Source organism: Curcuma longa, unplaced genomic scaffold (assembly GCF_044706935.1).
Source record: "Curcuma longa cultivar G26 ecotype Majalengka, Jawa Barat unplaced genomic scaffold, ITB_CL_G26_1.1 utg3290_np1212_1714210_RagTag, whole genome shotgun sequence".
Taxonomy (NCBI): domain Eukaryota; kingdom Viridiplantae; phylum Streptophyta; class Magnoliopsida; order Zingiberales; family Zingiberaceae; genus Curcuma; species Curcuma longa.
The window spans coordinates 221,916-343,811 of record NW_027435602.1 but is presented as its reverse complement, the minus strand read 5'-3'; the positions used below and the strand labels follow the sequence as shown (position 1 = coordinate 343,811).

Here is a 121,896-nt window from a genome sequence, read left to right as displayed (position 1 = left end):
AAGACAAAATGAAAATCAGAAAGAAATTAAGGTAGCTATTCAAACACAGCCTTTGAAAGAAAGAAAATGTTGTCGTTTTGTGAAAGGTAGCAGGTGTAAGATTACGTGAATGATTGGTCCGAGATTGTCTCGTCTCAATCTAGACTTCCAAATGTTAATAGGCAGGAAGACGTCACATCAGCTGTTATCTTCTTCCTCCCTGCTGAATTGAATGACAGTCGAGTAAGACACCGATCCCTTCACATTCTTCTTCTTTTTCTTCTATCTCATGTCTATATGAATTAAATTTGACAGACAAGTTTGCTCAGCTCAACACATATCCCAGAGGGAGAGAAGCTAGCTAGCGAGCATGAAGGTGGACAACATTGGCAGCCATGGAACTAGTACTATTCGTAAGGTGGAGAGGAAGACAGTGGAGAAAAACAGGAGAACGCATATGAAGAAGTTGTGCTTCAAGCTTTCCTCCATCATCCCTAAAGAACACAGAAGCATTCACAAGGTCATAATCTACATCTACTCGCATTCATTTATTATCTCCTTCCTTAATTTGTTTCAAAAGCTTAATTCCATAGAGCTAGCTAGTATACAATTAATTAATTAATTTAGCTTCCTGCAATTATATATATGTATCTTCTAGGATGTTTTGACGCAGCAAGACAACTTGGAAGATGCAACATCTTATATCAAAATCCTTCGAGAAAGGATTGAAATTTTGAAGCAAAGAAGGCTGCTGCAGGTGAGTAAAACGAGGAGCACGGACGTGGCCATCGGCTTTGGGCTGCCAATTGTCGAAGTAAGATGCAACGATGTGAACTTGGAGGTGCTGATAGTGATAAGCTCTAGCGGCGGCGTGAGCAAAAGGTTTTTGTTCCACGAGGTGATCAGTGTTCTTGAGGAAGAAGGAGCTAAAGTTGTGAATGCTAACTTCTCGGTTGTGGGGGACAAGATCTTCCATATAATCCATTCACAGGTCAGTTTTGGTACAATATCATTAATTAGTCACCAGTCTCGTAGTCTCTTAACTTGCAGCAACAGATGCATCGATCCTAATTGGCTGCAAGTCTTGTTGTCTGCAGGCCGTCAGCTCCAGAATTGGGTTGGATGCTTCAAGGGTCACTCAGAGATTGAAGGAGTTGGTTAATTAGCTAGCTATTACGAGTTTACGCACGTATATATATATTATTCTGTCAAAATATTACAACTCCCTGCAGCGAATTGTATCGATGTAGTTAGTTATTTTAATTAGCCGATCGATCGTCGATCGATCTCTACTTCTTCATTCCGAGGCGCGGCGAAGCAGTTCGGGACGACTTTTCTTGGATTCATCGTCAGGAAGAGTTGGGTGGGACATTTAAGGAAGCAACTTGCGGGCTTCTGATTAAGACAATTCGTGTTTGTTAGCTAAAAAACCCCATATGGAATCTACGGTGCGTCAATCCTTTTCTTTCTTTCTTTCTTTCTTTAGCATTGCTTATATTATGTACCTGATCACTTTATATGAATATACTTATTATATATATAAACGAGTTTGATATGCTGCGCAACAAACTCGTGCGCGATTTGTGTGCGACTCCTAGACCCATCGTCGCTGTCGCTGCCCTTTGCGCCGTCCGACCACCGCTGACCGCTGCCTTGGCCGCGATCGATGCGCCACTCGTCGGTGCTTTGGCCGACATCGGATTTCGACTACTATCCGGCCAGAATTCGGCCCGATCGCCGTCGACAATGGTCGTACCATTTCTGGCCAAATCGCGGTCGGATTCCGATGTTGCCACTACCAACTGTTTTCGATCGAATTCCGTCGGATTCTGACCACTATCCGATCAGAATCCGACGTCGGACAGAGCACCGACGAGCGGCGCGTCGATCTCGCCCAAGGCGACGCGTCAATTGCGCTCGAGGCGGCGACCGACGGTGGCTAGACGGCGCGACGGCAACGGCGGTGGATTGCGAGTGTCATGCACGGATCACGGATTCCTCATCGCGTACATTTTTGTATATATAAATTATTCTTTTGTTATCAAATTTATTATTAAAATAATACACACACATATATCATGGTTTTGAAGATAAATTAACAAAAAAAAATTCTAAAAATGAAAAGGAAAACATGCAAATACAATTTAATTAATTAAAATATAGTTAAATTGTATTTTAAAAATACATAAAATATTAAATATTTACAATATTATTACTTTATAAATAAATAAATAAATAATTAAATTCGATTCGTAATTGTGCTAGTCTGATTCTGTACTGAAAGCACGGTCCAATTCAGACCTGATCAGATTCACGGGTCATTCGATCTGAACTGCTGCTAGGTGCGCAGAGCCATAACGGAGGCTAACATGAGCCTGTGACGACGCTGCTTAAGCTGGACCGTCTCATAAAGCAGCTGCCCTATCCATTTTACACATTTACCCCTGCCTGCGGCCTACCGTCCGCCGTGGGCCCCCCGTCGTTTTCCCCTTAAACCCCTTCCACATCTCCAATTAACCATCTCCTCCCACTCTCCGCTTCCTCTCCTTTTTCCTTCTTTTCGACAGTTCGATCTCCCACGAATGGAAACCCTATCTGCCGACGATCCGATCGCCGGAGAGTCTCCACCTATACCACCAGCGCAACTCCCAGACTCTTCCCGACCAACTCGGTCTCAATCGGATCCGCCACCCTCCGATTGTAGGACATCTCTCGAGGGGGATGGACATGGCGACTCCTCCGAGGTACTATATCCAACCCTTACCCCGGTAGACACCCCCGGATCCGAACCTAAACCCGAGGCGGATGTACATTCCGTCGACCAAGTTGCGGTACTAGGGTTTGCTGCAGCCGGATCGCCGGGTGCTTCCCCTTTCTCCATCGGCGATTTCGTGTGGGTGAAGACCAGGAGTCATCCCTGGTGGCCGGCGCTGGTTTTCGATCCCTCTGATGCTCCTGAAGTCGCCACGAAATCTCACAGGAGTGGTGATTCGGCCATCCTCGTCTTCTTCTTTGGTAGCGACACCTTTTCCTGGTGCGAACCGGCTCACCTTAAGCCATTTTCTCATGATTTCCATCGCATGCTTAAGCAGAGCAAGTCTGGTAGCTTCGTAGGATCTGTCGTGGTTGCCTTGGATGAGATTGGGCGGCGCCTTCAGTCAGAGCTGACTTGCCTTTGTATTCCGCAGGAGAACGTAGCCAAGTATGCTGCAAGTCCACTCACGGGACTTCCTGTTACAAATCTCCACCCGTCGGAGTTCCTTGAGCATCTTTGTAGGGTGGCTTGTGATGTTTCCGCGGCTGATGTGCTCCAAGTTCTAGCTCTTAAGAGTTGGGTGATTGCTTTTGGAAAGGGGTGGAGTGATTGTTCGCCTGGGTACCATCATCGTCGCACAACAATGGAGTTGGTGGACAAGATCGACCTTGACGTGCCACCTGGGGACTTGGGTGATGGAAATGGAGATGGAGATGATGAGTGTTGGATCACTGGAACTGGTATTCAAAAAAGTACTAAGAAATCTGAGGAAAATTCACATAAGAGCCAGAAGAGAAGGAGCATAGCAGCGCTTATGGCTGGAATGGATTTGGATACTGTTGAAGTTAGTGATGATGATGAGATTAAGGTAAAGAAGAAGGCGAAGAAACTAAAGTACCCAATGAAGCTTGAGAATGATAAAATTGATGTTGATGAGTGTTGTGTTGAAGCCAATGAAGAAACCTCTGACACCAAAGAAGAAACCTTCTCAAACAGACGGGAGAGAAAAAAGAGCAAGTATCTTTCACCTCCTTACACTTGTTTGGCTTCACACACCAAGTCTTTGGACTCACCAGCTGCTGAGGTGAAACCACAAAGGAAGGCTGTTGATACCTCCACCACTAGACACTCTGCAACCTTGTCGTTTTGTCACTATGGGCAGGAAGAGGATACTGGTAAGCCTGATCTCAATATGGAGGACATATTAATTAAAGACATATTCTCAGAGTTCCTCTCTACGGTTACCAATCCACTACATTTTAAGAAGAAACCATCAGCTGAGAAGATGATCAAAAGCTTCTTCATGAAATACAGAAGTTTGATGTACTCTAGTGGATCTGGCTTCCTAAATTACCAGAAGCATCAGGGTGAATCCTGTGATGATGACATTGGATCTCCCAAACAGGCCATTGTCAATGATTGCTCTGCAGTTGGAAAACTTGCAGGGAAACAGAAGAAGGGGAAGGATGCCGCTAAATTAGAGATAGAAACAGGTTCTAGTCCAAAACAGGTGACTTTCAGTGACAACTCTGAAGCCCAAAAGTCCAAAGGGAAACAAAAAAAGAGAAAGGATAAGCCTATGTCAGTGGCAGAAACAGGTTCAAGTGCAAAACATGAAACTATCAATGATATCTCTGAAGCCCAAAAGTCCACTGGTAAACAGAAAAAGAGAAAGGATGCTGTCAATTCGGAGATAGAACTAGATTCTCGTTCAAAACAGGCCACTGCCAATGATAGCACTGAAGCCCAAAATTCTACAGGGGAAAAGAAAGAGAGAAAAGAGGCACAGACTGGTTTAAGTTCAAATGAGGTAACCTTCAATGATAGCTCTGAAGTGCTGAAATCTGTGGTTAAATTGAAAAAGAGAAAGAATGCTAGTCCAGAGGCGGGGATAGGTTTTAGCTCTGAATCAATAAGTCATTCTGAACATGGCAAAGCCGGGCTGAATAAAAGGATGAACATGGATGAAACTAACATTGTAGTGCCTGCCAATGTGGATACTCAAGTTATAAATGCTATAGAAGATGTGCATGAAAGCATTAATAGCAAAGATGGAGCTACTGGAGAGAGTGTGGTTCTGTTCCCTAATAATGTTGATTCTTTGCAACCTACTGATGGTAGAAAAAGGATTAACAAAGGCAAGACGGTGCACAAAGGAAAAAAAACTGAAGAGTCTGCCCTTAATGTTTCAGAGGGTTGTCAAGAAGGCAAATCTGGTAGGAAGAAGAAGAAGAGCAAACTTGCCAACCCTGTATCTGTAGTTAATTGGAGTAATGACATCGCCCACAGCTTGGAGACAAACAAAGATGTGCAGCAGAGGAAGGATGGCGAATATTCTTGCAGTTACCCTGGAGCTCTTCTCTTAACTTTTTCCCCAGGAGTTTCTATGCCCTCCCAAAATGAACTTATTTCCACATTCTGCAAGTATGGTGTTGTAATAGAATCAGAAACAGAGTTACTGAAAGAAACTAACGGTGCTCGAATTGTGTTTGCCAAAAGCACTGATGCAGAGAAAGCCTTCAGTAGCTCAGACAAGAATGGTGTCTTTGCACCTCCTTATACTAGTTATCGTCTTCATTATCTTCCTCCAATTGTATGTTCTCATCCGATCCCTCCACCTCCAAATGCATGTTCTCCTCATCCGATCCCGCCACTTCCTTACATAAGAGATAGTCTAGAAAGGATGATATCTACACTGATTTGTTCATCAGAGAAGGAAGCTGGGCCATCAGATATGATGAAGCCTGATGCAAGGGAAAATCTTGTAGGGGACATGGAGGGTCTCCTGAAGAAAGTTAAAACCTTGATAAATGGGGCTGCTTCTGGTACCTAACTCAACAAGTTTCTCTAACCTGTTTTAGCTTTAGCATCAGTAATTAATCGATGTTGTGTTTATCACCACCTGCTTTATTTTGGCTGTTGAAAGTTGACTTATCAAGTGTAAGTGGTGGATCTGTTGTATCACCTGCTTTGTTAGATTACTGAATGTAAGACTTATGATGTTATCATGGTCCTTTTGTAGGCTGTTAAACATTTACATGACAACTTTGTTCCAGCTTAGTCTAGATTGTGCACGACCCAATCCTTTTACTCAGTCAGCTGGAAACTGGACATGCGGGCACTTACGTTAAGCTCTCCACATGTGGTTGTTTGACATTTTTGGTATTACAATCTTGGTTGGATACCAATAGATGTTAGATTCTGATGGCAGTCAACAGATGCTTGATTCTGCTTCTTTTGTAAAAGAAGTTAAGATGGTGATACAAAGGTTAAGTTTTTCCCCCTCCTTTTTCATGTTAGTGAAGTAACTTGAGAGATCATATTAATCAATTTCAAGATTATTGTGGAAGCCTATTGGACGTTGATAAACTAGTAGATGTGATACTTAGATTAAATGAGTATATGCATTTTGTTTAGAGAAATAATACACTACATGAAAACACAACATGATACACTATTCTGCATGGATGTGGGATCCACTGCATAGACATGTGATCCATGTCTATAGTGTGTTATGTTGTATTTTCATGTTGTGTTTTCATATAGTGTATCATTGCTCTTTTGTTTACTTGGTTATTCTGTTATATTCACTATATGCTAGTTCGTTAAGTGGGCAACGGAACAAATAGTTTTTTTCTTTTGCATAAAGGTGGAATCCGCTTAGCACCTTAGTCAGTCTCACATGGTTGGTCCAGAACAAATAGTCAATATTAAGGAAATGGGTCATCTAATAAGGGTGATCATCTTAACTCCATACAGTTTGACAATGTTACATTAAACGACTCGAGGCCTTTCTTTTCCTGGCCCGGATTAGTCTTTTGACAGTTTCTCCTCTTTGTTAAACTTTCTCATCTCCATGCAATCAAGGATTTTTCCTGGTTAAACTGCATTCTAAATATGAAAATTACCTCAGGTTGGTGAGATAAATGCTCGTGTTACTCGGGCAGGCGTCTCAATTTATTGCTTCTTTTAGATTGACGGCTGATTCATTTCATCTTTGCCTTTCCGCATTTGTCATTAAATGATTTTAGAAATGAATCCATCTGCCTTTCCGCAGTTGTCAAGTTAGAGTTGCCTTCTCCATTACCTTTAAAGCTCCCCCTTCACTTGAGCCTTCAACTTTCTTCCACTCCTTTGAATTCTTCTCCTTTACCGCCTTCTTCTTTGAGCATTTGGTGTGCTAATGACCTCTCTCCTTGCTTGTGAAGCAAACACCTGGATTAGCAGAATAATTCAATTCATCAAGTTTATCTACCTTCTTTAATTCTTTCTTGATGAGTGGATATTTGTTCTTGTAGTCCCCCTTTGATTGCACCCAAAGCACACAATGTGCTCGTTCTTGATCTAGTTTAAAGTACTTGAAGACTGAGCTTCCAAAACTTCTTCAAATGTCTTGGAGTACTCATCTTCATTTCTTGAAGAGTGAAATGACTTTCCACTTGATCCATTCAATGAAGAAGTTCTAGTGTCCTTATTGACTTCCTTGATGCTTGGACTTTGAAATTCTACCTCCTCTTCATCTTGTGTAGATTTAGGACTTTGAAATTCTATCTCTTTTTCACCTTGTGGAGATTTAGATTTTTCTTCAGTTCCCTATGCTTTCTCTTCACTTGACTCATGGACTTGAGCTTCTTATTCTCGGACTCCTTTCTCTTTCTTGGGATCCTAGTGAAGAAGTTTAAGTGTGTAGGTGTAAGAAATTTAACAAGTACATGAGATAAGTCCAAATGAATTAGGAGGATCGATGAGGAGATGTCTAACTAGATTAGATGGACCACGTATTTGGCAAAATATTAACTTCAAATGGATTAAATGGATGTTTATCAAAGATAAAAGGTCTTGGTAAGTTGAAGATGATGAAATATCAAGTAAATGTAAGAAATCTTAGAGATGACCTTTTGGCAAAGAAGGCTATAAGGAAATGTCTCTTGATTTGGGACAAGGACAATCTTTTACAACCTAAGTGATTGATTTAAACCAAGAAATCAATAGGTGTTTCAAAATCACAGGCACAACAGGTAGTTGATTGATGTCAACTGAACAATAATAAATTACTTTACAACATTTAACTTTTGAATCATAATCTTGGTAGAATAACAATAAATTAGTTCCTCATTACTATTGAATTTCAAAATATAAATTTTTATTTAAGGAAATCATAAGACTAAGTTAATCACAGAGGGAGCTTGTTCATTACCTATTGAGCTCTGATTAGTCAAAGTTGGCCGACTAGATGGTTTAGTGGTCGACCAAAAGACAATCAACGACCAATGAATGGATAAAAGTTACTTGGAGTTAGTCGACAACATGAACAATAATGGTCAACTCGAAATAAGCTCAGTCAACAGCTGAAGTGGCCATGGGAAACAATCTTACACATAGTTATACATACAATAAGTTCCTCATTTTTTTAGTTTTTTATAAAGAAAATTACAAACTAGTTATTTTTTCCACTCATGAAATTACAATTCTCCATCTTACTCATACAATATTGTTAAAAAAAAAATTCAAAATTTGTACAATTGAGTTGGTTCCCCTTTAATACTAATTATCTACCCATAGACGCCCTTTATTTTTATTATCGCTAAAAGATACTCTCAATTTGAAAAATATCAAAATAATGCCCTATCTTATTTTATCTTAAAAATACCTTTATTAATAAGTTTAGCTAAATTTTTTATAATGTAAAATAAAATTGCTCTTATTTCATCAAAATTATTATACATGAAATATTATTATTCAAAATATTTTTTCAACTTGATTAAAATTACTCTAATTTAATAAAAATCATTTCAATTTGATTTTGACCAAACTTATTTACTATAAGTAATTTTGGTCAAATTGCTCTATATTATAGTTATAGTTGTTTGGATTAAAACTACTATATGTTATAACAATTTTAAATAAAGTTAGTGTAACAATATTATTATCAGTATTAAAATAAAAATATTTTTAAGATAAAAATAAAATAAGGTGTTGTATTGATAATTTTTTCAAATTGAGGGTGTAGTTTTGATGATGAGAAGGATAAGAGGGGCCTTTTGAATTATTATTTTTTAAAAAGGAAAAACTCCGAGCCAGAATTGGGTCCCTCGACTACTTGGACGGCCAGGATTAGTCTAGCTTCTGGTTCCCTGTCACATACGGATCCATCCGTTTCGCCGTTGCTCGATCAAATTCGGGCTTTGTAAAGCAAACTCATGGACGCGTCACGCCGACGACCTGAAACGGCTGCGCCGCCTCTTCTCTGGCTCTCGTGCCGCGCCCTTCCTCCGAAGCGAAGCTCAACGATCTACTCTGATCTGCCGTCCTCCCACTCCCAATGAGAAAGTTCCCACCCTTCCTCGTCTTCTCCATCGTTCTCTGCTTTCAGTAAGCCTACTCAAACTTGAACTACCGTAAACGTCGAGAAACAAATCGAGCGTGACAAGGTCAATTGTAAAAGTCCATTTCCATTATGATCTTTATTGCTGCATTGGATGAACTTAAAATAATTTCTGATGTGTTGAATTTCTGATTTCATAAAGATTTCATTTTTTTTTATCTTGCTCTACATAGAATAAGCAGTTTATTAGTACGAGGGAGTTACTAGGAGTACTCTTTCTGGTCTGGTTCATTGCGAGTATTGGTGGTGATGGAGCTACTTGTAGTACTCTTAAGGATGCTATACGAAGGGATCTCCTATATCATTGCGCCAATTATCTAAGTGTTATATAGTGCTGGTTGGGCTAGCTATCCTATAAATAGTAGATCTACATCAAAATATTATATCTTTTCATCTAATGTTGGCGGACATAGTTTTCATTTTTCATCTTTGTTGAAAACAGTCCGGAGCCCATTCAACTCCAAGCTGACTTGCTAGTTGATATTTGAAAGGAAACTTCATTTTAACATAATCACTCCCATACAGTTGGGCATAGAAGACAGGTGGTGACTCCTCTATACTGAGTCATGGAGCACCCTGCACATTCCTAGTGTCCTGTTCGACACTGAGGTACAAGTTGTGACTCTAAACAAACAATCTGGATGCCCATACTTGGCTATCAGTCTTAGAGGTAGGGATTGAGGATTTGATAACCAACTAGTTCTAATGGTTACTTTCTAACATAGAAAGGGATATATGTTTGGATGTTTGTCATTGTTTTAGGTTTTAAGCTTATTTATGCAGGGAGCTCTTCCATCAATATTACTCTTATTTACCTAGTTGTGGATTTTTTGTTTGTTTGGGATTTTGATGCCCCTTCTACTTCATTGTATTGTTACATCTAAAATCTTCCATTCTTTTTGCAAAATAAGAAAGAAGGTAAAACAAATATTAGTAATTAAAGTATTAGACTGTTGTTTATGTAATTATTACTATTATTTGCTTTACCTTCTTTCTTATAGTTCTTTTTTTTTCCTTGTTAACAGAGGTCATTGTTTTTCAATTCTGATGAGATATTGTGTCAAGAACTATTGTAGTATTTCTTAATCTAATTGATCTTTGTGTATAACTATCTTTTATTATATAGCTTGTTGGTGTCTGTATCAATATGCAACTTGCATTTTTTGAGTAATTTTAGGTCCTCCAGCTTCATGGCTTTAAAAAGGGAGAGAACTTTGGCGATGATAAAACCAGATGGAATTGACGGGAACTTCACAGACAGGATCAAACAGGTAATTTTGGAAAATGGATTCATCATTGTCCAAGAGTTGATGGTCCAACTTGTTGTGGAAAATGCAACAACTTTCTACTCCGAACATTCAGCAAAGAGCTTCTTTCCAAATCTTGTCGAGTATATGACAAGGTATTTAATTGTAAAGAATTTGAGCCACTGTATGTTGCCTATAGGAATTGAAACTTTTTCTCCTCTTTTTGTTCCACGATTCTTAATTGTTTTCATTGAATAAACTATTTATTCCGAAAGGAACATAATGCTGCATTTTTCGTTTCTTATTTTAAGTTGTTAAGCATGCATTTCAAACATAAAAGCTTCTACCTGAGAGATTGATGGATGCAGTTTGGAACATTCTCAGTTCTGAAAGCACTTTAAGTCCTGAGCTTTAACCACTTAGAATTGCTTTAACCACTTATTACACTGACCATTTCTGCAAAAATGGAGTTTGAGTCATGTTCCTTTGTTGATGATTTGAAATGCAATTTCTGTTCTAATTTCTCATCTTTCCCTCTACTATTTTAGTTTGTCACTTCTTATCTTCCAATCTTTGTGAATTGTTGTTTTTATTCAGTTTCTTAGTAGGTTTTGTTAGTTCACTTAAGCCACATACATATTTAATTCCCAGGCATCGGTTTTTCCTATTTATGATTAAATTTTTCTTTCCTAGTTGCATCTATTTCCTCCCATATTAAATTAATTATTGATTGGGATATATAGTAACCAACACAGTGCCTTCTGTAAGTCGAAGTACTGCCTCTAGTTCTTGCTTATACATGAGTAGATCCTTCTGATTACTTTATATAAATAATTTACTATCACTGACTTGTCCTTATTGTGCTCATGTGCTGTTTCTCATGGCTTCAAATTTCCTTTTAATTTTTTTCAGCCAGGGTCGTTTGATTCTCTAAAGATGTTTGAACACTAGCAATCCAGTTTTCCATCTGTGCTTGAACCTAAATATATTATGGTTATCATTTTGCCAATATTTCACTGCATAATTTGATATTAATCTTTAGTGGTCCGGTGCTTGCTATGGTAATTGAGAAGACTAATGGTATCTCAGAATGGCGTGCTCTGATTGGTCCAACAGATGCAGGCAAAGCTAGAGTTACCCACCCCCACAGGTAGATTATTCTTAAAACTAAACTTCAGCTTCAAAAGCAAATGATCATGTCAACTTATAATGATAGGTATTTATTGTGAACTAGATTAGCTTTTTGGATATTTGATGAGCTGTGAGCAAATGAAAAGTTACCCCAACTTCCTATCATCATCTTCTCTTTACCCCAACTTCCTATCATCATCTTCTCTCTTGATCACCTACTAGTAATCCCCTATTACCCGATTCTTTAATTTATCTGCCGGAAGAATGGCTGAGAAAAGTATTGTTCTCCACTTCCTATTGCCTTGTTATTAATCACTTCCATGCACTTTTTGTTGGGTGATAGATTTATTAGGTTTTTATTTAGTACATGGTAGGATAGATTAGTTAGTTTTAACAAAACGTAATGTATTTGTTAAAAGTCACAAAATATGTGATGAATTAGTTATTTTTAAAAGTATAGGATAAATTTGTTAAAAGTGACATATCTAAACATTAACCCTATAAAAATATAATAAATTTATCACAGATTCTGTTAAGAATCCATACAGTCATGAAATGTCAACATGCTAATCATCTTTTTATCTACATCATTTGCCATGTCAAATTCTAATTAGCTAGTATTCTTAAATAAAATTTGTTATGTTTTTAAATAGTATTTGATAGATTCATTATTTTTTAAAGTAAATGTGAATTTGTTAGAAGTTGTACAGTATTTATCCAATTTGATTTACTATCTAATCGGACAATAGTTACAATTCTATTATGGGTTACAAACTAAAAATAATTCCTAACTTATGAAATATAATGGAAATTCATATCCAATATTATAGTTAAGTTTCAGAGGATTGTTGTCTTACTTCAGTTCAATTTTCAGCATTAGGGCCATGTGCGGATCAAGTACTCAGAGAAATTGTGTTCATGGTTCAGATTCGTCTTTAGCTGCTGCAAGAGAAATTTTATTTTTCTTCGGAGATATCTCAGCTGGTTTGTTCTTCTTAATACTGGCTAATTGTGCATATGTTTCATTTTCCTTACAGAAATGTATTGATTCTCCATCTTTTTTTTTTAAAAAAAAATCCCACATACTAATTGGTACCTTCAATTCGGATTCACTGACATTCTTAAATAATGATATTCATAATGATATTCTGAATTCTCTTCTGGATGCAGGTGCTGTTGCTGTTGAGCATGATGAACTTTGATATTTTTTTCCCCCCAAGAACAAATTGCTTAACCTATTGAAGGCTGTTAGAGTGGCAAGCCAACAAGTGAAGTGGATGATAATAGATTATTCAGAGTTATTTTGTTCAGAAAGGAAAGAAGGGAAAAAGACATTTTATTGTTGTTGTTATTATTATTACTTTGTTTTCATTTACTAGACTCATAACTCAGATTGTAGCAGTTCCTACAATCCAGGAAATCTGTGATAATATTTCCAGGGATTTCTCTAATATAATTGAAAATACACTGGATGTTTTCTTTGATTTCTGATTGGGGTTGGATAATTAGTCTGGAGGATTGAGTAGCATTTCAAAAGGAAAGAGTTTCAGCGTAGGTTGCCGAGGCGGATATGAATTGAATTAAGTTGTGGATAGAGTCGCCCAAAGTCATCAATGCCAGGTAGGTTATTGATAACATTGTTGCAAATTACCACTCGTCAAAAGTTACATCTCTCAAAATTTAGGATTTAATATTAATATTGTCACATCTACAAAATCACTATAACTGCATAGAAAATTATTACTGTTATAACTATGTAACAATTATGAGTTTTATAACTGTTACAATACAAAATATATTAAATTTTAAAATTTGAAAGATTATAATTTTTAACTCGAATTGAATTGCAAAATATCATAATATATTAATTATATGACATGATTCGTATTAAAACGTCGGTTAAAGTCTTTTTAACTGTGTTTTGTCCAATTCTTTTTCATGCAGTTTCATGATGTGTAACAATATAATTATTATAATTGTATATTAGTTATGACTTGGTAACTACTATGTGTGCCAATTAACCGTTATGATTTCATAGTTATTATAATTGTATATCAGTTAAGACTGTATGCGTCCAATTAATAGATGAATAATATTAGAAGATAATTATGGACTTCTTTTTAATAAAATATTAATATAAAATGCATGATTGATTCGATAAAAGAAATAAATTTTTGACTTTTGTCCTTAATTGCCTCTGGGTTGCATAGTTGCATTCGACTCGTGAATCCAGATGATGACAAAATTTATACGCCCATGCAGCAACCGCTCCATGCTTTATTGTCTGCTGCATGGATTCTGTCTGCTAAAGCAACCAAAACGTGCTGCATGTTTTAATCCCTTCATTTCAAAAAAATTCCACGTGATTCTCGACTCCCTCTCCGATCTCTCCACTGTGCTCTGCTTCTCCTCTTCGTCAGCCACAGGGTTGTCATTAATCAGCCTTGAACCCTGCTACTGCTGATGGAGTCTGGAACCGAAATGATCGAGTCACGCATTAGCGGAGAGATGGTGGATCAGAGGACGACGGTGAGTAACAAGGGACAGAAGTCCAAATTCTCTAAGACATGCAGCTTGTTGAGCCAGTACATGAAGGAGATGGGCAGCCTCCGCGGTCTCGCCCTTCACATGGCTCCATTATTAGGTCAGATTTCTTCTTCTTCTTCTTCTTCGTCAGATTTATGACTCGAACAACGCAGATTAGTTATTAAGCATGTTGCATTTTTAGATAAATCTTTGGCACCCACAACGACCATGAACCTGCTTCCTGGAGTCGTCGGTGCGTCTCGAGAAGACCAAACTGAGAACCATCAAAAAAGAGAGCCCCCGAAATCGACGGATCTCTTTCGCCATAACTACGGTTTTGATTCAGAAATCAAGTGAGATTTGTGCCTCGAGCATTTCATATATATGATGGCCGTTGAAAAAGGTTAAGGTGATCCAATTAAGTTTATTTTACTGTTATAGGCTGATGCTGAAGGGGCAGCTGACCATCTTCTATGGTGGCAAAGTACTGGTTTTTGACGATTACCCACAAGACAAAGCCAAGAACTTGATGCATATGGCAAGCAAAGAGAGTAATATTGCAGCTCAACACTTTTGTTTCTCCGCTGCTGATTGTCATCCCAAGCTCGACTCAACTTCTCTACCGGTTTCCTCCCCTGCTCCGGTGGCGGCGACGCCCCAAGTTAGCCTGTCAAAGGCCATTGAATCGGGTAATTATTCAAGCTTGGAATCATTCAGATATTGGTTCATCATTCATGAATCAGCAAATCTGAAGGTTTTGAAATTAAAATGAAGAATACCCAATGATATATAAATTTTTTGATCATGGGTTGCAGACATGCCCATAGCCAGAAGTAACTCCCTGCATAGATTCTTAGAGAAGAGGAAGTACAGGTGTGTATGCTGTTTGCTGACAAACCTCGTGCATGCTTAGTCTTTGCTCATCATAAATCCGTTTTTTCTCCCTCTTGCAGGATCTGCACTAAGGCACCCTATCAAGTCCGTGGATCTCCTGCACCAGCCATTGAGGCTGAGCCTGAATCCAGCGAATCCAGGCTCAACCTTGGCACACAGGATGAAGCCACCTCAGCGTCAATAGCAGGCATTAATTAGGATGAGCTTATATACAGTAATGCTAAGTTCGGAAACATGCATGCTTTATTTCTCTGTGTTTATTGGTCTTGTATTCTACCTATTACACTTTGATTAGTTAAAGCTAGCTGTTATTAATAATGGCTCCTACGGCCAGAGTACTGCACCCTTCTTGTTATTCGTCTGTGGAGTGGAGTCTATTCTCAGCCCACATTGCATCTTTCTACAGGCAAATATATAGGAGGTGTTTGGTTTTAAGTTGTATTTTTTCAACGGAAAGTTGGGGTTGAAAATATGTAAATGTACAGTTGGAGTTGAGAAAATGTAAATGTAAATGAAGTGTTTGGTGAATATGAGGTTGAGTTGTATTTTAAATGTCCATTTACTTATTTATCTTTACTAAGAAAATTAAGAAATCCTTATATATTTTTCACAATGGTAGATATGTAATTTGAACTTTCAAGTTGTATTTTTCACAAGGACCTCCCTAGGTCCTTTTTGCCAACCTCCAATTTCCAATTACCACAACCTCATATGTACATTCACCATCTAAACCCAAACATCTATCATCTGTCAATTGCACAAATTTTGAGAACTCAACGGAACATTTACATCTAGGAAATCTTAAATCAAACACCCCCATAGTCTCACTGTATTTTCCAGGGAGTTTCATTCAGTTGCAGCCTCTTAGGACATGCATGGAAGATGTGGATGAGAGAGGCTACTATTGTTTCTCTTGATATATGTAACCTATATTTTTGTAAGAACTTCTTGACGGAATGTTCTTAATTATTTCTCATTGACGTGATAATGGGATTATATATCAAGGTTGATTCAACTTGTAGATAATACATTTATTTTCTTCAAGAAGATATGAACGTGATTAGCCTTTTTTCTTTTAATGGGGGACAGAAACAATATATTGCCCATGAACAAGTTAATATACTTAATACAACATGAATAATAGTGTGTCTGTCTAATTCAAATAGAAAATTTAAAAAAAAATGTTTGGCAAGGTACTTAATCGATCCACTCATCCATCGAGACCTACAGCTACTCGATTCTTTTCTTGCATTTGGCTCTATGTGAAATTACTTTTTTAACAAAGCATAGAGAAGCTCAAATGCAAAGGAATTTATAGAATGATTGCGTTTGCAGCAAAACCTAGTTGATGAGACAACGTACAAATAATATTCTACTTCAGTGTAAAGACAAGCTCTTCAGGTGGTTACCTAACTTGCAAGATACTCTTCATAGATCATGTTTTCCACAAGGGGTTTTAATAAAATCATATGCTTGCTCTGTTAAATCCTATGTTCCTCATCAAACTGATCATGCAATTTAAGCATCATGTGATCCATCTAAACATTAATTTAACTGAAAGCGGAGTTTCAATTTAAGCGATCGATATGAGGTCTCTGTCGATCGGTTAACACCAATTTGATGTAAGTGAGTTGATGAGGTATAAATCTATGCTATAGCTTTGGCAAAGCTTAGCTGAGTGACTAATCCACATAGTGCAGTCAACAATCCACACATATTCTACTTTCTCCAAATCTTCATTGTATTCTTAGTCACTTATAGAAGAATAGGAGAGAAGAATATGACTGTCTTCGTCCTAACTCCTATAGAAGATCAAGCTCTGTTGCTTCTTGACTTCTTCCCGTTTCAGGTTGCTCTTGCAACATTAAGGGATGATGACAAATCTCGATTAATATCAGGATTACAACTTTCGCATTTCTTTCATCTGTTTTTTTTGCAAATTGATATATATCAATAACAAGATCCTGTGATTACAATTGTTGCCTATCCAATACAATGACTACACCCTTTGCATATACAATAACAAAAAACTGATGATCATCAATGCTAAGATCATCACTGTAATATACAAGAGAACCATATAAGCTTGGAATTTCACCCCATAAACTAAGCTTTTACTTCAGTACCTCTGCTGTTGAATGATGGGAAAGAAATTAAAGAACCTGGCACAGCAAAGAAAAAACAAGATTAATATACAATCAAATCAGGTTTCCAAAGTCAACAAACTAAGCTGCAAAGAGTGATCATACTTGAAGGTGATTTTTTGCGAAAGCATAATATAATTAACTTCCAAAGCTCCAACAAGGGGATGGGATTTAAAGACCATATGATCCAGTTCGATGGAAGAATCAATATATAGCTTTGGAATTGCGTATATAGTCATGTTATCTTATATTCTATCTATCCCTGAATTGCACTTGTTTTAATAGTGTCAAGTATTTTGTTTGCCATTTGGTCTCTAAATTCAGCGATAGCGATTCCATGAAGAAAAAAAATGAAAGTATCAGGAGCAAAAGGAATACCTTGTTCAGGGAAGATCCTGTCGTCGTGCAACGCAACATTATAACAGGGCGCGTAGAGCTTCCTCGATTTTGTCAGCTCACCTAATGATTGTTTTCCCTTGTCAGAAACATTTTCTGCATCATCACCGCCTTCGGACGATATTGAAGTAGATAACGAATCAGTCATTCTCTTATCAGTGGTTTTGTTTTTGCTGCCAAATTTTAACAATTTCTTGAACATATTTGCAACATCCTTCATTGGTCGATCAGAATCTGTAGCAAAGTTGGGTTTTTCAACACTTCCCCATTTCTTCCTTACTCGAGCAGCATCAGCTTCCCGCATTAGGTGAAGGTGGTAGGCATTGCTGGTAGATGGATTGCCTCTTGGTGATGCTGCTGAGGCGTCCATATCGGATGCTTCATGCGCATTAGTTTTTGATATTTCTGCGGCGTTGGAAGTAAAACCAGATGACACGCCACGTTCATCTACAGATTTAACATCACCAATCTCTGCTGATCCTTGGCCAGATGGTTTTTCTTCTATATGTTTGTCTCGTGGTCGTGGTCTTTCAATTTCTACATCAGTGCTTTGAGCCATCTCAAAAGAACCATGTTGCTCATTCTCCAACTCTTCTCCCTCCTCTCTTTTCTTCCAGTTCTCTGAAGCTTTGGAAGCTCTCAATTTGACAATAGAAGCGCCAACACCAGGACCTATGCCATTGCCTCGCCTGAGGAATGGTTTGGGCTCACTCCTAGCTTGCATCGTTTTGGAGACATTGCTCGTGCATTGGTCCTCTTGAAAGCTTGAAATTGGAAGGCTGCGACTGTCAGAATTTACTGGTGCTAGTTCTTTCACCTCGAAGAAACTCACTGAGCTGCTGTTTCTCATGTGACGAAACCTCGACTGCTTTTGATCCTTTAAAGCATCCATACCTGCAGCGCTGCTCTTGCTTCGATCAAATGCCCTAGAGTCTAATTGAGAGGTCACTTTTCTAACTGTTTCCAGAGGCTTCATGTTTTCCTTCCTCAAGTAAGATGATTCAACAGACCTTTGCATCGAAGAATGCTCAGAATTGTTCTTTTGTTTTGCAAGTCTAGAGCTAGTTTTGGAATGTTGAAAAGGATGCGTTGTTGAGGAATGCAGACTCTTGCTAGAGTTGATAGACAGTCCTTTCCTTGAGCCATAGCTTTTAGAAGAATCATCTACAGGAAGGGAAACCTCCTCAAAATTCTGAGCGTGACGAAGAAAATTGTCCACAGGATGCTGAAATATTCAAACCAATGTGAGCGTGGAGTTCAATTGAATTTGAGACAGATAAAGATGTAACAAAATGATTTTAAAGAGTTCAGGCTTGTGCAATTTCATAATTTCCTACAAATTTAACTCGTATGACAGATTACAACACAATCAGATATAAAATCGAAGTCTTGTGATGTCGTAAAATGCAAGTACCTTTTCTCTCAATTCTAATCCAGAACCAATACTAAAAGACCTCTGCTTCCTCGGGCAGCGAGGACCAGTAGGAGCTGAATTGCTCCTATCAGCAAGATATCCAAACTGAATCTTCATCTCTGCCTTAGTATCCTCCAGCATATCCTCCATCGCCTCCATCGCGTCTTTCTTCCGATCCCATTCAGTTGATTCCCACTGTTGCATCAGCTTCTCATCCCGCATCTGCTCGTATCTCTCATAAAGCCATCCTCTTGGGCACTCCGAAAGACTCTGCTTCATGTTGTGCTGCAGATTATGCACCATATCGAGAAGCAAATCGCCGTCGTATTCCACCAAACCTTCGGCGGAAGACCGAACTAGCATTTCGTCGGCCACCTCGACCGCATGGTCCGGTCGCGCTTCCGCGACTAGGTTTTTCTTCCAATACTGTAACTTTCTAGCGGCGAGCAGCCTCTCGAGCTCGCGGGCCTCGGTCGGCAGCTCATGCATGGAATCCTGGTCGATCCTGGAAACCCGCGTAGGCCCGGAGCGCGAGGAGGGGAATTGGATCATGGAGGAGGTACGGCGATGCGACTTCATGGTTCCGCCGATGTCCATCTGGGTGTAAGATTACTATGCCGCGGCGGCTGAGCGGAAGGAGCATATAAGAGATGGACGGCGTGAGGAGGACGCAGGTGTTCGGTGGCGGAATGGGATGGGATCCGACATTGATTTGGTCTTTTCCACATTGGCGCCGCCGTGTCGACCCGGTAAGCCCGAAATAGTACACTGGTATTTTATTTCATGGGGACGACATTTTTATGTTTTAACAAAATAGTCCAAGAGAATTTTCCAAAATAAAAATTTAAAAAAAACAGGGATGATATAGAAAATGTTCATTAGTCAAAATTTCCATTAAATTCAAAAATAAATAAGATGAGTAGAATTTGAAATTTAATAAGGTTGATTGTTTCATAGATAGATTTTTAAGTATATAAAGATATATAACGAATAAGAGAAAAAAAATCATCTATCTTTGAAATTAATCAAAAGAAATCTAAAATCTAGACTATAAAAAAAATAAAAAATGATATATGAAAACACAATATAAAAATACAATAGAACACACTACACTGTATGGATATGAGATTCACTGTATCGATGTGGGATCCAAATCTATAATGTATCATGTTGTATTTTTTTATTGTATTTTCATGTAATATATCGTTGCTAAAAAAAATTAACACAAATGGGAGGCTAATGGAGCTTAAAAATTGTAGCGAAACTGCCTATCCAAGTCAACTGTGGAACACAGTAGTTTTAACACTGGAATAAATTGAAACGTCAATTTGATTGTATCAGTGGAAAAAGTCAACTTTTAAACAAATTTCATAAAAAATTAATAGTGCACTAAAGTTAGAAGCATCCGTTCAACCGGTGATCGTATTAAAGAATTATTGATCTGAGCAACAAATAAAACACGCCTCGGTTGACCAAGTCCGTTCGTCTTTTCTAAAAAAAAAACAATCATTTTCACTCGTGACGATCGTGATGATTTTAGTTTGACCAATTAAAAGTCAAAAGCCAATATGTAGGAATATGGCCTTTTAAGCATGTGGTCAAAGTCAATATCCAGAAAAAAATTTAAAAAAGAAAGAAAGAAAGAATCCATACTTTGTCTAATTGTTGCTTGAAGCCTTGAATTATATAACGAACTATTTCTTCTAAACAAATTTCTCCATGATCCTAATTTTAAGTTGCGAAAATTTTAATCAATTCTATCCTGTCGGTAAATCTATTTTTTAAAAAAGTTATGAGGTAGTTAATATTTGAAAAGCATCCCTACATTGAATTAGTTGAGGATGTTTTACAAATAAGCTTTGTATGTGTGCCTAAAAAAATGATAAATTTCAGTTAATCTCATTGACTATCTCTAAGGGTGATCGATCCGGTCCTACGGAAGTTTTCCATCGGTCATCATGGTAAATCAGGAAGTGTATGCAGCCCAGACGTCCAACATCCTTTGATTACGCTCCCTATTTGGAAGAAAATTTCTGTAAATACGCCATAGTTAAAGATCAAATCGTAGGTACTTGGGTGACAACTTAGATGTCTTACCGTAGCACTATTGCCTCGGGGACGATGATGTGTGCCTAAGTGAATACACAAGGTAGTTACATAGACATGTTCAATAATTTGATTGTTATTGAATTCATAATAATAAGTTCTTGAGACATAATTGAGTTGATTATAATTAAGTAAATTTATAAAAAAAAAATAAGGATTTGAATTTCGATACAACTGAAGAATATCTTCTTCCACAAGGATAGATTTCACTTTTTTTTTTTAGGAGAATTCACAATAATAAGGTGTTGAGTTTTACTCTTATTTCTTTGTCATACGCTTGGAAGGCCGACCGCTGATGCTCCGCCGCGGCATCAACTTCAAGTCATGTTCGCGCTCTCGATTATAAGCACCCACCTTCGCTGTATACTCGTCGGAATCCCTCTCCTTCCCGCCTTCCAGCCTCAAGAGACGGCGCCCAAGTTGCACATCCCATGTCAACTCTCCGGCCGTCTGCTCGCCGACTCGCTCTTCTCGTGCAGACTGCGCCTTCACCTCTTCGCCAATTTCACCCTCATCTCGTCGAAGCCTTCTCAGACTCCAATGTTTTTCTCTCAACCATCTTCGTCCACGCGCGCCTTCTCAAAACATCGCTTCTTGGCGTCGTACAGGCCAATCATCTAATTGGCCTCTATGCTAACTTCGGTCAGCTAATCGACGCCCATCGACTATTCGACGAATTGCTCGATCGAAACATCGTTTCCTTCAACATGCTCATGGCAGGTTACTTGCACGCTGGATTCCCTGAGCAAGCCCTCTCAGTGTTCAAAAGGATGGTCTTCACCGAGGTGCATCTCCATCCGAATCAGTACATCTTCGCGACGGTCCTTGCTTCTTGTGCTAACATCTCAGCCCTCGACGAGGGTCGGCAATGCCATTCCTACGTCTTGAGAACTGGGTTGACTTCATACTCCTATGTCCGTAATTCACTTCTTCACATGTATGCCAAATGTTCAGACATGCAAGGTGCACTCGGTGTCTTCGAGAGTAGGTCAGATTTCGACATTTTCTCTTTCAATTCTATGATCAATGGGTTCTTGACTAATGGGCAGCTAAGTGGAGCGAAAGATATATTGAGTCTAATGGTGGAGGAGGTTGGCCAGTGGGATCATGTCTCCTATGTCGCTGGTCTTGGCCTTTGTGCTGATTCAGTGTACTTGAACTTGGGGGAGCAGTTTCATGGTCAAGTTTTGAGAAGAGGAATGGACTACAGTGACTTCATTTGCAGTGCGATTGTAGACATGTATGGAAAATGCAAGTCTGTACAGAGTGCTCTGCTTGCTTTCCGTGTGCTGCCAAGCAAGAATGTTGTTTCATGGACAGCGGTAATGTCTGCGTGCATGCAAAATGGTTGCTTCGAAGAAGCCCTCAAGTTATTCATTCATATGATAACTGATGGTGTTCAACCTAATGAGTTGACATATGCTGTTGCGCTGAATTCTTGCGCAGGCTTGTCAGCTTTGAGAAGTGGTGATGCACTAAATGGCCATGTTGAGAAAACAGGATACAAGGCTTATGTGAGTGTTGGCAATGCATTAGTTAACATGTACTCTAAGAGTGGTAGCATTGATGATGCAATCAGAACATTCACATACATGCATCACCGAGATATCATTTCTTGGAATTCAATCATAAACTCTTACTCCCATTTTGGGTATGCTAAGGAAGCGTTGGAAACTTTTCATAATATGCTAGAGATGCCAACTCATGTGACTTTTGTTGGGGTGCTTTCAGCATGTGCACATTTGGGATTAGTAGATCAAGGATTCTATTACCTGAAACTAATGAGGGATTTGGGCATAGTGCCAGAGAAAGAGCATTATACATGCATGGTTGGTCTCCTGTGTCGAGCTGGGCAGTTAGAAGAGGCTGACAGATTCATGAGAAACACAATCACAGAGTGGGACATTGTGGCATGGAGAACTCTTCTCAGTGCTTGTCAGGTAGCCGGGAATCAGAGTCTTGGTTATAAAATTGCTGAGTGGATTCTCCAAAGGGATCCTGGTGATGTAGGGACATACATTTTGCTGTCCAACATGTACTCAAAAGCAAGAAGGTGGGATGGTGTTGCAAAGATCCGTAAGCTTATGAGAAAAAGAAACATCAAGAAAGAACCAGGGATCAGCTGGATACAGGTAGGAAATGAGACCCATGTATTTGTTTCAAAAGATACGAACCACCCGGCAATGAAGCAGATTACTAAGAAAGTAGTCGAACTTATGTCAGAAATAAAGCTGATTGGATATGTTCCAAACATTATCAGTGTACTTCACGATGTCGAGGATGAACAGAAAGAAGAGTATCTTAGGTATCATAGTGAGAAGCTAGCTATTTCCTTTGGACTACTTCACATGCCGGTTGGGGCAACAATCTATGTGATGAAGAACCTTAGGATGTGTGATGATTGTCATTTAGCAGTGAAACTTATTTCCAAGGTGACAAATAGAAGACTAGTTGTTAGAGATGCGAACCGATTCCATTGTTTTGAAAGAGGGTCATGCTCCTGCGATGACTACTGGTAATTGATACAATCGATTTGCTAGATAGAACTATTCTCTTCTAAAATTATTTTCACATATTTATGGATAGGCTTGGTTTTCAGTAGAATTGTTCATGTGATATTATGTCTATAAAAGAAAATGTCTAGCTAGCATCTATATCATATGTATTTGATGCATGTACACGTTGAGTTTGTGAATTTTCTATTTTAGTAATACAGTTAGAATATTCCATTCCCCGGACTCCGCATGACGGGCGCTTCGTGTACCGGGCTGCCCTTTAGTTAGAATATTTCATTCAATATATTTGAATCCAACATGGTGTCAAAGCCAAATGAATTGCCCCACCGCCTGACTTCGCCTTACCCACTTTCATAGAACAGATCGAGCTTAGCCTTAGAGTTAGGGCCGGATTCATGACATTGAATTGCAAACTTTCAACTTAAGACCAATCTTTAAGTTGTTAATGTTGGTAGATAATTGAACCTGTGTTTTAATCATGATTCAAATTAAGAATATCTTATGTACATAAAAATAAGAAATTTATGTTGACTCCACGTAATTGATACGATCGACTCTAATAATTTATGAAAAGATAAATCGAAAAACTGTATATAAGCCAACATCATCATACATAAAAAAAAATGATAAATCCCAATCAGTCTCATAATCCCTGTGGTCGGCCCGGTCCCAATTTCCCACCGACCACCAGGATAAATAGGTAAGCACATACGGCGGCCAATCCAGATGTCCAGCATCCTTTGATTGCGATTTGGAGGAAAAGTCTTAAATACGCCGTAGAGATAAGGCAAGATAACCCGGATGTCCTACCGTTGCACCATTGCCCCGGGGACAAATGATAATCTCAGTCAGTCTCATGGACTCAATCTCTGGGGGTGGCCGGTCCATTACATTGCCCCGGGGACAATTTATAAATCTCAAAGTCTCATGGACTCAATCGAAAAATTATATAGTATTGTAGTGCCTGCATCAAATCTACATTGTTTTTCAAAACATCAATTTGTATAAAAATTTACATTAACCTCCCATTCTTCCTGAGTTTCGGATATCAAACTAAAGTAGCAATGAGCTTAAAAGCTTTATTTATGCCTCCGTGGGCATAACCCTCGAGTGGCAAAGTTATTTCATTCATTAAAAGCTTTATTTATTTTTCATATTTTGAGAAGCACTTTTAGAAAATCCTTTTATTTTGAAAAAATCAAACAAACAATGATTGTAAAAATATTTGATAATACATTGACTATTAAACCCTATTACGAAAGTGTTTCTTCAAAAACAAAACAATCCTGCAACAATTAGACAAGCAATTGCTGAAGTTAGAGAAGCATTCATCCTCAAGATGAAAATGCTGGGCTTAATCAGGTAAAATGATAGAGTTTACAGAACCCCACGAGGAAGACAAGGATGCATCATCTTCGCAAGGCAAAACGCCTGCAACATATTTATACAAAAGTTGTGCATCATTTCTTTTTCTGCGTGATACGAAAATGCAAAATTTCTGCTTGCCATTACTGAGAGCTCGACTACCACACCTTTACCTGATGCAACAGTTTCTTCCAGGTCACTCGAATCCAACCACTACCGGAGTTTGGTTAGCCTAGAACAGGACTGCCTAGAAGAAGAGTGCTTCAAGGGCAACACCTTTGGCTTCTCAAATGCAGGATGTTCTAGTATCTCTTTTGCTGATGGCCGTTTCAAAGGATCAGGATCCATCATAGCCTGCACAAATTCAGGGAACGCCATCAGTTGATGGCACATCACTATAAACAACAATTTCTTTTGTTAGGAATGAGTCCTGTGCTCCAGAGTAAATGAGTCAATAAATAATTTTTACTTTAGCACACACTATATTGTGGGGCTCAGTAGAAGCTGGCAGACTTTCTTAATGGGATATTTCCACTTGGAAGTAAAATTTATGGTGTATAAGCAAAAAGTAATTTAAACAAATCTAGTTAATACATGATGAGTTAAAAAATTAAACAAAAATCTAGTTAACAAATGATCAGAAGACAGACTAATATTGCTAATATCATTGAAGAAGTTTTCATTCACTTAGCAAATCATTAGCCACAAAGCAAACTTAAATTGCCAATAATTTAAAAAAAATGTATGGTTGTATGAAGGGTGAAGGCATAATCAAGTGACCCTATTAGAAAACTGAAGCATTGAAAAGACCAAGAAGACAGATTCATCTTTCACAATGACATTAACATAAACACTGAAAAGATAATCTCCTGAAAAGTTTATGATAATCTATCCTGAGCTACAAGCTTTACTCGTTAATTTATCATCTGCAGGAAAAGTTTGAAAGGTTGATTCAAAATGAGAATTCAACTTGTTCATATAGAACCTTGGTTAAGTACCTTAAGCACTGTTTGAAACTGAATGGTGTATCCTGGAAGCAAAGGGATTTTGCCCTCTCTAAGGTTGGAGAACTGGGGACCAGAGTCAGGCAAAGGGGAACCCTTCACAAGTTCATAGACAGATGCTCCCAAGGAGAAGATATCCACCTTATCAAGATGCTCATACTTGTCATTTAACATCTCTGGAGGCATGTAACGTGAATCACCTTCTTCAACAAGCAGACTCTTGTCTATGAGTGTTGCACAACCAAAATCACCAAGTTTATAAATGCCCTCTTTAAAATAAATATTCTCGGGTTTGACATCCAGGTGGGCTATTCCTTTTTCATGCATAAAGTGCAGTGCCTTAGCCATCTGTAAAATTAGGAAAACAATTATTGAGTTAGAGTAGTGAATAACTTTATTCACCACAAGGTCTGCGTGCTGACTGGAGTTGAACCTAATAGAATCTTTCATGCACTTAAGGCCTAATGTCATATGTCCATTAGGATAAACCGCTAAAACTCTCTAAAGAACAGATCTTATTTACATGTTTTAAGTTATCCCTCATTGTATGTTGTAGGGCCATACATGAACTATACACACGTAAACCCATGTTTTCTTAAACCATCATAAACCAAGGAACCCCAATCTTGTAATTGTTTCATTTAAAACAAAAGGTGACAGATAAACATTTCAACATAAACTTGTGTACAGGTTCAAGAAACATTTGTATCATATTTTATCACAATAGTTAAGATTGATGATATTTTGGTAGCAATGCAACAAATTTCAAAACTTTTAGCCACACTTGGTCTTGCAACTTCTATTATCAGTTATCACTATCAAGATTAACAGCCAATAAGAAGGGTAGCACTTCTTAGTTCATTCCCATCACTGACATGAATATATTAACAACCTGATCAACTGCTTGTACAGTCAAAAAGTTCCCAATTAAATTAGTTTTGCTTCTACTATGACACCTCAGTCGCTGCTTTCAGTAAATATCTTAATTACATTAAAGAGATTTCTGTCATTATAACATTACTTTAGTTGATTCAAAATGCATGACATGTTATCCGTCATTCTTCACATTAGATTCTAGTATGCACAAAGAGCTTACTCTCAAATAAGACAATCAATTATGTGCTGCAAAAGCAATTTGCCAACTAGTATGGAGTAATAGTCATTACAAGATTTAAAGGACCTGATATATTATTTTGAAGGCTTCTTCACTCTTGATACTCTGACCTTGATTTATGGAAAGACTTCGATCACAGAGTTCCATCTGAATATACAGTCGTTCATTTTCAAACCAAGAAGTGTAATATCCAACTACATTCTCATGTGATCCTAAAATTTAAAAACAGTATATAGTCAACAGTGGGATCAAGAAAAAAAAAAACTGGCTTCTTAGAAATGAGTATACCTAAGGCCGCAAGAGCTTGAACTTCCATCAAAGCACATCTCCTGAACATTATAGTTTAAAAATGCAAATTTAGACAATCTTTTCTGCAAGCAAATAACAAAAACTTAAAGCAAACCTTTCCATGTCATGATGCAATTGCCTGATGCTTTGCTTCACCGCATACAAGCAACCATCTATTCTTTTGAGAACCTTGAACACATGGCTAAAGTTCCCACAACCAATTTGCTGGAGAATAATGTAACACATGTTTAATATAATTTGCAAGCAATAAAGTCTAGGAAGTATTATGAAAAAGAATTAAGAAATCCACCATTATAATGGGGTTGATATGTTTTCATTTCATACCTCAATTTCATGAAAATCAGTGTGATATCGTGAAAGGCCATCTCCACCAATTAAGGAGACTACACAAAATAGCATAGTGAAATTCAAGAAAACAACCTTAACAATTAGCAACAGAATATACATATGCATTGTGCATTCATGACCATATGGAAAATTACAAGCATGTGCCACATGGAATCAAAAAGAAATATATTGCGTAACAGCCTTTGATAAATACTTTATATAAAATACTCAATCATTTATTTTACCAATTAAATCAAAATCCTGTTGATGAGTATCTAAAATACTTATCATTAATGTGTCATGATATGACTAACTTGGGCCGATGAATTATGCTTGCATTTAATGTATATACTAAATAGTATTGAATATAAATCAAACATATAGAAGCAGGATAGTATTGAATATAAGTCAAATATATAGAAGCAGGATAGTATTGGATATAAGTCAAATATATAGAAGCAGGATAGTATTGGATACAAGTCAAACATATAGAAGCAGGTTAATTGCATCTTCTATTTTCATGTCAGAGATAACAGGCCCAATGATATAATGATTTTAGATGCCAACTATAGAAATTATAGATCAATGAAACTCACAACATAGAACAAACATTCTGTTCTTGTGAAAATGAAAATTACAGACATAACTAATAAAAGAAACACCTAGGGATATTGAAATTCAAAACCAGAAACCAAGAGAAGGCGAACCTGTGGATTTAAATCTTCTGTCACCAAAAATATCTAGAACCTTTGATGATGTTTCCTTCATATATGGATTCCTGATGCAGGGTGGTGGTGTGACTCTACTCCGCAAAGCAATTGCTGACTGAGAAACATAACTTCTCTTCTTCTGTTGTCCAGTTTGAACTGATTTGTTATTCATATTTATATCAGAATCACAGTAATTTAACTGAATCTCCACAGTTTGATGGCTTGGAACATTGACATAGAGGGGTTTCTTAGGAGAGAATTCTGAAAGAAGGAACACAAAATTATTACATAGCTCTATATAGGCATATATTTGTAGATGGGACTTCATTTGACTTATCATAGTGCTTTCAACTACTATGAGTCACTGAAATACGTTTAAAAATTTGTTTGAAAGAAGTAAGGACTACTGCTTGGATGACAATTTATCTTGATACCTCGAATGTTTCTTAAGGAAATGTCTCCTGCTGTGAATTTTTACAAACAGTGTTACACTACAAGCTTTTAGCTGATTTCTTAGAATAAAGGAATTGAGATGTTTGTTTTATTATCATTGTGCAGTATGTATATACATAAATCATAGACTAAGTCTAGGGTTAGAGATTAACCCTATTTATTTAGAATTTAATTTACACTAATAAATAAATAATGGAAAATATCAATATAAGATATTTCCTAATACCCCCCCTCATGTTGAAGAGTGAATGCCATGAAGTCCCAACTTGTTCCACAGATTCACAAACTGATCCTTTCCTAAGTCTTTGGAAATACATCAACTAGCTATGAGTGTGAAGGTACAAAAAAAAGTTCAATCATGAAAGATAAGATTCACCGCAGTGTGTAAAGCTGCCTGATTGTCACAAAACAATGGCATAGGAGTTGTTTAAGGCATCTTTAAGTCATCTAGTATAATGCAATCAAGTTAGCTCCAAACGTTTGTTAGTCATGGCTCAATATTCAGGCTCAGCTGATGATTTAGAGGCACTAGCTTGCTTCTTGGATTTCCATGATATGAGAGAATCTCTAAAGAAAATGTAACATACCATAACTGATCTTCTTGTGGCATGACAACCTCCCCAATTTGAATCACAAAATGCTTTCAAAGTCAAATTATTATAAAAAAATAATAATAATCACTGACCAGGGGCACCTTTGATATATTTAAGAATTCAAATAGTAGCATCTCATTGAGATACTCTCTAGGCTCTTGCATGAATGGACTCAATGTGCAAATTGAGTAGACTATGCCTGGTCTGGTCAGTATCAAATAAATCAATCTACCAACTAGTCTTCTGTACTTTGTTGGATCATTTAGCAATGCTCCATCAAAGGAAATGAGTTTCAAATTTTGCTCTATTGGAAAATTATCGAGACAAGCACCTAGGAGCCTTGAATCTTGCAGAATGTCCAATGCATATTTTCTTTGTGATATAAAATACTTTTCTTGGAGCAAGAGAATTCAATACCCAAAATGTGCTTCAAGTTTCCAAGAAATCCTTTGAGACGTTTCATTTCATTTGAATCATTTCCTATGAGGAGTATGTCATCAACATATTGAGAATTGTTGTAAAAAAAAGTACCTTGAGTCTTGGTGAAAAGTGAATAATTAGTCTTTGATTGTTGATAACCGGCCTTTAGAATAGTATTTAAAAATGTAGAAAACTAATTTCTTAATACTTGTTTAAGTCTATAAAGAGACTTGTTGAGTCGACATTCTATATTCTCCCCCAGTCGACGAAGACCGGGTGGAGGTTCCATATAGACAACTTCATGTAAATCTCCATGGAGGAAGGCATTTTAAACATCCAATTGGTGGATGCACCAATTGCAAGAAACAGCAACAATAAGAAGACATCGAAGTGTTGTAAGCTTGGCTATTGGTGAAAATGTTTATTGATAATCAACACCTTCAACTTGATTGTATCACTTAGCAACAAGATGAGCCTTAAAGCGCTCAATGGTGCCACCAAACTTATATTTGATTTTGTAAACCCATTTGCAACTGATCAATTTATGGTTGATGGGTAGAGGGACGAAGTTCCATTGAGTTGTAATGCTTCCTTATTCTGTATTCATAGCTAATGTGGATCAAGGACAGCCTAAGTGTATGTTTTGGGTTCGGTGTGATTTGTGATAGCAACTAGAAAAGCAAAATGGGAAGATGAAAAATGTGAAAAGGAAAGAAAGTTGGAGAGTGGATCTCGAGTGTTTGTTATAGAACTTGGTGTCAAGGTAGATTGATTAGCTTGAGATGATATTAGGAAGTCTTTATGCCACACTAGAGGTTGTTTAAGTCGTGTTGATTATCTTGGAGGTGGAATGACAATAGTGGTTAGTTCAAAAGAAGTGTTTGAAAGTTGTGGTGTAGTTTTGGCTTCTAGTATGGACATGGAAGGATGCATAGTGTTAGAAGGAACACCAAGTGTGGTTTGCATATATGTGGAAGAGATGGCTTCATGTGTATTAGTTGTTTTTGTTTGCTCCAGTTGGTGAGAATGAGTGATAGAAGGAAATGATGACATGACAAGTCATGTTTTTGTGGTCTTAAAAAGAAAATTGGGCACTATAAAATTAGAATTTATGGGGTTAAGGTGAATGAAAAAGGGAAGATAGTTTCATGGAACTTCACATCAGAAGTAACAAAAAAATTCTCAATTTTCATATCAAATAGCTTGTTCCTTTTTGTCCAGTCAGATATCCAGCAAAGGTATAATGTTTGGCATGTTATTCAATTTTATAAATTGGGTATACAACGGTTGCATAGCATAGACAACCAAAACCCTTCAAATGATCAAGTGAGGGTGGACAGTTGCATAGAATTTCAAAAAGTGCTTTATTAGAGAGCAATGAGTATAGTAACCGATTAATGAGATAAACTGTAGTTAAAACACACTTACCCCAAAATGCAAAGGTAATGAGATTAAAAAAGCAATGTTCGTGCTACAATTAGAATGTGACAATGCTTCCTTTTAACAATTCCATTTTTTTGTGAAGTGTAAGCATAAGTGTGTTGGTATTAAATGCCATGAAATTTTTTTTAATAATCTCATAGATAGGAATTCAAGACCATTGTCTACTCTAATTGCTTTGACATGTGCAGGAATTGAGTATGGACAAAACCAATGAAAGATTTTAAAATATTTTGGGTTTTAGACTTGTGTTGCATAAGGTATATCCATGTGCATCTTGCAAAATAATCTACAATGGTAAGAATTGTTCCCTTGAGTGTGTGGGTACTTTATGAGGACCCAGATAGCACAATGCAATAAATTGAACAGAGCATGAGTTGATATGGAGCTTTATGAAAATGGAAGCCTTGTTTGTTTTGCCATGGGACAAATAGTACAATTATTATCATAAGAATTTGAAGATAACAATGAAGAAGCTAATTTAAGATGAAATGGTGATGGATGTCCAAGACACATATGCCACAAATTGGAATGATATGAAGCTTGATAACAGGTTGGTGTTCTTTGCAACGGAGGCATATAATAGAGACCATCTTGTTGTTTACCCAAGCCAATTATCTTTCGTGTAGCCAAGTCTCATATGATACAAAAAGTGAGGGGAAAATGACACAACACTTTAGGGTAGTGGTAATTTTGCTCCCAGAAATCAGATTTAAGTGAAAATTAGGAACATACAGAATATCATCTAAAATAATATCAGAATTGAAAGGTATAGTGCTAGTTGAAGTGATTGAAGCTATAGGTCCAGTTGGTAAATTAATAATAGGTAAATTAATAAAGGTGATATGATCGGTGACTCCACTATCCAAAATTCAAAGCTTAGTGAATACAAAATTAATCAAAGCATCGGGAAAAGGAGATAGACATGTCACACTTGCATAAGTATTTTTATTACCAGCATTGATAAAGCACGAGGAAGTTGTTGAAGTTGCTCTGTGGAAAATCATTGGAAGACATTTACCAGATCTGAAATTTAGCTTGTTTTGCTATTGTCCTGTGGATGAAGTCGATGTGTAGATTGAGGGAAATCTACTACATTATTTGTAATCTGTTGAAATTCATGTTGTTGTTGTTGTGATGTTCTTGTTGGTTGCCGAGTTGATCTGAATGATGGATGAAATATAGATTGGATGAATCCACGATTGAAGTGACATTGTTGGTGTTTTACTGATTGAGTAAATAAATGTTTGCTCGCAATGATGGTAAGCAAGGGTCGAAGAGGAGGTTAGGTTTGAAGCGACGGCTATGGTTTGGAAAGACGATTAGAGTAGGCATTGATACCATGATAAAAATAATAGACGAATAAGCAATAAAGGAATTGAGATGTCTATTTTATTATCATTGTGCAGTATATATATACATAAATCATAGGCTAAGTCTAGGGTTAGAGGCTAGTCCTCTTTATTTAAAATTTAATTTACACTAATAAATAAATAATGGAAAAGGTCATATTTCCTAATATTTTTCTGCTTACTTTACAAAAATCAAAGTAACAGATTTTCCTCCTCCACAGTTAAAAGAAGGCTAAAAATTTGTTGGATGTGAAATTTATTTTATAACTTAAATTCTTTATAGGGCCCATCGTATTTAGGGGTCACAATAGTTGTAACATACAAAATATAGAACGGCAATAGAGAAAAAATCTTTGGATCACTGACAATCAAATCTATGGTCAATGAAAAAGGTTAAAGAGTGCCAGAAAAAAGCTTGATTAGCAACGCAAATAAGAGTAAACTTGCACGAGCTATATCATAGGCTGCTTTTGCTCGATCAGATAACGAACTAATAATTTACTGGAAAAAAGAGAAATTGCACAAAAAGAAAACCTTAAAACTACCAAGCATACCACTTTTACAAGAAAATTCAAAAAAAGAATACCACTTTTATGACGTTTGTTCCTGCTATTCGTTGTCTTTTCCGGCGATTTTGGGCAAGGAATGTTCTCCTGCGTGGAACCCAACTTTAAAAACGAATACGCGAAGGTTAATAATCACCAAAATCCAAAATAAGAAGAAATAGGCCTCCAGTTCACCTTATCGAACTGAAACCAGTTGTCAATCTGTTGGGCATCCGGTGTGATGTAATCTGGAGTACTAAAAAACGAACAAAATACATGTACACTCAACGAAGAACAAGAATCGTCAATTAATCTGAAACAGGAAATTTCGATCGCTTACCAGAAGAAGTCTTGGCTGAGAATGCGATCCCTGTCCTCGCCTTCCTCCTCCACGTCAGCGACAGGGACGTCCTCAACACACTCGCCCTCCAAAATCTTCTCGAAGCGGGGAGGCGAGTCGGCAGAGGAGGAGAATCCTGGGAAGGGGCACAAGTTGACGTGCCCTAGCTGGAAGCTGAGACCACCGTCTGGAGAACTGCCTTCCATATCTCGTGCCTCCGCCTGCCGCCTACCGCCCGACCCTTCTCGACCTAACTCCCGACCTTGGGGTTCTCGATCTCGCCGCACTTCCCACTTCCCCACTTTTAGTCCGCCGACTCCGCCAAAATAAAAAAAGAAAACAAAGAGTTTAAATTTATAAATAGTAAACAACATAGATGAATGGTTTGGCGGGAGAATGCAATACGATCTTTTCTTACCAAACAAGCAGCCCCACTTTTTTACCCTTCTTTTCATCGACTCTGATTCTGCGTAAATGTGAATTAGGAAATACCTGGACACTTACACTTTTATTGAACAGAAACACACAACAGGTATCTACACTCCAGTTCTATGGTATCGATTTCATAATTATATATAAAGAAGTAAATCGATAAGTTATAATTAATTATTACAAAAAAAAATCAATTTTATTAAGATTCAATTATTATACATTACAATAAATCTATCTTTTAATAATCAATTCAATTATACTTCAAAAATTGAATCGGAACACACAAGTTCTATGAGTCAGGAACATGATCACTTGCCCCCGGGACATAGCTGAGTTGGTTACGACGCAGTAGAGTTGCAGAAGAATACAAGGATTTAAATCCTGACGAAGCCAAGCAATACCCTCCTGTATCGTGATCAACTGCAGTTTCCTGATTTATCTCCTCACAAATGGTCGTGGAGCCGATCGTATGAAGCCGTTAAGGCGACGGATTCCACCTTTTTACATAAAAGAAAAGGAACATGATCACTTATTTGAATTTTGATGAAATCCAATTAATATTCTCTTGCATTGTGATTAATTGTAGTTCATCCTTCCTTAGTGATTTTTTTTATTTTTGAATTCATCCTCAGTAAACTGAGTATAAGGGATTACTATCAAAGGCATTTAATGAACATATTAAAGAATGGATATTATAAAAAATTATTAATAATTTCATAATTAAGATTCACACTCTTATCAAATTAAAATTCATGAATATTTAGTTCATTTATATTCTTAAAAACTAGGAAAGCGATATCTTTGAGGAAGGGTGGATATTATTTAACCTATAAATATAACTCTATCTACTATACCTTAATAAGGTTAATAAAATACAATTAGTGAAATGAAAATAAACATAACTAAGAATACAAACATTAACATGGTTGGTTATAAGGCTCCAAATTCTTATTCCTACTCCATACCTATAAACTATCACTCTCAACAACTCATTAGTTTTCTTCTTGAGTTCCTTTTTTAGCGGTGAAGAAATCCCTTACACAAATCATTTGACAATATTAAGAACAAAGTAAAACTTTAAGTTAAGCCTATAAATACAATAAAATAAAACTCAAAAGATTAAAAAATAAGTAAAAGTTTCCACCATTACAAGCTCTCAAAACTTTATATAGCCTTTAAATAGGGTTCATGGTTGGATGATTATTATCAATTATCAAGCATAATAATTTGACATTTATCTCAGCAATAATATTTAAAAAAATAAATATTTGTTAATTTATCTTAGCTCTGTTATATATGGATTACGTTTTTTTTATTAAAATGAGTTTAATGTTAAATTAGGTAAGAGTTTTGAATATATTATATTATACTTTTCTTTTAATTGTTTTATTAAATATATTAAATCATTTTTACAAATCATATTTAAGCACTCAATTATTTATTATTTATTTTTACTTTTAAAAGTCGTTACAGGTATGTTGGGAATGAAAGACTTTAGTGGTGGGACATTAAATGAAATAGGACTTTAATGGGATAATAATAAACTAAAAGTAAGTATATACAGTGGCATTTAAAGAAAATGTTAATAAACTGAAAAAAAAAAATTGAGATCGGATCGGGTCTGTTTTGTTGATCGGATTCCAGTCCAAGACCCTGTCCCAAGGCCAGCACTGACTCCTTTGTCAAGACCGAGAGGGGAGGGTAGAGAAAAGAGGCGAGCGCCGAGGGGAGGACAGCCATGTCGAAGCGCCCGGCGGCGCCTGAGATTTACCGTCCCGAATCCGGCAAGAGGCACGGAGGAGTCGAAGCTCATCATCGCAGATCGCCGCCACGGCCTTCCTTCCCTTCCTACCTCGACGCTGGCCCCGATTTGAACCCTAAGACTCGTTTTCTCTGCGAGATGCTCGCCTCCTCCAACCCTTCCTCCGTCGATCGCGCCCTCGACGACGCTGGCGTCCGCGTCTCCTCGCAGGACGTGGAGGCCGTTCTCAAGCTCTCTTACTCCCAGCCGGGTGCCGCCGTCGCCTTCTTCCGCTGGGCGGGATCCCGCTACCTCAGCGACCAACACTCACCCTACGCGTGGAACCTTGTGGTCGACCTCCTCGGCAAGAATCTCCTCTTCGACGCCATGTGGAGCGCTGTCCGCTCTATGCAATCCGAGGGCCTTCTCTCACTTGCCACATTCGCCTCCATTTTCTCTTCCTTCTGCGCTGCTGGACGTCCCGATGACGCCCTCTCCGCGTTCGATACCATGCGCCTCTACGGCGTGCCCAGGGACACCGCCGCCCTCAACTCTCTCCTCTCTGCCGTCTGCCACGGTGGCCGCGTCGCCACAGCCCGTCTCTTCTTCGACCGTGCTCGCAAGTCCGTGACCCCTGACGTCGACTCTTTTGCAATCCTCCTTGAGGGCTGTGAAGCTGACGTTGATCACCGTTCTGCTCGCGAGGTGTTCGACGATATGATTACAACCGTCGGTTGGGATCCAGCCAACGTCCAGGCCTATGACTCCTTTCTCACTATCCTCGTGCGGTCTGGCTCTCATAATCTTCATGAATCCATCACGTTTTTAGAGAAGATGAAGCAAAAGAGGTGTTTTCCAGGGATGAAGTTTTTTCGCAATGCCATCAAAGTGCTCATTGAGAAAAATTATGCTCGTGAAGCATTAAATATCTGGGAGGCGCTCATAGGACGGAATGAATGTTATCCTGATATCTCCATGTATAACTCAATGATCTCACTGCTATGTTCCAACAATCAGACTGATGTGGCACTCAGGTTCTTTGACGACATGACAAATTATGGCGCATTCCCGGACTCACATACTTATAATGTCTTGCTTCAGTACTTAATCAAGGAAAAGAAGCTAAACGAGGTTGCTACTATATTCACTGAGATGGTTAAGAATGAATGTTATCCAACAGAAGGTAATTGTGTTTCTTTGATGAATGTTGGCCTCGGAAATTTATCATATTACGATATGGCCTTGAAGGTCTGGAAGATTATGGCTGAGAATGGCTTACCTTCATTGGAGGAGTCTGGAAATATGTTAGTCTTAAAATTGCGGGACGCGGACATGCTTCCTGAAGCCTGTAAATATGCTGAGGATATGATTGATAGAGGTATTAAGTTGAACTCGTCGACTCTGTCCAAGCTGAGGCAGAGTTTAGTGAAAATTGGTAAGGGAAATATCCATGATTCTCTCCTTAAGAAATGGAAATCTCATAGTCAGTGTGCTTTGTACTCTTAGTTACTCAGAATGCATTCTCAAGTTATTTGAGCCTCTCAGATCTTGTTTTCTAATTAACTCGATAGTGATACTTTATTTTTTATTTTGCATCTTTCAACAATATGTTTCTCAATTTTCTCCTGATTGATTAATTCAGTATTTTTCCTTGATTGTTAACTATTAAGGATTCCAATTGTTTGCTAATTTACAATCCTTCAGCATGGTCCCTATTTCAGGGATGTAATCATGGAAATTATAAAATCTAAGGATTACTCGAGCAATATTTGTTTTGCTCAGAATAAAAACCGTTGTATGGCACAAGATTAAAGCCAATGCAATCAGATATATGAATCTCACTTTAACATTAGTGATTTTCTCACAAGGTTCATTATGATTTGTTTCGTTTGCATTTAGATACTGCATATTTCCAGGAGATGAAATGATTGAATACCAACATATCAGTTAAAACTTGATCAGTCCTGGTGGAGTGGAATTGTATGCTGATCACAAAATGAACCATTAGGTTCCTTCTATAAATCAATGATGCTTTCTGCTATCTGGTGATACTGGATACTTCACTTATATTGCTATGTTAAACTGGTTGCAAATGATATCATCTTTACTCTGGTTAGCAGGAAACTGGTCGTCCTTGCAAAATGAGAAGATTCTTTATCCAGTTATTTTTTGCCTGAATATATTGTTGCATGACTAACTACATAAATGTGATACTGTACTGTCTGTTTGAATTGCTTCTAAATTTCATAAGATGGCTGGTTGCAAATGCTCTCTCTTTTCATTTCTGAAACTTTTTTTTTTCTAACTATAATTTGAAGCAGTAATCCAGGACAACCGTTGTAGTATTGTGTGCATCTTCTTGAGGATAAATGTAAGGGCAACTCCATTCTTCATATAAGATCTACACGTTACCCGTATGCAGAAATTTTACATGTGTTTTTTTTTCTTTGACCATCTCACATCGAGTATTGATCCCATTATATAGTTAGAATCGGCTACATGAATTAAACTTCTGTATTGAGCTCGTTATTTTGTTAGTCATAATTTGATGCCCTATTTTGAGTCAATTAGAAACGTTGGATGAAAATGATTCGTAGTTGGTTTACACAGTTGATGTTATATTCAATTTTTTTAGTTGGTGTTAGATATCCAGTTTATGTTGATTAATTCTGGAGTGATCGGTTTGGTTCTACGGAAGTTCCATCCGTCATCAAGGTAAATCAGGAAGCAATCTTCCATCGAGGAAAATGCATCCGTTGATGTACCGAAATTGAGACTTTGATCTTTAGATGCCGGCTCATCAGTTCAGTATTTTTAAGACAATCTTCCATTGAGAGAAATGCAGCCATCAGTGTATCCAAATTGAGACTCGATAGAAATTGAGTAGAGCTTTTGCCGCTGCACCGGAGCATGTTATATTCATTTTGATCTATAACATAACATGTTTGATCGACATGTTATTAGATTTTACTGCTCAAAAAAGGTCCAGAGATCTTCACTTGCGATAGCAGTGTTGGGTCTATGTGGAAGATTGATTATGCCAACGCCAGGAGCAGCAGCAGCACAAAGCAAGCAACATGAAAAATATATTACCGGTGCTTATATGAAGCTATTCTATATTAAAATTGTATAGCAGTTTAATCTTAGGATGTCTTTTTAATATTGTTTAATATAAAATATCTTTTTATAATAATAAAGATAATGGATGTCTTTTTAAATTTTTACCACGAGTGTTGATTCTCAAGGATTTCATTATTTTGTTTGGTTGAAGATCAAGCTGTAAAGGATACGTAAAAAGGTACATAAAAAGCCTTTCGTGGTTAAACTAAATGATTCTTCACGTATTAGATTGGTCAACGTGTGAGTAAGTGAAATAAAAAAGTTGACTCGGTCTCTCATTGCTCTACGACCTTAAATATTTTATTTTATTTTTTTTTAAAAACAGTAACTTCTTATTGACAGAGTTGTTTTGTCTCTTTGGTTATTACTGAAATTTTAGTTTGTTTTTAAATATATATTTTCTCCTTCCTCAAGGCTTTAATGATTTAAAATTTTCTATTGGAGTCTCCGAGTAGTTTGATCATGAATTTTAAAGTTTGGATAAAGAATTTAAGTTAGACATCCCATTATAATTTGATTTATATGTCTAAGTGTAACGACCCGGCCCCTCGGCCCCTTGGGCGGCCCAACTAGCGGCCCCCTTGGCGACCCCTATGTCGTCAACCGACGATCCTCGGCTGTGTCGTTACTCATAGGACTTTCCACCCTTGGCCAGTGGATTTTTGCTAAACTCTAGTATAAGTACTAGAGTTTATGAATCCTTAGAGCTTCTCAGGCTACCAGGATTCATAAATATAGTAGTACGACACGGCCGAGGGTCGTCGATTAACGACATAGGGGTCGCCAAGGGGGCCTCTAATGAGCCGCTAGTTGGGCCGCCCAAGGGGCCGAGGGGCCGGGTCGTTACACTAAGTATATAAGGACTTAGGAATATAGATGAAGTATCGAATGACTTAAGGTCCAAGTTAGTTTGTAGAAAGGTAATGTGAGATATTTGAGAGATCACAAGATGGGGAGCATTATTAGTAGCTACATTTGAAAAGTAAAAGATGCAAGTAGACATCAAGGCTGACGCAAGTAGGGAGCTAACGAGTTTGATGTATCTGAGGGATAAGGAATTTGTCGGAAGAATACGTATGTGAGAAGAATAACATGGCAAGGGAGTTAGATGGCTTAATTCATCAATGGGATGAAAAGATTGGCGGAAGAGTTGCTGTAAGCTGAGAGTTGAGTGAACTTATAACTAAGTGAGCATAGAAGTTAACCTAGAAGGACTTGAGCTTAAGTCAAATTACCACTCGACTTCACCGGTTACCTAAGGTATAGTTGTCTGTAGTAATCAACCATAAAACTTACTATAAATTTATTGTAAGTGGTGTAGTTTGTTGGAACCGATGACATCGCTATAAGAGGTGAATAGTGATTCTCTTCAATTGTTTGATTTTGTTCGTTGTGCTCATCTACAAAGAGTTAAAACATAATGAAAATATAAACACAATAAGTAAAACAACACAAGTATAACAGATTAATTTTTACATGGTTAGGAACCCTTGGTTCCTATTCTACAACCTCGCATCATAATGATATCACCACTATAGTTTTTCCTTGTTAGATCGGAGATAGAGAAATCTCTTACAAACTTGTTCATTATAAGCAACACAAACAAATATAAAGATACTATAGAGAATAAGAACAATGTAAATAAAATACTTTACAATAATGAATCTTTACTTTGATCGCTTTTAGTCACTTTGAATTACCTTTTGAAGATTTAGAATGTAGTAACACTTTCTGATTTAGAATGTAGTAACACTTTCTCTCAAAATCTCAAAGAATTGACGTTCAAAATTCTCCTTGAAATCCTCCTTTTCAAGCTTTTGGTTGGGGTTGAAACCGCCTAACAATCGTTTGGCACAATCAACCTCTAGATGTTAAAGTTTTTATGATTAATAATATGTTTGAGTATGTAAGCAAGTTCAAGGTTGATCGAAAGTTAGAAAGTTGATAAAAGTCCAAGTAGATCAACGGTTATCAGATGCTTGGTAGTTGATAAAAGTCCTAATATGTTAAGAGTGATCAGATGTTAGGAAAGGTGGGAAGTCCAAACAAGTCAAAGGGGGGGGGGGGGGGGGGGGGGGGGGGCAGATGCTTGATAAGTGTAGAAACCCTAGAGGAGTGAATTCTAGGTAGCTGTAATGTCCAAACAGGTCCAAGGGAAATTGGATGGTTGGCAAGGGAAAAATCTAGTGGAGTGAACTTTAGGTAGTAGGAAGTTTTGGAGTAAACTCCAAATAAAGGAAAAAAAATCTAGAGTAGTGAACTCTAGGTAGAGGAAAATCTTGGAGGAATGAACTCCAAAAAAGTAAGAAGTCTCAGTAAGTCAAGTAGATTAAATACCAAGTAGACCTAGTAGGTCAGGTAGACTATATATTAGACATACTTGAATATTTTATGTTGTACTTTAAACTAACTTTGTGTGGAAGGAAAAATAAGTTTTCGGGTGATAAAAAAGGATTTTTAACCGATCGAACATTTCAGGTAACCAGATGGATGTCAAGGTGACCTAAGTCAGAGATGAGCTTCTGTTAGGATAAACATTAATATGGCTTGATGACTTTCAATCTCAGCAATCGAAAGCGGTCTGAGCAACTGGAAGGCCTAGATCGATATCTAGACATGGGATGCGGTCTGAGCAACTGGAAGGCCTAGATCGATATCTAGACATGGGATGCAATGTGTATATGGATGCGTAAGCTGATAAAGGGGGGCGTCCGAGGTGACTAGAAGTGGCTTACAGGCAACCAAAAGTGGATAGATAATGGAGACTGTGCCATTTGATAATAGAGAAATCTGGTCGATCGGAACATCACTATATAAGTGACGTCGAGTAGGCAGTCTACATCAATTCAATATTCTCATTCTTACTTGCAAAAGGATCTCAAAGTTCATCAGTGTAATCTGAGAAGTTCTAGAACTAGTGTTGCACGCATTCAAGGCATCTAGAGACAATCCTTTTTAGTGTAATATCTTTGTTTTGATTCAATTTATTTATTTATTATTCTGTATTACTTGGTCGAGCTTGAAAATAGTTTGTAAGAGGTTTTTCTAGTAGCTAGCATTAGAGATATAGTACATGAAATAGGAATCTTAAGGGTTGCCGAACTATGTAAAATTCTAATGTGTTTCTTATGTGTTTATTTACTTTATAATTTTTATTGCGTACTAACATTTTGGATAAAAAAGTTTAGTGAAACGTTATTCATCCTCTTTTAATGTATATCAAATTTTATAATTAGTATCAGAGCCAAATTAACTCATGATTATATTAATTGCCTAGGGAGTAACCATGCTAGAGGTTTGGATTTCAAATTCATATGTTATTTTAGTTGTTATTTTCTTCTTTTTGTTGTAAAAAGAACCAGAAAATGGGCTTCAAAGAAAAGTTCGATCGTAATATCTATGATCCATCACTATTCAAGATAGACTGCTTTGCTAATTAGAGGTTAACGATGGAGAACTTTGTATGGATGGAGGGCTTTCAAAATTGGGCCATTTTGAAGAAAGAACTCAAGATTACAAAAGACATAAATGACAAAGTTCTCCAAAAAGGCACGTGGACAGAAGATCAAATTAGAAAATTAAAAGCTGATACAAAAGTAATAAAATTATTACTAAATATTGTATCTAATAACATCATGTGTAAGATAGGTAGGTTCAAAATTTTTATATCTTAGTACACATAATTCATGATAATCTTATAATTTTTATAAGAGAGATATTATTTAAATTGTAAATGATTAATTTAAATATTTGATTTTATATTAGATTTAAATTTAACTTTGTATCAATCAAAAAGTATTTTTAAATAATCCAAAATAATTAATCTAAGAAACTTAATATTAAATTTTAGTCTAATTAACACATATAAGATCGAGATAATTTCTACTAAATCTATAAAATCGAATACATCAGTAGAATATTAGTTTTTTAGTGTAGACATACATCATTAGAGTTTCATTAATATACTATCATTTTAATCCTTTTCAATATTATATATATCAAGATTAAATCCCTTTAAATGATCACTGTGTACCGCTGGGATTACTAACACAGCAGGCACGGCAAGCTAACCAGAGTCTGGATTTGTCCTCCCCGACGCAAAACCGCCTACCCTAGGAATCGTCACTTCTCCACCGTCCATCCTCAAATTCAACGGCCACGACAGGAGAACTTGGAGACCTGGTGGTTTGTTAACTTGTCAGTTGTATAAAAGGGTTTCCTCACCTCATCGCTGTGTTGTCTGTTGTTTGCCTTCGAGCCCTTTTCTCCCCGTCTCGCTTCTGCGTCACCGTCTCCATTTCCGTCGGTAGGGAAGACCGCGAGCTCTCTCCGCCCTCTTCCTCAGAACCGAAACGCCTAGTGCCGCCTCTTGCGCGAGCTGTCTTCACTTTGATCCTTCAATTACCGCTTACAGATCGGGGAGACCGAATTGGACCTGCCGGAGGAGGAGATCAGGGATTCACCTCTGCTCCACGTTTGATTTCTGTCTTCTAGTAGACATAGGGCAAATAGGAGAGTTTGATCAGAGTGACCGGTTTTCTACGATCGGCTGCTTCATGGGTGGATGAAAGGGACGTAGGAGGAGGCCTTGATGGGTTCTCAGCTCAAGCGGCCAAACGTTCCTCGAGCAGATCTGTGAGTTCCTTCCTCTTATCTGTATCGATAATTCGTGGATTTATTATCTTTTGGAGATCCTACTATTTGGGTGATCTTGCTGCTTCCCGTTTCTTTGTTTTTCTCTCATAGTTTCTATTTTTGCCCTTGTTGCAATTCTGAATTTTTTTAACACTTGTAGTCCGAGGAAAGTAGGAAAAGTTGTTTTGGTTATCTCATTCATTTTGTTTAGGATCTCTTTTAGGTTTAGCATTCAAGTTATTGCGATCATAAAAGGTAGAGGAATACCAAGAAAGCTTTCTCTAAAAATGTTTTTCTCTCGTAGTTTCTATTTTTTCCCTTGTTGCTATTCTGAATTTTTTTTACACTTGTAGTCCGAGGAAAGTAGGAAAAGTTGTTTTGGTTATCTCATTCATTTTGTTTAGGATCTCTTTTAGGTTTAGTGTTCAAGTTATTGCGATTATAGAAGGTAGAGGAATACCAAGAAAGCTTTCTCATCTATTTTACTTCCTGTTTGTTATGGATGTTCCCTTTAAATTAGGAAGGTTATGATATGTGTGTAGATCTGTTGATTCAACAGAGTTTTTTTGTTTATTGTTTTTCAGATTGGGGCAAACTCATATGGCACCAGCACCAGCACCAGCACCAGCACCAGCAGCTGTAGGTAGTACTCCTAAGCTCACAACCAACGATGCCCTAGCATATTTGAAGGCCGTGAAGGATATATTTCACGACAAAAGAGAAAAGTATGATGAATTTCTTGAAGTCATGAAGGACTTCAAGAGCCAGAGGTTCAACTTGATCTCCTTAAACAATTTTAGTTTACTTTTCCTTTGCATAATGATTCACACTGTTATTTGTCTTGGACTCCTTGCAGAATTGATACCAATGGAGTTATTATGAGGGTGAAGGAGTTATTTAAAGGGCATCGTGATCTCATCTTGGGGTTTAACACCTTCTTGCCAAAGGGTTATGAGATTAAGCTACCAGAAGAAAAGAAACCGGTTGAGTTTGAGGAGGCAATTGATTTTGTTAATAAAATCAAGGTATGGAGGTTGTAAAAGTTTATTCTAAAACAGGAATATTTTACTCAAGTGTTTTATACATTTCTTTGATTGCAGAACCGTTTTGAGAATGATGAGCATGTTTATAAGTCATTCTTAGATATATTGAATATGTACAGACGAGAGAACAAGTCAATCCATGAGGTCTATGAAGAGGTGATTTTCTCTAAATTTGTATTATTTCTGCCAAATGAGATGTGTGATTTTAGCATCTAAGAATGAATATCTTGATAGGTAGCAGCCCTCTTTCAGAATCACCAAGATCTGCTCGAGGAATTCACACACTTTTTGCCTGATGCTTCAGCTATATCTGCTACACATCACGGATATGCTGCCCGAGCATTTGGACGTCGAGATGACAGGAGCTCTATAATGTGTTCGTCAAGGCATTTTCATGTGGAGAAGGTATATAGTCCTTGTCATCATAAATGCTATGGTTCTGAATTAAAGATGTTTAAAAGATATTTGATGCATTTTTGATATTGTTGCTGGACATTCTTATTCACTACATCGCTACATTGCTTATCACATTCCAGCAATGTTTATACACACACCGATCACGCATCACATTTGAGCTATATGTATTTGCACACGTACACATGTGCATGCATGCATGTGTATAACTTAGCATTGGCTTTTCTTGTAAATTAACCTTTCATTTGTTTCAAACAGGTGAGAGTTTATACATCACATGCTGATTGTGATAACCATGTTACGTGTGTTACAACAACTTCACTCTGAATTTTTAAAAATTATCCTTTATTTCTAGCAGGAGAGCATGTGCGTGTGTTACAACTTGACACAATGTTTAAAAATTATTGTTTCCTTTATTTCTAGCGGGGGAGAGCTTAGATATCACATGCTGATTGTGACAACCATGTGTGTGTGTGTTACAATTTAACACAATGTTTAAAAATTATTGTTTCCTTTATTTTTAGCGGGGGAGAGCTTAACATCACAGGCTGATTGTGACAACTGTGTATGCGTGTGTTATAACAACTTAACACTCAATTTTTAAAAATGATCCTTCCTTTATTTCCAGCGGGAGAGAGCGTATACAGCACATGCTGATCGTGACTTTAGTGTCGATCGTCCTGAAACAGAACATGATAGGAAGAGAAGGCGTCCAGAGAAAGAAAGGGATAGGAAGCCAGATGGTGACAGGAAAGATCATGACCGAGATGAGAAGGATTTGGAGCATGATAGTGGAGATTTAGATAATATACAACATAGGCATAAATCATCATTTCGAAGAGCTGATGATTCTATTGCTGAGCAGGTGCAGCCTGGAGCTGATGGTCCTGAGAACATTGACATGTATAGCATTTCATCTTCAATAATCGATGATAAAAATGCTTTAAAGAGTAAGTCGTTTATCATTTGTCAGTTGATTCTAACATCTTCTTCCATTAAGCTGCATATGCTTGCGTATGGATTCTGATGTATTATTTCATAATTGTTCTGAATATTTCATCTTTTGTTCGACCTATTTGTGGCAGGTGTATATACTCGAGAATTTAATTTCTGTGAAAAAGTGAAGGAGAAATTGCATACTGACACCTACCAGGAATTTTTGAAATGCCTTCACATATACAGCAAAGAGATAATAAATAGAACAGAGCTAAAGAATCTGGTAGGTTATTAATACTTGAAGTAATTATATGTAATGTGACCATACTGTTCTTAAATTGCTTTGAATCATACAACTATTTTTATTTGTGATAATCTTTCAAATATTGTAGTATCTAATGAATCCCTCCAGTTTAGGTCCTCAAAATGAAACATATAATAATCACACCTTTTCACCTGATAGCTAGGATATTATATTTTTCATGTGCTTCTTTAACAAGTTTGTTAGCAACGTGATGCTTTGACAAGTTCTATAACTTGTTTGTTAGTGGCCTTCTCTGTCATATTCTTGGCACTTGGAAATATATAGAATAAGAGATATATTCTGAAAACTATGTTTGTTTACAGGTAAATGACATCCTTGGAAAGTATCCAGATCTTATGGAAGGTTTCCATGAATTTTTATCCCATTGTGAGAATATAGGTGGGCCTATACATCTTTGTAACACCAGTAGTCCATCCATGTTTTCTCTGTTTTGTGTAAATATTCTAGCCGTACGGGCTTTCAGATTTTTCTAATTGTAACCTTTTCTGCAGATGGATTTCTTGAAGGGGTGTTCAACAAAAGTATGTCCAAAAATCTTGTCGTTATTCCTTGTTAGTTAGTCAAAATTGATAATTTTATTTTCCTTAAAAGGAATTTTGGATGTAAATTCAACAACTTCACTACTATTACTACTAATTATTTTTCTGTTTTGTACTATGTTATTCCTTATCCTAACTCTATACGTTTACAATGAAGGACACATGGCTAGGCCTATTAAGATGGGGGATAAAGACAAAGAAAGGGACCAGGACATGATTGAACGGGGAAAAGATGGTGAAAGGGAGAGAAACACTGAAAGGGAAAGACTTGATAAAGCCATCTTGCAAAAGACTACTTTATTTACAAGCAAAGAAAAATATAATTTGTGGAAACCTATTTCAGAGCTTGACCTTTCAAATTGCCAGCGCTGCACGCCAAGCTACCGCCTTCTTCCAAAAAATGTAATTTTTGTCCAAAAATCTGAACATCTGTGTCAGCCTTTTACAATTTTGTTTAGTGTCACTTTATTTTCATGTTCATTTTTCTGATTGTTGCTTGACAGTATCCTATACCTCCCACTAGCCATAGAACTGAACTCGGAGAGTCAGTACTAAATGATTTTTGGGTGTCGGTGACTTCTGGAAGTGAGGATTACTCTTTCAAGCACATGCGAAAAAATCAATATGAAGAAAGCTTATTTAGATGTGAAGATGACAGGTATTGGCATAGATCCTTTCTTAGTAAATTTTCTTTCATTGTAGCCAAAGCCTCTTTGTAATTGTAAACGATGACTTGCTATTTTGGCTGTAATTTGTTCTTGTCTCATCTTTTTGATTCTGCGCGCTGGTCATTGTGTCTTTACATTCTCCATGATGCGAGTGCAGATTTGAGATGGATATGTTACTTGAATCAGTTAATACAACAACTAAGCGTGTGGAAGAATTGCTGGAAATGATGCAGGACCCTGTCAAATCAGAGAATCCTATTCATATTGAAGACCATCTTACTTGTTAGTATACATGTTGATTTGTAGATATCTTATTGTAAATTATCTTAAGTTTCTTTTATTTATTTTTTAATTATTTTAATATGTTGGTTCAAATTACGGTCATCTTTTCATTGTTTTGAGTTTCTGTGTTCTTTTCTTTCTTCAAATAGATCTGAATTTGAGATGCATTGAACGATTATATGGAGATCATGGTCTTGATGTCATGGATATACTACGGAAAAATGCTAGTCTTGCATTGCCAGTGATACTGACCCGCCTGAAGCAAAAGCAAGAGGAGTGGTCTAGGTGCCATTTAGATTTCAATAAAGTTTGGGCGGAAATATATGCCAAAAATTATCACAAATCACTTGACCATCGCAGTTTCTATTTCAAGCAACAAGATTCAAAGAATTTGAGCACAAAAAGTATGTACATGTTTTTCTTTTATGATTTTTAAGTGTTGTAGATAAAATATCTAATTGAAAATATTGGTTCTCATGTTTTGAATAAGTGATAAAATATATTATTATTTTTTTCATTCTGATTTTGTTAACCCTGTTAAAATTTATGCTGTATTTTCTGGACAGTTTTGTTGAGTGAGATTAAAGAAATCAGTGACAAGATGAAGAAGGAAGATGACATTCTTCATGCAGTTGCTGCTAAAAATAGGCATCCAATCATTCCCAATATGGAATTTAAGTATGCAGATGTAGACATCCATGAGGATTTATATCAGATCATAAAATATTCAAGTGGAGAAGTCTGCACATCTTCGGATCAGTTGGACAAAGTCATGAAATTATGGAGTACATTTTTGGAGCCCTTGTTGGGTGTTCCCAATCGAAATCAAATTGTTGATGGCCAAGATGTAAAATCAAAGAGACGGGCTGCGAAAGCCACTGTCACAGGTTTGGCTGAAAACAATGCAAGTCCTGGCACTACCAAGCAATGTAATGGTGATGGGAATAATCTACATGAACAAGCAGGTCCATTCAGAGCTGGCTTAGTAAATGGAGATGGAACTAGTACCCATGATGTAGATCGAGGTGTTCACTGTGGTGAAAATCAAGTCAATATTAATCCAATACAAGGAAGAATGCAGGGCAATTCTATATCTGATGAAGGTTCTCGTGCAGTTGTGCAAAATGTACCTGCAGAACATTTGCCAGGTGGCAATAATGTTGCAAGTAGAGCTGAAGTTCACGCTAGAACAAACCAGGAGAATACATCAGGTATCAGATTAACTGGTGAGAAATTATCTGAAATTTATTCTCTTTTTTCTTTTCACATCTGTTGTTTCTCTTTGGAAGGGATTACTGCTGCATCTTTAAGAACAGTGCATCTTGGAACAGAGATACTAATGGAACATCAAGCAACTAGTGAACTTTTACCTTCTCTGGAGGTACTAATTTGACTTTTTGCACTGCTTTCTACTAAGGTATAAGGCCTATGGTTGGCATTGGGATGATATTCTAATAATTTTTTCTGACAATGATGGTGTCACACAAGTTGATCTGATACAAAATTGATGCAACACTAAATCAACCCTCAAATGAGATAGAAAATTGTGATGAAATTGAAGATCTAAAGGATAACTATGTCACACTAAAAATAATTAATCAAAGGAAACTTTAATTACTGAAAATTGAAAAATATATAAAGACATGGCACTTTTATGAAAAGAAAATTTTATTAATCAAAAACAAAAAAAGGAACAAGACACTGTTATTAATCAAAAACTAAGGAATAAATTGAGACACTTTTATACAACTCAATACAAACTAAACTAAGAAGATCAGTAATTGATAAATATGATAATCCCAATAAATTCTTAGCAAATCAAAAGATACCTATTGAACTACTACCAAATTAAAGACCATAACTTAGTAAAAGGATACCTAATCCTAAGTTAAAAATTAGTAAAATCAATTGAAATTCTGAATTCTAACAATGCCTATTCTTTGTTTGCATCAAATGGTTTATGTTTGCTAGGGTCTTATGTTGATGGTCATTGCTCTATTTTAATAATCATTTTTGTATGCTTGATTAGCAATCCTATATGTTGAAATTAAACCTTAATTTCTTGCCTGAGGCTTTAATTTATAATTCTAGTTAGTTTTCTAATTATTTATTAATTTTAGATCATGTTAGCTTAATTGGCATTTTTAGTTAGATATCTTAAACTATCCCAAGTTTCTAATTCATTTTCTTACCCAACAACCAAAATAACCTAGTTTCTTGGCTCTGGTCAGGTATTTGGATAAGGTGTTTTGCTCGCCTCTGTTAAGACATTCTTGCCAAAAGCACCTTGATGACTCTTGACATAGTTTTGCCAAAAACATCTTGATGACTCGGACTTTTCAATAACATGAAATAAGACCATATTTCTATTCTTTGGACTCTCGTAAATTCATATATGCTTTTATTTCTTCCATATGAGCAGTGTAAGGTGTTTTTTGCATAATAAATAATAATAATAATAATAATAATAAACAACTTTACAATGAGCTCCTATTTGTGCTTTATTGATTTTTAGGTATCTATATATGCTTCTATTTCCTTTATGTTTGACAATACCTTGATGCCCAACACTTGTTAAATACATGCAATTAGATTTCTGCTCTTTCAACTTACAGGAACCATATTTGATTTCACTTTTTACATATGAGCAGTGTAGGACCATCAAAGTATAAAAACATGTTGGCTTGCATTTGTTAAAAATATAAAACGAGATCATATTTCTACTGTTTAAACACTTAGAAATGTATATTTGCTGCATTTCAAATATCAAAGAAGTGTAGATCCAGCAAAGTATTTCTGCTTAAAAGTTTTGATAGTTGTGTTTTAAAAGCAAAAGTCAGGTTATATTTTTGCCTGTTGATCTCTTGAGAACCCATGTTTTTTCTTGCCAAGACACCTTGATAGTCTACAATTTAGTATTTTAGCTCAAAATTGTTCTTTCTAACTCGAAAAAATTGGAATATATTTCTTGAAACTCCTATGAAGCCATTGATATATTTTTTTAAGCAACATTAGTTGTTTTGATCTATCAAGCTGATTTTGGAGTCTCAAGATGTTTTTGCAAAAACACCTTGATGATGAGCATTTTTGACTAAAATATTATTCTTTTCAACTAAAAAATTGAAATATTTTCTTGAGACTCTTAAGAACTTTTTGCTATAATTATTTAGCGAAAAATGAATTTTGTTGGTCCATGTGTACTTTCAACAAAGTTGTTATTTTCAGCATGAAAAAACTGAATATTCTTCTTGAGACTTTCAAGAAGCCTCTGGTATAATGTTTTGGCCAAAAAGAAGTATTTATGGGCCACACCCTGCAGAAATACTTCAATGAAATTTGTTTCAATTCGATTTGAGCAATTAAAATGATTAAACTGGTTAATTTCAACAAACTAGGAATGTTTTTGGACAAATTTCCCAATGTGCACATCTAAGTTTAGTATATTTTCCAATGGGCTTACTTAAGTTTCCCTTTTTTCCCAATCATGCACCATATTTCATTTTTTCGTAAATCACAAATGGTGTTTTGGAGATGTTAAAATGGTCAATGCTTGATTTGACAAGTATTGGCAAAAATGACAGTAGGGTTCCTGATTTAGGAAAAATTGAAACTCAAGTATATCTGGTGGGAAATTTGCCTATTGTCTTTATTTAAAGTGGACACAAGATGCCTGAATATTTGATAATTGGTTTTAGTATTACCATAGAAGAAATTCAGACGTGCCTGAAATTTCAAGAACAAGATATTGCTACTTATGCAATATCTCTCTAGTCTTCATCTTCATTGTATGTAGATAAAAATGCCTAAATATTTGGTAATTGTTTCTGGTATATTTATGATTGATAATCACATTACAAATTTCATGTGTACCTGAAATGCCTAGCCTACGATTCATGAAAATTGTCTTTGGATGAACCTATTATTCGAGTTGACATCTGATCCTGTTTTCTCAGTCATATTCTTCCAACAGGAAACAATGTTTTTCTTTTTCTTTTATAGAAAAACACAAGGAAAACTTTTTTGGGCTGTGTTCTATGCACAACTTTGACAAGTCACCTTCAACATTCTGTAACATCATCATCATCATCATAGTCACCATCATTATCAATTCATTATAATCATTCTATCCGTCGATGCCGTCATCATCATCTTTGTTACCATTGTCTTTAGGTTGTGTTAGTTTCAAATATATGGAATCGACTACATGATTTTCATCCCTTCATTAAAATTTATCCTTAAATTTGACTAACTAAAAAAATCTCTCTTTTAACATGTCTAGATCATCCTTACTATTTTTTGCCCCTCATTTATCATCTCTTGAGACTCCATCTAATTGCTTCCAGTAGAAATAATATTGATCTTACCTTTTCTAGTAATTCCATCCTTTCATCTTGTTATTCTCATTGTGCTATAGGTTTATACTTGAGTTTTCTAACTGCATAATATTTTTTCTAATAAAGTATGATGGATCATACCGTAGTCTCATAAAAAATATTTCATCTAGGAGTACATAATGATCACAGAAAACTTTCATCTCCATTTCTTCCATCAACATTTAATTGTATAGTGGCAATGAAAAAATAAAAAGCTAATATAGTGCTCATGACCCCATGCACTTTCAAGTGAACTTTCATGTCTTACAGATAACAATTTCATCTAAACTCACTGTTCTTTATGTGCTAGGTTGGACATTCGGGAAAGCCAGGTATATCAGCAAATGGCGGTGTTACTGTGGAATGCAACAAAAATCTTAGGCATGAAGGTTCGGCTTCCCTTGATAATATCAAAATTGAAAGAGAAGAAGGTGAATTGTCACCAACTGGAGATTTCGAAGAGGATAATTTTGTTGCTTTTGAAGATGCTGCTGTAACTACAGCCCCTGAGCAGAAGAATATTTCTAATGCCGAAGTCCATGACGAGGATGAAGAAAGTACTCAACGGTCCACTGAGGTCAGTGAAAATGCTTCAGAGGCTGGTGAGGATGCATCAGGCAGTGAATCTGGCAATGGTGAGGAATGCTCCCATGAAGATCATGAGGAAGATGATGATGCAGAGCATGACGATCAGGATGCAAAGGCCGAAAGTGAGGGCGAGGCTGATGGAATGATTGAGGTGCACGATGCTGATGGGGAAATTACATCATTATCGTACTCAGAAAGATTTATTAACACAGTGAAACCTCTTGCAAGGCATGTGCCTGCAACATTACATGATAACCATGATACATCCTCCTGTATATTTTATGGAAATGATTCATTCTATGTGCTGTTTCGGCTTCATCAGGTTAGACAATCTACAGTTGAGTTTTTTGAGCCCATGTTTGTAGGACACTATGAATGTGTTATCTTCACTGCAGATATTATATGAAAGGATTCTATCTGCTAAGACTAACTCATCAGCTGCTGAAAATAAATGGAGAAGCTGTAAAGATTCAAATCCTCCTGATCTATATGCTAAGTACTGCCACAGGATAACCATATTCCCCATTTATTTTGGTTTTACAGATTCCTATGCATACAAGTCTTTACAATATGACTTTGCAGATTTATGAGTGCTTTATACAATCTACTTGATGGTTCTGCTGACAACACCAAGTTTGAAGATGATTGCCGTTCTATCATAGGAACTCAGTCTTATGTTCTTTTTACATTAGACAAGCTAATCTTTAAAGTCGTTAAACAGGTATTTTTTTGCATATAATAATATTTTTTTTTTCTGAAAATGGTATTCCTCTTATCTCAAAGCATACAGAAATTGTTTGTTTTCAGCTTCAGGCAATAGCCTCAGATGAGATGGATAATAAACTTCTCCATCTATACTTGTATGAAAAATCGAGGGCAGGGAGGTCTTTTGATGTAGTTTATCATGAAAATGCTCGGATACTTTTGCATGATGAGAACACATACAGATTTGAATGTGTGAGTTGCTTCACTTTCCCTCAATATGTTCAGTTTCAAATTTTCACTTGTGCTTTCATTTTCTTTTTGTACTAACTGAGGTTGGTTCTGACAATGAAATTTTGTTTATGTTAAGAGAAGTCATCCTTTAACATTGAATGACATAGAAGTCTCGTGTCAAATATTTCATTATAAAGAGTCAACACACTTCAAACATAATAAAATAGTACTTTTCTAACTACTAAACTTACAATAGATAACAGTGTGGAATTGTTTATTATTATTATTATTATCATACTATTATTTTCTTCTTCCAGATTTCTCAGTCTTCAGATGTGATCGGACTATCAATCCAGCTAATGGATTATGGCCATGAAAAACCTGAAGTTACGGCTGTCTCGATTGATCCCAACTTTTCTTGTTATCTATACAGTGAATTTCTCTCAAGTGTCTCAGTTAGGAAAGGATTACATGGTGCCTTCCTGGGAAGGTAAAAATGGACACATCATATTTGCATACAGTAGTCAATGTTTTGACTGGACAGTGCTTTGCAGGAATAAGCGTAAATATGGGAGTGCTGATGAGTATTCCACTACTTGCAAGGCTATGCAAGGAATTCAAGTACTCAATGGTTTGGAGTGCAAGGTATCTTGTAGTTCGTCTAAGGTACTTCATTGAACTTCCACAATCTTGAAGTCCAATCTCTTGAACTATTTAATCTGCAAGTGTGATTATTTATGAGTTATTTATGGTTTGTCTTCCCAGGTGTCTTATGTTCTAGATACGGAAGATTTGTTGTTCCGTGTGAGAAAGAGAAGACGAAACTCAAGTAGAAGGATGATATTAAATAGCCAAGCACACTCTGTACAAGTAAATGATTCTAAAGTACAGCGCTTCCATAAATTCGTATCCAGTTTCATGACGAGTTCTTAACACATTTTGACAAGTGGTATGGTTTTTCTGTCATAATGAGGAACTTGTATTTTCTGTAATTTTTTTGTGTTCATGTGTGGGCATTATCTGGTTGCCGCATGAGTATCTGTAATTCATCAGTTATTAAAATATGGTTGAAATATGAGAAGAAAAAAAAATTGCAAATTTGTCGATATATCTTTGTGCAATGATCAATTATTCCATAATGATAATTACATTGAATTTGTCTTCGTATCTTAGGTGGGCTCTGAAGTAGGTCAAACACACCAGCAAGCTTGATGGATCTTCTCGGCTGCTTACTTTCACTACCTTGCTCGTTTCCAGATAACATATGGTTGCATTTCTGGTACTTATATCAGCATATAAGCATTATTCTAGTGTTTTTGTTTCTTACATCACAAACTTGTACATATGCATCCCCTAACTTTATTCTTATATGATGCATACTTTACTCCCACTTGTTAACATGTGGCTAGTCTATACTGTCTGATATGTAACATCCTGATGTAAAATGTTTATTCTTGTAGTGAGTATAGGCTCCTACTTAAATTATAATCTGTTACGTTAAGCACTTCAGGTGCTTATGTTTGTTCAATTTGACGTAGGTCCAGGTTGACAAGATAAACTAGTGTTTGCCTTCTATATTTGTCTTGTAAATTTTCGGTCACGCAGAAAAGTCTCTTGACTATTCATCTTTTTGGGGGCGTTTTATATGATGAAAGAAAATCAAAATGGGCAGATTGGTATAATGATTTTCATTAGCATTTTTTTTCCCTTCCTTTCTTTTAGGAAAACTAGGGAGAAAAGGAAAAGGAAAATGTAAATGTTTTTTTCCCCTTTTTTATATTCTGTAAAATTAAATGGAAATTTATTGTGTGCAATGGAATTTAACTTTAAACATAACATTTTAATGATATTTTATAACGCACTCAACTTTCAATATTTTTTAAAGGGTGCATTATACTTTCGTTTTTATTAAAGGGTACATTTGATTTTCAAAATACCTTTTTTTTCAATAGGGGTTCTCTAAATTGTTCGAGCGGAAGTATTATCCGAGCCACTGAAATAACACTTAGACTCCTTGTGTTTGTCAAGTAATGTTTTAGACGCATTGTTTACCGTTCAAAGAATTATTTGGATCGGATGGTAATCCAAAAAAGGGGGAAGAAGAGAGGACCGCTTAGCTTTAGGCATCAGCAAACGTTGAAGAAGATAACACCGAGAGGTCATCTTCGGTTCGATGCAGCGTGCAGTTGAGGTTATGTGCAGTTTGTTTTTACACACAAGATACTACCTAAGGCTTACTGTTTATCCCACTGTATTTTGATTTTATACAAATCTATATTTTTTGTTGATTATGATTTAATATTCATATTTTTACAATGTAGCTAGTACATTATACTATACATCTTGAAACATAACACTGGGAGGTTGTCTTCGTCGCCGTGCATCGCAGTAGTTGAGGTTTAGGTCTCACCATTTATGGTTTTTTTTTAAATTTATATTTATATTCCTTCCAGTTGTTCCCGTTAACCACTTGAGCACAACAGAATTAATCAAATGCCCTTCATTCCACGCCAATCTCTGTTCAGTTCCCAGCCAAGCATGAGCAATCTCCTCGACGCCTGCAAAATATTTTCTGGCGGTGGCCTGGCGTTAGCTCCTTGCCAAATGGGCCCCGGCGAGGTTTGGTCAACCCCGCGAGTGAGAAGAGAAGCATTTCGATGACGTCCGAGGGAAGAGGCGTGTCGAAACCAATGGCAAAGTAAACGCTAATTAATTAATCACGACCGAGTCCAGGCTAGGAAGAGTCAGGGGAAGACTAGCCAGCCCTGTTATTGTTCTTCAATCCTTGTTCCTACTTATTTTTCTTTTCTCTGATATCCATTACGGCGGTTTCGTCCTTCATCGACCTCCTGGCGATGGAAAAATGAGTAAGTCATCTCTCGCGTTTCATCATGTTAATTTACTTCTCTTGCTTTCCTCCATTTGATCCTTGGAGTTGCTTCGCATGGATAAGATTTTCTTTCCATCTCCTTGATGAGCTTCAAAACCATATGATACATCATTTATCATACTTCAAGAAACTTTGTTTTTGAATGTTTGATAGTTTACGAGAAATATTGTGTTGCAACTCATATAAACTGAGTGAAATTCCCATATAGGATCACAAACAAACTTTCTTGCCTTTCTCTCTTCGATTTGGGATCAAAAACTAATTGGAAAACTATACTTGGGAGTTGCTTTGGACACCTTCAAGCTGATCCTTCATCGATGTTTGATTTGCTACCTAGTTGGCATAGTTGTACTTGTCATGGACCAGTGATAACCAGTACACAATTGACTCCATTTTAATCTGATGGTGAATTGGGAAAACTTACGGGAAAAAAACTTTTAAAGATCATGAGGTCAGTTTAATGAGGTTTTATCTTCTTGATAGTTTGTGTTGATGATTCTTGGGTTAATAATTTGAAAGAATGTACCATAATGGTGTATTGTTAATAGAAAAGATAATTTGCTTACATTAAATGTGACAAATATTTTTGTTTTTTCAATTTTCTGGATTTGCAGAGTGACAAGGACGACGTATTTGGTATGGTAGTGTTGCACCAACGACATGAATTTACTTGGATATATATGCATGATAATTTTTGTGTGGCTACATTAGCTGAATATGTTTAACCTAAGCTTTGTTGGCTAATTGTGCCAAGTGTGGTGTCATTTAGATGGATAATCTGTAAGTGGGCTGAACATATTCCTCAGTTATGGAAGAAGCAAGCACCATGGCCACACACATACCGTCTTGCATGCCGGAATCTCTTCCAGCTTCAGAAAAACCTACAACTTCAAGTGTAGCTGACAAATATCTTGAGAGTACTGATCCTTCATCAGTAGACAGCAGATCTTCAAGTGGAGGTGTTGAGTTGACCAACAAGCAGGAAGATGCTGTTGCTAGTTCTGAGTCACCCCAACAATTAAGTGTTGCTGAAAACGTCACTACTCATAGCCAGCTTCACAAAGGTGCAGAAGAAGATGAGGCATCCACTCAGCTTCAGCAACGCTTCTCAGATCCTTCATCAGAGAACAACAAGCCTTTAAGTGAACAAGTCAATGGCAATAACAAACAGGAAGTTGCTGTCCAGGATTCTGAACCATCAGTTCAGCAAAATTTTGCATATATCTCAGCTGAACAAGTAACTGCTTCTGAAAACCTCAGTACTCGTAGACAACCTAAAGAAGGTGCAGAAGAAGATGAGGCATCTGCTCAGCTTCAACAACATTTTTCTGATTCTTCATCAGTGCATAGCAAACCTTTCAATGAAGATGTGGATGTGAATAACAAGCAGGAAGTTGTTGTAGAGGCACAAAAATTTGTAGATATCTCATCCCCACAAGTAACTGCTGCTTTAAACGTGGATACTCATAGCCAGCATCAAAAAGCAAATGGATCTCAGCAAAGCATTGCCAATGCCTCAATAATAGACATGGATAATGCAAATGCAAAAGCTTTGCTTATCTCTGAAATTGTTAAAGATCCACTATCTCATTTTTCAGAGACACAAAAAGATCTAAAGAACATTTCCCCCAATAAAGGAAAAACTTCTTCTAATAATGGCATCAATGAGGACACTCAAAGAAGAATAAGTGAAAGGAAGCCATCTCGGTTGCTTTCTGACCTCAGCTGCTGGAATGATCTTGGACTAACAGATAATAAGCCAGCAGAGTTAACTAAATCTTTTAAGAACAGAGAAGTCACAAATAGAGGTGTTGTCGACACAAGTACACAAGATCCTGTTATGACAGTTGTGAACAAATTTGGAGGAACCTTTGACTGGAGAGCTAATAAAGCACAATTCGCAGTAATAGTCTTTATGCTCTTACTGAGAATGATGATGCTTATAACTTCGTTGATATTTCTTGCATTCTTGATTGTTCCATCATTAACATGTGGAATTTGACTCTATGCAGAAACAAAAGACTGCCAATTTTGAACTAGAAAAGGTTCAAGGAGAAATTGCTAAATGCAAAAGACAATTAGATTCTGCTGAAGAGGCTAAAGTCCAGGTACTGAAAGAGATGGAAGGCACTGAGAGGTTAATAGAAGAACTGAATCTTAAACTAGAGAGAGCCAAGCAAGATGAGGCCCATGCAAGACAAGACATGGAACTGTCCCATCTAAGATTCAACGAAGTAGAGCAAGGTATTCCTATTGAATCAAGCCATGTGGTTAAAGCACAATTAGAGGTCGCCAGAGAAAGACATGAAGCCATAATGACTGAGAGACAGTCATGGGTTAAGGAACTGAAAGATTTACAAGAAAAGTTCGTTTCATTGATTAATGAAAGGGATATTGCAATTAGGAAATCTAAAGAGGCTACTTTTGCTGCCATGGAGATTGAGAAGAAAGTAGAGGAGCTTACGATGGAGCTCAACTCAAAAAAAGGACCATTGCAATCAGCTCGTGCTGCATATCTTGAGGCAAATGAACATAGAATTGGTGCGACCTTGGTGCGAGATCAAGATTGCCTAACATGGGAGAAGGAATTAAAACAGGCTGAAGAAGAGGTTCAACAGCTTTATCAGCTGCTGACGTTAACAAAAGATCTAAAATTGAAACTAGATACATCCTCTGCATTGTTATCTAAAGTCAAGGCTGAATTAGTAGCATATATGAAAGCAAAATTTGAAGAAGAGCCTGAGGGTTTAAAAATTGATAAACTGTCAGATAATGAGGCAGAAACAAAGAGAAGACTCCCATTCACTGAAGACCTGGATCGAACTAAAAGGGAACTTGAAGAATTGAAGAATAGAAAGAAAGAATCTGAAAACGAGGTTAGCTCTCTTAGAGTTGCATTCTCAGACCTCAAGTCTGAGCTTGAAGCTGCAAAATCTGCTCTCAATATCTTACAACAGAGGGAAGGAATGGCGTCTATAGTCGTTTCTTCCCTAGTAGCTGAGATTGACAGGACAAACAAAGAAATCGAAGCACTTAGAATGAGGGAAAAGGAAGCCAGAGACAAGATGGTGGAGCTACTCAAGTCATTGCCAAGAGCAGCTCAGGAAGCAGATGAAGCCAAATCTGTTGCGAAGATGGTGCGAGAAGAACTGCAAAATTCCAGAAACGAGGCTGATCAAGCACAAGCCGCTGCAAGCACAATGCAGATGAAACTACATGCAACGTTCAAGGAAATAGAAGCAGCGAAAGCGTCAGAGAAGTTGGCACTTGCACAGGTGCAAGCACGTCAAGACAGTGTGCATCCCCCTAGCGGGGTTAGTGTGACTCTACAATTAGATGAGTACTTGACTCTTTGCAAGAAAGCCAATGAAGCAGAGCAGCTTGCACGTGAGAAAGTGACAGCCGCTCTCACAGAAATTGAAATGGCTATAGAATCGCAGTTACTTAGTTTGAAGAGGCTGAAGGAAGCATACAGGGAGATGCCACAACGCAAGGCAACTTTGGAGATCGCTATGAAGAAGGCCGAGGAAGCGATGGGCGGCAAATTGGCAGCAGAACAGGCGTTTAGGGCATGCAGAGCTGAGCTAGAGTATCAAAGAAAAGCTAATGATGCAGGTAAAGCAGCTGTTGGACATCAAGCGAGCTCACTTGCGAGCTTTCATCAGAGAAGTGAAACAAACATGACAAGAAAGCCAGAAGAGGAGTTAGAACAGCAATGGAAAACTAGCTATGAAGCTACAAGTGCTGCCGTTGTTGGTTCCCAGGAGAGCACACATTCTAGCTTGCCTCACAAAAGTGAAACAACGAGCAGCAAGAAGCAAGAAAGCGATGTTCTTGTGCATCCTGCGTTGGAAGATACCGAACATTCTATCATCGTTAACAAAAAGAAGAAATCAGTATTTTGGAAGTTTATTTTCTTCTTTGGCCGCCGCCGACCCAAACACTGAATCCATAGACATAGTTGATGCATGGATGATGCCTGAGTGAAGAATATTGCCATTTTGTTGTTGTCGTAACGAGTTTTATATAATTTTTCCCTGCTGAATGTAAATGCCTCACAAATTTGACAATACAGACATTGATGAATTGTACACTCGTATGATTTATTGTGCAAACGAGTCTAATGGCATAGCTTTCTTGAAAGTAATTATTACCAGAGCCATGTACCAATGAGGCCTCCATCCCTGAAAAATGAATTTGGTTTAGGCATGTTAAAGAATTTTAAATAACCAACTAATGAGATTCATGGTGTTGGCTAGGTTATAATGCTTCATATATTCCAAGCCTATCATATTGGACCATCGTTAGAGGGGCAGGTCCATAGCCTGTGTTCTTCCCCTTTTCTCTTCGGGAAGGAGACAGATGGTTGGTGACCAGAGGCACAGTGGATAGTGAGGCTCAGATAGCACAAGGGACGGTGCATGGTTTTGGTTGGTATTTCATGGAGACATCGCCGGTGGCAACGTGAGATGCTGTGATTCTGGTGACCAATGCACAAGATGCAGTAGTTCTCTCAATCAGTAAGCTCAACATCATGAAACTGCAACAAACATCCACTGCAAATCAAAATTAGACAGTGCAGGCATTGCAGAATTTATAGTTACAATTTCAGGGAGATGGACTCACAACACAACCGACCTGCTCAGTAGCTAAACAGATGGTTTCTACTAGTGATAGGTTCAGAGGCAGGGGGACCTTGGATGGTACAAACACAGTCAAGGGCAACAAGAAGTGAGCCAAGTACTGGGATTGTCAGTAATGTTCAGATTCAGACAGACTCACAAAGTTATCAGGCACTGTTAAAACCTCGAAGGCAAAGAAGGAAATAGAAGTCAGAACTGCAATGTGATCAGAGGATATCAGGTTGATACAAATTCTAGCACAAGTTGTGAAAAGGAAGTCATGGGGTTGCAAAGTTGCAATGATAAACCCCAAACTAGACAGCCACAATCGTCTAAGTCATCGTGAATATTGGAGCATGAAACATTAGGGACCTTAAGAAAGGCCTCAAGCAGAAAGAGATTACTTTCAGTTGTAAGAGATAAATTGAGAAATTACAGTTGACCACGATGAAAGTTTACTTCGTCGTAATCAACTTAGTTATGTTCGGAAGGTTTTTTTTTTTTTAAAGATTCGATCGTTGCTCTTTTAAAGACAATCTACACCTGATTACCAATTCATTATATCTGTAGGGGTTAGAATATCACTCGGATCACGTTGCATGTGTGGTGTCCATTTTAAGGGAAAGAAATCATACGTAGAAACCCCAAACGACGTAATGTTTCTGGAAATTTGGTTCATTTGAGTTTCAACAGCCGGCCCAAAGAAGGCATGCGCTGCTTAACACGATTGCATCTCCATCGTCGCCTCGTCCCAGTCTCAGGTTTAGCCCTCACCAATCCCACCAGGCCCTTCGCCGATCTCGTTCGCCAACCCTTCCAAGGTCGGCCCTTTGCACCGCAGAACCCTCCGGCGTCCCTCTCCGACGTCTGCACTCTCATCTCCCAGACCTATGAGGACGGCGACCACCAGCTTCGGTCCCTTCATGTCCACCTCTCCGACGAACAAGCAGTCGCCGCCCTTGCCTTCCTCGCCGACTCCGAGGGCTCCATGGTGGCTCTTAGCTTTTTTCGCTGGGCGATCGCCCGCCCCCAGTTCCGCCACTTCTTGCGGTTCTACGTCACCGCTGGGACCTCCTTGCTCGCCCTCGGCAACCTGAAGAAGGCCCAGGAGGTCATGAGTTGCTTGGCTGTGAGCTTCTCCGAGGTAGGCAGGCTAAAAGAGGCCGTCGGCATGGCTTTCGTGATGCGTAGCCAGGGGCTCCCGATCAGCATCGACACCATGAATTTGGTTCTCAGGATTGCCATCGGCTCAGGGTCCATTAGCTACGCAGAGCAGCTGTTTGCTGAAATGCCTGCGAATGGAATCTTCCCCAATTCTCATACTTTCAAGACGATGATCGCTGCGTACTGCAGGCAGGGCCGGATTTCTGATGTGGAGAGGCTGTTGAGGACGGTGGAGGCGAGAGGTCTTCAGATCGACAACGTGACGTGCACTCTGGTGGTGAACGCCTTTTGCAACAAGGGCTGTTTCGGTTGGGTCTCTGGGTTCTTCCGCAAGATGTTGGAACTTGGTTTTGTTCCAAATGTGATCAATTACACCGTCCTGATAGCTGCCCTTTGCAAAAGGGGAAGTGTTAAGCAGGCGTTTCAGGTGCTCGAGGAAATGGTTGGTCTGGGATTAAAGCCGAATGTGTATACCCATACTGCATTGATTGATGGCCTCTGCAAGATCGGTTGGACAGAGCGAGCTTTCAGGTTATTCCTGAAACTTGTGCGCAGCAACTCGTACAAGCCGAATGTGTGCACTTATACTGCTATGATTGCAGGATACTGTAAGGAGAGCAAGCTTAGTCGTGCAGAGATGTTGCTAACAAGAATGCGTGAGCAAAATTTGGTACCGAACACAAACACCTACACCACTCTGATTGATGGGTACTGCAAAGATGGGAATCTGGACCGAGCTTATGAACTAATGGATCAAATGAAAATTGATAATTGTCTTCCAAATATTTGTACATATAATGCAGTTGTACATGGGCTCTGCAAACAGGGTAGGATTCATGAAGCTTATAGGCAACTTCAAGTGGCTTCAGAGCGGGGGTTGCATTGGGATAAAGTTACATATACTATTCTTATGACTGAGCATTGCAAGCGGAGCCAATGCTCTCGAGCTATGGAATTATTTGATCAGATGGTTGATTCAGGATGCCATCCTGACATTCATGCATACACCACTCTGATTGCTGCTTTTTGTAAGTTAAGGAGAATGGTTGAGAGTGAAAGGTTGTTTGAGAGATGTCTCAGATTGGGGTTAGTTCCTACAAAAGAAACTTACACGGCGATGATTGGTGGATACTGTAGGCTAGGTAAAGCAGCCTCTGCATTGAAAATCTTTGAGAAGATGATCCAGCTTGGTTGTGTAGCTGACTCAGTAACATATGGCGCTTTAATAAGTGGCCTCTGCAAAGAATCAAGGTTGGATGAGGCAAGGGCACTTTATGAAGCCATGCTGGATAAAGGACTGGTTCCATGTGAAGTTAGTCGCATTACATTGGCATATGAATTTTGCAAGAGGCAGAAGTCTAATATTGCAGTATGTCTATTGGAGAGGCTTGAGAAAAAACAGTGGACTCGAACAACCAATATCTTAGTAAGGAAGCTTAGTTCTGAAGGGCAAGTTGATGCAGCAGGTCTGTTCATTAACAAACTGTTGGATGAAGATCAGAATGCTGATCACGTAACTTGCGTTGCATTTTTAAATGCATGCTATGAAACGGGTAGGTATTCAAGTGCATCTGAGTTTTCTGAGAGAATTTCAAAGGGAAGAATTAACTTTGTTAAGGACATCAGTGCAATAGCTTGAGCTATTTTAAACTCAGATGCAAGTGCATGTAACTTATGAGATGCAAGTCCTAATTGGGGACTTAATTTCGATCTCTTTTTATTGATGTTGGGAGTATTATATCGAATCTATATTTTGATGTATGATAAATTTAAATTAGATCAGTTTATGATCTAATAAAGTTGTCAAGTATACAAGTACATGTAACTTGACGAGATGCAAGTCCTAGGATATAACCTTATAAAAGATGATGCAATATGATATCGGTCTATAATCTTTTACCTTGCTTGCGTGACTTGACTTTGATACGAAAGAAATGCACAACAGTAAAATTAAGATCAAATAAAAATATAAGTGATTATAAGTGTGTTAATTTTATTTCCGTCTACAGATATACACGTTATAATAATAAGAAACGTGAAAATTGAGAAGTAGAAGAGAGTGAGTCAACAAAAAAGCACAAAGATTAGTTAATCAAAGAAGACGCGCAAGGAATCCAAAGGAGATGATGCTAAGGCGTTGGTTTTAAACCGTAACTCTGGATCTCTGTAACTTTTATTTTAATTTTGATTTGACGTGCAGTTTAATCTGGGGATGAACCGATTGGGAGGGTGGAATGACTTGATTAGCTTTTGGAGAGGCATTTCGGAAAGTTTACATTGAAAATATTATTTGAGCATTTGGATCTTTAGGTGTACTTTTAGGTAGGTTCAACGATTTTGTCAATGTCCTTCATCGGCACCTACCCTATACGTCTTCCGTCACTCGTCGCCTATAAAGTTATCCTCGCCTCCTCGCCCTCAAATTCTCCCCCAATCCCTTCCAATTCAAACCCTAATTCATGGCTGCTTCCCAGCCCTTTGACGGCGGCTACTGCCACAGATCCGTCTCCAATTGCGCCTCCACCGGCCCCTATTCAAGAACCGCCTCCAGCTATGCTGTCCTTCACCCTGCCGCTCCATACGACCGCTTCACGAATCTTCCCTTTTCTAGAAGGCAACGAGATCATACATTTTCAGACTTCTATGCCGCTTCAGGTGGTCCGCCCCCGACAAAGAAAAGGAGGATCATGCCCGACGGACCCGTCTGGGACGCCGGCGCGGACTGTTATCCGGTGTTCTCTGGTTGCTGGTCCCTCATACAGTCACCGAGGCGAGAAGAAGAAAACTCGCGACGCCGTGCCCTGAGCGATGCGCAGCCCCACGAGCGACGGGAACCCGTGCGTTCGGAAGCGGAGGACGCACCGCTTGTTACCAGGAGGGAGATCGAGATGTGCTCCCCTTCAAGGAAGGACGGCATCGATTGCCTGCTTGAAACACAGTTGCGGTACTCCTACTGCTCGTACCTCCAGCATCTTGGGCTCAGGCTCGACCTGTAATTTCGCTGCCCTTAGCTGCTCTTTGGTTATTCATATTTCTAGTTATTTTTTAGATTATGCTGCGAGGCTGTCAGATCAAATTTCTTATGACATTTTTTTTTGCAGGCCACAAACTACAATTGGTGCAGCGATGGTCCTTTGCCACCGGTTCTTTTTTCGGAGATCTTACGCCTGCAATGATAGATTTGTGAGTATCCCACATCCCATGCTTGTGCCTAAAATCTGGTGGTCTTTATAGTGGTTAGCATAATTGGAAGAATAGAGGAAAACAATTCTACAACTCTTACCTTAAGTTGAATAGCTACACTTTTAATGTCTAAAGATTGTGAACCTTTAATTGAACAATAACTTTATTTAACCCAATTAAAAAAAGTAAACTTTCTAGAACGGTTCTGTTTAGCTGATAAGAGAAGATTTCAAGACGAGTTAGATTTTCATACTGTGAGATTTTTAAATAAGTTTCAACTTGCTTGTTCCTTTCAATTTGTTGAACTGCAAGTCACAGGTAATTTAGGGATTTTTTATAGTAAAAGTACTGTCTGTTCAGCTGGGTCCATTAGGCAAAAAGTGACATAATTACTAATTTCCTTGTTTGTATAGAGTAGCTGAGAACCTTCTCATCCTCAGATTCGAGATCTTTCAAGACTCAGTAGAGTATAAATGTAGCAGTTTGGTTTCAACCCCTTATCCATGGAGATATCCATCTTCCATGCCAATCTGTTTGATGTCAGAATCTACAGCCAAGAAGAATGAATTCAAGCTGAAAGCACCGTTGTACCTTTGATAAAGCTGAGAAAATTCAATATCTCATCAACTCCAATGCTGTGTTTGTATTTGAGTATTCAGCTAGATAAAAGTGAAGTATCTTATCTGTCTCAAAAGACTTGATGACACAAGCAAAGGTTTTTGTTTGAAGGATTTATTTTCCTTTAGTGGAATTCGGTGACACATCATCAACTATTATAACAATGGTTGTTGCCACTTACGATGACAAATAGTACGTGTTTTTCAATACACTGCTTAGTCCCTTTGAGGAAACATCATTTGAATATATTGTCATGTAAATGGTGGGTGGAAGAATCTTTAAGGCAAATTGGTGCTCTACATGATCCTATTAGACTGAACTGGTTATTGCTTATATGGTTTCCGATGCCAAGTTGTGCTGGTTGGCATGGAAAGAATTTATGATTTTGCTTGTCAACCGACACTGAGACGACTCCAACATGGTGGCACCAGAGAAAGGAGTATTGTGCGAGAGAAAGGAGGGAGATGAAGGAAGGGGAATAATACAATGGAAATCAAAGAGGGAGAGGGTGAGAAGAAAGAGAGGCATACTTGGAGGTAGGTGGATGTCTACGATTGGTGGAAAATGTGGTAGTCAAGCGCAAGGACAAGCGTGGTGAGATGGGTGCCGGTGGGTACAGAAAGGAAGGTGCGGAGATGAATTGGGCAATAGGAAAAGGAAAAGAAAATTAAAGAGAAAGGAAATAATTTCTAACCTTTTAAAAAGACCATTATCTAATTAAATATTTCAATGATGATTGATACTTTTGATGAAGGAAGTTCTTATCAAACAAAGCTCTCTAGGATCTAAGCATATGGGTTTGAGAAAATGGCATTGTGATTTTTTTCCCCTTTTCTTTGTTGTGCTAAGAGCTTTGTTTAGGGTTCAGTGAATTAAAATATGCTTTGAATCAATGCCATATGCTTGAAACTTTGAATCAATGAAATATGCTTTTTTTCCTTTGGGATCATGAATGATTTATCCACATTTAAGTGAGTTTTGAGGGCATGCCCATTTAAATGGGATTTGAGGACGTGAATCAAGTCCTAGAGGCCACAGCATCTTAAATGTTTCTTCTTCCATTTTCCCCTTCTTCCACAATTCCAATTTCTCCATTCACAAAATTTCAAGCATACTTGTGCGCCTATGCTGCCCTGAAGCTATTCATGGTCCTTTTCAACATAAGTCACCCTGCATTCAAGTACATGAAGGACAAACAACGTAGACGATGTGGAAACAACTAAGATTTTCAGGAAGACATTGACCATCTCTAAATCCTCTAAGTTCTGGTTTGTCTTGTAACTCTGTTTTATGTTTTACTTTACTAGCCAGCGTTAATGTTCTCATGGTTTCTACTTCCACCTCTCCTTCACCTTTTTGTTTTATTTTTCATATCTTTTATCCCTTTCTTATTCTATAGACAAAAGAAGGAAAAAAAACTATATCAAATCTTTTTTAGATCGTCCTAAAAAAATTGGGGTTGTTTTCTCATTTGGGTTGTATGCCTTATTTCTATTTCTTTTTAAAAATAGCTTATTAGCTTCTAATATTCCTATATGTTTTTCCCTTAGTTGATCGCCACAGCAGCTTTGTTCCTGGCAACTAAGTCTGAGGATACACCATGCTTATTGAATTCAGTGCTCAGGTCTTCGTGTGAAGTTTCAGAACTTCTTAGAATTCCTTATTATCCATATCTACATCATAAGGTAATTGTTTTGACCTATCTTTTGCTATTTTGAAATTATTCTCTTGACCTCTATTTAGTTTCTGTCTCATTTTTTATTCTAATGCATGTGAAACTTGGTGATCTACCATGCAGGATTGGTTCGAACAGTATCGTGAACAGATTATTGAGACTGAGCAAAAGATATTGACTACTCTGGATTTTGAACTCGAAGTGGAGCATCCTTATGCTCCTCTGGCTTCTGTTCTTGGGAAACTTGGATTCTCACAATCTGTGCTTCATAATGTGGCTTGGAGTATAGTCAGCAAAGGGTATGCCTATTAGGAACTCAGTATTCTTTTTTGTTCTCAACCTGACAATTATTCTCTTTCTTTTATTATAAAATGTCTTGCATCTGCATTATTAGTCTAATTTTTATGTTTTCTTATATTGACATTCCATTCCCTTTAGTTCATATCAGGCATTGGATGTATAATATCGAGTGTATATGATATTTCATTTTTTTTGTTTATTTTGCGCAGACACAACAAAAAGCTTTTCTCTCTGATGCAAGAATGAATGCACCCACATGCATGTTCAATGTGTATTTTCGCTATCAACTGAAACCAAAACTGTCTCATTGTTTTTCTATTCTTCAGCAATGTTAATAAATGAACTTTGTGTTTACAGATTTAATAAAGTATAAAGCATAGAGAATACTGCTCCATGAAGTTAATGTTCTAGCTTCCTGCCTTCATGATAAGGAAATGTTTTTTTAATTTTGTTATCTTGTTTGCATGAACATTAAAAGAGTAGGTTGTTTGCAATGTCTTGACATCTGAAAATGTTGCTTCTTCTAGTAAAGGTACATTTTATACAGGTGAAATAATTCCTACCCTAGTTCCGAGATGTCTAATTTTCTAGTTCAAGGAAAGCATGGTCATCTCCAGGTGTGTTCAGGATTGAGGGTGATTGCTAACTGAAGTTCTCTATAGATATCTTGGTTGGCTTTCAACAACTGCATGGTGATCTGCAGTTAATTTTCAAAGTGATATCTTGCCTGCATACATCTTAAGGACTGCCGGTTAAGTTAATTTATGGACTAATTGTTTTATCTAAAAGAGGTAACCATTCCTTCAGTGTACTCATGTTTCCTGGACATGTATTGACTATCCAAAAGGGGCATACGCATCTATATATTTTTGCATAATGCAGGAAACCTGATTAGTTCATCTTTGATATACACTGTAAGCGGAAGCTACAAGCATCAAGGAGAGAATTGTTCTCTTCTTTGTTTCCCAAATTTTTACTACTTTCCTGATTGAATAATGGATTATGGGAGGGGGATACTGGAGTATTCCTGGTTACGGGAATTGATGCATGATTCAAAAAGACATGCTATAGTTTAGCACTAATACAGAATTTCAACTGAAGATTCTCAGACTATGTATCAGATGGACTGCTGCTTTGATTTTGGTAAGGAGTCTTTGTATGTAGGATCGTATGCTGTGCTTTTTCATCCTGTTTTTCTTGTATCTTTCTATTTGCTATCTCATCTTATATATGTATATTTTAATTCACTGAGCATGTCACGTAGCATTGCCAATTATACTGCTGGGGAAAACATGGTTTGGCTGTTAGCTATGTTAGTTTCATTCGATGGTACTTGGATTATAGCAGCGACTTAACTATCCAATGCACTACTTACATTTTTTATTTTTTTGGAACTGCAGTTATCGAAGTTCACTTTGCCTTCAGTTTAAGCCTCGTCATATTGCTGCTGGAGCTGCATTTCTTGCTGCCAGGACCCTAAACTTTGACATAGTTTTATATCCAAGGATTCTGCACGAGTTCCAAACAACACCATTTATCCTTCAAGGTAGCTAGCTAAACTCTGTTATCATATGATTGCTTTGATGTTTATACCTTTATGGGTTGGTGATTCATCTTATGATTTATTCCTTTTGTTGGAGCTGCAGATGTTGTCCAACAGTTGATGGAGCTTTCTTGACTGGAGGCAAGACGTCTTATTCTGCTTTATAGAGGCAACTAGTTAGTGTATCAGGAAAAGCTTATGCCTTCACTTCTAGGCTGCCTAATGTCTATCAAGTTTGTTCGCGTACTTTCCCCTTGGGAGGCTATTAGTTGCTAAGTATAATTCTAACTTCATTTTCTTGTGTTAATATTCCATTGTTAAATTGTAATCAGAATTCTATATGTATTTGGTTAAGATTTTTTTTGTTTTTTAAAATAAAATTAAAAATACGAAAAGATAAATAAACAAATATTAGAATTGATTTTTTAACACCTAGTATTTATTAAAAGCGTCATTAGATATTTATTTTTTAATTTTAATAATTGTTTTATTTACACAATTAGGAAATAGAGTATGCTTTGAATTTTTAAACTGGCATTCTATAAATCCCAACATCCGAATTTATCATAATCATAACCTTGTCATCACACCTTTTCTTACTATTTTAAAAGTTTGGGATGCTTGATAATTTGTCGTTTGGTACGAAGAGTTGTCAATTATTTTATATATTGGGTTTTTAATTATTTTACTTTTGTTAATATTTAAATCATATATTATTTTTTATATTTATTAAATCATATATCTCTTTTTAAAAAAAATACATTTTCTGCACATTCGTTTATCCATCTGATAACGCACTTAAAATTAAAAAATATATATTATATATTATAGGGTTTTATTGATTTTTTTTCTTTTGAAAAAAAAGTTAAATGTTTTAAAAATCTCACAGCGAGGTAAATACAAGGTGGAATTGGGATTGAAAAATATGATTACAGAGTGATTTTGATCATGTCTATAAATTTAAAATTTGGATAGTTTATTAATTTTGATTAAAATTTATTAATGATTTTAATTGCATTCGAATTAATTTAAATCAGGATCAATGCATATCTAGTAGCCTCTTAAACTTGAGCCAGCTCCAGTGCAATTCAACTGGGCCCAGCCCCAGGCTAGGCAGTCCCTAACCTGTCGTGGCTGTGACAGCCCGTGCCATTGCAAAATGCCATCCAGGTAGAACCCATTTTGACATCTCCAAAGTTTATCCAACCACAGATTCTACAATCAGGAGAACCAAACTGAGGATTACAAAATTTCTAGGCAAGAGTGATTATAACCGTGTTTCGAGATCAGTCAGCGAGATGTCCAAGAATGACAGTTCAATGACATCTCCAAAGTTTATCCAACCACAGATTCTACAATCAGGATAACCAAACTGTGGATTGCAAAATTTCCAGACGAGTGATTATAACCCCGTGTCTCCAGATTAGTCAGCGAGATGTCCAAGAATGACAGTTCAATGAAGGGCACGGCAGATTCGATCGACAGATGCATGAAGCTCAATGGAAAAGATCTTGGAGGTCAACGATGTCAGCAAGGACTCCGGCTGCTGTAGTGTCATTGCCTGCTCCGGCTCCCTGAATTACCATGGGAGATTTGTTGTAACACCTGCTGTAGATTTCCACCTGCAAGATCGTTGCATCACCATTGAAATTAAATTAATTCATAGTACAAAGATGGACACATTATCGTATAATTAGCAGCAGTTGGGGCAAGGACTGCTGGAAAGGAAATATCAAAACTTTGGGTGCAAGATTTTTCATATATATATATATATATATATATATATATATATATATATATATATATATGGTGCATCAAGATATAGATCTCATTGCTGCGGACTCATAAATGCACCGCTACAAATTCATTTTATTCCGGTAGGGAACATTTTAACACAACGGTGAAAAAAAAACTGTAGATTGTGTGTTCTGCAAACTGCCATAATACTCTGTACACCATCCCAAGAATGAATAAATAAAAATACATTCTTATTGAATTGATTGGAAGCTGCTTTGCACACCCCCAAACATTAAATCTTGTTAGTCTACTTTAATAGAATTGTTTAAGTGAAAGAAGATATTGTATAATGATATTGAAAAAAGACAATTTATAATATTATTTATAGTATCCAAATTAAACTCTAAACTTAAATTATCTAATGTAGGACTAAACCCACTACCCTTAGTACGTTTATCGCTCTCCGTCAAATTGGAGCATAAATATTATCTCTGTCTAACTAGTAGTGGAAAACAGAAAAGTACTAAAATCAGAAGTAGCTCTGGCGAAGAATACAATGCTAGAGAGGATTCAACTATATATGATGTAACAAGCTGGAGCAGCATGGATGTCAAAAGGAAGGGAGGGAATCTCTGAATGGAGATTCAGGAAGCAGATGAACTCTCTGGTGTCTCCAGATCCACACCAATGACTTCAGAGTACGTGTACAAGGGAAAGAGGCAAACTCGCAGCAGAGAAGAATCACAGAGGAATAGCAGATGGGAAGTTTTGCCAAGAAAGCAAGAAGAAAATCAGCAGGGGACACATCTACTCAAAGACATTTGCATCAACAACCCTATTTCTGATGAAGGGCAAGGAAATATGTGACATGCAAAACAAGATTTCTAGAGGAAGCAGTAGCAAGCAGAGCGAGACCAAGAGTTGTCTGATTTGTAGGTTACTAGTAATTACCTACTCATCTCCTAGTGAAACCTATCGCACTCCTAAGTGGTGTGCCAACATAATAGAAAGTGCAGAAGTGATTGAACTACAAGTTCTTGGGAACTGTTGCATGGCCTTGAGGATGCTACAATAGCTAATTCTCCTCATAAATCTGCAAAGCCTTTTCCTTTGATACCTTAAGCCGGGCGTAAGGCAATAGAGGCTTTGGGGGCTAGACTCAAAATAGTAGGCGGTAATCTACCTGGCTCTCCACCTTTTCGACTGGGTGGGTAGTGATCTTTTATCCTTGGCGACAAAGACTCTCCTTAATCGTTGTTGCAATAATCTATGTCAATTGCCCACTCGGTAGGAGTCCCGCTGTAGTGTTCCCGACAACAATAAGAGTTTGTTGTGCATCCGACTCATTTGGTTCCTTCTTGTATTCACAATTCTCAATGTCTTAACTTTGTTTCCCACAGATGACACCAAAATGATATGTCCAAAACTTGTTGCCTTGCTGGATGCTGGAGACAAGGCTTCTTCCACCAACTCGATTGGTGCCTCTAGCTTGTTGTTAGTGCACTAATTGATCTACACTGTCTAGTAGGAATATTCCTAAGTATATCAACACAAGTCAGAGGGCGCCGGAGTTGTTGGACAAGGTCACTCCGATACTTAAAGTCACAAGAGTGTTGAGAGAAAGGAATGCTTAGAATTCAAGAGTTTTTTTTTTTCACAAGAGCAGAAGGGTTCACATATCTTTATATTTACCAGTGATATACCTACAGAGATCACAGTGGCTATCCCCATGAAATCTAAAACTGTTTCTGTTATAGTGGCCCACTTTAGCATAGCTACCCTTCCATGAAGGTGTCAATTACCCAGACATTACAGTTCAAGGATTAATATATGGAGAGGCCACCTTTTGGAGCCGATCAACAGAGCAATGGTTAAGGTGACCATTCAGCTTATGTAGACGAGTCTGACCCAAGTAGCCAAATCATATAGCGGAGTCATACTGCTGAGTTAATAGGGGAGCTGATACAACCAAGTCATCTGAGCTAATGAGGTGAGCGAATTGCTCAGGCCGCCGAGTGCCTGTGCTCAAGCTCTCAAGCATCTTACTTGCTTATTGATGTGCTTGGCCAAGTGTGCTTTGGTTTACCAGCATGGTTGGGGATTATTCCCAGAGTATCACCCCTTAAAAATTTTGTTTTTTTAATTAGTTAGAGTAGTAGGTGCAAGAGGGCAAAGGGAGACACCACAGAAAACTCTATTAAATGTAATAATAATGAACTAGTTGATTCAGATATTAATAATATTCCCTTGCATGTAAGTTTAATGGAGAGGTATGAATTATGTAACCCACCTCAAAGAGTCCGGGTAAACTCAGCTTGATACCAATGATGATAATATAGCAACCACAGCACATATGAAGTTTCATCCTTAACTCTTCTCTATAACATGTCATAAACACTTTTTCACAAGTTCAGCAATCTATTGGGAAGTACCTACCTACCTATGGCTCCAAGAACTGTTTCCTGATTTTGAACTGTTTTAAACAGATTTTAAATTAACATAAAATTCTCCAAAATCTTAGATCCATTTCAATATCTTTTGGTAGATGTTATATTTTGTTAAACCTTTTCAGGTCCTCTATCATTCTGTCATTGACATAGATTAAAATACATGAGCAAATCATACACAAAGCATTTGCACATGCATAAGGAAACATACCACATTGTCACTTCCTCTCAATCTTCCCAATGGAGAATCTTTTGGAAGCTCTTGAAGACCAACCTGACACCTGCAATGATAATAAATTTATTTGTGTTAATTACTAAATCTATCACAAAGAATTAAGGCTTTAACAAATCTATCACTAACTTTCACTTTTAACAGTTATGCAACACTTAAATTTTATAATAAATTTATCACAATTTAAAATTATTGATTTGTCAACTTACTAAGAATTTTCTATCTTACTAAGAAACAACTAAGGGACTACATTGATGAGAAGCACTGAGATGGTTGACAAGTCAATTACCAAAGATAAACTTTAGTCTTATACCCTTGGGAGAGGGTAGTATTCAACTTAGGTGAAAGCTGATCATTAGAAGGACTAGAGTCACTCTTCCAATCGGCTGTACGCATTGGAGTTGAATCCAATCGACTGGAGAACTGAATTAGCTAAGGAATCGACTTAGACTAATTAGCCAACGAAAAGTATATTTTTGTTCGAGACTGAGTTGATTCAATAGTCGACTAATAAAGGGCAACCCGGTGCACGAAGTTCCCATCAATGTGGAATCCTGGGGAAGGATCTATTGTACGCAGCTTTATCCTACTTTACAAGAGATTGTTTTCGAGACTCGAACCCGTGACCTCCAGGTCACACGGCAACAATTTTACCATTGCGCCAGGGCTCCGCTTCATTCAATAATCAACTAATGAAGAATTTAAATTGATCTATGCTACAATAGAAAAGTCAGAAGCAGTCATTGATCTAAAAAAGATGCAATGCAACAGTCAAATGGCCAAAGAGCTACAATCGCCCACTTGACTAATAGTGGAATCTAGTTGACTTATGTAATCATTGAAAGACTCGAGCTAAAGTGATTAGAGGAACGAGACAATTGATGGGTGGATTTAATCAATTTATTGACAAATTTATGTAGTCATTGAACCTTTCCTTGTACTCTTAGCCTTCTTCTTAATTCACTTGTAATACTTGCATGTAAGAGATTTCTCCATCTTTAGAGGTTATTCGTGAAGTAGAAAGATAGTAGTCTTTCCAAGAGTGACTCACTGACGAGTCCTAGGCCTTGTAATAGGAATGAGGGTTCTGAACTACATTATATCCTTGTTAGTGATTGGTAAGCTTTGAATTCTTATGAGTTTATTTCGCTGCATAATATATCTTGTGTGACCTTGCTAGTATTGTGGCAAGAGTAGAAAGAATTTATTCTAGCATATTGGTTGTATGCATTTGGTCTCAACAAGAACTACTGAGGAAATAACCCTGATAATTTTTCCAATTCTATCATGTTAATCATAGTACATTCGGCAATTTTAATTATTGTGCTACTTATTTCCAAGTTTAACTAAGTTAATTTTGGAATAGACTATTTTTTACAATTGGTCAAGGTTGGAAACTTTAAAAGAGACCTCAACTCTCTTTCTATGTTATCCTTCTAATATCTTTTGAGTTCTCTTCATGAGTTTGGTTTTTCAATTCGTGAGTTCTGTTCCTTGTAGTGTTGCATTAAACAGCCTATGACATAAAGTTGACATGGATCAGGATCTTAAATGACCTATCTACAGAAGAAGAATAAGCAAGCAGATTGGAAGTGTTAATACGGTGACAAAACTTACCTTGACTCTTTAATAACGCAAACATATCGAAGGACTTTATTTCTGGATGAAGCTGCATTAGCTCTTTCTTGAATACCTCTGTCGAGTGAAAGCATGCCAATCCTAAGGAAATCCTCTGTGGACATTGAATTTGGCCCAAGTTCCTTCGGATATAAACTTTCCACCTGCATATTATTAAAAAGGGGAAGAAAAAGCCATTGCCTTTGCGAGTGAGTACCAAGTATTACCATCATTAATATTGCAATTTCCCAGTTTTAGCACAAGAGAAACCTGTATGTCATCCATGTCAATTCTCCATCCAAGAAGTCGAGCAAGTATTAGTGCCTGTTTCACAACCATGCCAACCATCATCGAAGCAAGTTCAACTTTAAATATTAATATCCTATTACAGGGATGAGTTTAAGATCAGAAGCAAGGTAAAAATTGAGATTCTTGTTTCACTCAAAGCAATAGTTAGCTACTGTCACATCAGTTAAAAATTCACAAATTCCACAAATAATTCCATTGCCACTGCCTTTTATAGTAGTAAGCCAAAAGTCATAGCTATAGGAAAGGCAATTAATTGAAATACAGGTGAGCTTTCTTAAAAAGGGATTTAACAGAAGAATGTCTTAGAGAATAAACTGCTATGGAGATGTTTATGCTGTCAATAAGGAAACATCTAGTAAAAACACAAGAAGAGTAAGAACCAAAACAAGGTCATGTCGAAGTCAAACCTTTCTAGCAACATCCATCCCGCTAAGGTCATCACGAGGATCTGTTTGGAATGTACGAAGTAAGTCTCAGAAAAAGAATATTAAATAACCAAACATGGTAAGCATAAAGAAAAGATCATTTTCTTACAGTGTCATGCCCAACCAACTTACTAAGAGGGCATATTGACTTTTATAGATACTACTGCTATCAGTGGACTGGCTAGTACAATTGGTTATACTGGAAAGCGACAGCCAAGTGGTATAGTTTCCCTCATAACCGGCTGTTCTAAATCCACTAAATAAAGTAAGATCCACTCCAAATTTAAAAAGCCGTACAATTGTAAACAACTGACTTGTTGGTATGATGGAGGCGATTCTTCTTTAGATTTTCAAAACAGACTAATTGCCCCAAGCAACACGTAATGACAACAACCAATTGGCATAGTAGCACTCTAAGATCTCAATTAGAAGGGTACGATAAAGAATAATATTTCAATGGTTGAAGAATATAAAACGGCACAAGATAAAGCCATGGAGAGAAAGAAAGACAAAAAAAAAATTCAATCAAATTTATAGTACTAAACATACAATTGATGGAAGAGAGATAATTCATCATTGTTTTAACAAGAAAAAAAATGATTTGAAGCAATAAGAAAACAGATTCTTAGAAAAATGAATGATGGCAACTTCTAATAAGCTCATTCTCAAATGTTCAATACATTACAAGGAATACCTTTTGTCAATTCATGGAAGTTCACTTTCCTAGAGACTATTGCACTTCATAATTTGCAGCAACTCTAACGAAAAGGGAATCTAACCTTAGGTCAAGGATGTTAGTACCCCGAATGATTAAGGGGGAGATCGCTGAAGTCCCAAACGGTGTGGACCACGGTAGTTTTGATATTTGGTCAAGTAAGCTTAAGTTAGACCTTGTTGTATTTCTAATATATATTTCTAAGTATGTAGGGACTTAGGAAAACATATAGGTACCCAGTGACTTAAGCCAATGGAGTACGGTGAAGAATGATATGGGACATCCAAGGGATCGTAAAGGACAAGTATTGGAGACATTGATACTTGGAGCAGGAAATGCAAGCATCCCAGAAGGATGATACGGGAAGAGAGTCGACAAGCTCAATGGATCCGAGGAATGAAAAACTTGATGGAAGAGTACTCCGTTGGAACGAGGACACACGAGGAGTAAGCCGAGGAGCTCAGTACATCTGAGGGATGAGAAACCGAGAAAAAAAATGTTAGGTAAGTTGGTGAGCTGAGTTGAGGGAGTTGTACTTGGAACAAGAGTAGAAACACTGAACCTAGGCGAACTTAGTCGTAGTGGATTAAGTTAGAGTTCCGAGCGACCAGAACTCGATTTTGGGAGACTGGAACTCCAAGCGACCAGAATGGATCCAAGCAACCTATAAGGACATCAGGGAGACCGAAAGCACGCGTGGAGCATAGATCCGAGAGTCACTTAAAGATCCGGATTGACCGCACGCTCGGGTAACTTGAGATGGTTTGAGTGACCAAAAGGGTGTCAAATCAACAAGATTGAATAAAGGGACCTATTCGTGGATGAGGACAATGACTAACCCAGCAAGGCCTGAGTGACCGGAGGGCCTTCTAGGCGACCGAAAGGGCTTCCGGGTGACTGGAGCAATGACACGTAAGTAACTCAACAGTTGGAGACCAAAAACTATAAAAAGAGGCTTGAGGCTCAAAGAACAATAACCACACTCAAAAATTAATTGTTCTATTTTCTGTACAATCCTCTATTTATCTCTATTGCACTCAACCGTTGTATAAGAAATTTCTTCACTTTCGATACCTTATTGAAAAGAAGAAAACTAGTAGATAGTATTATGTGCATAGGCCTTGGATGTAGCAACCCTAAGGGGTTGTGAACCAAGTAAAAAATTTTATGTCTCCTCTTTATGCTTTGTTTATTTTTTTAATGTGTGTGGCCTTGCTAAGCAATTAGAAAGAGAAAGAATATTTTTTAATTGTAGGTTCGCTATTCACCCCATCCCACTCTAACGATTCTAAGTATCCGCTGCACTATCAAAGGAGGTGGACTAATCTCTGTTTTCCCTACTTAATTTTCGATTTTGAAGAGGGTTCCTAATATCTATTTTTCTACATGATCTAAAATTGCAAAGAGGGTATCAAATCTTTGCTTGCCCTCAATGATCTACAATCTTTTTATTCTGACAATATAATACCATATGATGCTTAGACTAACTCCAAGGTCTAAAATAATATGCTCATCTTATAGAGTGGCTTGCTAACTTCACCAATTATTCTACCTTAAAGGTGAAGAATATTTATTAAATACTGTTTTTTATTTAAAATAAATAATAATAATAATAATCAAACCAAAATGTCAAAAATAAAATTTGGACATCGAGTTGAAGGGGGAATTGGGTTCAGATTAAACCGACGGGTAGGCACGGAGATTAGAGTTACGTGAGTTTCTCCTACATGTGCTAGCTTCATTCTTCTCAAGCGGTGGATAGTCAAATGTGGATAGCTAGCTGCCGCAAGTAGCATTGACTGTTAGTTGGACACATGTGGGCCACGGGAGAGAATGGAAAGGGGAGCAACAAGCGTGATGGGTAGTCATAAACGATTGGTGGTCACAAGTGGCTAGTTAGCAAGTGTAAGTGGCGGACGATCACAGGCATAGGGAGGGGCAGATACGTGGGATTTGCGAGAGAGAGAAATAAGGGGGAGCAAGAAAAAAATATATAATAACTCTAAAATATGACCTTATTTAATTAAATAACTAAATAATTCATGACCTTTAAAAAATACAACAAACTTAATTAAATACAATTGAACCAAATTTTCCTATATATAAATTTGATTTAATTGTAAATTAACTTAAATAAATCTAAATCGAGTCTAATATAAACCAACTTGATCTTAATTACTTTATCTACCTATAAACTTTATTTAACCCGAAATTAACTTTTACATGATTATAAAACTCAAAATATTAATTTCATTTAACTTAATTAAATATAAATTTTTTTAAAAATAATATAAAATTTTAAATAAAATAAAATTTAGTATTTAATATACGTAAAGATTTTTGTGTTCTAAGTTTTATAATGTTGGAAGACTAATTATTATTGCAATAGACGTGATTTGATTAGATAAGATTTTTTAAATAAAATAAATTTTACTATTTAATATAAGTAAAGATTTTTGTGTTCTAAGTTTTATAATGTTGGAAGACTAATTATCATTGCATTAGACGTGATTTGATTAGATAAGATTAATTCATTTTTAGAAAATTCTATTTTCAAATTAAAATTGTATTTTATCAAAAAATCTTAATTTTGAAAATTTTAAATTTAATTCAGAGTTCGAATAAGATTTTATATATTTAATTTTTTTTAGAAATTTCATAAGTACAAAATTAAGTAATTCAATTATAGATTTTAAAATGTAATTTAAATTTAAAATATTATATTTCAACCACAAAATTTAAAAATATTTTAAATTTTTATTTTTTGTGTACTCAAATAATTATAATTATGTAGACAAAATAAAACTAAATTAAAATTAAAGATAAATTTTTAAATGATTTCACTTAATCCAATATTTTTTTATTTAGGGTTTATCATACAAAACATAAAAAGATAATATTTAATGCTTAAAGTTCTTATCAAATTGTTATAAATAAATTTTACATATTTACAGAAAAAATAACATCACTTCATTTCAAACAAAATTACATATATGAAAATATTTTATAAAAATACAAACTCAACAAATAATACTTGAAATATAAAATAGTATATATAAAAATTAAATATTAACAAAAATAGGACCAAAATGGAAGTCTGAGATATTGATTTTAGTAGATAAGTTAGCAAGATATCCAAGTGTAACTGACAATGAAAATCATCAATCACATATTATTGTTCAAACTAAAATCTCAGGTTGTAGTTGATACCTGGTTCTGTGTACCCATGGGATTTAGCTGCTAAAACAACTTCACTAAGTAGCTTGCCATCCTCTATTTCACTCATAACATAACTAAGTGTACCTATGCACATTTCATGGAGAAAAAAATAGAATGTCTGAAAACAGTCTATAGAATTGAAAAGATTTCTTTACATAGATACCACTTAAACTTCCAATGATACGATAGATGGGATCTCCGGATCCAAGTACACGAGTAATGGAAGCTATTATTGGAAGGCCTGCTCCAACCTACAAAAAATGCACTTGAGCATATCAACAAATGGAGTCAAGGCTTGGAGATTTAATATACAAGAAACCCAGGAAAGCAAGCAAAAAAAGTATTCGCCTCATGCAAAAAGCCAAAGAAGATTGATGGGAACAATGGTACATGATTGGCTTCCTGAAAATGGAAACAAATGTAGCATATATTTTATATTTTAGAGTGAATTCTAAGGAGACGGAAGATTTAGATAGCTATGCAACAAGAATGAATATGACTTGAATGAAAGAAAGAGGGGAAAAATCAAATATCCATAAATTTTAAACAAATAATTAACTTGTTATTCATGTCAAAAATAGAATTTTCTAAAATGTTTTCTAAATGTTATAGAGAGGAACAAAAAGAGGAAGCATGCTATGATCAGTCCCACGTGAGGAATTTGGAAAGAAAGGAGATATATATTAATAGGATTTTGACTTGTTATATAGAAAGGATGTTTCACCGGGCTGCCCTTTTATATAGAAAGGATGTTTGAAATTGGAATTAGTGGTGAAGACACATCTGTGTGCCTCATACAATTATGGACACTAGCATGGATATGATTCGCACATGGTACACGAGGTTCATGTAGTGTAGTTGATGCTTCCATGGTGTACGAAGGTTTAAAAAGTTGTTTAGTGCTAGTCATGATGAACAAAATTTTTGGTTCAACCCACTAATGAACATTCAAAAAGCATGATTCCACCTGTTCCTTGGTGGATCCCGAATGCGAGTTCTAATTCCTTTGCGAACGATGAAAACTAGGGTTTCAGAAGGTAAATAACTTCCCTCCCTTCTACCCTTTCCTACTCTTCTCTTTCTTCTCCTCTTTGATGTTAGCGCAATTGAGAAGATTGTGCAAACAATCATCTTCCAAAAGCTTGACTTAAGTGGAGGTTGTTGATGCAGTCGTACTTGAGTTGAGTTGGTTTTGATGTGGTTGGCTAAAAACTAGTGGCATAAATTTAAGTTAGATAAAACTGGTTTGGTTTATTTGGTTTGATTTGTTTATCATCTATTTAGTATGTAGCTTGGCCATATTGGCAAGCGAAGTTCCAAAGGTAAGCTCCGGCAAGTTAAGTCCTAGAAGTGTGGCAAGTGAAATCCTAGAAGTGAGCTGTCGATAGATGAAGTCCCGACTAAATGACGATTGTCTACATGTCTGAAGGGATCCAACTCAATGGACCCAGATTGAGGAAGACTCCAAAGTTGGAGGTTTGTTGAGATGGACTTGAGGGATAGAGCATGGTTGGAAGACATGTGAGATAAGAGATCAAGTGAAGTGAACTATATTTTGGATTTTGGGAAGAAGTTTTTTATTTAGGCATGAACTTGACAGCAGACATGTGGTATAGGTCGAAGCCAACATGTTTACTTGAGGTAGATTAAGGTGTTTATTTAGATGACTTGTTAGCCATATTGATGATGTAGTCAACCAATCGCTCATTGCTTGAGAATTATAATGGCTTTTATTCTGACTTGAGTAGATTAGATGGCAAAGATAGTCGATTGATATGTACAAATCCCACCAAAATGGTTGTATTGACTTTATTTCTATAAAACATGTCGGAAAGGATATGAGTCAACTGGAGACACTTGGAGTCAATATAAACCCGAAAACGGTGTAAAAGCCCATCGTTAGCTAAATGAGTCGACTGTTACAACTTAACATTTGACTAATAACATAGTCATCATCTGGAGATTCAATCATAAATCGATTGGATCAGTCAACTAATGGATTCATACAATGACTAATGACATTCACCAAAAGAACTGGTCGAGATCCAAATAATCAATTTCAATCTAGAGGAAATAGTCATGGATCAACAGACCAAGTTCAGAAGAGTCGACTAAAAGGAGGTTGAGTCAACTAAAGGATGAAAGAGTTGACTGGAATTAGAATTGAATTGACTGTTTAGAGGAACGCTCACTATGGATAGGTGTTCGAGATCCATGTATAAGTCGAATTACGGTGAACAATAGCGGGCAGCATCCAACACAAAATGCTTATTCTTACTCAAATAATTACTAAGTCCAAGTGTTGATCCTATATTGTGTTATACTCTATACCATGTCTAGTGAATGTTTTGTCATCATGTCGTATTGTTTTATTTATTTCTCTTGTACATCACTCTTCTTAAAGGGGAGTCTTAACGTAACGATAAAGTTATTATTATGTGATCTTATGGTCATGGAAAAAACCTCTTGCAATATAAGGTAAGGCTGCATAAATAGACCCAATGTGGTCCAATCCCTTCTTGGGACCCTACATTGATGGGAGCTTCGTGCACTAGACTACCCTTTTACATCGTTCTTCTCATATGTAAACGATCATTCTTGTAAATGAGAAAATTTTATATACGAGGTTTCTCTAGGAGAAAGCAATTTTGAGGAGTGACTTGCCTAATGAGTTATTGGTCATGGAGTAAGAGTCTAAGGTTGCAAAACTATGTAAATTTTTATATTAGAAATATTTTATTTTCCACTGCATGTCTTTGTGTTTTCGCTAATATCATTGAAGCCTACATTTAGAAAGAACAATATTTTAAAAAGATTTAGTTTACATAAATTGTCTTCTCAACCCCTTTCTAGATGTTTGCAGATCTTGATGCCTTCGATGTTGTGTCTCGGCATGTTCCAATACAACACAATTTTGTCTCATTCCAATTGAGGACCAAAACCCTAGCTAGAAATGATTTTAAACCTTGGTACTTTGGGTCATCAATACAATCTAAGGCACTCAATTGAAATTCAATAGATTTACCCAAGTTGCAATTTAAGAAAGTAATAGTATTTTCTTTTCTCTACAAGAGATATATGATATGAGCATGAGAGAAGTAAAAGCAAAGCAGAAACTAAAAAGCTTACAAGACTTGAAGCCTAGATGATTTCAAGCTTCTGTAGGCGTTCTAAGTGATTTTGGAGGCGTTATGCAACCTAGCCTCAAATCAACCAATAAGGCAACTCAAAGCGACTATTTTTTTTTACTTCAATTAACTCAAATTATCTTCAATCGATTGAGAACATAGATATGGAAACTTTCTCGATCAACAACTAGTTCAGTCAACTGTTCCAAAATTCAATCAACGTAAACAAAGTTCAATCGACTTAAGTAGCTATGATAGAAATATTATCCACCAATAACCGTTAGTTGTGAGAACCCCTTCAATCAACTCAAACCGTTTCCAATCAACTTTAATAGTTATAATCAAGGTTTAAAATATTAAATATATTAACTAAAATAAAAAATTTAATCAAAATATTTAAAAATAAAAAATAAAATATTTTTAAGATAATTTTATGGATTTTAATAAAGTCTATTTAAATTATCCCCAACTATAGTTAGGAATTGATTATTAAAATTTTATTAAACCTAAGTTTAAAAAAATAAAATAAAAACAAAAGGAACCGCGATTGGCCACGTGCGCGGCCCGTGCACGGAGGCATCGTCGGGCTCGGCGTCGAGGCGTCATCGAGCCTATGCGACGCCTCCGGTGGCGTCGATAGGCCCGCACGACACCTTCGGTGGCGTCGCCGAGGCCATGTGGCGCCTTCGAAGGCGTCGTTGAGCCCGAGCGACGCCTTCAAAGGCGTCTCCAAGCCAAAACACCTGTACCGGTGCTGTGTCGATGTCGGTCCATTGGCGGAACAAAATTTTTTGCCAGTATCACGCGATACGACTCGAGATTTCAATCCATGGTTATAATAGCAAACTTATCCTCGTATTCTAGTCAACTATAATGGATAGTTTCCTAGTCGACTTGACCTCTCTGGTCAACTCGATCCTAACATAAAACATTCTATTTTAAATAGTTAACAGCCTAGTCAACTCAATAGCTTCAATAGATTGAGTCTTTCCTCCAATCAACTAGAGTTTAAACAAAACATTTCCACTTAGTCGACTTAACTTGTGATTGATGCAACACAAAATACGAACATATATACAATCCTTATCCAAAGGAACATATGATCCTCACCCAGAGGAATGTTACCAATTTTCACTCAGAGAAAAGAAAACTAAAAATTATATTAACTTCACTCTTATCCAATATATGGGATTTTAACCCCTATTTATATATTGACAAGATGACTTATTCTTCATAAAATAATAAAATAACAGACTTTTCCTTTAAAAATCTAATTATCATAATACAAACATATTTCTGAAAATAGTAAACAACATTTTAGAAGTTCTAATAAGTTATAAAAATAATGACATGAACATCATTAAAAAATTTTAAATAAAATTAAACTTAGTTGTGTTATTCTCCTAGGCCAACAAGAACTCAACTCCGTTAAGTAAGAAGGTGCAGCAATTAAAATCAAGTTTGTCGAATGGGAAGTGGAGCAATACAAATTAGGTGGCACCACACATAAGTGTGATCATTGCCTTTTTTATTTCAATTTGTTTCCTTATTTGCATTATCCTCCTCTACTGAGAGAACTCGACTCTTAGCGGATTGTCGACTTTTCTTCTTGGATCGTCTATAACCTTGTCTAGCAATGTTTTCTTTGTTATTTTTGTTCTTTGGGCATCCCTTTCAATGAGAAAGACACTTTGTTTCCCTTTTTACATTTTAACTTTTACATATTCCCCTTTGGTTATTTTTCCAACAATAAAACATTTGAATTTATTGTACAATGAAAATGATGTCCAAACTTTCATTCAAATCATGTGATGTGCATGTGATAATAATGAGCATGACCCCGCAAAACATATAACAAAAAATCAACATATAGTGACAAATGCATGAACTCAAAGAGCTTTAAATAAGTTTAAAAATTAAATAAACAAGCAGTATTATAAATATTCCTCACAATATGACTAAATAAAGTTGATATGATGGATATGAATGCATTTAAAATAGATGTAATGGTAGATGTGATGAGAACATTTAAATAAATGAATGTTATATAAAAAATTTACCAAATTACTAAACATTTTATAATAATGATTACACCATGCAATTTCCATTTTTGTATTGAAAGATATATTTCTCACAGTGAATTTCTCAATTTGTAGATGTAAAAAATGAGGCATTTAACTTAGTTGACGAGTATCAAAGATATAAGTAGCTATAGATGATTTGCAAATTTTTAAGTTGATATTTTCATTATTAGTTTATGCTGCTTGTTCTGTTTAGTTTCTTTTTTTTATCTCTCTAATAACATAAATGTGTTATATTCTATGAATGGTTGGTATTTAATCAATTAGACTTCAAAGAAGTAAAGTCAATAAGAGATTCTCTAATATTGTATCAATAAAGGGCTCATCGAAAGTGTCATTAAAGGTGTCATTAAAGGAATCTCTTTTAGGTTGTCAGTAGAGGATTTTTCTAATGTTAAATTATGAAGAGGTTTATTTGAGCACAATTCTTTTATTTTAGCTACAAGATCATAGATCATAAGAGAACTAAGAACCAAGGCCTTCAAGTGATGTTTCAAGATTAGACTTAAAGAAGCTTGTTTTATTTTTTACATACTTGTTAGGAAAATATCTAATAAAGTTTGACAGAAAATATCTTTTCATTAATTGTCTTTTCATTTTATGTCAATGTATAATAGGTCCTTGTTCGTCTTGATCTCTAATACTTTAAACACATCACTAATAATTTTTAGCAGGTCCACTAAATGTGAATTTGGCAATATATATATATATATATATATATATATATATATATATATATATATATATATATCATTCCTAAATTTAGCAGTAGTATAAGAAAGATAATCATTTTGAGTCATCAAGTTCATCATTCACATAAATATAATTTGGATGATATCTCTCATTGCTAAAATCTAAATTTCGCATATATCTGATGGTATTTATGATTGTTATATTATTGAAACTTTTAAAATGCTTATTTGTAATTTCTAGAAATAGCTAGACTTTTTTCCAAAATGCCAATAAATAACAAAAAAAAACCTCTTTCTCCTCCCTCCCATGTTTAGTGCTCACTTGTGCCAAAATTTCGTCAGAGCTTTTCTAGAGGAGAAAGCATCAAGTAAAGCTCATTCGGCTGCACCGTTGCACAATTACAGCCTCACACCAACTTTCGCCAAAATTGTTTCCGACACAACTCCTCGGACAGTTACGAAATCATTACCCAACAATTACGAAATCATTAGCAGAGGCTACATAGGATGGCACCTCATGTTCATCCTTCTCATCCGATGATCAAGTGCAAATGGTTCACAAAGCTCACATTGCTTTTATAGCAATAGATAATGGAGTCTCCTCATCATCCAAAGAAGAGAGGAGATCAAGTCAAGGCGGAGCCTGCCTCAATTTTTGAAGATAATTAGTTCATTTGGTTAATTATGTGAACATGTCATTAGATAAATGTGAAAATAAATATAAGAAATTAAGAAAGAAAATTTATATGCTTAAGGATTAGCTTAGTTCTTTTAATCCATGCAACGATTCCCATGATGATGATTAGGGATTTAGAACCAGTGAATGAAACTTTAAGGAATCAAGTAGATACCTCAAAGTTAGTTCTAAAGAAATTCACCATTGATTCCAACATTTAAATATGATTATTAGGAGCCAAAAGTTTAACTATTGTAAAAAAGACCTAGGATATAAGGGAACCAAGAAAGAAAGAAAAGACATAACATTGCCTTATTGCTATGGGCTAAAGAAAAACCAATAAAATTAGGAGGAAATGGATTTCAAAGAAATTTTTCATCAATACAGTTGGACCCAACCTCCATTAGGTGCTAAAATCCCTTCTAGACCATTAAAAATTATTGGTAGAAGTGGACCATGATGACGTTCACTCATGATCAATTTAAAATGGTTGACTAATTACTTTTAACGAAGTGGACTAATTTATGGTGGAAATACATTAACACGTATTAACACAATTTTACAGGAATATCTTAAATTTGGCATCTCAAAAAATTCATAAAGAGAATGTTTTTTGTATTGAGGAAGTTAGACACTGTTGACATGCATAGGTTGATACCATTGATTCACATTGCTTGAGGCATCATGATGAATCTTAAAGGTATTATATCAATCATTGACCAACTATAGGGAAAGTCATCATTCCATTAATGAATACATGGCTCATAGATCATAGTTGGAAATTTCAAATTTTTAAAACCATGTCAAGTTTTGAAACTAGGATATAGTGTTTACATTTAGGTTTCACAAATAATTTGAAAACTTAGCCCATAACTTAGGTTTTTGAACCTTTGCAAGTTTGTGTTAAAATCATGTTTTCAAATGCATTTTCATGAAAATGACTTTTTGTTCCATGATAGGCTTGCATTCAAAAATCTCCCTGCAAAATTTCAGAATTTTAGAAGATTTCTAAAATTTCTGATGAATTTTCAAAGTTAGCATAGAAGTGCTATTTGGAACTTATCAGAAACCAGTCCACTGCTATCAATAACCAATTAACTGCAACATGTAGCACTCGACTCGAGATGATTTTTGAATTGACTGATAACCTAAAAATAGAAACTGCAAGGGTATTTCAGACTTGTTTTTGGGTTGTTAACTTTATGGTACTTCTTGTGGAACCAGGATATGATTTAGGAATACTTGTTTATGAGTATTTAGGCTCAATTGGTGCAATCTTTTTGATAATTATCAAAGGGGGAGACGAGTGAATAGTATAAGTTAAAAAATTCTATCTCCCTAGTATATTTTTGAAAATTTTCTAGCTCAAGAGGAGCTTCGATTTAGAGGAGCTTGTTTAGGTCCCTAACATGTTTATGTATTTTTCATACATAATTACTTAATTTAAACATATTGTCAACCATCAATAGTTGGTGCATTCACACCCTTGGAGATCTTACAATCGATGTTTTACTGCATGAGGCAAATAGTTTAAGTTGCGATTATTGTTGTATATGATGCATGTATTTGAGTCGTGTAGAACTTGGAGATAATACACATGACAGTTTGTTGGATATTTAAACTTAAAGTGGTTGGATATTTAGATGCAGACTATGTTGGATGTCTAGATTCTAGAAAATCAGGATATATTTTTATGCTAGTATATGGTGCCATTTCATGGAAGAGTGAAAAGAAAAGGCTAATGGCTATCTCCACACTCAAAGCTAAATGCATTCCAATGCTATGAGACAATTTTGCAGCCATTATGGATTAAGTACTCCATCACAAATCTTAGAGTTGTTGACTCCAATTTAGGCCATTAAAACTGAAGTGTGATAGTTTTGTTGCTATTAGTTGTTCTAATAGCAACAGGTCTTTATAACAGCAGCAACAGAATCATTGATGGTGCTAAACATTTTGTCATAAGTTGTGCCATCAGTGAAATAATTCAAAATCAATAAGTATTTGAGCAAGAAATGATTTAGAATCAATAAGTCTTTAAGCACATTCATAATAGTTTATCCCATGATAAAGGCATTGTCCTGTAAAGTGTACAACGACTATGTAAGTTACATGGGATTTTTTGCTCTTTTAATGATAGTATCTAGACATCCTTATGTTATTTTATATTAATAAAGAGTGTTATTTTCCATTGATTTGATTACTATTGTTGTTTGCTTATCTATTTATAGTATATCTTAAGTTTAAATTAATATAGCAAATGTCCATTGAGACAGAATAAAGAGATAAAGAGTGTAAACTATTTTCCATTGATTTTGATTGTTATTCTTATCTACTTATCCATTTATAATATATCTTAAGTTGGAATTGTTAAAGAAAATGCCCATTTGAACAATTTAAACCTATAAGGTTGAGTTAGTTGGTATCTCAATTCAGTATTCATTTAGATTAAGTTTAACGACATTATAGTACATGGAAAGGAGTATGTTGATTTGAGATGTTTGACTGCTATGACTTGTATTGTTCGATTCGTTTAAATTAAATATCAAGTATGATAGAAATTTATTCCATAGTCATATTGACCTCATTACTAAAGTTTTTTAACAACTTGGGCCGAATGGAAAATTGTGAAGAAAAATACTAAGATGTCTCAAATTGCCCTATAGAAATGTAAAATATTTATTAAATGAGATAATTACCTGTACATATGAATTGGATAATTTTTATTATCTTTAAAGATTTTTTCTTTGAAAGTATCAACTACCCTATTCTTTTGTAACAATGGAGTAAGAAAGGATATGGCTAGCAAAATTATGGAGATCCCTAACTCTAGAGAAATAAATGACTGAATTATTCATGCTTTTTCAACATGTGATCCATCAATAACACACGTTAGGGCTCTTAGGAGTATAAGACATCTAAAGACTATGACTTATTTTCTTCTGCATCAATTTTATAAGGTAGCAATATGGATTCAAGTACGCCTAGAGGAATAAATGAATGGATTATTCTTGTGTTCTCAATTTGTGATCCATCAATAGCACATCTGAGGTGTAGAAGACAGCTACAAGCAATGACACCTTTTCTTTTGCATCAATTGAATAAGGTAGCAATATGGATTCAAGTACACCTTTAATTGATGCAAAATTTTAGATTATTTTGCAAAGAACGCATACAAGTAGTGTAATTTGACATTAATCATGCTAAATGATTTTCTTACATGTTGTATTAATTTTATTCACATATGCACAGTTTGTTTGTCACTGATCACGCTAGACAATTTTATTAGACCTTGTATTAATTTGCATTAACAAAATCAATTTGTTGTGAATGTGGGCTATTCTTCTTTGTACTGGGTCCATCACAATTTCTTAGTATCCAAAAAGAAATTTGTTGGACTTTATTGCACACATGTTAGTGGGCTGAATTAAGCCTTATGGAGACTCATGACACATCTCAAGGATGAGATTTTTATGTTCGAACAAGCTACATTCAGGCACATTGATTCCCTTTGTCAATAAAAGAATATGCAAGGGAATGCTCTACATTTAAAATTTCCATTCTAAGTCTTTCCAACAAGACCAAGGAATATGAGCAAATCCGTTCCAAATAGATAACAGTAGATAATTATCAAAAGAGTAATAATCAAATTGTAGCTTGTTTCAACTTCAAAAGGGTAAAGAATAGAGAATAGATTGTAAGAATCAGAAATGGCATCATTGCTTAAGATCAAGTAAGTGCAATGCTTATGCAAAGAATGCAATAACCTCATCAATTCAATCAAAAAATATATATTTGAAGACAAAACTTAATTTGTATCATTTTGAAAATGAATAATCTAAACAGAAAAGGGGCATACAGTTGCTTCAAATCTAATACGGCGTATGTTTGAAATTAGCTTGTCATAATCCTCCTGAAATAATGCATCGACATTAAGTACCACTTGTCATGATGAGAATCATCTATAAGAGATACGATGAAATTGTGAGAATATGCAAAAATGGAACTTACAATTCTGCAAGTAAGTGGTTTTTTATTTGCCAGTATGATGCAACAGCCAAAGTCAATGACCTTATTTAATATGTGCACTGTCTCAGGACTAGCAGTACAATCAACAACTGATAAACCTGTTTGCACCAATGAATCATAAATTTGATGTAAGTAAAGATAGAGTTGGCAATGGCAATTTAGGAAGTAAGCATTCAACATCAGCAACTTTGGTAAACTTGTGGTGGTGCATGTTCCAGTATATTGCTGTATTTTTAATTAACTCTTCAAATATATATCCAAATTGATTAACCAGACAACAGAAATCCATATCATATAAAACAGGAAATGCAATATATTAGTTCAGATGCTATACTGACCAGTTGATTTTCCAAGTTGACCTGCAACATTGATAATATTAGTAGTCACTTCTGCACCCTTGACTAATTGACAACGTCCTGAAATCCAACATCCAAGCACCAATAATGATATAGTTCAGTTATAAGGAAAATACGATGATTTACTGATGTGTTACTCAGGGGAATCTAGTCAATCGTCAATGGTAAGTCCAAAAGCTAGCATTTCAAAGGCATTCGAAATGGCACAGAGATCATGTATCAGATGGTTTACCAGAGTTAGAAATAATTCTGATACATTCTTCCTAGTTCACGAGAAATTTATTTACTGTAAAGCCAAAGTGTGTGTGCAGAAAGACGAGTTAAGGAGAAGAATATGGCAAATTGATACGAACCTAGATCATGAAGGTCCGAAAAAGATGAACCTGAAGAGGATTTTAACCGGAAAATCTCGGTCAAGAACTCATCTTCAAAGCCCGTGGTAGCAACATCGTCCACCAAGAGCAAAGATCGGCTGTCGCTAACCCCCACCACTCGTAGGACCAACCCCTGATGAAGATAGAGAGAGAGAGGCGATATTAGAAATTGGATGGTAAGGGACCAATCACGATAGCATTCCAATTCCATCGATGGATGGGCCGTATCTACAAGGGATTGGAATAAGAGAGCAAAATACGGTTTGAAGAAGACATGCCATCTTGGAGTGAAGGTCTCGGCAGGCGACGATGTGGTGTAGAAGGTGGCGGCCGACGCCTCCACAGCCCAACAGCAAAACGGGGATGGTGATGCTTGATGTGGCCTCCGCCATCTCGCTTCTCCTCGACACCGTCGCCATCGGCTGGGTCGATCTTCAAACTGCGCTAAACGCTTGCTGTTTGTAAATCGGGTAGGAGGGTAAGGAACTTCAGATCCGAGGAGAAGGCGTCTGGGAATTCGGGTTTCAGATGTCGCAACGTTCAATCCATTGGATCTCACTTTGCTTGTTTCGAAGGCAACTGCGGATTTAGGTTTCAATCATTATTTGTACATCCGTATATTTTTTTTCACATCAATAATTTATATTTTTAAATATTATAGGCATTAATTAATATCGGTAAGAAACTCCAATGAACTAGTATTTTATATCACTTTAATAGTTTTTTTTTTTTTTTGCTCTCTAATAATGAAAGGAAAACATCATGAATCTATTCGTTTACATGATCGACATAAAACAACTATTAAACAATCCCCTTTTTATTTTTTTTCTTGGGACACATAAGATATTCATCAAATTCATAATCTATTGGTGAATATATTTCAAAATAAAGATCCGTCATCTCAAACCTTTAGATATTAAAATGCATCTTCTAGTTTTGAAAGTTAGAGAAACTATAGATTCTTGGATACTTCAAAATTTTATATTACTTAGAATGAGTTCGATTAGAGCTCTCTAGGTCTATCAATGCTTTTTGATCAAAATTTATTGATGGACCTAGGATATTTAAATTTTTAAAATTTTACCATGAGATGAAAAATGTAAGTGTGCAATCATGATCTTGAGACTCATAAGCGAAGCTATGGTTGTGTGCCAGCTAACACATATACTGTGGTGCTAATTTCGGAAGATCAACATCACTTTGAACCAGCACAATAGTGTTCTATGATATCACAATGTGCGGTACTGGTGTTGAAAGATCATCACCATTGTAGTGCTACTGTTTTTCGAATAATAGGACCATAATATTTTGAAAGTTTAAAAATCTTTTAATCAGTGTTGGGAATGCTTCAAGATACTAAATGAGGACACATTTGAACTTAGAAGCAATAAAGAAATGTACAGAACTTGGAATGAGTTCGATCGGAGCTTGCTAAGTTCATTAATAAATTTTGATCGAAACTCGTTTATAGAGCTAGGAGATTTAGATTTCTGAAATTTTGACATGTAATGGAAAAGATGAGTGTGAAGAAGATATATATACAAGCTTAGTCTTAAGCCTCATAAATGAAGTTACGATTCCGTACAAATTAACACAGAACCAATATAGTGTTGAATTTAAACCATCAACACCATCAACGTCATAGTGGTGTTGAAATTTAGAAAGTTTAGTACCATAGTAATATTAGAATATAATGTTCAGCACCATAATGATATTAGAATATAATGTTCAGCACCACTATATTACAATTTGGAACTACTATACATCTGTCAGAATTTAAAATTTCAATGCCAAGTTGTAAAAATCACTAATAATGACTTGGAGAAACTTATATCTTTATATGCATATATATTTTCTATTTGCTCATCCTATAATATTTCATATAAGAAAATTAATCATTTGCAAACGAATGATTGTATTTACAGCGTCCATTTTACAAAAATCTCAACTATATAGAAATAGACGATAAAAATCCTAAAATAATCTTTTTTGTATAATCAATATAAATAAACAAGAATTGTATCCAATATAATACATATATGAGAAAATCTTAAAGAGAATTAATGAGAAAATGCCGAATGAGTTGCTATGCTAAAACTTTGATTAGTCTTTCTCGGAGAACACCTAGTCTTCAAAGTTTTAGCAGTGCCAAAGTTTAAGATCACCTTTTAGGATCTACTTTTCTTGTAGGTATTTTTGCTCTATTGAAATCCCATTGGAATGTGTATTTTGTGATGGAACAATTGCGTGTAAAACAAGAATAAGGTAAGCAAAGGGCTCAACGTTACTTCACATGCATCTAAACTAAAAAATTAATTTTTTTTTAGAATTATGGCTCGGAAACTTGAAAATGAGTCAATTATTGACAGAACTTGCTTGGATTTTTTCCTTATCAAACATCCGATTAACCTGGAATTGTCTGAACTTTACCTTTGCCAAACATCCAATCAACCTTGACTTGATTAGATTTTTTCCTTGCTAGTTATTCTATCAACCTTGATCTAACTAGACTTTCTCTTTACTAGTCATTCAAGTAACCTTGACTGACTAAACTTTCTGTTTGTTAGTCATTCAGACAATCTTGATTGACTAGACTTTCAATTTGCTAGTCATCTGATCAACTTTGATCTAACTAGATTTTTCACTTGACTAGGTCAACCTTGACTAGACTTCATTAAGCATATTGTCAAATAAACATCAAAACCCTAAAGGTGGGTTGCACTAATAGAGTTCACTCCTCCAAGACTTCTACCTTACTTGGAATTCATGATCTTCTAAGACTTCACTTTTGCTAAGTGTTTAACTCCCAAGTAATAATCCATCGGGACTTTCAAGCGTTCAGCTCTCCTCACCTATTAAGACTTCCACGCTAAGTGTTCAGCTTCCAATTGACCTACCGAGACTTCCACTGTCTAGTACCCACTAGGGCTTCCACTGTTTGGTACCTCCCAAGTCTTCCATTGTCTAATATCCATTAGGACTTTCACTGTCATTGTCTAATACTCTACTAAAACTTTCCACCAACTATAAAACATATGATTACTCTTCACCTACTTAAATTTTTCACTCACTTTCAACATTCAATCAACTTTGACTTACTTAACTTTACACTTAATTTGAACTTTGACCAAGTTACTTGGTTAACATTGACCAAACTCCATTAAATATATTGTTCAAATAAATCATATATAAAAAATTTTAGAAACCGATTGCACTAATAATTTTTATTACATCTTTCAAAGATTTCAAAATCTCTCTAAGTTAGCTAGCTATTTTTTTAAGAACTTAAAAAATATTTTAGTTATAAAGTTTTCTTGACAAATTTTTATTACATTATTCACCCCCGCACGTGCACATTTGACATGCATATGACATCATGATATCTCCCCTAACTTTAACTTTATCCAAAATATACGTAAACTAAATGCGCTTAGGGCATGATTACAACAATGTGTGGTGAGCAATTGGAGACTACTGATCATTTGTTTATCAATTGTCCAACAACTCATTAGCTAAAAGGTCATACGTGAGTTAGCTGGACATCCAATGAGGGAATAGTTTTTTCAAGGGTAGCTATGAGTGTGGTGGAATGAAAGAATAACAAAATTTCTAGAAAGCATGATGCTCAGCTAGCTAGGAATCTATTTCTAGCTTCAAAATAAAAAATAAAAATCTGATTTCCATATAGTCAGTTAAATGTAATCAGAAACGTGGAAGATATTTGATTCAAATTGAAAGAGTGGACACAAATAGATCCAGGCCTCGTTCGATCATATGTTGGATATGCTGATGCAATTGTTTTGAATTATCAATTTAAGGATTAATTGTTCATCAATTCAGCCAATAAATTAACTAATTAGGCTGGGATTTTGATAAGTTGTAATGGTTGTTTCTTAGTTAGATGCTGAATTTTCTGGAAAAGACTGCTGGATTTTTGAAGTATTGAAATAAAAATCAACTAGTCTAATGTTCTTTGATAGTCAAGTTTAGTTTGTATCTATCAAAATATAAATAATATATATATACAGAATACACATATTTTTAGTCCCCTTTATCTTTTTTCTAATTAACTATATCTATTATTCATTCTATATGATTCTACCCGTTACAATATCTTTATTATAATTTTAAACTCAACAATAAAGTTATTGAAATAAAAAATTAAAATAAATTTAGATGTCTTGATTCTTTTTAATTTGATTACTATTATCTAATTAGATAATATCAATATTTATATCTTAAATTTAGTATATTACTAGAGCCAATTGTGTTGAATATGTTGACGTATAGTTTGGTTACTGTTAATTCAGTATGGTTGCAAATTAATAAGCGATTAATTCTAAAGATTATTCATATTATTTTAAAAATACATGAAAAATGATAAAAATAAAAAATAAAAGAATAAAAGACCAAAGTTTACTTTGTAGCTTTGTCCTAATGATATTTAGAGTTATTTTTGAACAAGTGTAAAACAATGTTATCTAAGAATTATTCTAGATTTAATTGACTAAGACTGAGTGTTATGTAAGATAGTTTGTCTTTTTGTGATTAAAAAAGTTTTGCAGTTTGAAATACTAAATTGAATGTCAAATTCAAGTAAGCCTCTAGTAAAGTTGAACGGTATATATATATATATATATATATATATAATGATGCTCATGAATTATAAATTATGGTTGTCATAAAAATACAAACGATATCAGCTTTTTAATATGGTCACCTTCTGCACATCAAAAATGATAAAAAGAAACTTCCTAACAAGATTAAGTAACTAACCTAAAAAAAATTCATCATTTTTTAGTAATTTACTTTAAAAATATTATAAATCATGATGTTTAAATTTTAAATTTTATAAAACAAATTTAACTTTTATATAAATTTTTATTACAAATATTTTCACAAAAAGTGGTTTTTTACAAATTGAGATTTATATTATTTTCAGAATTAAATTTGGATTTGATAAACAATCTTTAGAACTATCATGATTTTTAAAATCTTATCATAAAAAAATCCAATATTATAGAAATTAAAATTATATATTTTAATTTAACATTGAGGTTACCAAAACAATATTTATACAATTAATTATGAAGACTTAAATCTCACAAATTCAAGTTACATATAACAAAATCAAATTTTAAGAATTTATAACTAAAATTCAAACTTTGATAACATTTTTAAAAAATGAAAGAATTTTGTTTTTATTAAAGGAGACTCTTCTGATCTTTTACCTATATATATATATATATATACACTTAATTTTTTATTCCTAGAAAACTCAAATATACTAATCTTGTTGTTGTAAAATAAAAAAAAAGTTGCACATACATAGTCTTATATGTGGATTAATCAATTTTATAAAAAATTTGGTAGTGTTTGTATTATCAGGAATTAATTTATTTCTGGAAGATAATAGATGATTAGTTAGGAAATTAATCCATCTATAATTTGACTTCATGTATTAAATATTTTTGAAAATGTAGCGGATAAATGAAGACTAATATAAATGTTGTATAAAAATGTTGAAATTGCTCAAAGGAACAAGCTAAGCATAGCTTTGCAATCAAAATTTAATAAAAAATTTATAGTAACTTGTTGTGCAAGTTGCCTTGTCATCATGACATGGATGTCCAGAAATATGAACACACTTAAGCAACGCAATATACGTACTTGACATACTTATGAAGAAAAGGCACCACAAAGTGCCAATTAAAAGATCAATAACTTTGTCTAGCATGAAAATAATTTGATCCTATCGCTCCATAATAATTAACTAGCACGAAAATAATCCAAAGGTCCCTCAATTTCATCCATTGCCATTAGGGTATCAATCAACAAGTAGTTAACAAGTCAATTATCACAATTATATATATATCAAATACTGATGGATATTACACCATTATCTCTATATGTTTGTTGGAAATAAGAGTGGAATTATACACACATGCAGACATCACTGGTATACTGAATAAGTCCTGAACTGAGAAACTATATGTAGGAAGGCAATCAAGTGAAGTTACGAAATTTCAAAATGAAAGTATGTAGGAACAAACAGAATTTAGAATATATTCTCTCGTGAGGAGGGATCTTTCTTGATTGTTATAGGCACAAGATTGAGGATGGACAATTGTGGCATCTATCACCTTTTTTTCCTTGTCAGTATTAATTGATTCTAACAACTATTCATAAAGTAATCTCAACTACAAGAAGAAGCGTTAGACTTAACACCAGTCCAAATAAGATATATCAAGCTTTCCCTTGCTTCCCTGTCCTCAACTATATATCTAACCTACAATAATATCTTTAATTCTCAATTTACGATGCATCCATCCATCAGAATTAATTAAGAAATATATGCACACAACTGATTAAACACGAAAGGAACCCAGTAACAAAATAAGCCTAAGTAGTAATTGAATCACAATTGATTAAGTTATATATATAGGCCTGTAGATTCTCATCAAGTAACTGATTTTGTGACTTATGCACTACTATATCTTCATACCCTTCAGTATTCATCACACTTCTCTCTTTTTCTGCCTGGACTTCTTTTAATAATTCCACGATTGTAGCTTAAGAATTAGGATTGAAATTTAAAGAGATGACACTACGTTTACGATCGATCGCATGAGAGACACCTGCTCTTCGAGGCACCTGATGTAATCTGCTGTCTCGTCGAGCAGCTCGGCAGAATCCATGCCGGCACTGCCGGGCACCAGCCTCCGAAGCACATCTGCACCATCTTGACAACCCTCCTCCAACCTAACCGCCCTCTTCCGAGGACGTTGGAGGATGACAGCGCGCTTTCTTAAGCCCCCTCTTCTGAGCTTCCCACGGAGCAGTGCCCTGCTCCAGGCGCTGTGCCCTCCGGTCGACAGAGCCATGGACGTGTAGGCAGCGCACCGAATCCGGTGGCACCGGCAGACAAAGGTGGAGTGGGTCGTGGTCTTCTGGATATGGGAGAGGGCTCCGAGGAAGTGGAAGGCCATGATCATCGGCTTGGAGATGGAGGAGTGCTCTAGGTCCATGTTAGGGTTAGGGTTTGCGAAACTTTACAGTGGATCTATCTATATCTCTCTGAACCCACGCAATATATATATATAGAGAGAGAAGTTATAAAGTACGGGAATAAAGAAGAAGTTGATCGAAGTGAAGAGAATAGAGACAGAGGGATGCAGAGGTGGGGCTTTTTAAAGCTAGCAAAGGGGGTGGTTGTTCTTAGCTAGGATTGCTGCTTCCCTGACAGGCTAGAGCTAGGGACCTCCTTCAATCTCTTCTATCTCTCTCTCTCTCTCACTCAAGCAAAATAACCAAACCAATTCTGGCACACCAATAAAAGTTCATCAACATATATGCATGAAGATGTTACATGGAAATTAAAGAGGAAGCTTGAAAAGGGCAAGAGGGAGAGGAGTGGTGGTGGTGATGGTGGAGGTGGTGGTGGGGCCAAGGTAGGGCAAACCACCACGTGAGTGCACATGGAAGGAATGCCCCACTTGGTGTGGTTGATGGGAACATCATCTTCTTTGCTTTCTGCCTTTATCCTGGCACTTGTTTCTTGGGTTGTTCTCATGTCCACAACATGCCGATCTCTTTCTTCCCCTCCTTAATTATTGTTATATATGGGTTATATATGCAAATATTAGAAACCTATATATGATATATATGATTAATTAGAGGTATAGCATTGAATCATATTCCATTGCATTAGATAGATTTTATGTATAATATACATATACAGTCCTAGATTTCGTTGGAACTCACAATATTCGACTTTAATTGCTGCATGTAAACCAAGTTACATATTGAAAAATAATATGCCTGGGAAATTAATACAGTGATATATGATCAGTTCCTTATTTTATGTGGTATACATGTATAGAGAGACATAAATAAATTCATAAACAATCTTAATATATCAATGATTTTGTGTGCATGAGTCTCAGTAGTAGATGTGAAGATACTTGATCGTGTGAGACACTGGATGAATATGAAAGAATTACAGGTCCCCCTATATATATATAGTATTATAATCCTAATTAGGTAGCCAAAGCCACACAACGAATCTCTCACAAAGAGATCTCACGTAAAGTGCAAGCGAATAACTATAAAGAAATTCACCTTCAAAAGGATTATAATGTAATCCACACTACTTAAGAAATATAAAATATTCATCATTTGATAATTTATTTATATATATGATTTTTATTGGCTATATAAATTTGAAGGGTAGTAAACACAAATTATTGTCTATATATATCACCACATTAAAGATTCTCAATCATCAAATACATATTCTGATAAAACAACCAAATAGATATATATGCTTATATATTAACTTGTAAGATGTTATCCATAGCAACTCTTTATAATGTTTGACTATCATGAATATTTAAGGAGCTATATTTGTTGTGCACACTCGTACAATCAAACAGTTGAAAGTTAAGCATTTAGTAGTGTTCAATGTTGGATGGTTATAGCAAGTAAAAAAAAGTTGCATCAATAGCTCACGAGCCAATCTTCTCTAACTATAAAGAAATCATTCTTAAGATTGCAATTTTCATCTTCATGATTAGAAAATGATTTGTAAGGTGATTGAAATACTATGCTCTTTTGATCTTAGATCTTGTATAACTATTTTTACAAATTCTTCAAATGATTTTAAATTATCTATTAGAAGCTTTAGATTGCCATAAAATCTTTAGGAAAGCATTTGAAGCATTAGATTGTCATAACATCTTAGTAAAGAATTGTTCCAACGATGAATTCGAGATGAATCCCCCTTTCTAAAAATTAAAGGCTTGCATTGTTTGTTGGAAATGTTGGTGCAATTGATGTTTGGTCAAGATTGACCAATTTAATTAGTTTAAGGTTGACCATAGTATGTGATTTTAATATTTGAGGAATATATGTATTTGATTTGATCAATGAGGTGTTAAGTAAGGTATTTGATAGTAAAGGAACTCCAAATAGATCCAAGTAGACTATACATTTGGCATTGATTAAAAGATCAATAAGTATTGGTAAAAGCTGAAAGTCTAATAGGGAGTTTGGTAAGGGTGAAATTCAAGTGAGGCAAGGTTGATTATACTTTGTTGATGAGAAATCCAAATGGATCAAGTAGACTAAACTAGGCACTTACTCCTCTCATAACTTTATATTAACTAGCCAAGTAATCATTCATGCCTCTAGGACTTCATTATGCCTAGCATCAGGTTCTCGTTGACTTGTTGGAGCTTCACTGTCTAGCATCCAGTCCCCATTGATCAATTCGGGCTTCACTATCTAACATTTGATCTTCGATCTACTGAGATTTTACTGTCTAACGTTTGATCCTCGATCTATTGGGAATTTGCTACCTAGCATATGATCCTCAATCTATTGAGGCTTTACTGCCTAACATTTGATTGGCTTGTTGACATGTCACTGTCTAGCATCTGATTCTCGATCTACTGGAACTTTCTATACCAAGTGTCTACTTGGACTTCCATTTTTGCATATGCCCATGCCAATACCTACTTTGACTTCCATTATTACATCCGCAACCTATGTTAAGGTTACTTGTACATGTACACTTGACATTCATATAAGATCACATTGTTGTCTAACATAAACATTTGTCCGAATATCAAAATCATATGTAAACATATGTATGGGGCATGATTGCACTAATAATTAATCCTTTGTATGTTTGACAGTCAATTTAAGTTCAATAATCTTTATAAAAAAAAGTCTAAATGAAAATGAACAATGGTAAGTAAAACTTCATAATGCCTATATCATGATGATTTATAATCATTATCCATTGTTTGTAACTTAAATTAATTTTAACCTCCCCTTAATCATTGGTTTTCTATGGTTAACACTTTTCTAGGTCTTAACCAATAAATTCACCCTTCAAAAAACTAGTCTGTATTTTAGAAGGTTAGGAATAGAAGAAACATGTCCAAGCATAAATTCTTGAAGTGAAAATCAAGCAAGGAGAAAAATTCAACCATAATAGATAGTTGAGGTACAACACTTTGTCAATTGATTAGAAAAACATATTAGTTGACTAGTAACATTTATCAGATGACCAAGAGAATTAGTAGATTGATAAAATTGGAATAGTCAACTAATAATTATTAAAAGATAGGATTCTTTCACCTGAAATTGATAAGTGTGACAAAACCTCTACAAATTTTAAAAATATTGGTGCAATTGGCCCTTTGGTTAAGGTTGATCGTGATCTAATCTAGCTAGGATTTTGATATTTGATTAATATGGTTATAGAATCCAAGTCGGCTATGTAAACTAGATACTTGGCATTGGTTAGAAGTTCAACTAATGTTAGAATTTGATAAAGTCCAATTGGATGCGCGGTTTGTGTAGGTTAATCCCACATATATATATAGAGGTAGGGCGAGTGGGTTGTTGACTTGTTGATCTACAAATTTAATGGCTTATCAAATTACATAGCACCTCAATCAAACTCCAACTGCCAACAAGTTGAATCAAATGGATAGCACCTGTAAAGATGTGTTTTGGAGGCAAACATCTACATTGAGGACATGATTCTGATATGACAAGTGGGGGAGCTCCACTTGTAGAGTTGTAAAGGTTTGTGGCTGAGGTTGAAGGTTTCGATGGAGGTCAAAGGGTTTTGGCTCTATACTTCCTGAGGGACACGGCAGTGAATAAGGAAGTAAAAGATGATTTCACTTGTCTTAAACGATTTAGTATCGTCGATCGTACAACGAGATACAGATAAATAAATCTACAGGTACGTAATAAATCCAAGGAGGGAGGACATCCCGTAACTGTCAACTCTGCGATTCGAAGATGTGGTAGCGAATAAGGACATTATCCACAAGGTCACAAATAAAATAATAGAAAATATATATTTTCTCACCTGTGAATTCACTGTAGAAATATTTTTTCTTCTTCTATTTTCTCACCTCTATTTTTCCTTCCCTGCCATTAGCCTTAGGAGATAACCCTAGCTAATTCTAACGAATAAAATTATATTCCATTGGTTAGAGAAAGCTAAGGCCCCCTACTACTTTCTACTATTGAGTTCCTCTCGATCCTATTCCTATTGAATTATTTCTTGTTAGCAACTTCCATGATATACCCTCTACTAGAAATAACATCATCAACTGTGGACCTTTCCCAATAAGAGAAGACAACATGATCCTCAATGAAGAAGAAAAATAAAGGCCAGAACTAACATATCATGCCTTACCTAACACTAGACAAATTCGTGAAGTCAATAAGTTGGTAAAATTGAAGAGACCTTTTGGTAACACATCAAAAGGAGACATCGCTGAGCATATATGGACTATAAAAAGGACATAAACAATGCTACTTGTCAAAGGGGAATGAGCTCAGTTGAAGTTGATTTTAATTAAACTAAGAAAAGAAGATAATTTGATAGCATGAACTATGTTGCCTACCCAGCATAGTGCTCATTTTTGATTTTAATTTTATCCCTTCAATAGCCTTCCATTGGCCCTTATATTTGTGTATATTGTTTTCTCTTATCTTTGAAATCATATTGTTTTTTTCCCCAAAAGATAATAAATTGTTAGGCATGATAATATTTATCACAATACAATTTGTTTCCATCACACAAGATATAATTAATAGGAAATGAAACAACCACATATGATGGCCAAACTTCAAACACAATAGTTTACACGTCCTATTTATCACAATATAGCAAACCCTACGACTCATGAGTTGACACATTTTATGGTTAGCGAACTTTGAACATAAATCTTGGTTTACTTATGAGGAAAGATAAGAAGAGATGGCGGAAGAGGAAAAGAAGATACAAATGCACATTATTGATTCCTGCTCTGTGGAATTGTATGATACTTTCCCTTCCTCCTCCCCCTACAATCTTTTCATCCAAGTAAACTCATCATAAAGATTTGCCAAATAGAACTTAGGAAAAGAAAGAGTAGCTCTTTGCTTGTATAATAATCAGCCTTAGTCCACCGATAGGAGATAAGATCATCAGGAAGACCCCAAGGATAATGCATATCTGGAGCAAACCAAGACAATGAAATTAAACAAAATTTGAGTAAGAAATAAAGTGATGCAAAGGAATGGTCAAGTTGTGTTTTGTTACCCAGTTAGTGAACCAAGACAAGCTAAACCTTCTGGGCTTGTAGATAACTAGCCACATTACACATGGAAGCTGTTTAATGTTTACAAGAAACTTTGAGAACTGTTGTTGACCTTGAAGAATTGATCACTGTAAACTGAATTAAACATTGGTTACAATATAAAACAAGTAGATGCTTACGAAGTATGTGGTTGGCGCGAATGCAAAGCCTCCGAAAAATCCAAGGAGTCCTCCAAAGAAGGGGAAGATTATGGCAATAAACATGGTCAATGCTGAAAACAAGAAATAATAGAATTAGCGATGCCATGGTGTGTTAAGAGCTCAAGATTTTAAGATTAAACATAAGCAAATCTAACTGACCAACGTAAACTGAACGAGAAATTAGGCGCAGCATTAGGCCCGGACGGAACTTCAGGCTCTTGACAAGAACTGTTTCTATCATATCAAAAACTGGCATGGCATATATCTGCAAGTAGGACCAGAACAGGGCAATGAACAGAACCAAGACATCTTTGCCTCTGAACAGAAAATACCAACAAAGAATGTGACTGATGGAATGTATTATTTGATTACCTGGTAGCTCCCAATGACATGAATGACCACAAACATGTTAGCAATGGCAATGAGCCAACTAGGCTTCTCGAGGGTGATAAGGATATTGTCCTCGACAGTATTGCCAAAAGCCCAATAACCTATCAACGCAACTGGGAAGTAGCAAATAGCCACAACGATGTAGGCAACAACGACACCCTTCCACATTGGCTTCTTAGAGGGCTTCTCAGGAGTGGAGGGGATGGTTGCTTGAATCTCCAACACAACATTGTGGCCAGCATAAGCAAAAGCCACATCCCCCAGTGCAGCAAAGAAGTTGAAAACTGTTCCCGAAGTGGTTGAAGCCTTGTATCCAAACTCTACATTTTCTTGCTTCCCTTTGTGCACTGCACCTGCCCATGCAATGGTGGAGTAACTGGGAAAGAGCAGATATATATCATCATTCAATTGAACAAGTATGTTGTGAATATACATGATGCTTTGAATAGGCGTAATTGATTTAGCACCTTAAGGACATGACTGCTGCAGCCAGGGAGACACCTGAAATTGAATTGAAGTTGGGGAGTTGCGATAGAACAAAGTGGCACGAGGCAAAGATCATGATGAAGTAGGTGAGCTTGATGGACTTGCAGTCAGGGCAAACAAGATCATGGAACTTCTTAAGAGATTTTCCACCAGTGACCATGTAAACAATATTCACCCCGACCTCCACAATAAGTTGCTGGGGCACCACAATCCAAAGCCCAAGTTTCTCCCCGAAAGCATGCTGCCCGAGCTCATGATACCGGTCGAAACGCTTTCCAGGAACCATCTCGTGCATCTCCACCATTTGCCATAGGGTGTACAGGGTGATGATCCATGAGATAACGAGGACAGTAATGCCCGGACCCCTGTTCATGAATGAACTCAAATGCCATCATTCTCTTTTCATGTGGTAAGTGTGGAGGAAGAGGTAGAACTTACCAACCAAGCTGAGCCAAAGCATAGGGTAAGCTGAGGACACCGGCTCCGACCATGGCTGTGACATTGTGGAAGGCTGAATACCACCACTTGGCATTCCTTGAAGAAGTGATGGGGAGCCAATCATCAATGCTCTTCTCCTTATCTGTCTGCAGAACATCAAAGACATCACTTAGCATTGCAGATAGAACATCGAAAGTCTTCAAATTTCTCCTTATCAGTTATCTTTTCCAAGAAAACAATTACAAGTTCTCAAATAGAACATCGATGGGGAAAAAATTAAAGATTGGCCGGCAAACAACAGTTTTGTTCTTGTTCTCATGGAGAAGTGGAAAAACAAAGACAAAAAAAAAGGTATAAACCTTTATGGTGCTTTTTTCCTTGACTATGGACAATTAACACAATTATGTTGATCAAGGCTTCATATGTCTTCTACGAAACCACTTCAAAACGAAAAACATACTCATTGAACAAACAAGAAGGAAAACAATAGGCAGAGAAGAAAAATAAGGCCTACTTCAGTTTATCAAAGAATTTTAAAAGGAAGAACTAGGCTGAAACAAAACAACTAATAGAGAAAAATAGATATAGTCCTACATCTTCCATCAAGAAAAAAGAAGTCTCTGATGCAACAGTCCATATATGAGTTCAAAGTACCTTGTCGGATTCCAGTGGGATGGAGGAATCCTGTGTGCCCATGTCTACAGTTGATGCAATCAGAGGAGAGCGTGTGGGAAAGAATAGCCGGAAAACTGAGAGAATGAAGGCGGATGAAGATGGAAATATATAGATATACAGGCGACAAGGGCTGCGTTTGGTTGGGAAAAAAAAACAATTTTATTTTGTTCTTACAATTTGGCTTTTTAAGACTTCTTAGTTACCGAGGTTATAATTTTGTCTTTATTAATAATTGATTTTCAATACAAAAATAAAGAAAATAACGAATTAAATGTGTATATAATTTAGTAGATATCTAAATATAATATATCCATGAAACGAATTAATTAGTTCATAATAAAAAGGGAAACTAAAAGAAAAATGGGAAAGGATATTCTTCAAATGGAAAATCACACTTTAATCACAATAAATTCTTACATAATACAACAGCTGTAAATTTTCCGTTAATGTATGCAAGAATATTCAATCGATGTGTGAATATAGAAAAATTAATTGGCGCAGATATGCGTTTTTCTTTTCTTTATATGGTGGATGTGAACATTCTTGTTTTATTATTATTTTTTTTCATTTTTGCATTTTTCGGGAAGGTGAATGAATCAAAGTTAATTATGCTGAATCTCTATAAAGAAGAAGCATTAAAAGCAGGTTTAATTGAGGATTTAGATATAAGGAATCTAATTGTACCGCTCGGGCGACCAGTAGTTTTTATAATTTCCATGAAATAATAATTGCATATTTATAATTTAAATATATATTTACTTCAAATATAATCAAATTGACTAAAGTTAATGTTTTAAGTGATTCAGTTTGGCCTTCTAGTGATTTAAGTAACGGCGGCGTCAATGTGTAAACTTTATATAACGTAAACATAAAAAATGCTAGCCATTAGCACGGTAAATAAACTAATATTAGTAAGTTGAGTCCATCTTTACCATATCAATAAAACTGTTTTATTGATGAATATAATTCACAAACTCTCTTTATGAAAATTTTAATGAATAATTCATAATTTTTGTTCATGAATATTAATAAATCATCCTATTGTCTTTTAAGTTTCCATCTAGCTTAACTTCTTGCAAGACAAGCATATAAACATATAAATTTTAACAACTTAACCTACTTGGCTTATTTATTTGGAATTCCCTCCTCCAAAATTTCTCATACTATCTAAGATTTATTCTCTTAAAATTTTTCTTTTACTCAAAGTTTACTCTTCTAGGATTTTCTTTTGTCAAACATCCGATCATCCTTGATCTAATTGTGTTTTTTCCTTTTCAGATATTCGATCATCTTTGACCTACCTAGATTTTTTTCTTGCTTAACATTTGATTTTCTCAACCTATCAAGGTTTCTCATTTGTCAGACATCCGATCACTTTTGACATGCTTGAACTTTTCACTTACCTAGGTCAATCTTGATCTGTCAAGACTTTTTACTTATACTTAACTACCAAACTTCTGATCACTTTTGAGCTACTTGAATTTGACCACTCACTTTTAAGTATTCAATCAACCTTGTCTTATTTAGACTTCTTATTAAACCTTGATTAACCTTGCCCAAATTATTTAATTATTTTTTTATCAAACTTCATTAAATATATTACTTAATTAAATAAATATCAAAATTTTAAACATCGATTGCACCAACAATTGTATCAAAAACTCACGAGTTTGAGATGGGTAGGAAATCAGACTAGAGCCACGTAAGTTAGAACTGTTGACTTGGAGCGAAGTCACAGGTTGAAACTACTAACATGGAAAGGGATCATTTCCCAGGATATCATATTGTTTATTAATCGAAATAAATAACTTTTTGTTGAGCTCGAAATAGAGACTGCTTGAGGTGATCTTATCCACTTAAACTCAATTGAATTGAACTTAGAGTTGATTGACCGCTATGTAATTTATAGATCCTTTTTAATTCCAGACAACTAGAAAGGATATCAATTGCTGGAGATTGAGTATTAACCATTAAAGGCTTGTACCCATACAAGCCATGAGTGTCTCTTTATTTGATAACCAATATAAAAAAAATACTGTAATTCCCCTATGACAGTTGAGTAAAAGGAAAGGTTCATTTTTTATAGTCCTTAGTTAACTAGTATATATTCATATCTCATAAGAGATTACATATAAAAGGTTTCTCTATGAAAAAATTTGACAATGGGATTTTTGGGCAATGACTAACCAAACTATCTAGTAGGTTAGGGAGTAAAAACAGAGGTTTTAACTGCCTAAATGCTTTGAATTAGTGTTGTTTTTTTTTATTTGTATTTATCAAAGGCTTGGTGACAGTTTTTTCCAAGAAAATTTTGTTGCAATATAGTTGGTATGACTACCCATTCCTCAGTCTGGAAGGGAAAATTTGTTGGAATGGCCTTTCTGTGTGAGACAACTAGAAGACAATTAATGGATGACCATAAAAACTAGTGAGATGATTGTATTAAAGGATGCATTAGACAAGATCATAAACAAATTGTCTTATTGCAAAATGTTGACAATGGTGCGGAATCAAAATGGTTGTAACTGATGAAGATTAAAACCTCATATAGTAGGTTTGATTTGAAGATTAAGTTAGGCTCACGTTGGCTATTGCTTTACCTGGTAAAAAATTTGATCATAGAGTTGGCATAAGTACAAATAAAGTTTGGTTCTACTTGTGAATTGTGTGATAGCCTAGATATATGACAACTTGTTTTAAAAATAGACATTGTAACCCATTTAACCTTACGATTTACATCCATTAGTCAATTAGGGTGTAATTATACACAGTCATGTTGCTTGTATTTTGTATGTACGAACTAGACGTTACTCCTAAAGTAGAGGGTCATCTTGTTGATCACCTCGGTCAACTATTAGAGGTGGGTGAACAGAATGGAACGTTGTGAAGCTCTCTAAATCATCTAGGCAACCACTACAGATATAACTCCAAAATGCAAATATCAAGAAAATGTTTGAAGAGCGAGGAAGTTTATCAGGTGAGGATCATGCACCAAATAGATTGCACAGCATGTAATCAAAACTGGCAGCGGCTCGATGCCATAAGAATCACAAAGTGACTGCTTTCAAATGTGAGATTTTTATGATTCATTTAGCGTGGCACTTGGATAAGTCTTGTAAGAAAAACATGAGACGAGGAAGATAGCAGATTGTAGATAGTGAATGCTGCAATCACGTCCCAGCCTTCTGGTGTTTAGCTGCTGCATGCCTGTGGAGACAAATATCAATTTAAAGGAAAGTAATGATTGACTAATAATAACTCTCGACCTGCCTTAACAATGGCTAGTTGAAGATGCTCCTGAAGAATATGCAAGTAACTTAAGTATATTTACCCAATTTTTCGTTTAGCCTCAGATTTTGCAAAAAAATCCCTCCATTCCTCCGTCAATACAAAAACCACTTCATCATCATCATCACCACCATCACTGCAATCATCATCTACTTGGTCCTCATTGAATTCTTGCTCTTCAGACCTGCTTACAGAATGCCAATTATCAGAAATAACAGAACAGCCACATCAACACATCAAGGACATATTGCATTAGACTTACAGTGCGATACTTGATGCACCGATCACAGCTATAACAATAACTCCTTTTTAAAAACAATTTCTGTAATTGTGTGCTCAAAATTACCAACTTATGCAAAGGACGAGAGGTAAAGATCAATTTACTATGTTATAGATATTGATAACTCTGGCTTTTAATGAATAACGAATATATTTTTAGGATATTTTGTACCAAATAGAATTTGTTAGGCATGCTAATAAACTTCAATATTGTATTTATTCATGACTCATGAGCATTCTTGTAATAACTACTATGCATGCCCTTGTCTCAGAAAACTAAGATCAGGTTATTAGCGAAAGACTGAAGAGTGCTTAGTTGCAGCAGAACATCCAATAACCCTTGTGTCTCATGAGACACGCTGATGCAGCACAAGGATAGATGGACTCATCAACAACACAAAGGGCTCATAAAAAACACATAGGAAACATAAAAGACTCTTAAAGATGCTACAATTTCCCAAGCATGGGAATTGTTAGATATTAATAATTCGCTTTCAACTTTCGACTTCAACCCTTTGGAATTGATGAACTTTATAGTATTTCCCATGTAGGTTTTCATTGTTCAAGGTATGCCAATTAATAGTTGAGTTTTATAATCTTTATTTTTGCATTTATAAACTTTTAATGGAGATTGCCACTTGTCTTCATCAGCTCTCCCCAAGTGAGAATAAGTCATCTTTGGCGAGTTAAAAGCATGGAATCTTTCATAACGATCTCGATTCATCTATTGAAATTCATCATCAGTAATTCATCTGCACTCAGAACGAGATCATGCCTTCCATTTAATAAGATACTTTTGATAACCATCTCCTTTTTTTTTGACATAATTTGGTGATCATTCACATCTTCAATTTCTTCTTTCAATTTTGAATTGATGGCAAATTAGCATTATGTTCATTACTTGTCATAACATTTATGTTCAAAATATAAGATGAGAACCTCAATATTAAAGATGTTGCTAATACCCATGTCTAGATTAAGGGCATAAGCATTAGAGCTTATTTTCTTCAAAACTTTATAGGGGCGACCATTTCTTGAATGAAGTTTCTTATAGAAACCTCTTAGATATCATTCTGGCCTTATATAAACCATAACCATTTCACCTTTCTTAAATTCAACAAACTTTATAGGGGTGACCGTTCCTTGAATGAAGTTTCTTATAGAAACCTCTTGGATATCATTCTGGCCTTATATAAACCATAACCATTTCACCTTTCTTAAAGAGAAATGATACTTACCATGAAATGTTAGCATGAAATTGTAGCATGACACTCACAATTGCATGCCAGTGGGACCCATTGCCAATGTGAGTGTCATGCTACGATTTCATGTTGTGTATCACCACTCTTTCTTAAATTCAGCCAACTTTCTTTTCAAGTTTATTTCTTTCATCGCTCAAAGAAATTTTTCGATTGACATCATCATGTATATCTTATATGTGCTCGCTAAAAGCATCAACTTTGGCACTTGGCCTTGCCTCCAATGGTAAAGAAACCAAATCAATTGGCTTTGTAGGAAGCATATTGTAACAATTTCAAATGGGCTGCGTCTAGTGGATCTATTCATAGAACTATTATATGCAAACTCAACCACAGGAAGAATTTAATCCTATGTGATAACATGATCTCCAACCAAGCAACAAAGTAAATCACTCAAACTTCTATTGACTACCTTTCTTTGACCATCTATTTGAGGGTGGAAAGGAAAATAAAATTTCATCATTGTATTCATCAATTTCCATAAGGTTTGTCGAAAGTAGCTTGTGAACTTCATATCTCAATTAGAAACAATTATTAATGGCAACCCGTAAAGACAAACAACTTCCTTGAAGAAACATAGGATTAAGTGTGCTGTTTTTTGAAAACTGATCCACCACCACAAATATAGAGTCATATTTGCTAATGGTTCTAAGCAAACCAAAGCACAAAATCCATGCTTAGACCTTGCCATGGTTTGTGTGGCATAGATAGTAGCATATATTAACCAATATTTTTCTTTCTCCCTTTGGATAATTGGCATGTGCAACACCGAGAGACAATTTTGACCACATCCTTCTTAAGACTAGGCCAATAGAAACGGTCTTCAACCATTGCAATAGTTTTATCACTTTCAAAATGACCTACTGCCCCTCTAGCATTTAGCTCTCATATCACTTATTCACACAGAGAAGTATTCATCAAACAAAGTAGGTTCCCTTTAAGAGACAATCATTATATAGCGAAAAATCTAGAAATTCTCCATGGTATCTAGCAACCAAAGCAACAAATATATTGTTGAAATCTTTGAAAAAAGGGTAGTCTTTCTTGAGCAACTCAAATCCCATCACTTGTACAGCCAAGGTTCAAAATCCCAAATTGTGCCAAAATTTCAGTCTTTGACTAAAATAATACTATTTCGATATCGTGATATTTCAATACATAGTGTCGATAATGGATTGGAGTTGAAGGAAGAAGATAAAGCATAGGAAGGAGACATTATCTATACCAAGTATGGTTTTAAATTTGTACCATGCCAGAAGAAACAATCAAAATATATCATTCTGCTAAATTACCGAAATTCAACACCACTCAGCATAGATATTTCCTTCCTTTGCTTCATCTTCTTCCTCTTTCAACCACTATCTGTCATCAACACCATGCACCGAAGCGTCAACACAATATCAGAATAGTATCTTTCTGGTCAAAGATTGAAACTACAACACAACTTAAGATTTTGAGCCTTAAAGTCGTATTGAGTTTTGATAATTTATCGAAACGATACATTTTGACCGTTTCGCTCGACACGGTATAATATTTCAAACCATGTATACAACCATAGAAGAAAGAATATACACCACTCTACTAAGTGCATCAGTTGCTTTGTTTTCAACACTGGGTTTGTGTTTGATTATAAAGGTATTCTTGTAAGAAAGAGACCCATTTCCTATGTCAATTGCTTAGTTTCTATTTGAGAGTTGATGTATTAAAGAGCTTGGTGATAAGAATATAGAATAAACTCGTGGAAGGAGGTAGCGTCGCCAACAACACAAAACCATAGAAAAAAGAATATACACCACTCTGCTAAGTGCATCAGTTGCTTTGTTTTCAACACCAAGTTTGTGTTTGACTATGAAAGTATATTCTTGTACGAAAGAGACTCATTTCCTATGTCGATTGCTTAGTTTTTGTTTGAGAATTGATGTATTAAAGAGCTTGGTGATCAGAATATAGAACAGGCTCTTGTGGAAGGAAGTAGTGTCGCCAACAACGCAAAACTTAAACTACTGTATAAAATTCTTTATCATATGTGGAATACAATTGTTTAGCCTCATTCGACTTCTCACTAAAATATGCAATAGGATGCCCTTCTTGACTTAATGTCTCCAATTCCAACATTAGATGCATCACACGCAACTTCAAAAACCATTGAAAAATCAAGTAGTCGAAGAATTGGTGCTTCAACCAATCTTTTTCTTACTTCCTGAAAGTTGATGAAGCTGTGTTGATCCAAACAAATTGGTCATTCTTTATACAATCAATCATAGGTGTCATAATAGTGTTGAAAGTTTTAATGAGTTACCTATAAAATATTACTAGGTCATGAAAACTTTTGATTTCTTGTAGTGTCCTAGGCAATGACCACTCTTGGATGGCTTTTACTTATCGGGACCAACCTCTAATCCTTTGGATGACATCACAAAACCCAAGAATACCATAGAGGAAGTCATAAAAGAGCATTTCTTTAAATTTATATAGAGCTTCTCATTGTGAAGAACTCTCATAACTTGTTGCAAATGGGTAAGATGATCTTCTTTACTTTTGCTATAAATTAAGATGTCATCGAAGTAAATAACAAGAAACTTTCCTATAAATTGTTATAGCACATGATTCATAGCGTATGCTAGGAGTGTGGAAAACCCAAAAGGCATAACAAGTCGTTCATAGAGGCCATCTTTAGTCTTGAAAGTTGTCTTCCTTTCATCTCCAGGCATTTTGCATATTTGAGGATACCCACTTTTCAAATCAATTTTTGAAAAGATGCAAAACTAGCTAACATAACTAGTATATCATCAAGGTGAGGAATTAGAAATCTATATTTAATGATGATCTTATTGATCACACGACTGTCAATACACACATATGCCATCTACCATCTTTCTTTAGTGTCAATAATGCAGGGACAAACACATGGATTTAGACTTTCCCGAATGGAATCCTTGGACAACACTTAATGCACTTGCATTTTTAATTCTGTGTGACCACTTGGATTCATTCAATAGGCTAGTAGCTTGGTAATTGTGAACCTAGCACAAAATCAATAACATGCTGAATTTTACGCATTGGTGGAAGCTCACTGGGTAATTTTTCTAGAGCCACATTAGCAAAGTCAGTCAAATTAGTGCTTTATGGAGGAACTAAGAAAGTTTTCGTTGCAGATACTTCTTTGACTACTTTGATTATAAGAGCATATATTGCAGAACTTTCTCTGCTCTCTTGCTGATTTTTTTTAGTAAGAGAATTTCCACTATTAGCAATATTCTTTGCCTTCTCATTCTTGTATTTCTTCATTTCAGTCGTCGACAATAGTTTCACTAAAACTTTCTTGTTGTTAAACATGGAAGTGCATGTGTTCTCCTTGCCACAATGATGCACACCTCAATCATACAACCAAGGTCTCCCAAGAAGTATATGAGTTACATTCATAGAGATAATATCGCACCAAATAGAGTCACTATAATTTTCACAAGAAAGAGAAATATGGCAGCGTTATATTACCGGAATAGACGTGTTATCTATACCTTGTATGGTTGGGGATGTGGTTCCGTAAGAAGCTTCAGGCACTCCACCATAAATGCTAAGACAACATTCATGTAGCTTCCTCCATTGATGATAAGCTTATATGCTTGATTCCCACAATGGACCAATATCTAAAAATAGATGTTTATCGCCAATCTTCACCATCAACTTTTGTAGTAAGAATACGCCTAACAACAGTTGCCAAAGAAGTGTCTTCATCTTCATTTAGATCATCTTCAATATAAATTCCATAATCTAAAGAATTTTCATCTCCTTCATCACTTTGATTTTCTGCATCATCAAATGCTCTACTCCAATATGTAAATTCTTTTTACAACAATTATAACCCATGTGGTTGGCTTGTTGACACTTGAAGCATTTGTTGCCCTTGTTCTTTAACTTGGATGGCTTCATACGTGAATTAGAGTCACTTTGCTAATTAAATGAGTTGGCATATCCTCCTCTTGCTTGCAAGTTGGCTTTAGAGATCCTTTTATTCATTGTTGAAACTCTAAGCTTTTTTACCAAATGGATAACTCAAATATTCCTCCATCCAAGCAACTTGGAAATTTTGTTCCAAGTTGTAAAGTGGTTGTCTTAATAATTCTCTTCTGGTTTCAGGCTTTAATCCAGCTTTAAATCTTGCAATAGTTTGTCTAGGATCTTCAAAAGTTTGACTCCTTGTTTTTAACTCATTGAACTTCTGCATCTACTCAGCTACAGACAAGTTAATCTGCTTTAAACTAATAAGTTGATACATAGTTTATCATAACAATTTGTTGGAAAACACTTCTCCTGTAGTTTAACTTTCATCTCTTGCCATGAGTTAATTGGTGACTACCCTAATCTCCTTATGTTTGCTTCAACACCAGTCCACCATATTTTTGCTAAACCCACAAGCTTCATTCAAGCAAACCTTACTCTTCAATCATTTGCATGTTGTACTAATCAAATATTATTCTATTGTTGTAAGTCAATTAGCAAATAAAGTAGGGTTCACTTTCCCTCAAAATTTAGCATCTCAATTTGAACTTCTTTGTAATATCTCCAACGGCATCTTGGTAATTGTTTTTCGCTTCAAGAAATCCTCTAGCCCACTCAAAAAAAGGTTGTTGTTGTTGTTGTATTGAAAACCCTTCTTAAATCAAGTTGTTGTTTGCTTGATATGTCTCTCCTTGCTTTCCTTGGGCTTGATCACCTTTAGATTGAGAAATCATGGCTTCAACACCATTTAAAGGAATTTGCATGCCATCAAGTTGTTCCATTATGCGAATAAGTATTTCATCGCATTGATTATAGTCAACTTTCTTCTAAAGCTCCTCCTAGATCTTGTAGACATATTAGCGTAAGCTCTGATGCTAAATATGATGCGGCACAAGAAAGACTAACTGTTGGAAGATTTGGGGAGTAAAAATCTGGGATTAAGTGGTAAAGTATTGTAGCGAGATTATAGAAGCTTAGGTATCACACTAAGGGCATCTCCAATGCAAGGTTTGTGGAAAGGTTTATGAAACAAAAAAGCTCTAACCATTGTGGATATGAGGTTTGAGGGTTTTTAATTTAAGAGCAGTAGTGAAAATTCAAAGCTACTTTTTCCCTTGAAATTAACCATGTGGGTGGGGTTAATAATTAATTAATAATGAGGTTTGAGGTTTGTAGGGTGGTTTTTTTTATTGTGGAGAGAGTATTAGGTTTTTATGTATTTGATGTGGCATATTGGGAACTACAAAAAAGCTCATTTAGAGCTCTAAACATTGCAGATGGCCTAAGAGTCCCTAGGCATCACAACATAGGGAGATTGCATAGTACAATCGAAGAGAACTCTCAAAAACTCAATATCTATTTCATATCCTAGCATTACAGTAGTACACATTTATATACTAGTAGATGGACTCATCAAAAACATAAAAGACTCATAAGGACACATAGGAAACATAAAAGACTTATAAAGATGCTAGTAGATGAACTCATCGAAAAAACAAAGGACTCATAAAAACACATAGGAAACATAAAAGATTCATAAAGAAGCTATAATTTTCAAAGCATGGGAAGTTAAAGCATATTGGCATTGTTGGACATTTATAGCTGACTATTTACTTCAACCCTTTGGAATTGAAAAACTTTATATCATTTACCAAGTAGGTTTATCATCTTCTAAGGTATGCCAAATCAATAATTGAGCTTTAGAATCTTTACTTCTGTGTTTATAAACTTTTAATGGAGATTACCACTTGTCTCCATCACACACCTACCATTTCCTAGACATTATTGATAGGAAATAGATACTCCATTTTCAGCCATCATACATCATGCTATGGTCCTTAACAAATTGACTCTTAATTTAAACAAGGAAGTTAAGAACAAATGCAAACGATATTCAATAGCCTCAATGATTCAAAGTAAAGTTCATTGAGCATGATAACCATGTGAATCCATGTTGGATGAAAGCCAGAACCTAGCTATAATGCCATTTGTAGCATTTACTGCCAGATTCAATCAAGCACGCAGTTGATTAGAATCTTGCAAATACTAATATGCAGTTCATATTTTCCTACTGCTTTTCATTTTAATTCTAGGCTCCAGCCCACTATTATTTCAAAAAAAAAAACGATCCATAGTTTAAATCTAAATAAATGCCCAGCCCAACTAGTTGCTTACTGGATTTTTTTTTTTCAATTTGCATTATATTTTATTGTCTTCTAAAGGTTAATATAAGATCATTCGTGGTAAATATCCCTAGTTTCTGAAGCGAGTCCTTTTGGTATCTCTAGTGTATTAAAAGATGCTAAAATAGACAAAAATTAAAGGGATAAATACTCTGAAAGCAACCAATTAAGCATCATAGGTTCAAGGAATGGCAAATAGAATGAATGCTTCTTCATAAAGGCTTCCTTTTATAGCATCACGTGGTCAGCAAATCGAACGCCAATAGCGAAATTATGGAACCGAAACAGAAATCACAGACAGTTTAACGGTGACGAAAGCATACTCGGCAGCAGAAAATTCCGCAACTTTGGCCTCATCCGCCACTTTCGAGCTATCGGTACGGTCATGCCTTAGGAAGAAATGGTCATGGAGGGGACGTGGACAGGATCTATATGGCAAAAGGTGAGGCAAAGTAGGACAAGCAATGGCTGAAGGCTTGGGAAGGAAGGGAGAACTCGGTGAAGGTAACTGGTGATGTTGATAGTGGCGTTGATGGCAAGCGCAAGGGCAGAGTACAAAGAGAGGAATGCGGTGGTGGTGATGGCGACCATGACCATGGCAAGGGGAGTGGAAATGGTGTTGCATGGATCGGCGTCGTCTAGGGATCGGCGTCGTCTAGGGTTCGGCGACCGAGTACTGGTGCTTAAAAATGACTCGGGACTTTTTACCAAGAGATTAGTAACGTGGCAGAACCCAAGTTTGTGTGAGGAATTGATGCTATAATGGGAAAAAGGAGGAGACAATTACCAGATAAGTTTGAGTTAATCACCGTTATAATCACCGACTCAGAATCCTAAGGGGGCGCTTGGTATAAATTCGGTAATGGGAATGGTAATGGGTTTCATTGAGGGGTTAATGGCAATGGGAATGATTACCGAATTTTTGGTGCTTGGTATAGATACTGGAATGAGTATTATTCCCATTAATGTTGTTTGGTTTGGCTTAAATTATGGAATGGTAATCAGTCAAAATTTCCATTGTACCCTTATATGTAAAAGACAAAAGTAATCCTATAGAGTCATAGATCTTAGAATTTTTTAAATCTACGTGCATTTTGCCCTTCCTGCAAAAAGCAACAAAAGTGGAACACCTTAGAAGTTTATATCACTGAAATTTCTATGAGCATAACAGCTAGGAGTTGTAAGAGGTGCATGCCTGAACATAATTAAGTTCCTGATAGACTCTTCTTCCATATTCATCAACTAGAGCTACAATGTCAGAAGTGACTATGCCCACATACTTGTTTATCAGGAACCCTAGACCTCAGGAGGTAAAAATCTAATCCGATAGAATCTTCAATCTCTGGCCGCTGCACCTTAACTGCGACAAACTTCCCTGAGTGCTTATGTTGGGCTTTGTAAACCTGGCCGAGACTTGCAGCGGCCACTGGTTCTGTCGATATGGCCGAGACTTGCAGCTCCCTCTCAATGCAGGCAAATGCCTCCCCATTTGGAAATGTGGGAAGTCCGTCCTATTCTACCCCCAAAAACAAACCAATCAAGAAAAGTGATCAATGGCTGAAATCAAGAACAAGAGAAATCTCGAAGATTCAACATGGGACCTGCAATTTGGAGAGCTCCTGATCCAGATATTCCGGCGGGCAGATATCAGGTCGCGTGGACAAGCCCTGCCCGATCTTGACAAACGTCGGGCCCAACCGAGCGAGGGTTCTGGTCAGCTCCGCTGCTCTTTGCCGCTTCCTCCTGTCAGGCTTCCCTTGCCTCTGGTCCATCACTAATTTCAGAGCAAAGATGCCCAACGCCATGAATATCTCTAGCGTCCTCGAGACCACCTACTACCCAAAACCAAGCCTAATAACAAAATTGAGAAGAAGTGCACGGCAAGGAGAAACCTTCAAATTAGGGCTTACCTTGAGAGGCCGAGAGGAATATTTCGTGGCGAGGAGCTGCGGGCTGTAGACGGTGGCATTGGAACCGGATCCATGGCATCCGGCGCATGGGAACCGGATCCATGGCATCCGGCGACGGTACGGCGACGAGGGGAGGGAGAGGACGATGGCCATTGCGGCCTAATCGCCATGGTCCTCTCCGTCTTCGGCCGCCTGATGGCCTGAGACGAATGATAGGAACCCCTGTCCGACGTAAGAAATCGCTCGCGGCGTGGGGTACCGCTGTCCACGAAAAAAAGCTGCGCCGCGCGGTGGGAATGAATGGGAATGGGTTTAGCGATAACCGGGGGAGGGGTAGGTTATGAAATCAGGGATATCAAATCCGTATTTTGATTTCCATTCCCGTCTACCAAGCATTAAGAATGGGAATGAAATAGATTTCATTCCCATTCCCGTCTCTTAAACCCGCCTACCAAGCGCCTCCTAAATCTTCAATTACAAACCTTAACAATCTAAACCATACCAAAAGTCCTAAACCCTAAAACCCTAAACCCTAAACCCTAAACCCTAAACCCTAAACCCTAAACCCTAAACCCTAACCCCTAAACCCTAAACCCTAAACCCTAAACCCTAAAATCCTAAACCCTAAACCCTAAACCCTAAAATCCTAAACCCTAAAACCCTAAACCCTAAAACCCTAAACCCTAAACCCTAAACCCTAAACCCTAAACCCTAAACCCTAAACCCTAAACCCTAAAACCCTAAACCCTAAACCCTAAACCCTAAACCCTAAACCCTAAACCCTAAACCCTAAATCCTAAACCCTAAAACCCTAAAAACCCTAAACCCTAAACCCTAAACCCTAAACCCTAAACCCTAAACCCTAAACCCTAAACCCTAAACCAAACCAGAACCGCCGCCTCCTCCTTTCTCTGTCGCCAAGGGCGATTCTTTGGGCGATTTGGCAAGCGGCGCCGCCGCTGGTCGTGCTCCGGCGGCTGGAGTGGCCGCCGGCAGTCATCCAACCTCAGATCTGGTCGCGGCAAGTCTCCAACAGGCGGCACTGGACGCGATTCGTGTGCAACGAGCGGAGATCCTCTCCAGGCGTCGGCGACTGTGACTGCGATCTATCAAGAGGGCTCGCCGCCGTCCGTTCGTGGTCCGTCTCGTGCGGTGCTGGCGTCGACCAGAACCTCCCCTGTGGGTTCCTGTCCAAGCGAAGGCGACTCCAGGCGACAGCTATAGCGAGTTCCTGTCCAACCGTGAACTTCTCTCCAGGCGACAGCGATAGCGAGGTCTGAAGCGGCGCTGGCCGCCGATCGTGTCCTGCCCGCGGTGCTTGCCGCTGGCGGCACCTCTCTTATGGCGCCGGATATCTCAAACTTTCCTCCACTCCCTGTTGCTGCTTCGAAGGAGTCTCCTGTTGACGCCCCTGCAGTGAGTCGTGATCGGCCACTTTCCTATGCGGCAGCGCTTCATCCTCCTTCTCCCAGAGCCTCCAAGAAGAGTCTTGAGGATGTGGGAGACAACTACAAACCGGCCACACTCTACAACAACAAGCCAGGTATATTTTATTCTGAGGAGGAAGTATTGTGTATGGCAGAACCCTTTAGGTTTGCTTTGATTGGTAAATTTTCGGGTCCTAGGCCACATCCACGAACAGTATTGCAAGCTTTCAGTAATTCAGGGCTTTCTAGTTTCTATAACATTAGATTCCTTCGTTCTGGTTATATTTTTATACATTTAACATCCAATGAAGACATGGCCCGTATTTGGACCCGGGGGATTTGGTATATTGGGGGTGTTCCTCTCCGGATTTTTAAATGGACTCCTAACTTCTCTTATTCGACTGAGTCTTCGGTAGTTCCTGTATGGATTCAGCTGCCTGATTTTCCAATACACATGTTCAACAAGCGGGGGATTTTTTCGGCTGCTAAGATTATTGGGAACCCTATAAAGATTGATGAAGCTACGGCTGATTGTTCCAGACTTACCATGGCTAGAGTATGTGTGGAAATTGATCTTTTGAAGCCAAGGGTTGAAGAATTCTGGATTGGTATAGGGGAGGAAAAAAGGCTACAGAAAGTAGTTTTTGAGAAGATACCAAAATACTGCGTGCAATGCCTACACTTAGGTCATTCGGAATCGGAATGTTATGCTAATGGGAACCGACCTAAACCTCACTGGAAAGCTGGAAAGGAGGCGACCTCTAATGGCAAAGAAGATCTACGGTTTTTCCTGAATCGTAAGAATACTGCTGGAAATGGGAAGAATCCTGCTAATGCCTCTATAGATGTAGAGGACGAATTACTGAGAAAGGATGGAGATGACAAGATGGCTCCTGATGCAGTGGAGGCAGGGGCTGATTTGTTGAGGAGGAAGGGTGATGATCAATTTGCAGGGATGGCAAAGAAAGGGCGTTATAATGCACAAGTAGGAGAGAAAACACATGGGCACCCTACGGGCAATAGTTTTCAGCTCCTAAATAATTTGGATGAGGATGACCAAGGGGATAAAGAGGAAATTGATGATTTGACAAAGAAGGTAGTGAACTTAGAAGATGATGGAAGTGCAGAATCCAGAAATGAGCAGCCTTGGCTGGGGTTGGTAAATCCTACATATTTGGTGGGGGAGGAACATGTGACTGGAAGATCTGAGGAACATTCTGAGGATGGTTTGGTTCGGGAATATTCTGGAACTCAACATAATTCACCTGAGGATGAGGTTCAGTTTGCTAAAGGAAAAGCTGTGACTGGTGGGTACAACTTTGAAGGGTGGAAGGAATAATCAACTGGGGCTGGCATCTAATTATCAAAGGCAGCATACAAATAGTGGTTTGCAGGAGCCAGTAATACCTAGACAACAACAAATATCTGGGATGTCAAACCAAATGGGGCAGACTGCTGTTCGGCAAGTGCAGATTGCCCAACGGCCAAAGCAGATAGGGTCAGATGGGGGATTGATTCCTATTCTGCACATCCAGCAGGGTTGCAGTGAGGATGATGCAGTGCAGGGAGTGCTTGACTGTTCCAGCAGTGTCGGCAAGGGGCGGTTCCACTTCTTTTGCTCACTTGGAGATGTGTGCTTTAAATCAGGAGCCGGTGGATTCGGGTCAAGGGGACATGTCATTAGCTGCAGCAGATCAGGAGAGTGAAGAGGGGTCTCCTA

The 121,896-nt window shown here is 36.5% G+C and overlaps 17 protein-coding genes across 27 annotated transcripts; 10 read left to right on the top strand and 7 right to left on the bottom strand.

Annotated features, from left to right (window-relative positions):
* The first annotated feature begins 328 nt into the window (after positions 1–328).
* LOC141820459 (transcription factor bHLH167-like) lies at positions 329–1,402 on the top strand. 2 transcript variants are annotated; one of them, XM_074707784.1, is made up of 3 exons: positions 329–499; positions 653–970; positions 1,077–1,402. In XM_074707784.1, exons 1-3 carry the CDS (start codon positions 350–352, stop codon positions 1,143–1,145), a joined length of 537 nt encoding a protein of 178 aa, XP_074563885.1. In that variant the 5' UTR covers positions 329–349; the 3' UTR covers positions 1,146–1,402. The 2 variants fall into 2 exon arrangements, with proteins under 2 accessions (XP_074563885.1, XP_074563884.1); XM_074707783.1 differs by having other exon boundaries at positions 638–970.
* A 1,128-nt stretch (positions 1,403–2,530) lies between these two features.
* LOC141820430 (uncharacterized) lies at positions 2,531–5,800 on the top strand. Its single transcript, XM_074707740.1, has one exon. The coding sequence runs from the start codon at positions 2,562–2,564 to the stop codon at positions 5,565–5,567; it is 3,006 nt and encodes a 1,001-aa protein (XP_074563841.1). The 5' UTR covers positions 2,531–2,561; the 3' UTR covers positions 5,568–5,800.
* Positions 5,801–8,930: 3,130 nt separating this feature from the next.
* Positions 8,931–12,983, top strand: LOC141820431 (putative nucleoside diphosphate kinase 5). 2 transcript variants are annotated; one of them, XM_074707741.1, is made up of 5 exons: positions 8,931–9,106; positions 10,297–10,521; positions 11,409–11,516; positions 12,372–12,481; positions 12,668–12,983. In XM_074707741.1, the coding sequence occupies exons 1-5, from the start codon at positions 9,057–9,059 to the stop codon at positions 12,697–12,699; spliced, it is 525 nt and encodes a 174-aa protein (XP_074563842.1). In that variant the 5' UTR covers positions 8,931–9,056; the 3' UTR covers positions 12,700–12,983. The 2 variants fall into 2 exon arrangements, with proteins under 2 accessions (XP_074563842.1, XP_074563843.1); XM_074707742.1 differs by having other exon boundaries at positions 9,061–9,165.
* A 1,022-nt stretch (positions 12,984–14,005) lies between these two features.
* LOC141820305 (protein TIFY 10b-like) lies at positions 14,006–15,115 on the top strand. The gene is made up of 5 exons (XM_074707595.1): positions 14,006–14,141; positions 14,226–14,376; positions 14,465–14,712; positions 14,839–14,896; positions 14,977–15,115. Exons 1-5 carry the CDS (start codon positions 14,006–14,008, stop codon positions 15,113–15,115), a joined length of 732 nt encoding a protein of 243 aa, XP_074563696.1.
* Positions 15,116–16,887: 1,772 nt separating this feature from the next.
* On the bottom strand, positions 16,888–19,468 carry LOC141820354 (uncharacterized). Its single transcript, XM_074707648.1, has 3 exons — positions 18,872–19,468; positions 17,440–18,682; positions 16,888–17,079 (listed from the first exon to the last, which is right to left on the bottom strand). Exons 1-3 carry the CDS (start codon positions 19,466–19,468, stop codon positions 17,024–17,026), a joined length of 1,896 nt encoding a protein of 631 aa, XP_074563749.1. The 3' UTR covers positions 16,888–17,023.
* Positions 19,469–21,408: 1,940 nt separating this feature from the next.
* LOC141820353 (pentatricopeptide repeat-containing protein At5g39680) lies at positions 21,409–23,496 on the top strand. Its single transcript, XM_074707647.1, has one exon. It carries the CDS (start codon positions 21,409–21,411, stop codon positions 23,494–23,496), a length of 2,088 nt encoding a protein of 695 aa, XP_074563748.1.
* Positions 23,497–24,850: 1,354 nt separating this feature from the next.
* LOC141820355 (wee1-like protein kinase) lies at positions 24,851–33,686 on the bottom strand. The gene is made up of 10 exons (XM_074707649.1): positions 33,466–33,686; positions 33,321–33,381; positions 33,167–33,233; positions 28,320–28,583; positions 27,610–27,668; positions 27,380–27,489; positions 27,265–27,305; positions 27,043–27,188; positions 25,857–26,210; positions 24,851–25,212 (listed from the first exon to the last, which is right to left on the bottom strand). Exons 1-10 carry the CDS (start codon positions 33,669–33,671, stop codon positions 25,072–25,074), a joined length of 1,449 nt encoding a protein of 482 aa, XP_074563750.1. The 5' UTR covers positions 33,672–33,686; the 3' UTR covers positions 24,851–25,071.
* Positions 33,687–35,598: 1,912 nt separating this feature from the next.
* Positions 35,599–37,240, top strand: LOC141820424 (pentatricopeptide repeat-containing protein At5g15010, mitochondrial-like). Its single transcript, XM_074707732.1, has one exon. The coding sequence runs from the start codon at positions 35,636–35,638 to the stop codon at positions 37,142–37,144; it is 1,509 nt and encodes a 502-aa protein (XP_074563833.1). The 5' UTR covers positions 35,599–35,635; the 3' UTR covers positions 37,145–37,240.
* Positions 37,241–43,022: 5,782 nt separating this feature from the next.
* Positions 43,023–54,979, top strand: LOC141820336 (paired amphipathic helix protein Sin3-like 4). The gene is made up of 23 exons (XM_074707628.1): positions 43,023–43,393; positions 43,978–44,163; positions 44,250–44,418; positions 44,494–44,592; positions 44,671–44,841; positions 45,479–45,800; positions 45,936–46,069; positions 46,414–46,489; positions 46,603–46,632; positions 46,808–47,052; positions 47,154–47,308; positions 47,476–47,600; positions 47,750–48,004; positions 48,167–48,811; positions 48,890–48,981; positions 52,284–52,883; positions 52,957–53,057; positions 53,144–53,282; positions 53,369–53,518; positions 53,815–53,987; positions 54,052–54,163; positions 54,263–54,446; positions 54,671–54,979. Exons 1-22 carry the CDS (start codon positions 43,350–43,352, stop codon positions 54,428–54,430), a joined length of 4,191 nt encoding a protein of 1,396 aa, XP_074563729.1. The 5' UTR covers positions 43,023–43,349; the 3' UTR covers positions 54,431–54,446; positions 54,671–54,979.
* Positions 54,980–57,237: 2,258 nt separating this feature from the next.
* On the top strand, positions 57,238–60,334 carry LOC141820304 (protein WEAK CHLOROPLAST MOVEMENT UNDER BLUE LIGHT 1-like). Its single transcript, XM_074707594.1, has 3 exons — positions 57,238–57,378; positions 57,469–58,290; positions 58,400–60,334. Exons 1-3 carry the CDS (start codon positions 57,238–57,240, stop codon positions 60,332–60,334), a joined length of 2,898 nt encoding a protein of 965 aa, XP_074563695.1.
* A 1,384-nt stretch (positions 60,335–61,718) lies between these two features.
* On the top strand, positions 61,719–63,900 carry LOC141820432 (uncharacterized). The gene has a single exon (XM_074707743.1). The coding sequence runs from the start codon at positions 61,719–61,721 to the stop codon at positions 63,810–63,812; it is 2,094 nt and encodes a 697-aa protein (XP_074563844.1). The 3' UTR covers positions 63,813–63,900.
* A 676-nt stretch (positions 63,901–64,576) lies between these two features.
* On the top strand, positions 64,577–69,833 carry LOC141820387 (cyclin-T1-5-like). 6 transcript variants are annotated; one of them, XR_012601131.1, is made up of 7 exons: positions 64,577–65,165; positions 65,275–65,356; positions 67,525–67,659; positions 67,773–67,948; positions 68,477–68,740; positions 68,832–69,092; positions 69,350–69,485. XR_012601131.1 is itself a non-coding variant. In XM_074707690.1 (6 exons), the coding sequence occupies exons 1-6, from the start codon at positions 64,633–64,635 to the stop codon at positions 69,625–69,627; spliced, it is 1,104 nt and encodes a 367-aa protein (XP_074563791.1). In that variant the 5' UTR covers positions 64,577–64,632; the 3' UTR covers positions 69,628–69,833. The 6 variants fall into 6 exon arrangements, 1 of the variants encoding a protein (XP_074563791.1); XR_012601133.1 differs by having other exon boundaries at positions 68,567–69,092; XR_012601134.1 differs by having other exon boundaries at positions 68,497–69,092.
* An 857-nt stretch (positions 69,834–70,690) lies between these two features.
* Positions 70,691–92,079, bottom strand: LOC141820391 (uncharacterized). Of its 2 annotated transcripts, XM_074707695.1 has the most exons (12): positions 91,808–92,079; positions 91,509–91,662; positions 91,138–91,215; positions 90,782–90,897; positions 90,630–90,683; positions 80,357–80,444; positions 80,185–80,277; positions 76,242–76,282; positions 75,796–75,849; positions 75,526–75,689; positions 73,888–73,957; positions 70,691–71,114 (listed from the first exon to the last, which is right to left on the bottom strand). In XM_074707695.1, the coding sequence occupies exons 1-12, from the start codon at positions 91,946–91,948 to the stop codon at positions 70,989–70,991; spliced, it is 1,179 nt and encodes a 392-aa protein (XP_074563796.1). In that variant the 5' UTR covers positions 91,949–92,079; the 3' UTR covers positions 70,691–70,988. The 2 variants fall into 2 exon arrangements, with proteins under 2 accessions (XP_074563796.1, XP_074563797.1); XM_074707696.1 differs by lacking the exon at positions 80,185–80,277.
* Positions 92,080–98,122: 6,043 nt separating this feature from the next.
* Positions 98,123–98,557, bottom strand: LOC141820303 (transcription factor IBH1-like). Its single transcript, XM_074707593.1, has one exon. It carries the CDS (start codon positions 98,555–98,557, stop codon positions 98,123–98,125), a length of 435 nt encoding a protein of 144 aa, XP_074563694.1.
* A 4,901-nt stretch (positions 98,558–103,458) lies between these two features.
* LOC141820372 (lysine histidine transporter 1-like) lies at positions 103,459–105,308 on the bottom strand. 2 transcript variants are annotated; one of them, XM_074707675.1, is made up of 7 exons: positions 105,157–105,308; positions 104,700–105,083; positions 104,215–104,608; positions 104,002–104,107; positions 103,822–103,913; positions 103,645–103,713; positions 103,459–103,557 (listed from the first exon to the last, which is right to left on the bottom strand). In XM_074707675.1, exons 1-7 carry the CDS (start codon positions 105,207–105,209, stop codon positions 103,459–103,461), a joined length of 1,197 nt encoding a protein of 398 aa, XP_074563776.1. In that variant the 5' UTR covers positions 105,210–105,308. The 2 variants fall into 2 exon arrangements, with proteins under 2 accessions (XP_074563776.1, XP_074563774.1); XM_074707673.1 differs by having other exon boundaries at positions 103,588–103,713; positions 105,157–105,296.
* A 3,481-nt stretch (positions 105,309–108,789) lies between these two features.
* Positions 108,790–117,530, bottom strand: LOC141820451 (uncharacterized). Of its 2 annotated transcripts, none has more exons than XM_074707769.1 (3): positions 117,163–117,530; positions 109,163–109,306; positions 108,790–109,038 (listed from the first exon to the last, which is right to left on the bottom strand). In XM_074707769.1, exons 1-3 carry the CDS (start codon positions 117,462–117,464, stop codon positions 109,002–109,004), a joined length of 483 nt encoding a protein of 160 aa, XP_074563870.1. In that variant the 5' UTR covers positions 117,465–117,530; the 3' UTR covers positions 108,790–109,001. The 2 variants fall into 2 exon arrangements, with proteins under 2 accessions (XP_074563870.1, XP_074563871.1); XM_074707770.1 differs by having other exon boundaries at positions 108,796–109,038; positions 109,163–109,303.
* Positions 117,531–117,972: 442 nt separating this feature from the next.
* LOC141820328 (protein ACTIVITY OF BC1 COMPLEX KINASE 3, chloroplastic-like) lies at positions 117,973–119,021 on the bottom strand. The gene is made up of 3 exons (XM_074707611.1): positions 118,750–119,021; positions 118,441–118,671; positions 117,973–118,350 (listed from the first exon to the last, which is right to left on the bottom strand). Exons 1-3 carry the CDS (start codon positions 118,900–118,902, stop codon positions 118,096–118,098), a joined length of 639 nt encoding a protein of 212 aa, XP_074563712.1. The 5' UTR covers positions 118,903–119,021; the 3' UTR covers positions 117,973–118,095.
* Between the last annotated feature and the right edge of the window lie 2,875 nt (positions 119,022–121,896).

Excerpts from the sequence above, each read along its gene's own strand:
- LOC141820430 (XM_074707740.1), top strand. The coding sequence starts at position 2,562 with ATGGAAACCCTATCTGCCGACGATCCGATCGCCGGAGAGTCTCCACCT.
- LOC141820391 (XM_074707695.1), bottom strand. The coding sequence starts at position 91,948 with ATGGCGACGGTGTCGAGGAGAAGCGAGATGGCGGAGGCCACATCAAGC. Across the intron at positions 90,684-90,781 it reads AACCACTTACTTGCAGAATT|GAGGATTATGACAAGCTAAT; the intron begins GTAAGTTCCATT and ends GCATTATTTCAG. Across the intron at positions 75,690-75,795 it reads TTGACATGGATGACATACAG|GTGGAAAGTTTATATCCGAA; the intron begins GTTTCTCTTGTG and ends AATAATATGCAG.
- LOC141820354 (XM_074707648.1), bottom strand. The coding sequence starts at position 19,468 with ATGGACATCGGCGGAACCATGAAGTCGCATCGCCGTACCTCCTCCATG. Across the intron at positions 18,683-18,871 it reads GATTAGAATTGAGAGAAAAG|CATCCTGTGGACAATTTTCT; the intron begins GTACTTGCATTT and ends TGAATATTTCAG. Across the intron at positions 17,080-17,439 it reads CAGGATCTTCCCTGAACAAG|GTTCTTTAATTTCTTTCCCA; the intron begins GTATTCCTTTTG and ends TTGCTGTGCCAG.
- LOC141820304 (XM_074707594.1), top strand. The coding sequence starts at position 57,238 with ATGCCGGAATCTCTTCCAGCTTCAGAAAAACCTACAACTTCAAGTGTA. Across the intron at positions 57,379-57,468 it reads CCAACAAGCAGGAAGATGCT|GCATCCACTCAGCTTCAGCA; the intron begins GTTGCTAGTTCT and ends GAAGAAGATGAG. Across the intron at positions 58,291-58,399 it reads CTAATAAAGCACAATTCGCA|AAACAAAAGACTGCCAATTT; the intron begins GTAATAGTCTTT and ends GACTCTATGCAG.
- LOC141820451 (XM_074707769.1), bottom strand. The coding sequence starts at position 117,464 with ATGCAACACCATTTCCACTCCCCTTGCCATGGTCATGGTCGCCATCAC. Across the intron at positions 109,307-117,162 it reads GCGGAATTTTCTGCTGCCGA|CAGGTCTGAAGAGCAAGAAT; the intron begins GTATGCTTTCGT and ends GCATTCTGTAAG. Across the intron at positions 109,039-109,162 it reads GAGGCTAAACGAAAAATTGG|GCATGCAGCAGCTAAACACC; the intron begins GTAAATATACTT and ends TTGTCTCCACAG.
- LOC141820387 (XM_074707690.1), top strand. The coding sequence starts at position 64,633 with ATGGCTGCTTCCCAGCCCTTTGACGGCGGCTACTGCCACAGATCCGTC. Across the intron at positions 67,660-67,772 it reads ATCCATATCTACATCATAAG|GATTGGTTCGAACAGTATCG; the intron begins GTAATTGTTTTG and ends TCTACCATGCAG. Across the intron at positions 69,496-69,595 it reads AACACCATTTATCCTTCAAG|ATGTTGTCCAACAGTTGATG; the intron begins GTAGCTAGCTAA and ends TTGGAGCTGCAG.
- LOC141820303 (XM_074707593.1), bottom strand. The coding sequence starts at position 98,557 with ATGGACCTAGAGCACTCCTCCATCTCCAAGCCGATGATCATGGCCTTC.
- LOC141820424 (XM_074707732.1), top strand. The coding sequence starts at position 35,636 with ATGTCGAAGCGCCCGGCGGCGCCTGAGATTTACCGTCCCGAATCCGGC.
- LOC141820336 (XM_074707628.1), top strand. The coding sequence starts at position 43,350 with ATGGGTTCTCAGCTCAAGCGGCCAAACGTTCCTCGAGCAGATCT. Across the intron at positions 44,842-45,478 it reads GGCATTTTCATGTGGAGAAG|CGGGAGAGAGCGTATACAGC; the intron begins GTATATAGTCCT and ends CTTTATTTCCAG. Across the intron at positions 48,812-48,889 it reads AAACCAGGAGAATACATCAG|GGATTACTGCTGCATCTTTA; the intron begins GTATCAGATTAA and ends TCTCTTTGGAAG.
- LOC141820353 (XM_074707647.1), top strand. The coding sequence starts at position 21,409 with ATGTCAACTCTCCGGCCGTCTGCTCGCCGACTCGCTCTTCTCGTGCAG.
- LOC141820372 (XM_074707673.1), bottom strand. The coding sequence starts at position 105,209 with ATGGTCGGAGCCGGTGTCCTCAGCTTACCCTATGCTTTGGCTCAGCTT. Across the intron at positions 104,108-104,214 it reads ATGTCATTGGGAGCTACCAG|ATATATGCCATGCCAGTTTT; the intron begins GTAATCAAATAA and ends TCCTACTTGCAG. Across the intron at positions 103,714-103,821 it reads TCGCGCCAACCACATACTTC|CTTCCATGTGTAATGTGGCT; the intron begins GTAAGCATCTAC and ends AACATTAAACAG.
- LOC141820459 (XM_074707783.1), top strand. The coding sequence starts at position 350 with ATGAAGGTGGACAACATTGGCAGCCATGGAACTAGTACTATTCGTAAG. Across the intron at positions 500-637 it reads AACACAGAAGCATTCACAAG|GATGTTTTGACGCAGCAAGA; the intron begins GTCATAATCTAC and ends TGTATCTTCTAG. Across the intron at positions 971-1,076 it reads TCCATATAATCCATTCACAG|GCCGTCAGCTCCAGAATTGG; the intron begins GTCAGTTTTGGT and ends TGTTGTCTGCAG.
- LOC141820431 (XM_074707741.1), top strand. The coding sequence starts at position 9,057 with ATGAGAAAGTTCCCACCCTTCCTCGTCTTCTCCATCGTTCTCTGCTTT. Across the intron at positions 10,522-11,408 it reads CTTGTCGAGTATATGACAAG|TGGTCCGGTGCTTGCTATGG; the intron begins GTATTTAATTGT and ends ATTAATCTTTAG. Across the intron at positions 12,482-12,667 it reads CTTCGGAGATATCTCAGCTG|GTGCTGTTGCTGTTGAGCAT; the intron begins GTTTGTTCTTCT and ends TTCTGGATGCAG.
- LOC141820355 (XM_074707649.1), bottom strand. The coding sequence starts at position 33,671 with ATGGAAGGCAGTTCTCCAGACGGTGGTCTCAGCTTCCAGCTAGGGCAC. Across the intron at positions 33,382-33,465 it reads CTCAGCCAAGACTTCTTCTG|TACTCCAGATTACATCACAC; the intron begins GTAAGCGATCGA and ends TTCGTTTTTTAG. Across the intron at positions 27,669-28,319 it reads CAGAAGATTTAAATCCACAG|TCTCCTTAATTGGTGGAGAT; the intron begins GTTCGCCTTCTC and ends TATTTTGTGTAG.
- LOC141820305 (XM_074707595.1), top strand. The coding sequence starts at position 14,006 with ATGGTGGATCAGAGGACGACGGTGAGTAACAAGGGACAGAAGTCCAAA. Across the intron at positions 14,377-14,464 it reads GGTTTTGATTCAGAAATCAA|GCTGATGCTGAAGGGGCAGC; the intron begins GTGAGATTTGTG and ends TTACTGTTATAG. Across the intron at positions 14,897-14,976 it reads TTAGAGAAGAGGAAGTACAG|GATCTGCACTAAGGCACCCT; the intron begins GTGTGTATGCTG and ends TCCCTCTTGCAG.
- LOC141820328 (XM_074707611.1), bottom strand. The coding sequence starts at position 118,902 with ATGGCCATCGTCCTCTCCCTCCCCTCGTCGCCGTACCGTCGCCGGATG. Across the intron at positions 118,672-118,749 it reads ATTCCTCTCGGCCTCTCAAG|GTGGTCTCGAGGACGCTAGA; the intron begins GTAAGCCCTAAT and ends TTTGGGTAGTAG. Across the intron at positions 118,351-118,440 it reads AGGAGCTCTCCAAATTGCAG|GACGGACTTCCCACATTTCC; the intron begins GTCCCATGTTGA and ends GGGGTAGAATAG.
- LOC141820432 (XM_074707743.1), top strand. The coding sequence starts at position 61,719 with ATGCGCTGCTTAACACGATTGCATCTCCATCGTCGCCTCGTCCCAGTC.